The following is a 144,179-nucleotide window of genomic DNA, read 5'->3' as shown; positions in this document are numbered from 1 at the left end:
TGACCATCTTGAAAGAGTTCCTCTGGATTTGCGATCAGGTGAGTATTTAGCTTATCCTGTTCTGATTTTGCACAACCAGAATTAGATCTTATCAGAATTGGCTCATTTTTTTTTAGATTGAATTAAGAAAATCCATACAAGATTCAACATTCTATTAATGAAATGTATAATATAGTCCCTTGGTAGATCTGTGCCCCCAATCTGGTCCATTTGCATTGGCAGTGAATTGTCTGAGCCCATGTCATAAACACCTTAGCCTCCACATTGGTCATATCCACAGCATTGAGAATTTGTTCCTGTATTACTTCTTACAGGAAAAGGGGAAGCTTAGCCCAATTCTATTCAAACGCCAGCAATCATGTGCTGGATCCTCTTTTCCCCAGCCACTGAAAATTTATTCTTTATTGAAATCTATAACTTTATGTGCTTCTCCTTACAACATACATTTTTATCATAGCGTTATATCTATGGGTCACTCAACAGTTCACACACCTCCACTATATTTCATAAGCCACACAACACTCACTGTAGGGGTTAATCATTTATCACCTTTTCTATTTTTTTTTATTTTTTTTGTATCTCCACCTCACAACGTTGTATATTCATAGGCCTCTCAAACTTTCTCCATTTTTTTTTTACCCAGTGTCCCTGTTGCATTGATATACAATATGTTTGTGAAATTTTCTGGTTTACTGACCCAAACATTTGCTGGATTCTTCAAGAATTCTGGGCTATAGCCATCCATTCCTCACACACAACACTAACTTTCTTTTACTGTCGTCAAAGTGTAACATCCTGGAGCTCAAGAAGCCGATGATGATGGAGGCTCTCTACCTGCACAACATGAATGTATTTTATTACCACCCCTACTTTAGCAGGCTCCAGCTCAAAACCCTCCACCTGTTACACTCTTTATGCCCACTGCCCAGCATCTCTTTCACAACACCTACCTATAGCACCCTGCTATAATATTAAACAGAGTTTTGTTGTAAAAACTCTGATCCATCAGCCAGCATGTAGATATAACATGAAAGCACCTGATATGTTTGATATCTGATTTTTTAAGGATTGCGTGCATTTGGGCTCAATGTTTGATGTATACTAATATATATTTTTCTACAGGTAAGGCTTCCATGAGTTTATTATGCATTTATTCCCAATTACCATACATGCTTTCCCATTGGTATGTCCTGCTATATGTGCTTTATCTCATATAAATTGTCATTAATTTAGGATGTTATCGATACATTATGAGATGCACAATGTTTTCCAATTAGCTCTTAGAAATACACATATGTATGGTTAGTTTACAATATGATATTTCTTTTCTACTTGCCTCGTAATAACTTTGTTTTGCAGGGAATGTGTGGGAGATGTCATAATTGGGAGTTGTAAATTTGATTTTATGAATTGTAATAGCTAGATTTAAATAAGAATTTACATTTCCTGCTTTAGGTAGAATGGATGAACATTATAAACATCATAAATTGCTTGTTCTCATACATTTTTTCCTTTATTTCTCAAATTCTCACAATGGTGAAACACGAATGGCACATGCACCATTTCGTAAGAGGTAATTGATACTAAGTTGATGATCCACATCAATGGCCATAGTCAGGGTGTGGACAAAACTTAGCATTTTTATCTTTTACAAAATAACACTGGATCCACACTAGATCCATTTTCAAAATCCATCATATTTTCCTAAAATATTTTCTTCTTTTATCAGAATTCAACTTAAAATTAACTCAAAATATATACCAATGGCCATAGTCAGGGTACATTGAGGGTTAATTTCATTTTAAAATTCTATAAAAGCACTAAAAAGGTATTTTATCTTTTATTTGAATTTAGATATGACTATTATATAATACATTCAATAACCATAGTCAGGAATGTATTATATCATTAATCTTATTTAAATTCACTTGAAGAATGAAATATGATTTTCCAAACCAACTTCAAACTTATTCAAATTCATTCATCATATAGGATAGAATTGCATCATATTTTCAAAAATTTCCTTTTCAAAATTCCAAGTGATTCTCCTTCTTCATTTCTCACATCAAATCTTATTCAAATCCAATTCTATCTCATTTCAATATTCATAAATTCGATTTCAAAGTCCAATTTGACTTTGAAATTCCAGAATCATTTTATATTCAAACTTCAAATTTCCAACTCAAATCAAAATTCAATTTCAAAGTTCAATTTAACTTTGAAGTTTCTGATTCATCTTCAAATTCAAAAATCAAGTTTATCTTCTTATCTTCAAAATTCAAAAATCACAAGTTTGAGATTGATTCTGAATCTTGACTCTTCTTAAATTTTAAGTTCAATCTGGGTTTTCAAAACCCAGATCCATCTTCAAAAGTCCCATTTGGACTTTCAAAACCCAAATCCAAAGTTAGATCAACTTGGATCCAGTTTTTTAAAAAAATGCAATTCTACTTTTTATCCAAATTGCATCATGAATACCAGACCTCAGATCCAAATTCCACTTAGGATCTAGATCCCCATTCTACATTGGATCTCAGATTCATATCCAAAATCCATTCTAGGATCCAGAATCCAATTCTACATTGGATCTCAGACTTCAGATCCAAAATCCATTCTTTAGGATTCAGAACCCAATTCACCTCGGTTCTCGGACTTCAGATCCAAATCTACCTTAGGATCCAAAAACCAATTCTACTTTGGATCTCAGATTACAGATCCAAATTCCATTTAGGATTCAGAATCCAATTCTACTTTGGATCTCAGACTTCATATCCAAATCCATTCTAAGATCCAGAATCCAACTTTACTTTGGATCTCTGACTTCAGATCCCAATTTCATCTTGGATTCCAAAATCTTGAATCAAATTCCATTCAAAATTTCAAATCCAAATTTCATCTTGATTCCAATTCTTAGAACCAATTCCATTTCATTCCAGATCTCAAATCAAGTTCCCACTTCAGATCCTAAATTCAAAATTCAACTTTGAACTCTATTCAGAATCCAGATCTTGGATTCGGATTTCATCTTGAAATTCCAACTTTTAAATCAATTCCATTTCTCAATTTTATTCAGATTTCCCAATTTCATCTTTCCTTCTGATTCAAAATCCATTTTCATTTCTATTCTGACTCAAAGTCCATTTATAACTTTGAAAATTCTTTTCTTCTTCTTTTATCTCAAACTTCAAAATCATCTCTTTCCAAATCCAGATTTATTTTCCCAAAGCTCTTGATTATTCTAAAAACTTAGAACTTTAAATCTTAAGTTCTAAGTTAGAAATCACTTCTTCACTTTATCAGATTCATCTCAGAAACACTTGGGAATTCTTCAAAACATTTTTCAAAAAGAGCATACATCTTTGCATTTTGCACAAGCATGATTCTTTGTGCATTTAGACTTAGAATAATTTCTTAGATAAATTCTTAGCAAAACAAAAGGCATTAATTCGACCCTTGGTTCGATTACCCCTGGTAAAGGCGCCAGGAACGATCGAACCTCGTACCGACGAGAGGATCCCGTCTCCCATTTTTTCCCGCAAATATTTCAAAAACGGAGGCGAGTTATTTTCAAAATATTTTCAAAATTAAGGTCAAGTGAGACCCCACAAAAGAATTCCTCTTCTCTTCTTTTCTTTTCTTTTCTCTTCTCTCTTCTTTTTTGTTTTTTATCTTTCTCCCTTCAAAAAGGAGGAAATGGAGGTTAGAAAAGGAAAAGAGAAGGAAGAGGGAGAAACCACAAGAGAGGAAAAATTTTGCGATGATCCCAATGTGTCATGAAGTGCCTGTGGGATGCAGTTGCTCAATCAAAGAATGATTTTATGCCCAGGATTGAACAAGAAAAAAGAGGAGCGATCACCTCGCTCATTGCATCACATTGCCTATGGCTTAACTATGAAAATTAGTGAATATCTACTTATACTCCATGTGACCTTCATGATGACGCAAGTCAGAGCTAGTAGCATCATGTGAATCTGATTGTGCTTCTGATCACCATTTACACTTGATTCAACATATAGCCATAGTATTGCACATACATTGCTCGTATTATCAATAGCATCTCATCGATATTCTGAGAAGTGTATTTTGGCAACAGTAATGGTCTTGATGTGTGTGCATCTGACTTGCATATCGTTGCACTTGTGTGGTTGTGTTTGCATAGTGGTGCAGGAGTTGAAATCTTACAATTAGGAGATGTCATGTGTGAATAAGAATGTATTTTTTTTAGTACCTTTTCTTCTGTAATATAGACATACTGAAGTTTTGGCTATTGTTACCAATCGTTTCAGATATTTGCTTGATTATTCATATGATGGATGTGTATCATCATATTGTTGTCATTATTTCTTTGGTTAATTACAACTCAATTTGTTAAAGCCCTATGCATAACTCTGTTATGAATGAGTTAATTATTTCTTGTTGCATCGTGTTAGGCGTTGGGAGTGTATTAGTAATGATATCTGCAAGTCTTCTTTCTTCTCCATACTCGACATGTGTACAGATCATGCTCCCTGTATGTGTATGTTACGAGAGATAGTATGCAATCAAGTCCATGAACTAGTGGATAAGTCTATTAATATATCATATGCTGTCAAACTTTCACAGAGGATTAGCCACCTTTTTGCACAGGCATGAACCTCCTGTGATGGCATGGAATATCTCGATTATGGGGAAAGAGGACAATATCTTTTCGTTCTATATTTGCATAGATTCTTGTGGTCTTATAGCATAGCGGCCCTGTGGGCTACTGTGGCTTCTTGCTGCTTCATCTCACCACTGCACAATACCCCTCACACTATGTTTTACCTCATCCCAAGCACTCCATCTGATTTGCTGCAATCTCTGTAATCTAGTTTCAGTAACTTACATTTGCATCAATGTTTCTTCACACTGCATGATCATCAACCATCTTCACCAAATGTCTTGCCTACTGTGAGTGCTTGGGCACTCATAAAACTCAGATTTGTCTTCACCAACAAATATTTCAGTCAGCATAACTCATGTATTTAATGGATTGTCTGATGGCTCAAGTGGATGTCTGCCTGCAAAGACTGATGTTCATATAAGTGTTCAAAGCAATGTATGATCGACCAGTTTTGCTCCTCCCAAGTTGTTACACAAATCAAAATGCCCTAAAAGAGCATGACCTTGAAGTTCTTCAACTTGTGGTTAACAGTTTTTTTTATCATCAAGCAGTCAAGTCATCTATCAGGATTATGTCCTCCATTAGAGAGCTCCTATATCAACAAGCATGGCGTTGGTCCTTACCACGCCCCTGTCTTCACCTGCACATCATTTTCACTGTCACTATTCCAGTCATGGCATAATGTGTATTTCAGATATCCCAGTCCGGTCAATATGCATCAACTCATGATTCAATCTGGGGAAGAAATGAGGTGGGTAAGGATGAAAGAAATCGATAACAGTTTCAGCAGGTATATTGCCAGGGTGTTGTAATAGCATGTTGTATTTGGCAATGTCTTTTAAACCTCTGCCACCTATATCCTTACCTTTCTTGCATTGAGTTATAAAAAGCAGACACTAGATCTTTTTCACTATTTACTGCTATAAATTTCTGAAACACCCCTCATTGCCATACACTCACTATGAACTACTCCTCGTTTCACAACATATATTCATTGCACAGTGCCTCATTTTTGCAAGTCCTCCATTTCCAAGTATCCTTGATAGTGCATATCACCTGCGTTTTACAGTATTTTCTGCAAACTGTTTTCAAATCACCATGTTCCATCTATTGAAGGCCTTCAAATCACCTGTCGCTATTGCGGCCATGCCCAGCTAGCCTCTACAATTCCCAACCTTGCAAATGTCACTCAGCAACCTACCTATCATCTGTAGCAATGTTTGCTGCAATTCACTACCCCTGTTGTATCTACTCACCAACACCTTGTCTCATTCATCTCCTTCACCTCCTTCACCTGTATGTAGTTACAGCATTACATTCCCTGCAGGAATGTCATTTTTGAGCCCTGTGGGCATATACCCCCCCCCCCCCCCCCTCATTGTTACAGCTCCAGCACACTGGAGCAATCACCCTGTTTTCTCATTGTTAGTCGCCCTTCCACAGCAAATGCTTCATGCGGCTGTAAGTATTTCCAGCATTCTCACTACTGTATCTTCATGTTCTAACACTTCCTCACATGCATTCCCAGCATATTCAACTCCATTCACAAGCATTCACAGCAATCCTTCCATTCACCTATTGCCTTCACTACCCATTCATCACTAGCACACTCTTAGCTGCCCATTTCCTGCACTATCTTCACATCCCCATTAAACACCTACACCACTTCACTGCTGCACTCAAAAGGCTCACTCACTCACTCTATCTTCACTACAATCACATAGCACCCAGCTACTTCATTTTTTTTTTCTCTGTACATCACATATTATCTCTCACAACCTCCCATTCACAACAGCCCATGGCTGCTGTAGTTTTTTTTAACCTTTAGAGCACTTTTACACATAATCATGCACAGTGACTATTGTGGCCTGCTATATGTGCCTTATCTTATTTAAATTGCCATCAATCTAGGATGCTATCAATACATTCTGAGATGCACAATGTTTTCCATTTAGCTTTTAGAAATACACAGATGTAGGATTAGTTTTCAATATGATATTTCTTTTCTACTTGCCTTGTAATAACATTGTTTTGCAGGAAATATGTGAAAAGGCCTATTGTATGAAGTTGTAAACTTAAAATTAAAATATCTAGATTTGAATGAAAATTTACATTTTCTGCTTTAGGTAGAATGAATGAGCATTGTAAATATCATGAATTACTTTTCATGCATTTTGGCCTTTATTTCTCAAATTCTCACAAATGGCAATACAAATGGCACATGCACCATTTCGTAAGAGGTACTTGATACTAAGTTGATGATCCACATCAATGGCCATAGTCATGGTGTGGACAAAACTTAGCATTTTTATCTTTTACAAAATAACACTGGATCCATTTTCAAAATTCATCATATTTTCCTTAAATATTTTCTTCTTTTATTAGAATTTAACTTAAAATTTACTCAAAATATATACCAATGGCCATAGTCAGGGTATATTGAGGGTTCATTTCATTTTAAATTCTATAAAAGCACCAAAATGTATTTCATTCTTCTCTTGAATTTAAATATAGATTATTATATAATACATTCAATGACCATAGTCAAGAATGCATTATATCTTCAATCTTATTTTTAATTCACTTAAAGAATGGAATAGCTTTTTTTCAAATTCAAATTTCAAAAATTCTTTAAATTCATTCATCATTTAGGATAGAATTGCATCAATATTTTCAAAATTCTTTTCAAAAACCCAAGTGATTTTTGAACATCTTTTCTATTTTAATTCTATCTCAATTTCAAAGTCCAATTTGACTTTGGAATTTCAAAACCATTTCATTCAAACTCCAAAATTCCAATTCAATTCAAAATTTCAATTTCAAAGTCCCATTTAAAACTTTGAAATTCTTGATTCATTCTCAAAGTCAAGTTCATCCTCTTATCTTCAAAATTCAAAAACCGCAGTTTGAGATTGATTCTGAATCTCAAAAGCTTGACCTTTCCTAAAATTTAAAATTCAATCTGGGTTTCAAAACCCAGATCCATATTCAAAAGTCCCATTTGGACTTTAAAAGCCCAAATCCAAAGTTAAATCTCAACTTGGATCCAGATTTCCAAGTATGAATCCAACTTTCCCTTTTGATCTTGGACCTCAGATCCACATTTTATCCTGGATTCCGAATCTTGGCTCAAAACCATTCTAGGATCCAGAACCAAATTCTACATTGGATCTTAGGCTTCAGATCCAAATCCATCTTAGGATCCAGAACCCAATTCTACATTGGATCTCAGGCTTCAGATCCAAATTCACCCTAGGATCCAAAACTAATTCTACTTTGGATCTCAGATTACAGACCCAAATTCCATTTAGGATCCAGAATCTCATTCTACTTTGGATCTCAGACCTCAGATCCAAATTCCATTTAGAATCCAGAATCCCATTCTACTTTGGACCTCAGACCTCAGATCCAAATTCCACTTAGGATCCAGAATCCCATTCTACTTTGGATCTCAAACCTCAGATCCAAATTCCATTTAGGATCCAGAATCCCATTCTACTTTGGATCTCAGACCTCAGATCCAATTCCATCTTAGGGTCCAGAATCCAATTCTATCTTAGATCTTAGACTTCAGATCCAAATTTCATTTTGGATTCCAAATCTTGAATCCAATTCTATTCAAAATTTCCAATCCAAATTCCACTTTGATCCCAATTTTAAAATCCAATTCCATTTCATTTCCAGATTTCATTTCGGATCCTAAATCCAAAATTCAACTTTGAACTCTATTCAAAATCCAGATCTTGGATTCAAATTCCATCTTGAATTTCAACTTTTAAATCAAATTCTATTTCTCAAATTCTATTTTAAATTTCTCACATTTTATTCTGACTCCAAACTTCAAAGATAGAATTCAATTCCATTCCAAATATTCATCCAAGTTCAAAATTCTAATTCAAAGTCCATTTATGACTTTGAAATTTCCTTTCTTCTCTTTTCTCAGTTTCAAGATCATTTTCCAAACCCAGATTTATTTTTCCAAAGCTCTTGATTATTCTAAAAACTTAGAATTTTTAATCTTAGGTTCTAAGTTAGAAATCATTTCTTCACTTTATCATATTCATCTCAGAAACACTTGGGAATTCTTCAAAATATTTTCAAAAGGAGCATACATCTTTGCATTTGCACAAGCATGATTCTTCGTGCATTTAGGCTTAGAATAGATTCTTAGATAATTTCTTAGCAAAGCAAAAGGCATTAATTCGACCATTGGTTCGATTACCCCTGGTAAAGGCGTCAGGAATGGTCGAACCTCGTACCGACGAGCGGATCCCGTCTCCCAGTTTTCCCGCAATTATTTCAAAAATGGAGGCAAGTTATTTTCATAAATATTTTCAAAATTAAAGTCAAGTGAGACCCCGCAAAAGAGTTCCTCTTCTCTTCTCTTCTCTTCTCTTCTCTTCTCTTCTCTTCTCTTCTCTTCTCTTTTCTTTTCTCTTCTCTCTTCCTTTTCTTTCTTTTATCTTCTCTCCCTTCAAAAAGGAGGAAAATAGAGGTTAGAAAAGGAAAAGAGAAGAAAGAGAGAGAATATTATGAGAGGAAAAATTTTGCGATGATCACAGAAGTAAATCCGATCGCAAGAGTACTAGCGGAACTTGTCATTTCTTAGGAAATTCCTTAGTCTCTTGGTTTAGTAAAAAGCAAAATTCAGTGTCACTCTCAACAACTGAAGCAGAATATATAGCGGCTAGTTTAGCGTGTTCACAAGTACTATAGATGAAATAGACCTTAAAAGATTTTGGTTTGAATTACTCCACAATAACCATTTATTGTGATAACAATAGTGCTATAAATCTTTCGAAAAATTATGTTCAGCACTCAAGAACTAAGCATATTGAAGTTAGACATCATTTTTTAAGAGATCATGTGTTAAAAGAAGATATTTCGTTAAATTTTATTTTCACTAATGAACAACATGCTGATATCTTCACTAAACCACTTAAAAATGAAGATTTTATGAGAATTAGGAGAGAACTAGGCATTTGCTCATTTTTGGATTTATAAAATGCTGATTTTTTGAACAAAATCTCAAAATCGCACCATATTAGTCGACCGATAAATTTCTAGTCGACTGATGCTTTAAATTTTTTTTTAGTTGCACCTTATTAGTCGACCGATAAAATTTTAGTCGACTTTAATTTTTTTTTTAACTGAAGGGACCCGATACCCCTTGGATTTTTTTTAAAACACTCGATTTTTTTTAAAAGGGCATCGTTTCATTTTTTCGCATCTTTTTCATTTTTCTGAAAAACGAAAACCCTCTCTCTCTCTCTCTCTCTCTCTCTCTCTCTCTCTCTCTCTCTCTCTCTCTTTCGAAAAAACCTCGAAGTGTCGTTGGGACCTCTCCTCGCCAGAACCTTTTGGCCGTGACAGAGAGTCATCGGAATCCTCTTGCAGTGACCGGCGCATCTTCAGTTCCTGTCGGAATCCTCTTGTCGTGCTCAGTGTATCTTCAGTTTTTGGAATCCCCTTGTGGTAGCCTTCTCACTCGCCGTCAGCCACCGTATCCTCCTCTATTTCTGTAGCACGACAGCATCTTCCTCCCACCAAACGCCATTTGGAAGCCGACATCAACTGTTCTTCTCAACGACTGTGTTGATCAATCATTCTCTGCAACTGAAAAAAAAATTGGGTGAATTTGTTTCAATCATGCCTCATCTGAAGACTGCATCCGCAAAAGGTTCTCCTCCTCCTACACCTTTAGCAAAATACAGATTTTCTCTCAGATTACTCCAAAATCCTCTTTTATATGATACTTTTGGATCGGTTTCTGCACTTCCTATTTTACCAGGCCGAAATGTCCTCTTTCACATGTTTTCTCATTACAATATCAGAGAATTATTTCCAAGTATTTCACATTTTTTTGATGCCTGTGCAGACACCCTTCATTATCCTTTTTTGATTCACTTGTTTTATACAAATTTTTAAATTGATCATGAAACTGGAGTTCTTTCCTCTCTTGTTCGTGATGTTGAAATTGAGTTTGATTCTAAACTACTTGGAGAAATCCTAGAAATTCCACCTTCAGACACTCTTTTCAATATTGTTGAACTTAATGATGAAAGAATTTTTGAACAAATTCTTCTTCCTAGTGTACCTCATTGCCCTCCTTTCAAAAATACTAATCTTCAAACTCGTGCACGCATTGCTGGATGAATCCTTGCCCACAATGTTCTACCTAAAACTGGTTCTTTTGATTACTATTCCACATATCTATCTACAGCTCTTTATGTCTTATTTGGAAATATTTTTGTAAATTGGGCCAACGTATATTTTACAAATTTGTGGAAACAAAAACCATTTCTTCCTTATGGATGTCTTCTTACTCGTATTTTCAGACATTTCAAAGTTCCCTTAACAAATGAAAAATATATTAAGCAAAATGAGTTCTTTGATCAAACTATTTTTAAACGGATGAAAATCAAATATCTGTCTCCTTTAAACGTTGATCAAACTGAACCATCTGATCCTACTGAACCATCTATTTCTGAACCCTCACCATCTTCTGCGACACCTTCATCTCAAGCAAAAAGAAAGAAATTTTCTGCAAGTCAAGACCATGATGAAGTTTTGCAGCAACTGGAAGCTTTGGAGCTACATCAACACACTTTTCGTGAAGATGTGACTCAACAACTTTCTTCGATTCAGAAAGATATTACTGCAATCAAGGACTTGCTTAACTCACTTTTCTGATCTTTGTTTTCTATCTTTACTGAACTTTGATACTTTAAGGGTTGTAATATTTTGAACTTGAATTTACATTTTGCTTATACTATTTCTGCCCTTACTCTTTTTTATTATGACAAAGGGGGAGAAAAAGATAACTTGGTGTCTATTGGTAGACACATGATGGAAATTGCAGGAGTAAAAGATAGACCTTGCATGAGAAAAGCGAAATTAAGAGACAAAGATAGAAATTGAATATTGCATTAAGACATGGAAATTACATCATGAAAAAGCATTGAAAATTGCGATTATGAAAAAGTTTTAAAAATGCATGAAGTAATGATGGAAATGCAAACCAATCAATATGCGATATATGTGCTTTGAATGTACTAACTTTTAATGTTGTGCAGCATATTGATAGGGGGAGTAAAATCTCCATCTATGCATCTAAATGCTTCATCCTTGATTAAGTTTGTCATCATAAAAAAGGGAGAGATTGTTACAACAATGAAGTCGTACATGATACTTCAAAGTACAAGGTTTTGATGATAAACAAGTAAATCAACTGCATTTCAGCTAAGGCAATGAAGAAATTGAAGAATTCGATGAAGAATCTTTGAAGACTAGTGTGCAAATGTTATATTCATTAAAAGTCTTAGATTCTTGTATGAGCCTTACTTAGAGTGCATATTTAGGTTGCATTTTACCTAAAAAGTCTTTAGAAAAAACTTTTCTAAAAGAACCCTTCATGAAAATCTTTTTAGAAAACTCTTTTCTTAAATTTTCGTGTTTATTAGTCGACCAATAGACTCACCAGTCGACTAACCCTTTCGCGCCATATTTTCTAAAAAGTCATTTTTATCAAATTAGTCGACCGAAGGTTTTATTAGTCGACCAGACAGAATGGTTGTTTTCTGGAAATTTTAGCAGCAGTCAACTAATGACTTTATCAATCGACTGGACAGAACATGTGTTTTCTGGAAATTTAGCAACAATCGACTAATGCTTTTATCAATCGACCGGATAGAACTTGTGTTTTTTACTGATGATATTATCAGTCGACTAACTTTTCTCTAGTCGACTAAGTTTCAAAAGTTCAGATTTTCAAATGGCTCGATAAACAAATTAGTCGACCGACGATAACTGTCAGTCTATTAATAACTAATTATTAGTCGACTAACTGATGTTTCAGTCGACTAATTTTGCCATTTTTCCTGAAACTTTAAAAAGGCGTGTCTTTTCATTTTTCAAATGTTTTGATCGTTCAAAATGGACGGTTTTGACACCCTTTCATACCCTCAACGTATGGAAACTTTCAACTATAAATATGAGTGCATTTTATACTCAAAAGGACTGCAATTCAATCAATTTGAATCAATTACTCTTTGCTTTTCACTCATATTCATTTTCTTACTCACGTGATATTTTTCACTTCAGTTTTTCACTCAAATTCCTTTGAGAGATAGTGAATTCGTGAGTAGAGTATTTCAACAACCTCAAAAGCCAATTGCATCTCATTTGCATTCAAAAGAAGGGCTCATAGGTTGTATTGTAAGTTGTTACTTGTTTCAATTTTCTATAAAAGGAAGGACTCCTTGGTTTAAAGGAGTTGTTTGCTTTCAGTAGGTGTGTTACTGGAAGTGGGACCGGATTTGGTCTGTGTTTGATCTTGTAGTTACACAAGATTGATAGTGGAAATTTCAAGCGGGTTTTGCTTGGGGACTGGATGTAGGTCGGGAAAGACCGAACCAGGATAAATTATTATGTTCTTTGTATGATTGCTTTGCGAATTGCAAAATCCATCAAAATTCCGCAGACGATTTATAAAAGCACTATTCACCCCCCCCCTCTAGTGCGCGTTACCTCGATCCTACTGCACTTTCAATTTCCTCTCTTGGATCATCTTCACCCCTCCCCATTGCCTCTGGTCGACCTCTCATCCCTCTCTTCTTCATTCCCTCTTCTTCTTCTTATTCTTCTTCTTATTTTTCTTCTTATTTCCTCTAGTTCTCCCAAGTAATCCGAAGGAGGTCGACCACCGCTGTAGCTACAGGTAAATAATTGTCTCCCTCCTCTTTGATTCTTTGTAAAAAAATTCTCTATTTCACAGCATTTCTTTGTTTTAATTTCATTCTTCTACATTTTCTTTCTTTTATCATAAGGCACAAAAGGTGGGATTGACCTTCATATAGCAGTGTCAACCCACTTGTTGCTACAGCAAGGGAATGGCCCCATTCCAACATTTTCTTTTGAGTTTTTTTTTTATTATTTTCTTGGCAATTCCTTTGGTTTCATAGTTCAAATGCGTGTTCATTTGGTATTCTCCTGCTACATTTCTGTGTAGAACCATTCATTCATTTGACCCCTTTTTGATTTCGTATTCATTGTTATATCTTTATTCATCAATTCATTCATTGCATTTTAATCTCTTCATCAATAAGGTAATCAGCGCATCATCCCCTTTCAAATTGTTAGCATAAAGCCACAGTAGATTGCATATAACAGTATCATCTATACAGATCCAAAAGTGACCTTCATGGTGGCATTTGATCTGATCTAGTATCAGATCGGATCCACTTTGCAACAGCCCTTCACTGATCTTGTCTCTCATCTACAATTATATTAGATTGATCTTCTGCGTTATTTTTGGAAATCAAGGAGTCCTCAATGCTTACCCTTCCTTCACTATCTGGTTTAGGCCCAGCATTATCCCTGTGTTTCCTTTCTCTTCCCTTGTATATGTACCAACATCACCTGAGCACCCAAACTCTCACTTCTGCATCATACAGTTTAGCTATCATGTCCATCCTCCATCATGATCTTCATCGAGTGAATTCCATTAATTCTATAAATAACCCCCTTTGTCTTAGGAGTAGACTTCTTCGTTGGTTGATTTAAGTCTTCACTCTTTAGGAGGTATATAGGTGGGAGTAAGAGCTTTACTTAGGTTACCTGGTCGTGGGTCGAGATATAGTGATAGTCATTTGTTTATTTGGCTATGAGTTATTGAAGCTAGTAAGTAGCTAGTTGCAGCACATAGCAATTAATGTCAGTCCAAGCATTAGCAGATTTTGTCTCCTTAGTTATATTCTTGTTCATTTTACTGTGTAGGAGTTCTGGGTCAATTAGATAATCTGTGTGTTTTATGATTCTTTCTGATTTTGACTAATTCCCCTCTTAGAAGATGAAGCCATTGACATTCCAAATTCTAAGTCCCTGTGCAATAGTCACTACATTATATACCCCCATTTGTAACTTCTATAGTAGAATTCGCTACAACAACCTCCCCTTTTCGCAGCATTTCACATGTTGCATTTTACCAAGGTATTGGCATTTGTAATAACCATTCAGCACATACCCCTGTGTTTGTACCAATTTCGCATGAGCATCCCATCTTTGGCCCCTGCATCGGCATCCATCATGCATTCCACCTGATTATTTTTCGTTTAAAGCATATCATCCCCAACTGTGATTGCATGTGTTCATGTTATGTCCCATTTCTTATCTTCATTGACAGTGTTTCTGATTTTTAATTTTTATTCATACTGTGGCACCATTCTCATCCCTCGCATCCCATAGTATGTACACACGCACTGTGTACATGTTATATTTCAATATTGGCACCACAGTGAACAGCAACCTTTGCGTCTGAGCCCTGTTGAAGTGGAAGGAGTTATTGCAGCAGTTTGCTTAGAGATTTTTGTGCCAAGTACAATTTTAGTACGTGCCTCATCTAAGCTAACAAGCCATAGTGGTAGTCCTATTGCGGATATGGCAGTCAGTATTCTTATTAAGCTTGTGATTGACATATATGTGGGGGATCCCCAAGTGCATCTCCTCTCATTCTTTCAATGCTCGAGGAGATGCTAAGCACTTCAAGTCTGGCCATGAGGGTTCGGGCATTTAATTTGATATTGAATCTTGGGGTTCATGCCCAGTTGCTTGAGCTTACATTTTTAGAAGATTCTCCTATAGTTGAAGAGGAGGAATCTTCTTATGAGCAAGGCTTCAGTGGTAGAGCTCAGTTTGAAAGTCTAGGAAAGAGAGATTCAAAGTTGCCTATATCCTCCGCTGTTGATTGCTTTAAGTTGTGGCTGTTTAATATTTTATATGAGATTCTTCTTCTTGTTTAGAAAAAAGAAAAGTTAGAAGTTGTTTGGGCAACTGACTTAAGTTGTTTGAGTTACTTTGTTTATGATAATGGAAGAATGCAGAGGAAAAGGTTGAAAGGTCTGGACGCTAGGGGAGGAAATACCACCAACACCCTCTACATCACCAGCTATCACCAACAGCCCCACCTATTACAACACCTCTCCTACATTTCCATGTGCACATTATATCACATGTCTCCCATTACCACCTGCACTACCAACAGCACAATACTTGCACTTTCATTCACATTTCTCACTGTAGCTCCTGCACATAATATTATATGGGCACACCACCTACTACCCTTATAATCATATCTTCCCAATAAGAGGTCATTTTTCAGATCTGCAATGCATGTCAATTTTTATAAATTTTCATTTCCTTTTCATTAGCCATTTAGATAAAAAACCAGAACCTTGTCGCTTTTCTTTGTTAGGTTTTACACACATTTTGAGCCAACTTGATTGGATTGGATCTCTCTAATGGGAGATCATTTTTAACATCTGTAAAATGGATTTTTTTCCTTTGCATGTTTAGTTTGTTTCTGAAAATTTTAATCAATTTTTATGGATATTTTATATTCTATTTAGATAAAAAAACCAAAACCCTATTATTTTACATCCTTAGGCATCACTTTGATTTTATCTCAATATATTTAGATTAGCTCTGACTAATAAAAAATCATTTTCAAAATCTATAAAATAGGTTCTCTTTCACCATGTGTCTAGTTTATCTCAGTCAATTTTCATAAATTTTTATGCTTATTTTCTATCTCAATTCTACTAAAAACTAAGACTGGTTACAAAACTTTGAGTTTTATAAGAGGTTCATTTTCTGAGATGAAACAGTGACTTTCTGAAGTCATCATTTCCAAACTAGGATTGATTTTTCATTTTTTAAAATTGGAATTAGTTTTTTATTGTGTTGAGCAACCTCTCCCACAAATTTGGGATAAATGGAGTCGGTTTAGTCTCTGAAACACCCAAAATACAGACGCTTTTCTATTAAAACCCAATCTTCTGTTACTGAAATTAATGTTCTGATGTTTCATTCTTATCTCAAATTTTATAAATTATTTTGAAGTTATGTAAAATTGAGATGTTTTTCTAATGTATTATAAATCTATAGATTCATTTTTAGTTTAATTTGAGTTGTTTTAGATCCTCATTTACCCGAAATGCTCTGACAGGTTTCTTTGTAAATCCTTGTTTTATAAATTCCTTTTTTAGTTGGATAAAAAACTTTAATTGAGACTTTTCTTCAATTGTTTTTTGCATTTTTAAATTCTAAAGTGTTCCTAAGGTTGTTAAGAGTCTCTCTATAAATTTTTTTAAATTTCTATGGTCATTTGACCCTTCATTCATTGTATTTTTCAAAACTAATTTTATAAAAACTATATCTTTTCTTAAAATAAACTTAAATTGGGCATTTTAAGCTTTTAAAATGCAATTTTCAAACATAATTCATATATTTCATAAATTGAAAATGTTTTTCATCAACTTAGATTGCCTTAGCCTCATTTTAACGCATTTTGGAGTTTATTTTCTTTTATTTCAACAATTTTCAATGACTACTTTTTAAAATCTTTAATTTTAAGGTTAAATTCATTTTAAATTTAAATTTTAAAGTGAATTTATATATTTCAAAACTCAATTTCAAAAATTTGAAACTTCAAAACATATTTTCAAAAATATTTTTGTAAATTCATGTATCATTTGCATTTATTTTGTTTAAATTTTCTTTATTTTGAGGCATAAAAGGCTAATTTTGGCTATTTTTCTTAAATTTTTCAATAATTGAAGGAAAATCCATAAAAGCCTACATATATTTCTAACAAGTTTGCTGATTTTGGAGGAATTTTTTATTTTTGTTAGTTTATCAATTGATATATTAATTCAAAGGGTTGTAATTAATCAATTAATAAGAATTTTACTTTATGCTTAGTTTATGAATGAATGAGCATATAGTTTAGTTTTGAATTTTCATGATTAATTGTTGTGTTTTTTTTTATATTTCAAATACACTATGGTGAAACACGAATGGCAAGTGCACAACTTTAATAAAGTTTAATAAACTTAATAAAGTTTGTATTTGTGACCATAGTCAGAATATGAATAATATTTAGATTTATTATTCTTTATTAAAGCAAAAATTGACCTACACTCTTAGGTCATTTTAAAAAATAATCATATTTCAAAATTCAAAATTCTTTTCCTTATTTATTAGAATTTAAATAAAGGTTAATTTGAATTATATTTGTGGTCATAGTCATGGATATATATGAAAAATTAATCTTGTTTCAATTCTGTAAAGACACAAAAAATCTCTTTTTCAAAAAAAAAGTTTTAAATTTCAAATGATTTTCAAAAAATTTCCTTTAGAACTTTTCATAAAATGATGTATTCATCATTTAGGATAGAATTGCATCATTTTATTTTTCCATTTTTAAAGTTATTCAAAACATTTTCCAATTTCAAAGTATAATCTAAGTGGTTTTTGAAATCTACTTTAATCCATTTTCAAAATCAATTTTCAAAATAAACTTAAAGCTATTTTCAAAAATCAATTTCAATTTCAAAGTTATTTTCCAAATCATTTCCAAAATTCAAAATTATTTGCAAGTTTAAAGTGTTCTCAAAGTTATTTTCAAAATCCAAAGCAATCTCAATTTTAACTTCAATTTTCGTTTCAATTCCAGATCAAAAATTTAATTTCAAAATTTTGATTTCAATTCTGATTTAATTTCAAAATTCCAATTTCAATTTTGATTCTAATTTCAAAGTTTAATTTTACATTTCAAATTTCAAATTTCAAATTTCAATTTCAATTTCAATTTCAATTTCAATTCCAAATTCAAACTCAAATTCCATTTTCAAGTTTAGATTTCAAAACAAATTTTCAACTCCAATTTCGATTTCAACATCAATTTCAATTTCAATTTCAATTTCAATTTCAATTTCAATTTCAATTTCAATTTCAATTTCAATTTCAATTTCAATTTCAATTTCAATTTCAATTTCAATTTCAATTTCAATTTCAATTTCAATTTCAATTTCAATTTCAATTTTTAATTTCAATCTTTTCAACTTCAATCTCAATTTCAAGTTCAAACTTTAAATTTCACTTTCAATTTCAATCTCAAATTCAAAACAATTCCAGGTTTTAATACTTCTGAGTGATTTTGAAATCATTTCAAGTCAATTTTAAGATGTTTTCAAACTAAATCTTCAAAGCATATTTTTTTAGTCAATTTCGAAATTCACTTGGAATACAATTTTGAAATATTTTCTAGGTACTTTCAAAAAAGAATGACTTCTCAAAGCATGCATCATGTTTCAAAACCATCATTTTTAAAATTCATAGCACAAGCATAATTTTATGTGCATTTAGAACTTAGAATAAATCCTTAGGCAAATTTAGGCAGAGCAAAGGCATAAATTTGATCCTTGGTTCAATTACCCTTGGTAAAAGCCCTAGGAACGGTTGAACCTCATATTGATGAGTGAGTCTCGTCTCCCCCTTTTCCCACAAATTTTTCAAAAATGAAGGCGAGTTATTTCAAAATCTTTTCTTCACAAGGTCAAGTGGACTTTGCAAAACGTAAAAAATTGGCAACGATCACTACTATGCGTCTTTCTTCTACTGTGTAATAATCCTCGTGAGGATTTTGGGTTGAATGGTCAAATTAGACAACTAAATAGTTTCATGACCAATCGAAAATGATTTTTAATCGATAAAATCTTCCACTCCACGAAAGTTGTTGGTGTACTAATGAGTTCAAAAGACATCACTACAAACTCATAAATCCCATATCTTGTCTGGAGTTCAGCCTTATATCTTTGTCCTTAATTCTGAGTTGATGGTACCCAGACCAAAGGTCGGTCTTCAAAAATACTTTGACCTTCTGAAACTGGTCCAATAGATCCTCAATACACAATAACAGATACTCATTTTTTATAGTGGTCTGATTGAGCATTCTATAGTCAACACCTAATCTCATCGAATTGTCTTTCTTCTTCACAAACAATACTGGTTCACCCCATGGTGACACACTCGGTTGAACGGAACCTTATTCCATTAACTCTTAGAACTACTTCTTCAACTCCTCAAGCTTCGCTAGCGCCATACGATGTAGCGGCTTAAAAATAGGTGCAGTTTCAGGCAAACAACTCAATGCAAAATTCCATGTCTCGATGTGGAAGAAGTCCAGGCAACTTTTTTGGAAATACATCTGAAAAATCTTGTACAATGTCCAGCTCCTTAATTGGCATAGACTTTGGATCCACCAAAAAGACACCGATCAGAAAGGCAATGCACTCCTTCTGCATGTACTTTTGAGCAGGTCTAAAAAGTCTAAACTCCACCTTTTGACTCTGGGTCGCAATAGAGCAACCTTTCCTTCCCAACATATGACCTGAGCATGATGCTCGAACAACCAATTCATGCTTAATATGATATCAAAATCAATCATATCCAAGAGGATCGTATATGCGGGTAGATTCTACCCCTCTAACAGCACTTTTATGTGTGGAGCATAAGTCATGTGTAACGGATGACTACCAATTGGAGTATGTATGTCTAAGGCATAGTTCAAAGACTCAGCATGGACATCTAATTGTTTAGCAAATTTTTAGATATAAATGAATGAGTTGCACCACAATCAAATAAGACAACAGTTGCTTGTCCAGTGACTAGCACATTACTTTGCACCAAATTGATGTGGGTCAGCTACTCGGTTGTGACGGCATACACACGTCCTGCTGCCATTTTTTGCTTGACCTGCTTTTCGATCGATTGGAACTTCTGTGACTCTGTCTAGTTACCATCAAACAGAGTAGTCACCTTGATGGCCTTATCGAGGGTCTTAGGTCCACGAGTGTAGACCTTGGTCCTCAATGCCTACTTTAGCCTCTGTGTAAACTTCATTGCATGCTCCTCCTTCATAGTATAAACGTTGGGGCAATAGCACTCTAAACCTCAGAGTCTCATGACGTAGTCAACTAATGAAGCTCTGCCATGTTGCAGATCGAGAAACTCTTGCATCTTCTGACTTTTCTCATGTTTGGGGAAGTAGGTTGCATAGAACACTTCAATGAAATGCTCATGCTTTCCTAGCCTTGTGAGTGACATGTCCACCAATAGGACTACATGCAATGGCACCATCAATGGGCCCAAGTCTTCTAATCTCGCGCTTGAGCTTAGAAAGGCGCAAGATTTGGTGGCCCTCTAAAGGAACTGATTCTCAGATGGAGATCCTAGATTACAATAGGACTTGAATATCACTGACTTTATTGCTAGGAATATGGGTGAAAAATCAATGGCAAGATGAAGTGTCGTTGATGTGTGTTTCAATAGAAATAATTGCCAAAAAATTTGCCGAGGAAGGAAGATGTTTGGGACCACAAGAAACCCTAGGTTATGTGAAAATAACCCTGGGTTGCGAAGAAAAGGTTTTAAGAAACAAAATGTCGCATTTAGCATCATGTTTTTTTGTATGATAGTACCATGATTTTCACTAGTGTCATAATTTTCAAGATATTTGCAACCAACGACATGAAACTCTTGACAAAATTCACATGTAGTGTCGTAATTTTCATACTATAGTACCATAATTTTTGCAAGTAGTGTTGCGATTTTCAGAAATTTTGCAACCAACGCAAAAGTCTTGACAAAATTCGCTAGTGTCACCATTTACGTACTATAGTATCATGATTTTCAAGAATTTCGCAACTAACAATGTGAAACTCTTGATGAAATTTACGAGAAGTGTTGTGACTTTTGTATGATAGTACTACGATTTTTGTATCTGAAAAGAAATTATGCATCTATAGTACGAAATGAAAGTGCACTAGGATCGAAGCAACGAGCACTAGAGGGGGGGTGAATAGTGCTTTTAAAAATAATCAGCGGAATATTGAAGGATTTTTCAAATCGAAAAGCAAACACACAAAGAACACAAGATTTTATCCTGGTTCGGTCTATCCCGACCTACATCCAGTCCCCAAGCAAAACTCGCTTGAGATTTCCATTATCAACCTTGTTAACTACAAGATCACACATACCAAAACCGATCCCACTTTCAGTAACAACCCTACTGAAAGCAAACAACTCCTTTACACCAAGGAGTCCTTTTTTTACAGAAAAGAAATAACAACTTACAATACAACCTATGAGCATTTCTTTTGAATGTGAATGAGATGAAATTGGCTTTTGAGGTTGTTAAAATACTCTACTCACGAATTCACTATCTCTCAAAGTGATTTGAGTGAAAAACTGAAGTGAAAATATCAAGTGAGTGAGAAAACAAATACTTGAATGAATAGGAGTGAAAAGCAATAAGTAAATGATTCAAATCAATTGAACTCTTGTTTTCTTCTATATTTTTTGAGTGTAAAATGCACTCATATTTATAGTTGAAAGATTTCATACGTTGAGAGTATGAAAGGGTGTCAAAACTGTCCATTTTGAACGATCAAAACGTTTGAAAAATGAAAAGACACGCCTTTTTGAAGTTTCAAGAAAACGGCAAAATTAGTCGACTGAAACATCAGTTAGTCGACTAATAGTTAGTTATTAGTAGACTGACAGTTATCGTCGGTCGACTGATCTGTTAATCGAGCCGTTTGAAAATCTGAACTTTTGAAACTTAGTCGACTTGAGAAAAGTTAGTCGACTGATAATATCATTAGTAGACTGAAAAACCTTTTAGTCGACTGTTGCTAAAATCTTCTGAAAAACAAACATTCTGTTCAGTCGACTGATAAAAGCATTAGTCGACTGCTGCTAAATTTTCAGAAAACACATGTTCTGTTCAGTCGACTGATAAAACCATTAGTCGACTGCTGCTAATTTTCCAGAAAACAGACATTCTGTCCAGTTGACTGATAAAACCTTCGGTCGACTAATTTGACAAGAATGACTTTTTATAGAAAATATGGCGCGAAAGGATTAGTCGACTAGTAAGTCTATTGGTCGACTAATAAACATGAAAATTTAAGAAAAGAGTTTTCTAAAAAGATTTTCAAGAGGGTTTCTTTTAGAAAAGTTTTTCTAAAGACTTTTAAGGTGAAATGCAACCTAAATATGCACTCTAAGTAAGGCTCTTACAAGAATCTAAGACTTTTAATGAATTAAACATTTGCACACTAGTCTTCAAAGATTCTTCATCGAATTCTTCAATTTCTTCATAGCCTTAGCTGAAATGCAGTTGATTCCACTTGCTCATCATCAAAACCTTGTTCTTGAAGTATCATGTATGGCTTCATTGTCGTAACAATCTCTCCCTTTTTTATGATGACAAACTTAATCAAAGATGAAGCATTTAGATGCATAGATGGAGATTTTACTCCCCCTATCAATATGCTGCAAAACATTAAAAGTTAGCACATTTAAAGCCCATATATCACATATTGATTGGTTTGCATTTCCATTCATCATTACTTCATGCATTTAAGAAAAATTTTCATATGAGATTTTTCTCTTGCAGGATCTCCTGCAAATTGAATTTAATGTTATCTTTTATCTTTTTCTTCCCCTTTGTCAGAATCAAAAAGAGTAAGGGCAGAAATAGCATAAGCAAAATAGTGATACAAGTTTAAAATATTACAACCCATAAAGTATGGAAGTTTAGACAACAAAGATCAGAAAAGTGAGTTGAGCAAATCCTTGATTGAAGTAATCTCTTTCTGAATCGAAGATAGTTGTTGAATCACATCTTCACGAAAAGTGTGTTGATGCAGCTCTAAAGCTTTCAGTCTCTGCATAACTTCATCATTGTCTTGATTTGTAGAAAATTTCTTTCTTTTTGCATGAGATGAAGGTGTCGCAGAAGGTGAAGGTTCAGAAATTGATGGTTCAGTAGGATCAGATGGTTCAGTTTGATCCACATTTAAAGGAGGCAAATATTTAATTTTCATTCTTTTAAAAATTGTTTGATCAAAGAACTCTTTTTGCTTAATGTATTTTTCATTTGTTAAGGAAACTTTGAAATGTCTAAAAATACGAGTTAAAAGACAACCATAAGGAAGAAATGGTTTTTGTTTTCACAAATTTGTAAAATACACATTGGCTCAATTAACAGAAATATTTCCAAATAAAACATAAAGAGCCGTAGATAGATTTGTGGAATAATAATCAAAAGAACCAGATTTAGGTAGAACATTATGGGCAAGGATTCGTCCAGCAATGCGTGCATGAGTTTGAAGATTAGTATTTTTGAAAGGAGGGCAGTGCGGTGCGCCTGGAAGAAGAATTTGTTCAAAAACTCTTTCATCATTTAATTCAATAGTTTTGAAAAGAGTGTCTGAAGGTGAAATTTCAAGAATTTCTCCAAGTAGTTTCGAATCAAACTCGATTTCAATATCACGAACAAGAGAGGACAAAATTTCAGTTTCATGATCCATTTGTAGATTTGTGTAAAACAAGTGAATAAGAAAAGGATAGTGAAGAGTATTTGCACAAGCATCAAAGAGATGTGAAATTCCAGGAAATAACTCTCTTATGTTGTAACAAGAAAAAAGGTGAAATAGAACATTTCGGCCTGGTAAAATAGGTAGTGCAGAAATTGATCCAAAAGTATCATATAAGAGGGGATTTCAGAGTAATCTGAGTGAAAAACCATGTCTTGAAGTAGGTGTAGGAGGAGGAGAACCTAAACCTTTTGCAGATGCAGACTTCGTACGAGGCATGGTTAAAAACAGATTTACCAAAAAAAAATGTCGGCTTCCAAATGACGTCCGGCAAGGGGAAAATGTTGTCCGGCGTCCAGAAACGAAGGACGATGCGGTGGCTGACGGCGAGTGGAAGTCGGCCACAAGAGGATTCCGGCAATACACTGTCACGACAAGAGAGTTCCGGCGTGTTTTGAAGATTCGCCAGTTACTGCAAGAGGATTCCGGCGTTTCAAGATCACGGCCAGAAGATTCTGGCATCTCCTTGTCACGGCAAGAAAATCCCGGCTACGATGGGATCGAACGGCACTCCGAGGGTTTTTCGGAAGAGAGAGAGAGAGAGACAAAAGAGAAATAGGGTTTTCGTTTTAAGGGTTTCGTTTTTAAAAAAAAATGAAAAGGTACGAAAATGAAGTGAAACGACGCCTATTTTAAAAAAAGAATGGGTAAACAAAATCCAAGGGGTATCGGGTCCCTTCATTTAAATTTTTTTAAAAAATTTAATCGACTAAAACTTTATCGGTCGACTAAAAATGTGTGACTCATTCTAAAAACATCAGTCGACTAGAAATATATCGGTCGACTAATAGGGTGCAATTCATTCTAAAATTCTAAAACATCAGTCGACGAGAATTTTATTGGTCGACTAATAAAGTGCGATTTTGAGATTTTGTTCAAAAATCAACATTTTTATAAATCCAAAAACGAGCAAATACCTAGTTCTCTCCTAATTTTCATAAAATCTTCATTTTTAAGAGGTTTAGTGAAGATATCGGCATGTTGTTCTTTAGTGGAAATAAAATTTAACGAAATATCTCCTTTTAACACATGATGTCTTAAAAAATGATGTCTAACTTCAATATGCTTAGTTCTTGAGTGCTGAATAGGATTTTTCGAAAGATTTATAGCACTAGTGTTATCACAATAAGTAGTTGTGGAGTAATTCAAACCAAAATCTTTTAAGGTCTGTTTCATCCAAAGTACTTGTGAACATGCTAAACTAGCTGCTATATATTCAGCTTCAGTTGTTGAGAGTGATACTGAATTTTGCTTTTTACTAAACCAAGAGACTAAGGAATTTCCTAAGAAATGACAAGTTCCACTAGTACTCTTGCGATCAGATTTACTTCCTGCAAAATCTGCATCACTATATGAAACTAAATCAAAGGAAGATGATTTTGGGTAAAACAAACCAAAATTTGAAGTATCTTTCAAATAATGAAGAATTTGATTTTACGGCAGTTAAATGAGATTCCTTTGGATTAGCTTGAAATCTTGCACACATACACACACTAAACATAATATCAGGTCGACTAGCAGTTAAGTATAATAGAGATCCGATCATACCTCTGTAGAGCTTAGTATCTACACTTTTACCATTTTCATCTTTATCAAGAGAAGTAGTTGTACTCATAGGATTCCTTCTTGATTTCGATGAGACCATCCCTAATCTCTTGAGAAGTTCTTTTGTATACTTAGCCTGATTGATGAAGATTCCTTCTTCAGTTTGCTTTATTTGAAGTCCAAGGAAGTAGTTTAATTTGCCCATCAAGCTCATTTCAAACTCTTTCTGCATAGCCTTAGCAAATTCTTTACAAAGAGAATCATTAGTAGAACCAAATATTATGTCATCAACATAAATTTGCACAATAAGAATATCTGAATTAAAATGTTTAATAAATAAAGTGGAGTCTACCCGACCAATGGAAAAACCAGATTGTTCTAGAAAATTTCGTAGTCTTTCATACCACGCTCTTGGTGCTTGTTTGAGTCCATACAAAGCTCTTTTCAATTTGTAGACTTTTTCTGGATTTTTCTCATTTTCAAAGCCTGGAGGTTGCTCTACATAAACTTCTTCATTGATGTGTCCATTTAAGAATGCACTCTTAACATTAATTTGATATAATTTGAAGTTCATGTAACTAGCAAAAGCAAGCATCATTCGAATTGACTCTAATCGAGTCACTAGTGCATAGGTTTCATCAAAATCTATGCCTTCTTCTTGATTATAGCCTTGTGCTACTAGCCTTGCTTTGTTACGAATGACTTCATCATTTTCGTCCAGCTTATTTCGGAAGACCCATCTTGTTCCAATTACTGGATGATCCTTTGGTCTATCAACTATATCCCAAACATCATTCCTAGTAAATTGGTTAAGTTCTTCAGACATGGCCAAAAGCCAAAATTCATCATCACAAGCCTCATTGATATTCTTTGGTTCTATTTTAGATATGAAAGCAATATTTGCAATATATTGCAATTGCCTTCTAGTTTGGACACCACTCTTTATATCTCCAATAACTTGTTCATGTGGATGATTGGGAACTTCTTTTCAAACCGGTTGAAGAGGAACATTTTCTTGAGAAGTATTCTCTATCAAAGGTTTTTCTTGAAGTATAACTTCTTCTCCTTCGCTTAGAGGTATAACTTGCTCACAATTCTCATCAAATGCAATATGTAAAGATTCTTCAATGCAAGATGTTTTTTTATTAAAAACACGATATGCTTTACTTCTAGAAGAATATCCAAGAAATATTGATTCATCTGATTTTGAATCAAACTTATCGAGATTATGTTTGGTATTTAACAAGAAGCATTTACTACCAAAAATTTTGAAATATGAGATCTTTGGTATACGACCATAATACAATTCAAAACATGTTTTATGTAAAATTGGTCGAATAAGAACACGGTTTAAAACATAACATGTTGTATTTATTGCTTCAGCCCAAAAGTATTTTGGTAAATTTTTGTCTTGAAGCATGGTTCTAGCACATTCTTGCAAAGTTCAATTCTTTCTTTCAACAACTCCATTTTGTGGAGCCTCTCTAAGAAAAGCAAAGTTGTGAGATATACCATGTAAATCACAATACTTTAGAAAAGATTCATTTTCAAATTCACCACCATGATCACTACGAATTTTAATAATAGATGTAGATTTTTCATTTGTAATTCTTCTAGAAAGTTTGGAAAATTCAGAAAAAAGCATCATTTTTGCTTTTTAGAAAAATCACCCACGTAAATCGAGAATAATCATCTACTATAACAAAAGCATACTTGCTACCATTCAAACTTTGAATTCTAGATGGTCCAAATAGATCTAAATGTAAAAGTTCAAGAGGACGTTTTGTTGAAACTATATTTTTTGCTTTAAAAGAACTCTTGATTTGTTTACCACTTTGGCAAGCATCACATAAGTGATCTTTCTTATATGGTATTCTAGGTAGGCCTCTTACGAGATCATTCTTGGATAACTTTGAAATAATTTTAAAGTTAACATGTTCAAGTCTCTTATGCCATAACCATTGAATTTCATTTGAAACAATAAGACAGTTTTCATTAAAAGTGGGTAATTCATCTAGATATAGTTCATACACATTGTTCCTTCTTTTACGTTTAAAAATGATCTTTTTAGATTGAAAATCAGAAATTAAGCATAAATCATTTTCAAAAGAAACATGAAAACCTTTATCACATAATTGACTAATAGAAATTAAATTATGCATTAAACCATCTACTAAAAGAACATTTTCTATCAAGGGAAATTTTGGATTACCAATATTACCAATACCTATTACTTTTCCCTTTTTATTGTCACCAAAGGTGATGGTTCCTCTATCCTTATTTTGGAGGGTGGAAAATAACTCTGGCCTTCCAGTCATATGTTTGGAACAGCCGCTGTCCAATATCCATTTGCTCCTTATGTTGTGTACCTACAACAAAATTTGAAAAGAGAGCATTTGACCCCTTTCTATTTTCGGGTCCATGAGAGTTAGTCTTAGGAACCCATATCCATTTGGATTTTGGTTTCCTTTGATAATAAATATTTTTTCTATAAAAAGATTTATCATGTCTAGAATAATCATGTCCGGAATAATAAGCATTATAGTTTCCATGATTAGATGCATTTCTATTAGAACTAGAAAGTTTAGTTCTATGAACAAAAGGTTGAGAATAATGTCTTTGATTTTTCACCACATAGTTTGGTCTATTTTGAGTATCAAAGAAGCTATATCCCAATCCGGTTTTATTAACCGAGCATCTTTGAGAACCAAGAAGTTTTTCTAGATTCTTTTGACCATTTGTGAATTTGGTCACTATGGAAAGAAGATCATTTGATTTTTCTTTAAGACTAGATATTTCCTTTTGTAAGAGATTGGTTCTAACTCCAATTTCTTTTATCTCAAAAGCTTGGCAAGAGTTTTCCTTCTTGAGATCTTCTATCTCATGAAGTAACACTTTATTTTGAGAGTCAATAGTTAAATTTTCAGTTTTTAACTCTTTATTTTTAGAACTTAGACTCTTAAATTTAGCATATAAATCATTAAATGCTTCTAACAAATCATCATAGTCAAATTGACTTACCGATTCTTCTTGTGCTATGAAACACATGTTAGCAACTTCTTCATTTGATTCTTCATCGGAAGAGGAGTCACTATCATCCCAACATGCTTGAAATGCCTTTTCTTCTTGAATTGGTCCTTGGGCTTGATTTTGAGAAGAGGACAATCTTTCTTGATATGTCCTGCCTTTTTGCAGTTAAAGCATTTGACTTCATTGGGATTGGAAGAATCTGCTTTCTTTACCTTTCTTTGAAATCTTTCCTTTTTGATGAATCTTCTGAATTGCCTTGTGATGAGGGCAATATCTTCATCTTCATCTTCTTCTGAATTTTCTGAATCAGGAGTAACTTTAAAAGCAAGAGACTTCTTTTTGGGCTCTTCTTCTTGTCTGTCTTGAAGTTGGACCTTATATGCCATAAGGTTACCAACTAAATCTTCAAGAGAGAGAGTATTGAGATCATTTGCTTCTTCAATAGCAGTGGTTTTTCTTTCCCATTCAAGAGTTAAACACCTTAGAATCTTTCTGACTAAATCCACTTTTGAATATTCTTTTCCAAGGGATTTCAAAGTATTAGTTATATCGGTCATTCTAGTTACCATGTCCGATATAGATTCATTTTGCTTCATTCTGAACAATTCAAATTTATGAACTAAAAAAGCAATTTTAGATTCTTTTACCTTTGACGTACCTTCGTGAGTCACGAGAAGAGTATGCCAGATTTCATTTGTTGTAGAGCATTGAGAGATGCGATTAAACTCTACCTTGTCAACGCCACAATATAATGCATTCATGGTTTTGGCATTCAGTGAAGCAGTCTTCTTTTCATCATCGGTCCATTGGCTGAAATCAGTTGATGGAGTTTGGTACTTTTCTGAAACAACTCTCCAGATTTCGAGATCCATGGATTGCAAGAATATTGTCATTCTTACTTTCCAGTATCCATAGTTTGTTCCGTCGAAGAGAGGAGGACGAACAGAGGAGTTTCCTTCTTTATGCTGAGATGTTGTAGTTGCCATGCTAGATGATGGTCAAATCAAAGTAATAGCTAACCTGTGATCTGATACCAAATGAAAGTGCACTAGGATCGAGGCAACGAGCACTAGAGGGGGGTGAATAGTGCTTTTAAAAATAATCAGCGGAATATTGAAGGATTTTGCAAATCGAAAAGCAAACACACAAAGAACACAAGATTTTATCCTGGTTCGGTCTATCCCGACCTACATCCAGTCCCCAAGCAAAACCTGCTTGAGATTTCCACTATCAACCTTGTTAACTACAAGATCACACAGACCAAAATCGGTCCCACTTTCAGTAACAACTCTACTGAAAGCAAACAACTTCTTTACACCAAGGAGTCTTTTTTTTACAGAAAAGAAATAACAACTTACAATACAACCTATGAGCTTTTCTTTTGAATGCGAATGAGATGCAATTGGCTTTTGAGGTTGTTGAAATACTCTACTCACGAATTCACTATCTCTCAAAGTGATTTGAGTGAAAAACTGAAGTGAAAATATCAAGTGAGTGAGAAAACAAATACTTGAATGAATAGGAGTGAAAAGCAATAAGTAAATGATTCAAATCAATTGAATTCTTGTTTTCTTCTATATTTTTTTACTGTAAAATGCATTCATATTTATAGTTGAAAGATTTCATACGTTGAGAGTATGAAAGGGTGTCAAAACTGTCCATTTTGAACGATCAAAACGTTTGAAAAATGAAAAGACACGCCTTTTTGAAGTTTCAGGAAAACGGCAAAATTAGTCGACTGAAACATCAGTTAGTCGACTAATAGTTAGTTATTAGTAGACTGACAGTTATCGTCGGTCGACTGATCTGTTAATCGGGCCGTTTGAAAATCTGAACTTTTGAAACTTAGTCGACTTGAGAAAAGTTAGTCGACTGATAATATCATCAGTAGACTGAAAAACCTTTTAGTCGACTGCTGCTAAAATCTTCTGAAAAAACAAACATTCTGTTCAGTCGACTGATAAAAGCATTAGTCGACTGCTGCTAAATTTTCAGAAAACACATGTTCTGTCCAGTCGACTGATAAAACCATTAGTCGACTGCTGCTAATTTTCCAGAAAACAGACATTTTGTCCAGTTGACTGATAAAACCTTCGGTCGACTAATTTGACAAGAATGACTTTTTATAGAAAATATGGCGCGAAAGGATTAGTTGACTGGTAAGTCTATTGGTCGACTAATAAACATGAAAATTTAAGAAAAGAGTTTTCTAAAAAGATTTTCAAGAGGGTTTCTTTTAGAAAAGTTTTTCTAAAGACTTTTAAGGTGAAATGCTACCTAAATATGCACTCTAAGTAAGGCTCTTACAAGAATCTAAGACTTTTAATGAATTAAACATTTGCACACTAGTCTTCAAAGATTCTTCATCGAATTCTTCAATTTCTTCATAGCCTTAGCTGAAATGCAGTTGATTTCACTTGCTCATCATCAAAACCTTGTTCTTGAAGTATCATGTATGGCTTCATTGTCGTAACACGAAAATCATGACACTACTTGTGAATTTCGTCAAGAGTTTTGTGTTGTTGGTTCCAAAATTCATGAAAAGTTTGCAAAAAATACGAAATTTTGCTTGCGGTGATGCAAAAATTTTCTTTTAGATGCAAAAATCATTGTACTGTAATACAAAAATTAAGACACTACTTGCGAATTTCCTCAAAAGTTTTGCATTGTTGGTTGCAAAATTTTTGAAAAGTTTGCAGAATTCCTGAAAAGTTTCACATGAGGTGATGCAAAATTCTTTTTCAAATGCAAAACTTGTGGTACTATTGTACAAAAATTGCGACATTACTTACGAATTTTGTTAAGAGTTTTGCGTTGTCGATTTTGAAATTTCTAAAAATCGTGACACTACTTGTAAAAATCATGGTACTATAATACAAAAATTATGACACTAAATGCGATGTTTTGTTTCTTAAAACCTTTTACGTGCAACCCAATGCTATTTTCACATAAGTTAGGGTTTCTTGTGGTCTCCAAACCTCTTCCTCTTTCGATAAAATTTTTAGTGACTGCTTTTGGTGAAACACACATCGACGGTATTTCGGCAACGGCATTTTATCTTGCCATTTATTTTTTACCTAGAAAGTGAAAGAATCCAAAAAAAAAACACAAAAAGAAAATAAATTTTAGACAAAATATCTTTTCAACTATATTTTATTTACTAAAAAAGATAGACGGGCACTGAGATATAGCCCCGAGAATGTTCCCAAAACAAGAGAGGAACAGGCGCAGTTATGCCTATCCCAATGATTCTATGATATTTTTTTGCCACCTCGGTTGGAGAGAAATGCTTTCTAGTACATAGATTGTTCAGCTGTAACAGTTTGAAAAACAGTTTTTTGTTTCATTTTTGGATCTCAAAAATGAGAACCCTAGAGGGGTTGTCGATTCTGACTCAAAATAGGAAAATTTGATATCTATGTAACGACCCCAACTCATACCCATGAAAAGGTGGCACTTTTTTTTTAAAAAACAAGTGTGGAAACAATCCCAGAGACCCAGGGCCTTTACAGTGAAACACAACCACCATGACAAGGGATCTTATACTCATCTTTCATACCAAACCAAACTTTATTTATTTAAATGTAAAGACTCTGAGACATAAGTAAATGAAAGTAAGAAAAGCAAAAAAAAAGAGTCACGTCGTCCTAAGAATCTGCCCTGCAGTCGTGTAGTCCCCTCGTGACTCTTCTCAGAAGCAAGTCTTCTCCACTAGACATCTGAGGCTGCAAAAAACACAAAAAGTAGGGTGTTAGAATCCAAAAAATCTTGCCTATAGGTCCATTTAATGAATCAAATAAGAACAAAGAACATAAATAAGATTCATGCAATATTTTAGAAAGACATAAATATAACATATTCATAATTCAACTAATCATTCATGCAATAGAGAACATTTAATAACAACAAGGATCATAATTTAAGCATTAAAGACATTTAACATGCATTAAGAAAATAACATTATGCATTCACCAATATATCACAGTTAAGGGAACAAGTAAATATGCATGATCTAATCCATAGCAGGAATATGCATGATTTCAATGCAATGCATGAATAAATTATTATCTTTTACTGGAGTCTTCTTTTTATATGCATGTCCCTATTAAAGACACATAATTTAGGTTCTTTTTAATTATCATTGCCCGCGGATAATCAAAACGGGTAAGAATTCCCGAGGTCAAGTAGGGTTCCCAGGGTAACTTAGCACACAAGTATTTTATTACTGGGTTTTAAACTTAGCCCTCGACCGATATCAGGAAACAGCATCATCCATCGAAACATTAGAAATCAGCATCTAATGTTGGGACATCAGCATCCACAAGTGTCACTTTTCTTTGTATACTAAAACAACAGTTGTGTCTACACACCACCCCCAGGTAAGTAGATGACTCTTCCTAAAATTGTGGTCAGGAGAAGAACATCAATCAGGTTCAGGGACAACAACAACGCACACAGAGTTTTAGTATCCTCACGATTTTCATAAAACTGTAATATCCAAGATTTTCTCACTAAAGAAGGGACATCAAGGAAACATAAATTACATTGTTCTTTACTTTCTTTTATCTTGTTATTAATTCATCTTTTTAAAATTTGCAAATCAACATGCAGAATTAATAACATAAGCTTGCAAATCAACATATCAAGCTCTTCATGGGACCACAACCTATGGCATCATGGAACAGTGTAATAAAACAACAATAACGTATTTGATTTTTGCAATGCATTTAACAACTAATATAAAGAGCAACACATGCTCAAGACTCATACAGCCCATGATGACCCATTTGATCATCAATGCATTCATATGCAAAAATCATGAATCATTTGCCAATATGCATTCACTTTTTCATGCCTCTCAATGCATATTCATTTATGACAATTCATAGATGTGTATGAATAACATACATATACATGTGCATGAATTCACCACTTCATTTTAATTACATGTTTTTATTATGTTTATGTCACATGCATGAATTCATTTAGTCTATGCATTCATGTCAATGCATTTTTTAGCTTACAGGTTTCATGCAATACACATTTTAATCCAACTTGTGAAACATTCAAGTAAGGGTGCATGTGCCAATACATCAAATTAGTGTACGAATGTGCATAAGGTGTAATTTTGCAATTATTGCTTGATTAAACTTAATATATCAAACACAAGAAATGAACTTATTATTCTTTTACAAGTATGCAACTAAACTCAAATTTGAATTACTAAATTTGGAAATTTAATCACATGCATATATATATATATATTATTTATTTAGAATAGGTGACCTAGTCGGTTGGGTCCAGCAAGCAGCCAGACCCACCCAGTCGACCCAGTCGGCTGGGTCAGGTACTCAGCCCAGCTGACCCAATCGGCTGGGGCTGACAGCCCCATGGCTCAGCCGACTAGGATCGACTGGGCCTTAACGTGAAATAAAAAAAAATTTACTAAACTCTTTTTTTTTAAAACGTGCCCAGTTGACTACTCGAATGGGCTCGGCTGGTCTAACAGCTAGCCTGCACAGGAAAAAAACCTTTTTTTTTACATGGCGAGCATCTAGTTGTTCGGGTTGAAGCCCCAGCCCAGCCGACTCAGTGGGCTGGGGCTACCAGCACATGGCGCAGCCGACTGTGGTCGACTGAGGCCCACACAGCAGAAGATACATGTATACATATATTTTTCTTGATGACAATATGCTCAAAATAAATTTCAGGACCTTGGGCCTGCTTAATGCAATAAAACTGATTTTAGTATGCACGTACATGAAGTCTTTGCATAGGGCACACATGCATAGTCAAGAACACTCAGATTTATAAGGGTACACAACCTAGTTATGCAATATTTAACTATTACTTCTACAAACAAACATGTATTTAACTATTACTTCTACAAACAAACATGCAGTCATGTTTTTGCTTGGCTATACCCAAATTTTGCATGCCCTAAATGTCCATAGCATAGATCTTTTCTGAAAATCGATAATACTCTAATGCACACACGTAATAACAATGCTTTTATGGATAAAAATTTTGTTTTACTATAAAACTACTATCACATAAATTTTTTTCTAGAAAAGTACCTTTCAAAAGGAAGAAAATGCATTATCTCAACCATTGATTTTAGAGTAAATGCTCAAATTTACTCTTTCACATGGATTTCTACTGAAGTACCGCATGGAAATAGAATCAATGCTCTTCTTCTTACTCAAAATAAAAGAGAAAACTCGTACCATGAATCTAAAAAGAAGAAAACAAGGGTGGAAGGTGGATGGACGGTTAGAGAAGCTTGAATCTCCCCTTCTTCTTCTTTCTCTCTCCTTTCTTTCTCCCCTTTCTTTCTCTCCCTTCTCTCTCTCTTTTTTAATATAATGAGTGGAAGAGAGGGTGACACCCCCCCCCCCCCGCCTTCTCGAGCCCTCTCTAAGAGAGTTTCCAAAAAAAAGGAACTCTCTCTCTCCCTTTGTTTCATAATTTTTTTTTAAACTCTTCCAAATGTTGACTTTTCCACATTTGGTAATTTTCTTATTTTTAAAACTTTCAAAACTCTCTCTTAATTAAGAATAAGGACTCTTTTAAGAAGTCATACTCAGCCCTAAAATAAAAATTCAGAATTAATATTATCTAATTAATTAATTAGAATTATCTAAAAGCACCCAAAAATAACGAAATTAACCTAGAAGGCTTCTCAACCTTATTAAACCCCAAATTAAAGCTTTATATTAAATTTAAAGCTGGAAAATCATGGGGCTTGGATTTGGATTCGGATCCAGAAATCCAAACTCATGCCAAAACAAAAATGGATCTAGATCTGGATTAAATCTAGATTAAAATGGGTCTTAAATAAGATCCAAATCCATAATAATTTGGATCTTATGCCTTGGATCCAATCCGGTCTAACTCTAAATCTGTTTCAACAAATTGCTCAATTTTCAGAAAAATATGATTTTCGGGTCAACCGAAACCTGAATTGAAGAAAGTAAAACATCGTTACGCTCAGAATTTTGAGACGCATCCAACAACATACAACACTAATATCAAATTCTAAATTTTGCTAAAAAAAAACTTGAATTTCGTTCAAATTTTGCTTAAATTTAAAAGTCAAAAATAAAACTTTTTCTCACGCTTCGATTGGATCGCCTTGTCCTTGTCGATGAGACCTGGATCAAGATCAAACTCAAAGGCATCAGTTTAAAAATTGAGCCTCAAACGATTTTTCTCCCAAGCCAAATTTTCAAAAAACATCTCAAATTTACTAAGTGTGAAAATACGCGATATTACAATCTACGCCTTAGCTTTTCAATAACTATAAAAATATAGGTTTTCAATGTTGAATGACTGAGATATAGACCTAAGAACAAAGGTTTTTATCCATATTTATGAGAAAAATTGCAAAATTCATAAAATTAGCACATGCAAGGGGTAAAAAGGTCCTAAAAAAGTTATGTACCTTTAAAATTGGGCACCAAACAGATTTTAAATGTGTGGATCATTTTTTAAAATGTATCAATTTAATCATACAGTACTATCATTTTCCGATTAAAGTGTCTCAAAGTTGTATGAAGTGGTAAACATTTTCAAGGTCAAACTTTCTCATGTTTATTTTCGTGTAAAAGCACTTTAGAAAAAACAAAATGCCAAATCATTATTTTTATCAAAACTAAAGAACGTCAAATAATTGATTTTTGTATTCTCATATGACAATCTATAACTTATGAAAGCTGATCATAAAGTCACGCCCAACAAACTTTCACAAGCTATAAGGCTTAAAACTTTCACAAAAACAATCACAATCTGAAACTTTTTCATGTTTACAATGCCCCTTGATTCTGTTGTGATTGTATATCACAAAAATATATAAAAAATTTGGAATCACAAGGCCATGCACACATGCCCTAAATCCAGTGTGAGATATCTCATAATCCCTTAGCGACCAACAAGCATTGGCCTTGGAGGGTAAAAGACCTTTGATCAAAACTAGATTATGTCACCACGATAGGATGCATAACACAGACCAAGCCTGCAGCAGAATTATTTAAACTCTTCACGCTCATCACAACAGCTCTAACATTTCTCGTTTTCTGCATTCATGCTGGGATTAGATTGACATCCGCACATGCATTCAACAGCCATAAAGGTAGCAATTGGAGGAGAGATGAACGCGTTAATGTTGAACAATGCCCAGCGTGACTGAATGCTAACACAGTGCACAGAACCAAGGAAATATGTAGGTCATACCATTTAACAGAATGAGCAAATTGTTAACAAAAGAGATGGAATGCGCCAAATTATCAAAATGATGGGACTAAAATGGCCGGCAGGCCACTCTGGACCAATGTCAGTATCGGTATCGGCCAACGATTTAGGTGATACCGATTCTCAAGTGAATGGTTCTGAATCAGCTAAAAAATGTTTAGTGCCAATCAGAACATGACACGTGTTAAAACCGTTAAATTAATATTAAAAATTAATTTTAAGCATTTTTTACATTTTATTAAAAATAGCCAATTCAGGTTAGTATAGTATCGATTTTCTGCTGACACGATATCGGCAGGCGGATAGTGACAACATTGCTCTGGACACAGGAAAAGAATAAATTTTTCAGAGAGCTTCCAGGACATCTATTGCAAATCATTCTCACAATTGTAATAAATATATAACATTATCATTTACAAGGAATTTGAAAAGCTTATGGTACAAATTCAGAAAGAAGCAAAGCTCCAGCAAAGCACGAGTCCTCGTCTTTTGGGCGCACTGACCAGGCCCAAGGCAGCAATAGCTCATGGCACTTTCCTCCAATCCTCACAGGTAAACCCATTCGGCAGTCATTTCAGTAGCCTCTACCAGCTGGTCTGCATTCAAGTTCAAGGTCCAACAGCCGATAGAATCCCAAAGTAGGAATGATTGGGGAAAGAAATTACTCCAGAAGAGTAGGCAAATACCAAAAACTAAGAGATAAAAAGAAAAAGAATGAAAAATAGTGTTCACAGACATTTTCAGCAGCATTGAATGGATCTAACCATTCAACATCTTAAGCAACATAAATGACACCCGGTTAGAGGAAGGAGGCCAGGAAGCAGGTTTTATATTGAAAGCTTGCAATGCTTGGCAATAGCCACCCTCCTCATGGCTGTTTCTCCAGGCAATCTTCACTAGCTCATCAATTATTTTAAAATGATCCCAGGCATGCTCCTGATACAAATCAATGGACCAGGGAGAGAAAAATATGCAAATATTTACAATCTTTACCTATGTACTGGATTATTTGCAATGCCTCCGGTTGTAAAACCCTGCTGAACATGATGCTTGGGAGGCCTAACGAATGTCATAGATTTCACTCACACTTGGATGGCACCCATGCTCAAGATGCATGCAGTCAAATAGAAGGGAGCAGGGCATGGTGGCCTTCCCTACTGAACTTGTGTTTCCCACAATGTCAGCAGGGTAAGGAGGATGTTTATGTCTCACGGATGGAACTATATTATGTTCATCTTGCTGGCAGGCTCTCATCTGCATAGATAGAAACACAAGCATCCGTTGGGCCACCAGTGCCTGCAGCAAGGAGCACTCTGTAGGGATGGAAACTGAGGCAACTAACAGGACCTATCTTTTGGGCCATGAAAGATGGACAATAGCGGATCAAACTCAGCTGTTCGCCTTCAAGGCTGAAAACCTTTATGATTTGCTTAGCGGAGCCACTAGCAATTACAGGGGCATGACGATGAACAGCCAAGGCTGTAAGAGATCTCCTGTGGGCCTCAATAGTAAGATAGGCATTTGTGTGCTTTCTTATATCCAGGAACTGAATATCTCCAGCCTGTGATGCACTGACAATCTGAAAAAAGGTGAAACCAGGAGCAGAAGAAAGATTAAGTGCACACCAGAAGGTCATCATTTACATATGTTCCACCAGGTACAAATTTAGAAATGTAAGTCACAACAAAAGAATTTAATCAGACAAGTTATGGTAGGCAACGAAATTAATCTACCTCATAATAAGGAATATTTTTATCTGGAGGGCCTATATACAACTTGTATAGAAACTGTTAATATAAAGGTACAGCCTCAGGGCATAGCTAGAAAACTGAATCCACAAGCTAAAATAGATGCATAAGAAAAAAATATGCATTTTTAAGTTTCCTAAATTGTATAAGCTGCATCAGCATCTATCTCTGAACTATGTCACGGACTCTTCAACTAGGTGCCGCACCCGCATCGCACCCGCACCCACACCCGATGCGGTCAACCTGACCCTGGGTGCAGTCAACGCACCCAGGGTCATTTATGTCCAACTTTTGGACTTTATATATATATATATATATATATATATATATATATATATATATATATATATATATATTTTTTATATTTTTGTCGCACCCAAGTTTTTTGAAAGTGCCACACCCCCGCACCCGCACCCATGTGACAGTCTCTGAATTAGTCAGCCATTTTATTCAACAATTTCAGAGGAGCGAGACTCCAAAAGGCTGTGCAAATATAAACTATATCAAACAGATGGTATACACACTAAAATCTTGGGTGTAATTACCTTAACAGGATCAAGTCCAGGTTGAAAACTAATTCCCACGACTCTCTCAACACTTTGTAAATGTGGCTTCATTGTACAAATGTGCCTACAAGATTTATAAATTCATAAGAATGTCACAGAACAGAACATACTTTATAATAGAAAAAGAAAGTACACATCCAAAGTTTTGCAGGAAAGACTAATCCATGAGGTTACTGCATTCCAGATAAAGAAAATGACTCACTTTTCAGGTGTTCGCATATCAAATAATCTGACACAACCATCCACATAACCTCCTGCTAATTGCCCTCCATAAACTTGAGAAGCAGACTATACAATAGAACACAATGTAAAATCCTGAGAAAACTAATTTTAAAGAGCAGCAAAAATTTGTATAAGATGGCAAGCAGAATAAAAACCACATCACCTAATTAAGTGAAAGCAATGCAGGTGGATCCAAACTGGTGCCAGAATTTTCAACACTTGGTGTGAGCAGTGCAAGCACAAGAGCACAAGGAGTGGAGGTCGGTGATTACAAAGGATAGAGTGGTGGATTAAACATGGGATTAGATCTTTGCAAACAATTAAAAACTGCATCACCAGACCTTCCATACAACTGCAGCTATAAGCCTTAAATACACACAGCAATACGGTAATAAAAGTGATAGTGAAATGAAGAGTACAAAACAATGTAATTACGAGTTCAAATTAGACGGATCCATGAGTAGGTGGTTTCATATTAGCGTCAAGTTAAAACTCAATGATGCTTAAGTCTGGTTCAAAATAATGCAGTATTTCAAGTGTCTTAATGCTAATCAAGGTTAGTGATCTTAGATACATGAGTTGGAAGTTGGAACGAATCTTACCCATAGAATGCTTTAGGTTTGGCTGAACCTAGAGTAAGTGACCAATGTTAGAAAATCATAGCCTGTACCCTTAAATACCACTTACACATTCGACCCAGTTGGATTTGATCTAGGGTGGACAGAAATGGTATTCGTTAAGCAAACATTTAAAAAAAAAGAATTTCAGACACAATAAAGGAGAAAAAACTGCTTACCTATATTTACAACCCAGGATGCTTTTCATTTACTTCTAATGATATTCTTACACAAAAGCCAGAAATAGTTAAAGCAGTCAACTATTTCCTATTTAAAATACATGGGAGAAAAGAAAAAAGTAAATGCATACTAACTAGCTATGTAGTTAAAGGTGCTAATCGGCACCTAGGCGCCAGTTCCCCCATAAGACCTAGTCGATGCCTAGGCGAGACTAATAACAAAAATAATAAAAAATACAATAAATTCCTAAAATAATAAAAATTACATAGTCAACACATTTTATGTAGTTAAATAACTGGAGCTAAAAAACACAATTCATGAACGAAGCTAAACAATTAAAGTAAAATTACATTTCTATCATTCAAATCCATCTAAATAAATATCTGATTAGCTACATCACCTACAGACCCCCATAAAAGAGAATAAGTATTTAAAATAACATAAAAATACAAAAATAAGAAGAAAACTTGAATGTTTAAAAATACACAACCAAAACATGATTAAAAATGTTTTAAATGTTAGAAAAAACAAATAGACAATACCAGCCTTAGCACCCTCACACCTAAACCTGCCCAGCAGTACCATGCAGTAGGCGTGTTCCTAGATAGCCTAGGAGGGGGGCAGGATTTTAACCATTAAGCAAAGTAGGAAAAAAAAAAGCATATACAAACATTACCCACAGAACAAGTGTGTTAGAGATCCATCAACCCAGACATGAATTATTGTTTGTCAAAAATAGAAAATCTGGCAGCCTTGAGCTAGAATATAGCCCGGTGATATATATATATATATATATATATATATATATATATATATATATATATATATATATATATATATATATATCATAGTCACCTGTATTGTTAAAGGTAATTTCTCAGCGAGGGTATTTCTCGGAGAGATTTTCAAAAGTAGATAAATCTCAGGAATATCTGAATATCTCGGGAGTTTAAAAATTTGTAAAAAGTATAAATAACAAAAAAACTAAGAAAATAGTAAGTTTTGCATTATTTTTCTTCCAAAATATAAAGAAACATTTTTTAAGGTTTTAAAATATAAAAGAAACAAAAAAAATAGAAAAATCAGATGATCCAAGAGTCTATTCTTATAAAATCAATCCTGTAGAATGCATATGTACGGTCAGATTTAAGAAAAACACGGAAAGACAGTTCGAAAGCCTGGTTAGCTAGGCAGTTAGTTAGAAAAGTGGTTAGCAGCTACCAGCTGCCACCTTCTACACACACATATATACTCATTAGAATATGAGAACTATAGTGTGAACCATGATTTTCATAGCTTTTTTGTTCTTTTCTCTTAAATCTAACCGTACGGATGTGATCTACAAGCTTGGTTTTATAAGAACCAGCTCTTGAATCATCCGATTACAATGCATAAACAAGATTTTTTTAAGGCTTTAAAACCAATGGCCCATAATCTTTATAAATATTCAAGCATTCAAAAATCACATTTTTCCATCGAAAATACATGATCCAATAGTTGATTCCTATTACATTTACCATGTTGAACACATCTACATGGTTGAACTTGTAAAAAAAAAAACATTGAAAATGACCATATTTCTAGTGATTATATATATAGAGAGAAAATACCACTTTTTCAATTTTTTCCATTTTTTGTAGTTTTAACCAATGTTGTTTATATTGTACCATATCAGTACCATACGTATCGTATTGATGCAAGAGATCGATACATATCATAGGTGTATTGCATGTATTGTATGATACGACACGTATCGTAAGATACAGTGACTGGGGACTTAAAAATGGAAATTCATACTTTATATTTTTGGGGTTTAAAAGAGCTTTTGAGGGTCAAAACCTTCATTCGTCTAGAACATACTAGAGAGCTTCTCACGCACCGTAGGAGCCGTAAGACCATTTTGGAGAATGATCTTTGTGCCGGGGAGAGGGCTTTCATGGTTTCGTCAAGAGTGCATTTCCATCGTTTTTTCACCCACAGAAGTGGGTTAAGGTTAAAAAAAGTGCATTTCTACAATTTTTTCACTCAAGAAAATAGATTTAAGGTAAAAAAATATTTATTATGAGTAAAATTACAAAGTTACTCTCCAAAAAATTTCAGCATAGGGGGGGTGTTGCCCCTTACAACCCCCCCGCCCAACTTACCGCAAAGTTGGATCCGCGAAAATTAAATATTTATATCAAGGTAGAAATCATGGTTGTCAGTTGAGGAAGCGGGAGCGGGAAGCGATACGGAAAGCGGGAGTGGGAAGCGAGGCACTTTCAAAATTTTAGGAAGCGGGGAAGCGTGGGACCACTTAGGACCGATTCGAGAAGTGTCTCGGAAGCGACCTAGGAAGCGTCTCAGAAGCGACCTAAGAAGTGTCTCGGAAGCGAGGGGGAAGCAAAAAAAATAAAAATAAAAAATACAAAAAAATTGAAAAAAACAGGGGAAGCGAGGGGGAAGCGTGATGGGAAGCGCGCTTCCCATTAAAGGGAAGTGTGTCCCCCATTAAAGGGAAGCGCGTCCCCCATTAAAGGGAAGCGCGCTTCCCAAAAAAGGGGGATGCTTCCCCCCACGCTTCGGAAGCGCGACGTTTCGCGCTTCCGAAGCGTGCTTCCCCTTTTAGCTAGGCGCTTCCAGTAATCCTGGTAGAAATCAAAGTTTCACAGGGTTTTACACTCCAACAAAAATGGCAATGGGGTACTCAAGTAATAAGTGAAAACCGATTGAAAATCCAGTGCAACTATTGCCATAATATTTTTGTTTATGTAAAAAACCCCGTTTGTTACTAATGCTTTTCCTAAGCATTCTACTCAATAAAAATGATATTTTTTATGTTCTTGTGTTATTGTTTTGACTCTTTGAAGTCTTGTAAATGTAGTTTGTGCTTCTGCAGTGCCTTAGTGCTTTTGTTTTGTTCTTTATTGGGCCTGTAATAGTGTGTGTGCACTTTGTATTTGTTTTTTCGCATATTTTGTTACAGGTAAAAGCCAAACAAGGTGCAAAAGTAGGTTTACACATACAGGATTGCAAGATATGGCTCCAAATAGACACATAAAGCTTTCAAGACACTTCACCAGGACCTTTCTAACAGACCAGTCTTGTGTAGACTGGCACAATAGTTCATTTCTTGACACATTAAGCTTGTAATATACTGCTCAAGCCATGATGTACACCTTGCACATACACAATTTATGCCTAAATTGGAAAAAGAAAATGCACCACTAAGTTGGGTAAGGTACCAAACTCGTTACCAATACATAATCAATAATGTAAATGTGTGTCTAATTGATGGTATCTCTCATTCTAACATTAGCTATTACAAATACAATGGTTAATATGGTCTCTCTCTATGTCACATGGGTGCGGGTGCGGGTGCGGGTGCGGCACTTTCAAAAAACTTGGGTGTGGGGGTGCCGCAAAATATATATATATATATATATATATATATATATATATATATATATATATATATATATATATAAAACTCCAAAAGTTGGACATAAATGACCGTCAGGTTGACCGCATCAGGATCGGGTGCGGGTGTGGGTGCGACGCGGGTGCGGCACCTAGTTGGAGAGTCCCTGTCAAATAGGTCTCTCTCTGTTCAGGATACAAGGTAGACATAGATGCAATAAGGTACATTTGTACATCGAGACTTGAAACATGGACACCGAACAAGCATAAAACATAACAAGGAAAAGTTGACCAAACTATTGAAAAACAAAATAGAGCATGTCCACGACAACTCCCTTTTAATCTTCAATGCAAAAACAAGAGGCAAGAAAAAATAACTCAGAAATTTTCCAAGAGTTTTCTACAAATATTAAAAAATTGTAGCATTTAGTTTCTCTATATTTTTTAAATATGTTTCAGATTTCTTAAGAGACATCCAATATTTCAGAATGTTTATGGACAAAAATAAAATAGAAAAAAGGCAACAAATTCTTTAAATGCTATTAGAAGGATACTGTTTAATTTTAGAAAATAGGACACATTCTGGAACTGTACTAAAGGAATGAAGGCAATTTTAGTTCTGCAGTCCTGGTGAAGAATGGAAGAATCAGAAAAAAAACAAGAGACAATTCTGAAATCCAAGTGTGTTGTTTTTTCCTTTTCCTCAAAGCTCCTAAATAAGGAGCATGATAATTATTTTTGAAAAGGTAGGGAAATCAGAAATTTCACTTAAGGACAAACAGTTAACTCCTTTGCAAGTTGTAACTCCACACTAATGTGTCGCTACAGTTAAGAAGTGCAAAGTCAATAACAGGGAAATCTCAAATGACCATCTCTTTCTCATTGCTTGATGGATTTAACACACAATGAAACCTCATGACTTACATAAAAGAGAAACAAGGATCTGATCAAGTCCCTTACAACAATAGATTCAGGGATGTAGTCACACTTAAGATCAGCAGACCCTAATTGGAAAGAAGAGGGTAAAAAGGAAATAAGAAACCAGGACCTGAATAAGCAAAAGGTTGAACTTACCAATGCAGAGATGCTACTATCAGATAAAGAGGAAATTGCATTTATACGCTGCTCTTTGTCCAGATCCCAAACCATAATGGACGATATCTCCCCAGATGCATACTGGACATGAATCGATTCATTTTTAAGCCAAACAATACCAAAATATTTGCTAATCTATGCATCTCAAAATAGGCAACATGCACATATTACGAAAGCAAACGAATAAGGATATTTACCAAGTGACCGGTAAGCTGCTGCCAATCAACAACTGCACTGACGCTTCGTGCACCAGGTCTATGGCCTTGAATAGAGGAGAAAGCTGTCACAAGCTTTTGTCTACCATTTTGAGTATAATCTTTCCATATACGAATATTCCCATCACCTGATCATTAGTAGCAGCAGTTATTTTTATAGGACAAACAATCAGAGATAAGTGGCTCATTTGAACCACTACAACCCTTAAACAAATATCATACTGGCAACAGGTCTTACATGAAGCAACAAGAAGCAAACTATCATCCAGATCATTTACAAGACAAAGTTTAGCAATGCCCTTCTCACGGAAATCATGGTTGTCAAAAGTGTTTAGCAGCGTAGTCTCCTCATGGTTCCATACCCTGAAACAAATTGCACATCAACTTCAAGCACAAGCTCCAAACAATAAAAGTATCAAACAAAAAAGATATACAAAACTATAAATGCAGCTTTCAATATTAACATTCCTTAATGCTTAAATACCCCAATTTAGCAACTTTTTCAATGTATAAGCACATGGTAGTGTATGTAAAGAAGTGAGAACCAACACCACCAACCGAGCACGATAGTCCACCAAAACAGCCACCAAAGGCACAAGCACAAAGGGCCACACGGTCACACTCATAAAAGGCCATTAAAGGCACAATAGGCACACACCAAGAGAGCACTCACTATTTAAAAATATTGATTTTATTAGTGGCTATAATGCACACAACATGCATATTGTACAAATAGGAAAGAAAAGCAAAAATAAATTATTCTAAATGAAATAAAATAATATATATGTATATACATACATATATACATAGATAAGTATGTATACACATAGACATATAATATATATATATATATAATATACAGAATGTACATCTAAACACAACCCCTCAAACTTATGGTATGATGACCAAAAGTTTGCTAAGAAGAACGTGAAACCTAGGAGTTGGGAAAGGTTTGGTGAACAAGTCTGCCAATTGGTACTCTTATATGATGTAGGGCAAGTCAATGTTGCATTGAAGATACTCCTCTCGTACGGAGTGACAATTCATCTCAATGTGCTTGTTCTCTCATGAAACATATGATTGTTGGTGATGTAAAGTGTTTTTGTTGTCATAACACATTTTCAAAACTTCTTTTAGACAAACCCCCCATGTCAGCCAACAATCTTCTTAGCCAAACTACCTCCATCGCGGTGGTAGCCATGGCACAGTATTTGGCTTATGTTGATAAAGTTATACCTTTTGTTACTTCATTCACCTCCACGAGATCAAGGATTGAACTAAAAAACGTAAAAAAACATGGTTGAGTGCCTATTATTGGGATCACCTTCCATGTAAGCACCAATATAAACAATTAAATCTAATATAGACAAAGAAAACTGAAAAATGCCTCTAAAAATAGAATGTTTGAAGTATCTAATCATCATGTTGAAATTGACTAGTTGTATGAACAGCATGTGTTATGTCTGGTCTAGTTATTGATAGGTCAAAAAGTGTTTCAATCAATTGTCAATAAGGTGTTAGGTACTTAAGAATATCTCAATCATCAGTCCTTAACTGTTTATAATTGTTTAGTTATACACTGCCGGTCCCAAGCCCGGATAAAGGAGGAGGGTTGCGGTAGGCCAGTGACAGCCAGCATAATATGAACCAATATGAGAATTTCGTTGGGGCGTTCCCTACTGAGCGACGCGTTGTACTCTATAGACCCAGAGGCAGTGATAAATGGGCAAGGGTTGCTAGGTCATCGCCCAGAAGCGACGTGTCACACCGGTGTCCGGGTGTGGTGTCAAATAGGCAAGGGTTCCCTCACTTTGTTGGACAGGTGAGGGTAAAGAAGATAGTTCAAGACCATAAAATTAGGTTAGCCACTTGGAACATAAAGTCTGGTAGAGTATATGTTATGTGTAGGAGAAAGAAGGATATTTTATGTCTACAAGAGACCAAATGGGTAGGTGAGAAAGCAAAAGTGATAGAACCTTGGGGATATAAGATTTGGTATACAGGAATAAATAGGAATAGGAATGGAATAGGGATTGTTATTAGTCGTGAGTTTATAGATAATGTAGTTGAGGTCCGTAGGAAGGGTGATAGGATTTTACTTATTAAATTAGTATTAGGTACGGATATTATTAATATTATTAGTGTTTATGCACCTCAAGTAGGTTTAGATGATTTCATTAAGCGTCAATTTTTGGAAGATTTAGATGGAGTAGTACAAGGGATATCGTATGAAGAAAAAAATTTCGGCGGCGGTGACCTTAATGGACATATTCGGCGAAGGCCTAATGATGCTCCAGTTAGAAGGTTGGAGAAATGGGAAAATATATTAGTTAAAAGAGGTCGGGGTAGGCCTAGGAAGACTTGGATAGAGATGATAGGAAAGGATATGAATGCTTTGAATCTCACCGAGGACATGGCGTTGGATAGAAATGATTGGAGGAAAAGGATTCATGTGGTAGACCCAAAATGAATTTCTTTTTTGGTTCATATCGCTGACCCCAATTGTTTTGGGATGAAGGCGTAGTTGTTGTTGTTGTTGTTTGGTGACCTTAATGGACATGTAGGCATTAGTGGGGGATGGATTTGAGAGTATCCATGGAGGCTATGGTATAGGAGAAAGAAACAAAAGTGGAGAAAGGATTTTAGATTTAGGTTTGTCCTATGAAATGATCTTAGCAAACACTTGGTTTAGAAAGAGGGAGTCTCACCTAGTAACATTTAAAAGTGGGGTTAATATGAGTCAGATACATTTTTGCCTACTTAAAAAGAGAGATAGGGGTTGTTGCATCGATTGTAAGGTTATACCGAGAGAAAGTGTAGCTACACAACATAGAGTCTTAATTTTAGATCTTAGAATTAGAAAATGCCGCAAAAGGGATAGACATAGGATAGATCCTAGAATTAAGTGGTGGGCACTGAAAAGAGCTAAACAAGGAATGTTTGTAGAGCAGGTAGTTAAGGAAGTTGATTGGTGTCTCGAGGAGGATTCAGAATCTATGTGGAATAAGATAGCGGGTGGCATGAGAAAGGTGGCTAAGGAGGTATTGGGTGAGTCTAAAGGCGGTGCACCGCTAGCTAAGGATACATCGTGGTGGAACGAGGATGTCAAATTAGCTATTAAGGTTAAAAGAGAGTGTTATAGAAATCTAAGTAAAAATCGTGATAATGAGAATTTGGAGAAGTATATGATAGCAAAGAAGGAAGCTAAAAAAGTAGTTTTGAACGCGAGGAATAAGGTATATAAAGAGGTTTATGACAAGTTGGATACCAAAGAGGGCGAGAAGGATATTTATAGGCTTGCAAAGATGAGAGATAGGAAATCAAGGGATCTGGGTATGGTTAGATGTATCAAAGATGAAACGCAAAGGGTTTTAGTCAAAAATGAGGACATTAAGGAGAGATGGAAAGATTATTTTGATAAGCTATTTAATGGAAGTCATGCTCAGGATCTTGGAGACTTCTTTATTCCTTTTCATGAGATGAATCGTGACTTCATGCGCAAGATTCAAAAGAAAGAAATTGCAAACGCTTTGAAGAAAATGAAGTCAATAAGGGCAATTGGCCCAGATGGTATACCTATCGAGGCTTGGAAATGCTTGAGTGAGAAAGGTTTAGAATGGTTGACAAATCTTTTTAACAAGATTTGGCGGATAAATAAGATGCCGAATGAGTGGAAGAAGAGTACTTTGGTGCTTCTATATAAGCATAAGGGTGATATACAAGATTGCACAAACTATCGTGGTATAAAACTCATGAGTCATACTATGAAACTTTGGAAGAGGGTGATTGAGTCTAGGTTGAGGAAGATTGTCATGATATCGGAGAATCAATTTGGTTTTATGCCTGAAAGATTAACTATGAAAGCTATACATCTTCTTAGACAACTTATTGAGATAAATAAAGAGAGGAACAAAGATTTGCATATAGTTTTTATTGATTTAGAGAAGGCATACGATAGAGTACCTAGGGACATTCTCTGGTGGACAATGATGAAGAAAGGTGTTTCTCTCAAGTACATTAGTATAATTAAAGATATGTATGAAGGAGTAGTAACCAATGTCCGCACTTGTGGAGGGGTGACAACCAATTTTCCTATAACGGTTGGGTTACATCAAGGATCTGCTTTAAGCCCTTTCCTATTTGCTATAGTGATGGATGAGCTTACGAGATCAATTCAAGAAAATGTGTCGTGGTGTATGTTGTTTGCTGATGATATTGCTTTGATTGATGAGTCTAGAGCTGGGGTTAATGCTAAGTTAGAATTATGGAGGCAGATATTGGAAGCAAGAAGTTTTAAGTTGAGTAAGAGTAAGACAGAATATATGAAATGTCGGTTTAGTAAGCAACGAAGTAGTGATGGGATTGTAGTGAAGCTTGGTGAGCAAGAAATATCGGTGGATGACTGTTTCAAATATTTGGGATCTATCATTCAAAAGTATGGAGAAATTGATGGAGATGTAAATCATAGGATAAATGTTGGGTGGATGAAATGAAAAAGTGCAACTGGAGTGTTGTGCGATCGTAGAATGCCATTGCGGTTGAAGAGAAAGTTTTATAGGACGACAATTAGGCCCGCTTTACTATATGGTACGGAATGTTGGGCTGCCAAGAGACATCATATTCAAAAAATGAGTGTAGCTGAGATGCGTATGCTTAGATGGATGTGTGAAAATACAATAAAAGATAAGATTTGAAACGATGAGATACGTAAGAAGGTAGGTGTTGCATCCATTGAAAATAAGATGAGAGAATCGTTTACGGTGGTTTGGACATATTCGGCGAAGGCCTAATGATGATCCAGTTAGAAGGATGGAGAAATGGAAAAATATATTAGTTAAAAGAGGTCGGGGAAGGCCTAAGAAGACTTGGATGGAGATGATAGGAAAGGATATGAATGCTTTGAACCTCACCGAGGACATGGCATTGGATAGAAATGATTGGAGGAGAAGGATTCATGCGGAAGACCCAAAATGATTTTCTTTTTTGGTTCATATCGCCGACACCAATTGTTTTGGGATGAAGGCGTAGTTGTTGTTGTTGTTGTCAATCATCAGTCCTTAACTTGGCGTTAGTAACCTCGAGAGTATCTACTCTCTTATCATCCGTAATTTCAGACCTAAAAACAACATCGGAGGCAAACTTAAATTGAGATAACAAGTACCCTCTAGGGGAATAAGTAACTTCAATTCCTATGTCGCATGGATGCGGGTGCAGGTGCGGGTGCGGCACTTTAAAAAACCTTGGGTGCGGCACTTTAAAAAACTTGGGTGCGGGGGTGCGGCACTTTAAAAAACCTTGGGTGCGGGGTTGCGACAGGGCAAAAATGTAAAAAATTATATATATATATATATATATATATATATATATATATATATATATAATTTTAAAATTTTAACAGTTAATTTAATAGTTAACATTGTCATAATATCATTCATCATGCATGCAATATATCAACCTAAATATCAATCAAATAAGTAAATCAATTACATAAATCAACCTAAATATCAATCAAATAAGTAAAGTAGAAAAGAACTAAATCACATACCAAAAGTATATCCTACAGTGTATATGACGATGAAGTAATGGATCTTAATAATTTTCTTCTTCATCATCAAATGCATCATTAGAAGGAATACTGGGCTGAGATAAATCCATGTTTGTCATGTTAAAATCATGCTCTCCCTCGAAGTCACACTCTTCTGGGTTTACATCCCAAAATTTGAATGTTCCTTGTCTGCGTTACAAACCCAATTTGAAAATGTTAAATACAATATAAGTATATTTGAATGAAAAACTAAAAAATAATCAAATAACTAAGAGAGCAAATTAGTACATGTATTCATCATTGATTCGCGAAAGTAGTCAAAGATTTGAAAGAATATATACTAAATCCTCTGCACGTTTACTGGTGAGTTTGTTTCTCTTCATGTTGTGGATTTGAGAATATGTATTCCAATTTCTTTCACAACAAGATAAACTAGTAGGTTGCGGTAGCAATCTTAATGCAAGACGTTGAAGAAGAGGTGTTTCTTATCCAAATGTTGACCACCATGTGATAGGATCTATATTATCATCCTCTCTTGCGAATAATATCGGTCCACATAATCTCGAAGATGAAAATTTTTCAAACTCTTGTGTGATTTGATTTAGAAGATATGTTTTTGAAAAATGTCTTATCATACACATATTTTTATGTCTTAATAGCTCTGGGTCTAAATTTGGAGGGACACGACCAATACCACGTGCCCGCCACTTATTTACATAATATTTTGGATTAAGAGAATGTGACATGCAATGCAAAGGAGTGTTGCTCTTATTCCATCTTCTGACTAAAATTAAATGAATATGGTTAAAAAAATTTGAATCATCCAATGCAGGATTTTTTTATTCATGCTTGAAAACTATAACTTGTATTTTTTCAATCATATTATCCCACATTTCATAAACTCTATGAAGCATGGGCTCATCCTTATCAACTTCTCTTAACATTTTCCAAATAGGTTGCGTAAATTGAAGGAAGTATACCACTCTGTCCCAAAACTCATCATCAACAATGAATTTCTTAATTTCTTGAGCCTTGATATCATCATCAGCACGATAGAATGTCTAATTTTCATCAGTCACCATGCTAACTAAAGCATTCTTTACTTTTTAATCATCTTCACCATCGCAATGATGGATGCAAAACGTGTTTCAGCAACCTTCAACAATTTCAGGTCAGAATGCCTATTAAATATAACATTAGCACGATGGTGGTTAACAACAAAATTCTTAATGCTTTCGACATTTCTTTCTAAATCTTCAATCCATGAACATAAAGCATATGCTTGTGAATTTTCTTCTTCTTTGGGGTTGCAGATGCGCTTTAGGACCAGATTTAAGCTGTTTGCTAGACAAGGAGTCTAAAAAATATGAGAGTACTCACTCTCCAAACTCAATGCTGCACTTTTACAAACTGGAGTATTGTCTGTAATGATTTGTACTACTTTATGATCACTCACTTCTTTTATGACTTCTACGAACAACCCCCTCAAATACTCTGCATTTTTATATTCCTCATATGCATCAACAGCTTTCAAGAATATTGGGCCACTAAGCGAACAAGCAATGAAATTGATCAGTGGACGCTTTTGAATATCTGTTCATCCATCAGAAACAATAGAAACTTCATTTTGCTCTCATGAATATTTTTTAATCTCCAGCAATCTCTCCACATTTGCCCTCTCTTCTTCAAGAAGTGTGGTTCGTAATTTTTCTAAGCTTAAAGGCATATAGCCACTCAAATTACAATTTGCCAAAGATGTTACTAAATCCTTCCAATAAGGATTTCTAGCTGTATTAAATGGGAGTGAACTAGAATAAAAATATCTCCCTACTTTTCTATCAATATCCGTTCTTCCATATGTATTGAATGTTGCTTGTATCGTTCATCTACCTCCTACATTGACTTTTCTGTTTTTGATCATCTTCTTGGCGGCTTCCAAATGGCACACTAATTGCTCAAGAATCACTCATTGTCTTTCTCTTCTCATATTCTTCTTGTATTGTCTTCGCATTGCCTCATCAACTTTTTTGCATCCTGAAATGCCATGTCCTGGCATCTTCAACAAATGAGTCTTCGCTCTTGTGTAAGACCCAATAAAATCTCCTTCACATAGCATGCATCAAAATCTCTTGTTTTCACCACCTCCTTCTTCAGTTTTTGCAAGCTTATCTACATGTACTCATAGTGGCCCCACATCATCACTCCCACTACAACTATCAACAAAACTAGCAGCAGAACTCACATGTGAGGATGACGCAAGTCATTTCCCTTTATTTGGCATTTTTGTCTTGAAAACACAAAAAATTATATTAAAATCAATTATGCAGACAATCAAGATTTATAATATCGAATCTAGCTCCCAGCGCACAAAGGAGGGTTGACGGGTAGGCTCGGTCTGTCAGGCCGAGCCTAGGGAAAACGAGGAGGAGGGGGGAAAGGGTTGGGGCCTCGCCCTACCCCTGACTGTCGGAAAAACAGGGAGCAGGGAGGAGCTCACCCCCCCTCCCCTACGAAAACAGGAAAGCAGGGAGGGGTTCAACCCCTCCCTTGAAATCAGAGGGAGCAGGGAGGGGGGCTCGGCCCATCCCCTGAAATCAAAGGGAGCAGGGGGGCTCGTCCACTCCCCTGCCGAAAACAGGGAAGCAGCGCCCCTCCCCTGAAATCAGAGGGAGCAGGGAGGGGGGCTCGGCCCCTCCCTAGAAATCAGAGAGAGCAGGGAGGGGGGCTTGGCCCCTCCCCTGTCGACCCAACAAGAGAGCGATAGAGAGCGAGGGGGGAAGGGTTGGGAAAAGATAGAAGAAGGAAGGGGATGAGGAAGAGGTTACCTGAGAGGAGAGGAGGAGGTGGCTCTGGGCGTCGTCGGGGTTGCGGATGGGGTTGACGTCGGCGGTCGTCGGAGGTCTGCTAAGAGGGAGAGGAGGTGACGTCGAGCTCCCCTGAGAGCCATTGGGAGGAGAGGAGGCGAGCGAGAGAGCACAACTGCGCGGGAGAGGAGAGCTGCGAAAGAGGATTAGGGCAAAAATCCTCTTTCGCAGCCCTTTTGATCGGGCAAAAAAAAATTTATGTCCAAAAATTGGATGAAAATAACCCTGGGTGCGATCAACGCACCCAGGGTCGTGTTGGATGCACTGGGTGGTGCACGCGCACCCGCATCGCGACAACACAGGTGCGGCACCTGCTTTGCCGAATTCGTGTGACTTAGTTCAATTCCTAGAAAATATCTTAGAAAACCCAAATCAATCATTTCAAAATTGTTTTTAAGAAGCATTTTAATATTTTCAACTCCTTGTTTGTCTCCATCAGTGATGATCAAATCGGCCACATACAGAAACAAGATGACAATACATGTATCAGAATCTATAACAAACAAAGATGTGTCAGTCAAACAAAGTCTTAAAACCAATATGAAGCATAACGGTATTAAACCTATCATATTATGTTTTCAGAGCTTGCTTCAAGCCATAAATAGCCTTACTCAAGTAAAGAGCTTTTACTTCAGAGACACTTGTAGCAAGTGGTGCCTCCATGTATACTTCTTCGATTAAATCTTCATTAAGAAAGGCATCCTCAACATCCATTTGATATATGGGTCAATTCATAATAGAAGCAATTGCAATAATAATCCTAATAATGGTCATCCTAGCAACAACGGCAAAACTATGTCACATAGGTGAGGGTGAGGGTGAGGGTGCGGATACGACCGCAGATGCAGCAATGCGGCACTTTAAAAAAATGGTTATAGGGATGCAGGGAGGGTATATATATATATATATATATTTTAAAGGTTTTAAGTTAACACTAAAAAAATAAAAAGCAATTATCATATCATCAATTCATCATGCATAAATTCATGCAATAAATCAAATTAATAATTTATAATTGCTACTCCTCAAAAAAATAACACCATGACTAAATCAACCTAAATATATTATGGCTACGCTAAGTACATTAAGAAAACAAGTCAAGCATAAAAAAAGTAAATTATACTAATAAAAAATAACAATGCATAATTGCATATGAAAAGTATATCATACACAATATATATGATGATGAGGTAATAATCCTAATAATTTTTTGTTTCATCATCAAGTTACTCATATGAAGTTCAGCAACAGCAGGACTAGGTTCGATTTTGGTGAACACGGGCTTGGGGTTCATGTAAACATCCCAAATTTTTCAAAATTTTGTAAAAATTCCCCTTTAGCCCCTGATCCTCATTTTCTGAGTAAATTGAGTCAATTTTTGAGCAAAATTCCAGTTTATTTCTCAGACTTACTGCAATCAAATTCATTCTCTGTATCTGACTCAATTTCGGATCCGGATCCATTATCCAAATCCAAATCTGAGCCTCGTTGTCCAATTTTCAAATTGAAATTACAAAAATAATTTCTGAAAGGCTCAGACAGTCCACCTGGCATCCAGTTGGATCCACAACTCTGTATTTCTCGATTCGAGGTTAAAAACTTGAATATTTCCTCAAACTCTGGAGCAAAAACCTGCTTTCTGGAAAAAAAAATCAAAAGATAAAACCCCGAATTCTCATAAAACCCCTTTTGTAAATATTTCTCAAAAAAATACAAAAAAATAGTTTTAAATCCCTTATTTTCCCATAGTTTTAGAGTTTTATTTCAAAAAAATACAAAAAATATAGAAAATACAAATAAACAACAACAACAACAACAACTACGCCTTCATCCCAAAACAATTGGGGTCAGCGATATGAACCAAAAAAGAAATTCATTTTGGGTCTTCCACATGAATCCTTTTCCTCCAATCATTTCTATCCAACGCCATGTCCTCGGTGAGGTTCAAAGCATTCATATCCTTTCCTATCATCTCCATCCAAGTCTTCCTAGGCCTACCCCGACCTCTTTTAACTAATATATTTTCCCATTTCTCCAACCTTCTAACTGGAGCATCATTAGGCCTTCGCCGAATATGTCCAAACCACCGTAAACGATTCTCTCGCATCTTATTTTCAATGGGTGCAACACCTACCTTCTTACGTATCTCTTCGTTCCGAATCTTATCTTTTATTGTATTTCCACACATCCATCTAAGCATCCGCATCTCAGCCACACTCATTTTTTGAATATGATGTCTCTTGGCAGCCCAACATTCCGTACCATATAGTAAAGCGGGTCTAATAGTCGTCCTATAAAACTTTCCCTTCAACCGCAATGGCATTCTACGATCGCACAGCACTCCAGTAGCACTTTTCCATTTCATCCACCCAACCTTTATCCTATGATTTACATCTCCATCAATTTCTCCATACTTTTGAATGATGGATCCCAAATATTTAAAATAATCATTCACCGGTATATCTTGCTCACCAAGCTTCACTACACTCCCATCACTACTTCGTTGCTTACTAAACCGACATTCCATATATTCAGTCTTACTCTTACTCAACTTAAAACCTCTAGCTTCCAATGTCTGTCTCCATAATTCTAACTTAGCATTAACCCCAGCTCTAGACTCATCAATCAAAACAATATCATCAGCAAACAACATACACCACGGTACATTTTCTTGAATTGATCTCGTAAGCTCATCCATCACTATCGCAAATAGGAAAGGGCTTAAAGCAGATCCTTGATGTAACCCAACCGTTATCGGAAAATTGGTTGTCACCCCTCCACAAGTGCAGACATTGGTTACTACTCCTTCATACATATCTTTAATTATACTAATGTACTTGAGAGAAACACCTTTCTTCATCATTGTCCACCAGAGAACGTCCCTAGGTACTCTATCGTATGCCTTCTCTAAATCAATAAAAACCATATGCAAATCTTTGTTCCTCTCTCTATATCTTTCAATAAGTTGTCTAAGAAGATGTATAGCTTCCATAGTTGATCTTCCAGGCATAAAACCAAATTGATTCTCCGATATCATGACAACCTTCCTCAACCTAGACTCAATCACCCTCTCCCAAAGTTTCATAGTATGACTCATGAGTTTTATACCACGATAGTTTGTGCAATCTTGTATATCACCCTTATTCTTATATAAAGGCACCAAAGTACTCTTCCTCCACTCATTAGGCATCTTATTTGTTCGCCAAATCAAGTTAAAAAGATTTGTCAACCATTCTAAACCTTTCTCTCCCAAGCATTTCCAAGCCTCGATAGGTATACCATCTGGGCCAACTGCCCTTCTTGATTTCATTTTCTTCAAAGCCTCTGCAATTTCTTTCTTTTGAATCTTGCGCATGAAGTCACGATTTATCTCATGAAAAGGAATGGAGAAGTCTCCAAGATCTTGAGCATGACTATCATTAAATAGCTTGTCAAAATAATCTTTCCATCTCTCCTTAATCTCCTCATCTTTGACTAAAACCCTTTGCATTTCATCTTTGATACATCTAACCATACCCAAATCCTTCGATTTCCTATCTCTCATCTTTGCAAGCCTATAAATATCCTTCTCGCCTTCTTTGGTATCCAACTTGTCATAAACCTCCTTATATACCTTAGCCCTCGCGTTTCGAACAACTTTTTTAGCTTCCTTCTTTGCTATCATATACTTCTCCAAATTCTCATTATCACGACTCTTACTTAGATTTCTATAACACTCTCTTTTAACCTTAATAGCTAATTTGACATCCTCGTTCCACCATGATGTATCCTTACCTAGTGGTGCACCGCCTTTAGACTCACCCAATACCTCCTTAGCTACTTTTCTCATACCACCCGCTATCTTAGTCCACATTGATTCTAAATCCTCCTCGAGACACCAATCAACTTCCTTAACTACCTGCTCTACAAACATTCCTTGTTTAGCTCCTTTCAGTGCCCACCACTTAATTCTAGGATCTATCCTATGTCTATCCCTTTTGCGGCATTGTCTAATTCTAAGATCTAAAATTAAGACTCTATGTTGTGTAGCTACACTTTCTCCTGGTATAACCTTACAATCGATGCAACAACCCCTATCTCTCTTTCTAAGTAGGAAAAAATCTATCTGACTCGTATTAACCCCACTTTTAAATGTTACTAGGTGAGACTCCCTCTTCCTAAACCAAGTGTTTGCTAAGATCATATCATAGGACAAACAAAAATCTAAAATCCTTTCTCCACTTTTATTTATTTCTCCTATACCATAGCCTCCATGGATATTCTCAAATCCATCCCTACTAATGCCTACATGTCCATTAAGGTCACCGCCGATGAAAAGCTTTTCTCCATAAGATGTCTCTTGTACTACTCCATCTAAATCTTCCCAAAATTGATGCTTAATGGAATCATCTAAACCTACTTGAGGTGCATAAACACTAATAATATTAATAATATCCTTACCTAATACTAATTTAATAAGTAAAATTCTATCACCCTTCCTATGGACCTCAACTACATTATCTATAAACTGACGACTCATAACAATCCCTACTCCATTCCTATTCCTATTTATTCCTGTATACCAAATCTTATATCCCCAAGGTTCTATCACTTTAGCTTTCTCACCTACCCATTTGGTCTCTTGAAGACATAAAATATCAATCTTTCTCCTACACATAACATCTACTAACTCTACCAACTTACCAGTTAAAGACCCTATGTTCCAAGTGGCTAACCTAATTTTATGGTCTTGGACTAACTTCTTTACCCCCACCCGTCCAACAAAGTGAGGGAACCCTTGCCTATTTGACACCACACCCGGGCGCTGGTGTGACGCGTCGCTTCTGGGCGACGACCTAGCAACCCTTGCACATTTATCACTGCCTCCGGGCCTAGAGAGTGCAGCGCGTCGCTCAGTAGGGAACGCCCCAACGAAATTCTCATATTGGTTCATTTTCATAGGATATGACAAAGTTTTTATGCTGGCTGTCACAGGCCTACCGCAACCCTCCTCCTTTATCCGGGCTTGGGACCGGCAGTGTATAACTACACAGGCGGAGTTATATAATAACAAAAAAATCAAAACAGAAAAAGAAACATACAAAAAAATATATAATAGTTTAGAACCCCCTTTTGAAGGTATTGCCTTACTAAAACCCCCCTTTTGAAAAACCCTTTTGCAAAGGACCATCGTTTTGAAAATATTTCAAAAAAATATAAGGACCCCTGTTGCAAAGCGTGCAACGGCTCCTTCGTGAAGAACGATCGCGGGAGATCGAAAGGCGGAGGACCCTTCGATCGGCTGCTCTTGCCTCAGCCATCGATCCCCAACCACCACCTTCCTGGTTCTTCCTCTCCTGTCTATATAAACAAACGCCGAGAGAAGACTAGAAGATCAATCTTTTGCGCCATTTTCCATTCCATCTAATCATCTACCTCTCAGCCTCTCTAATCCCCTCTTTTCTGTCTTCAATCATCATCTTCCTGCTTCGGAGAGCCTCCTCTTTAAGCAGTTGAAGGTCGACCCTCCTTCGACAGTGCAATAGCAGCAGAAGACCTCTGCAGTGGAGAAGAAGAGCTCAACTCCCTCCTCCCAAAAATCCCAGTAAGCAAAAGGGGAATCGACGGACTTCCTCTGTGATTCACTTGAAAGAGAATCGACTTCCGCCTTCAGAATCCCTGCGAAGCAAGGTAAGGATTCTTCCCTTTTAACGCATATTTGAAACTCGATTCCTTCTATTCTTATTTGCTTACATATATTTCTTTATCTGCCTTCTGATTTCCGATATTTGTTTTTGTTTCGAACTCCCAATAGATTTCTATTTCTTATCTTCCCTCGCGTACTGAGAACCGACGATGCCTCGTAATGGCATCGCCGATCCATCTGAGTTTTTAAATTTTCTATGCATGTATTTCACTTTTTCCCCTTTTGATTTCTCTGAATTCCCCTTCAGTTTTTCCTTTTTTTTATCCCATTTATGCACCAATGGTGGTGTTGGGTTGCTTGTGCAACATCAACCCGCCCTTGTGCTACAGCGAAAGGAGCAATCACGTTCCAACAGCCCTTTTTTTTCCTTTAATTTTTTTGTTTTGTTTTGTTTGTTTCGTCGATCTGCATTTCTTTCTTTCAGTTTCTGCTTATGATTATCAAATTCAATCCTCTTACGGGTTTCATCTAAGTCCAATATTAATCTTTTGTTGACTCTTGATTTTTGTCTCCATTGTTTTTCTTTTTTTTTCTTTTTCTGTGAACTTTTTCCTGTTTATATTATCATCTTTGTTTTAGAAATTCGATTTCTTGTTTCTATTTGGCTATTTGCATTTGGATTGGGCAAACATTGTAATTCTCCCAGAATTTTCCATTATAACAAACGACTAAGTCTTGTTGTAACAGGAATTTGTATCTTCCGTTCTTTCGAACCATGGGTTCATTATCCCTTTCTGATTTATTACAAATTTTGTTTATTATTGTCATTTCCTGTATATTCCACCTCCATCATGCATGTCTTATATGAATTAGCACTTGCGTGTCATCCAATCAGGGTGGCTGTTGAAGTTTCTGAGTGATTTGTTGTAGAATCTCCACTTAGACATCTGATGTACCTCACTCTCACAGTACCCACCAGTGCTTGACATTCCTTCTCAACCTAAACCTAGTTTGGGTCTAGAAGATTGAGATCATTTCTTGTCCAAATATTTTTTTTAGTAAAGAAGTCCTATCCTTCCGGGATGTACCTCCGGAGCCACAGAAGTTCTATGTTCATTGTTGTCTGTATGGCCTATACATGCTAGGTCGGAGGTGGAGAAGGAAGCTTGAAATAATCCATCCTGTGGAAATTTGTTCTTCTGCGTCTGACTGCAATACAGACGACCTCCTTTGTGTTCAAATAAAGAACATTATGCTTGACCATGCTTTGGGCATTATGATCTTTGTTGAGCATATAAATATAATCTTAGAAGATGCATCAAATGCTAGGCCACCAATATCTTCGTCAATTCCATGCATCGAAACTGGCAACGAGCATAGACTATCGAACCTTCTACTCAGATTGTTGCCCAACACTGATTACAGAGACCCTGGCATTGGTGTCTAACACTGAGCAGATACGACACCTCTGGCATGGTTGTCTAACATTGATTACAGAGAAGCTTCCTGAGGATTGGAGTGACGCAACTAACAAATGTTCACTTCAGTCTTTGGACCATGGCTTTGTCTTCCATGGTGAGTAATTTCATATTCTTTGTCTGCTTGTCTGCATCGAAACATGGAACAAAGTTTATAACCCCATTTAGAGTTGCTGCTCTTATGAGTAGAATTTGGTTTTTCCTGAACAAGAGCCAAGAGGAGAAAGTTATCTTCAGATGATTACGACCAGGTGTAAAACCCGAGATTTCTTATTTGAAAATATTTCAAATTAATTCAAATTGGGCCTAAATCCATATTTCGGATCTAGGACCCATAAAGGGGTATTTACGCTTAAATGTTTGCGTTATACTAAAATAATTAGTAATAAATTAGAAATATACCTATATATATGTATATATATTAAGCAAATTCGAGGATCCATAGTTGGATCCACGTGGATCCAACTTGCGGATCCATATTTTGGGGGTTAAAATTTTTATGTTTAAAGTGAGATTTAAAATAAATAAAAATTTTAAGTTTTTAAAAGTTTATCCGAGGATCCACAGTGGATCCATTGGGATCCACTTGTGGATCCATTGGGATCCACTTGTGGATCCATATTGTTTTGGGGCCGGGTTGCGGGTCCCGGGTTCGGACCCGAGCCCCACCCCACAACCCTTTTAAAACAGAAAGGGCAACCCGATAAGGGTTGCCCGATAAACCCTAACAGGTTAGGAAAGGGGGGGGAAAAGGGGGGTGTTACGCAAGGCGTAACCGACCTCCCCCTCCCATCTCGGCGAGGAAGGAGGGGGCCTGGGGTCGATAAAAGGGGGGTGAAGAGGGGGTTATGCCCTCTTCACTCGAGCTCTCTCTTCCCCATCGTTCCCTATCTCTCTCTCTCTCTCTCGCTCGGTGTGCGCACGCCGGAGGGCAAAAAACCACCAGCGTCAGGCAGCGTGGGCTACCGGCTGCCATTGAAGGCCGCGGCAAGCAGCATCCACACTCCATTCTTCACGACAGCAACCTCCAGCCACCGGAAAACCACCGTAAAAAGGTACGGGGCTCCTATCGAATTTAGGTGAGGGATCGAACATGGGTTCGATCCCATGTATTTCTTTGAGATGAGGGTCCATGGGAACCCTTTTTAGTAATACAGGATCTACCTGTGTTCTCTGTTTTTAGCTGTGTTTTTTTTATTGTTTTCCAATGAGAAAAAAAAAAGTCATTTTGGGTTTTGAGGGTTTTGGCCGATGGATCGATCGAACTCGGTTCGATTGGCCGATCAGGCCTCAGCCATGATAGCAGACCCAGCCGAGTGATCGGCTGGGCATGAAAAAAAAAAATGCTGCGCATGGGGGGGGGGGGGTGACCTGCCCAGTCGACCCAAGTCGGCTGGGTGCTGTGCACCTTTTGAATCGGGCCATAGTAGGCCCAGCTGACCTAGTCAGCTGGAAGATGGCCTGTAACTCGATTGGAAAAAAAAAAAAAGGGGAAAGTTCTGCTCGGCATGCATAGGTAATCCAACTTGGTAGGATTTAATGTGATTTTCGGGTGTATTGTGTTTGCAAAGTCTGCACTATGCTGTGTTCCACCCCAAATCAAGTAGTTTCGAAATTCATGTGTATAAATATAAATAGCTATACCCTTGTAATGCCTATGGTAGTGTTGGATTTGGTGTGAAATATATTTGTTTCACATACTTGCATATGAATGATCGATGCATATTAATATTAAGTGGGCAACACAGGTATGACCTACTGTTTCGGACATGTTCTAAAAGTTTGCTATGTTCCCTGCTTGTAAATAATAACTACAATACTTAGGTTAATGCAATGTTAATAAGTACATGCTGATAGCTTTATAGTCGTGTTTTGAATATTTGGTTACACATGCCTGCATGCTTGTATTCTTTATATCTTCCTAAATACCTAGACTCGTTCTGAAAGTGGTTATGAAATGTTGACCATATCTAAAATATTTTACCTGCTAAACTGCATATGTGTGGGTTGTTTCAGCATTGAACAGAAAATGATATTCTTGTCATGTAATTGCATAGATGTGGGTTTCTTCGGTGCCAAAAAAGAAAATAAAACTTCTGTTATAAAACTGTGTGTGTGCGTGGGATGTACTAACACTGAAATCGTGAGAGAAACATCTGGAATGCGTGTTGATACACGTGCATTAAGCTAACCATGTTTGTCATGGTTGGTGTTGTCCATAATACTAATTTCATACAGGTGAAATAGATGAAAATATTGCTTATGCCTGAGATTTTTCCAGTTCTGTTCCTGCAGCATATGTATATAGTTGAGTTGGTTGACATGCGTATGATTGTGTTAGGATTGCATGAGTGCACATGCATTTGGCACATGTTAGCATGCTTTATAGTTGTAACATGTGAGGTATTTGATGTCTATTAATAGGGCATGGCAAGTGGTTTTGATATAGATGCATACTTGATGTAAAGGCGTGCAGCCCTGACATATAAATTTCTAGATCCGGTTTATGTGCTTGTGTGTGGATGATAACTCATGCTACGAATGGAAGATTTCATGTATCTACCTGATGAGACATGTTTAATTTCCATGCATAATTACTCTTATATACTTATGAAACTATGGATGAATGCATGTATATTAAGTGATTACATGAAAACACTTACACATAAATGGTCACACATGCCTATGACTGTGGAAGCTTGAATGAAGGTGCATTTGTAATTATGTTGGTATTATTGCATACATTGCAAGTTATGATTTTTTGTGCATACGATGCATCGATGGCCTAAATAGACCATCATTGGCCTGGAGAGTCGTGGGTTTGGTTTTCTCTTATTTATGTTTTTAAATATACCACTTAAACCACATAAGATGGTTTGACACTTTACTACACTGTTTTAATGGTTTATACGGGCTGGAGTCCCGAATGGGTTCCTGCAAGGGAGGATGCGGGATTTTCACTTTACTTTTGCATATGTGTGGCAAACTTAAAGAATGAACTTTAAATAAAAATAATGAATAAGAACAGTGAAATTTACCTTCTGGGATATCTCATCCGGAGTATGAGAATCTTGGATATCCGGTCTTGGGGAGACTGTGAGGATACAAAAACTCCGTGTGCATTGTTGCCCCTGAACCCGATATTGAGGTTCTTCTCCTGGCCACGGTTTTAGGGAGAATCCGCCACTTTACCCGGGAGTGGTGTGTTAGTCACAGCTGTGAGTTTATGGTACCAAGGAAGTGGCACTTGTGGGCGTGGGGTGTCCCTTGTGTCCCCGACATTAGATGTGGAGGTCTAATGTTCCGATGGATGGTGTTGTTTCCTGATATCGGTCGAGGGCTAAGTTGGAACCCAGAAATAAAATACAAATTGTGTGTTAAGCTACCCTGGGAACCTACTTGACCTCGGGGTTTGTACCCGTTTGGTGTATCCGCGGGCCACGGTAATTAAAAAGAGGAACTTAAAGATGTGTGCATCTAATAGGGCATGCATATGGAAAGATGGAACTTAAATGAAAGATAACAGAAGAAATCATGCATTGCACATAATCATAAGAATCATTCTTGATATCATGACATCATTTGGTGGTTGCATACGCTTTACTTCGTGAAATCATGCTGAAAGGTTGGTTATTTAGTTGTTGATATATGACACTGTTTACTGTTATTGATTGGTGAGTAAATGAAATCATTGGTAGTTATGAAAATTTAGATGTTGAAAATTTTATATCTGTGCTCACTCAAATCACTGCATGAAATCTTATCCATGTTCTTTCTCTCACCTGGTTTCTTTAGAAGTAGCTGTGCTCAGAATTTCGGTTCTGACACCCTACTTTGTTGGTTTTTCACAGGAAATGGTGAACAGTGAAGTTGGACATGCATCTGGGGATGGATGAGTTATACTTGGACTTGTCAGCTTCAGTAGAGGATATTGTGGCTCTTTCTTTTGTCTTTCAGTTCTTTTAAATTCTGCAATTGTTACTTTACTTTCAGTTGAAGGAAACTTTGTCGTTGAAATTTTATTACTCATTAATAAAAGAGTTTTAGTTGGTTGATATGGATGATAATTGCAACTTCGTTTGTGGTGTGTGGTTATCCAACTGAAATTGGAACTGTAGGGACCCCAGGTCTCTGGGAAGTTTTCCGCAACTCTTTAAAAAAAAAAAAAAAAAATCCGCATTTTTCAGAAGTAGGAGTTGGGGTCGTTACACCAGGTGTCCTGTTGAAGAGAGACTGACAGATCAGTCCCCACAAGAGGAGCGTGGTTTTGTCTCTTCCGTTTTCATAATTTTTTTTTTAACCAGATCATTTATATGATGAGTGGCTTCCTGCTCCAATATTGAATATTTTATGTTGGGTTTGAAGGTTCTAATAATTAGCACTCTCTTGAGCAAGAAGTAGGGAATATCAAAAAAAAAAAAGAGATTTGTGAGAACAGTAGCAAAAAGATGGCTAAAGTCCCAGGGCAGGGGGGTTGAGCCCAGGTGGCCATTGCATACTGCCCTTTTCTGGCTCATAGGTGGATGGACTTACTAATCTTATTGATATTGTCACGGTGCCTTTTTTTGTGTGTGGGGTTAGCGTGATATGTTTTCCTGCCACTGTAAAGGCTTACAGTGGGGAGGGGCCTGTCTGATTTTGTGCATCCATGCTTTACCTTTGCCATCAAAAATATATAATGGTGAATTGTGATTGAATTTCTGTTACAAAAGAAAAGAAGAGGTGCTGCAGATATGAAGCTGGATGTTGATTTCCATTTCCTGCAATAACAACAGCCGAATTTCAGTGCATTTCCCTGCCGCATGGCATCCCCTCACTGACATTCATTAACCATTAGCCATCTTCACCTGCATTTCTAATCTTCCACTAGCCATCCACGACATCTGCACCCCACTTCATGTCTGTTACCACAGAATTATCTCACTAGCACACAACACCACAGCCTGTTATAGTCCCCTGTATGTATCTTTTATGTCATCTAGTCATTGTCACTGTTGTTTCCACACAATCAACGTCTGCCCCCAGTTTCATTAGCACACCTATCCCTAACCTAACCTCCCCTATCTCTAACACCATACAGCATTCATATAAGTGTGGCTACCATTTTGCAGACACCATCTAGCATCTCCATTCTTATACAACCATATCCTATCTGTTATAGCCCCTTTACCTACTCTTCATCCTTCCACACCTTAGATCATAAATATCATTTCATTTAATATTAAGCCTAAGATAGGTATATGAGTTTCTCATCATTTGTATCTCTAAAATCAAGGTGAAGTTTGCAATTCTCCTCTATTTTTTTTACTAACCAAGTGTTTTGCAGGAAATACGTGGAAGTTGCTATTTTCTAAGATTAGAGACTACTGTAAATTTTAAATTAAAATTCGAGATTGTAATAGCTAGATATAATGAGAATTTGTATTTCTTGCACTAGATTAGAATGTATGAACATGCCTATATCCTAGAAATTGATTGTTTTCATATTATTTTTCTCTTTTATTTCAAAAATTCACAAATGGGAACACAAATGGCACATGTACCATTCTAATAAAAGGTGATTAAGTCCTAAGTTGATTTGCATCAATAGCGATAGTCAAGATGTGAACAAAACTTAGGATTTTCATCTTTTATGGAATAATATTAGGTCTACACTGGTTCTCTTTTCAAAAATCATCATATTTTCCTAAACATTTTCTTCCATTATTAGAGTTTAACTTAAAATTAACTCAAAATATATATCAATGGCCATAGTCAGCATATATTGAGAGTTAATTTCATTTTAAACTCTATAAAACACCAAAATGTGTTTTATTCTTCATTTGAATTTAAATATGATTATTATATAATACATTTTATGACCATAGTCAGAAATGTATTATATCTGCAATCTTATTTCAATTCATTTAAAGAATGAAATATGTTTTTCAAAACTCAATTTCAAATTCTTTTTAATTCATTCATCGTTCAGGACAGAATTACATCATTCTTTTCATATTATTTCAAAATCCAAGTGATTTTGAAATATGTTCTTCACTTCTCAAATCAATCTTCAATTCTTTTAAATTCAAATTCTTCTTTCTATTCTCAAATTCTATCTTATTTCAAAAATTCAAGCTTCAATTTCAAAGTCCAATTTGACTTTGAAATTTCAAATTCATTTTTATATTCAAAATTCAATTTCCAATTCAAATCCAATTTCAAAGTTCAATTCAACTTTGAAAATTCAAATTCATTTCTATTTTCAGGATTCAATTTCAAATTCAATTTAACATTTCAGATCAAATTTCAAAGTTCAATTTAACTTTAAAATTCCCAGATTCATCACCTGATTTCAAAAATTCCAATTTGAAAGTCAAGTTTTATTCTTTATTCTTCACTTCAGGTGCCCAATCTTCCAGATCATCTTCTAAATTCAGAATTAAAGTCTGAATTCAAGATTTATTCTTTATTTCTCAAAATTCCAAAATTCTAAGTCTTAAATCAGACTTTAAACCAAAACTTGGTATTCACTCTAAAAAACGATTTTCCTAAGCTTTTCAAAATCAATTTAGGATTTCTCGGATCCAATTCCATATTGGATTCCGGATTTCAAATCCCATTCCACCTTGGATTCAGATTTTCAAATCAAATCCCATTTAGGATTCCGGATTTCGGATTCAATTCCATCTTGGATTTCAGACTTCGGATCCAATTCTATTTAGGATTCCAAATTCCAGATTCAATTTTATCTTGGATCCCAGACTTCGGATCCAATTCCATTTAGGATTCCAGATTTCGGATTCAATTCCAGCTTAGATTTTACACTTCAGATCGAATTCCATTTAGGATTCTAGATTTCAAATCCAGTTTCATTTCCAATTCCTATTTTCAAAACCATTTTCAAAACCTATTTCTTAAAGTCTAAATCCAAATTCAATCCCTTTTCAGGTTCTGAAATTAAGAATTCTTTTTTTCCAAAATCGATCCATTCAAATTCAAAGTCCATTTTGACTTTGAAACTCCATTTTTCTCAAGATTCTATCTCAAGTTCCAAAATCTCTTTTTCTCTTTATTTCTTCAAATCAAAATCCATTTTCCAAACTTTGATCATTCCAAAACTTGGAATTTCAAGTCTCTTCTTCCAAATCTATTTCAAATTCTGAGTTAGATTCAAAATCTAACTTTTTCAAATCAATTTCAACCCTTTGAATCATTTCTTCACTATATTATCAAATTTATTTCAGAATCACTTGGATAAATCCCAAAATTTTCTAAACTATTTTCTCAAGAGCATACATCTTTGCATTCGCACAAGCATGATTCTTTGTGCATTTTAGACTTAGAATAAATTCTTAGATAATATTTAGGCAAAACAAAAGGCATAAGTTTGATCATTGATTCGATTACCCCTGGTAAAGGCGCCAGAAACGATCGAATCTCATACCGACGAGCGAATCTCGTCTCTCCATTTTTTCCGCAAATTTTCAAAACAGAGACGAGTAATTTCAAAACATTTTCAAAATTAAGGTCAAGTGAGACCTTTGCAAAAGAGTTTTTCTCTCCCCTTTCTTTTTTCTTCTCTCTTCTTTTCTATCTTTTTATTCCCCTTAAAAAGGAAATAGAGGTTAGAAAGGCAAAGAGAAAGAAAAGAGGGAAACTAAGAAGAAAAATTTTGCAATGATCACAGTTCACCAGAGCCAAACCCAATAGGCATGAGTTCGGTTCTAAACCAATGATGAACCTAGGCCTGGTTTCAACTGCAATCTTGGGTTCAGCCCAGGCACCAACGAGGGAAGGAGGAGGAAGAACAAAGAGTGGAGGAGGTGGTGGAGGGAGGAGGAGAAGGAAGAAGAAGAAGAATAGAGTAGGAGGAGGCAGAGGAGGAAGAGAGAGAGAGAGGTACTCATTTCTCTGTGGTTGTTGCAATCATCATCATGGCAGCCATCGGAAGAGGAAGGTTGGAGGAGTTGGGTGGAGAAGAGTCGGGTGGGAGGGAGGAGTAATCGGTCGGTGAGGGAGAGGAACATTCGGGAGCAGGGAGGGGTCGGGGTTGTAGTCATGCCCTAGCAAGAAAGAATACTCAATAACTTAGGATTTTTATAATAAAAAATTAATTTTTTTAAAAAAAAAAAAAATTAACATAAATTTTTCATTTTTAGGGTCATAACATCTATATCTATTTTGGTTGTCTGCATATACAAAGAAAGTCCAAGGAATAGCTCTGGGTGAAAACTTGTCATTTTTTGTTGGTCAAAACCAATGTTACCAAAAGCTTCATAGATAGTTGGGAAGAAAACTTCCAAGAAACTCACTTCGGAAGGGCAAAACTTCCCATTGGTGGGGATATCGATTCTCCCACGTTTCTCCTATGCTTCTCACATGTTTTTATCCTACCCTACATACTTTATATGCACTTTTGTCACGCTTTCATGTTTTCCATGTGCTTGTTTTAACTCTTCACACTCACCTCCCATGTACTTTCTCTAACTTGGCAACCATCATTTTTAGATTTTGAGAAGAATTTAATTTTTACACCACAAAATCATGAAATTTAAGAAATGTCATTTTTATATTAGTTTTTATTCCCTTACCGTTCAATTACTATTTTACTTCTCATTCAATTTCATCACTTCCTTTTTATTCCTATTTTTTCTTTTAAATTGATTCATCGCTTCGCGCTTCTTATAAATTTTAAAGCACCTCGCTCCCACTTCTTGCTTTGTTTCTCGCTTCCGCTTCCTAGCCTGGTAACCTTGGTCAAAACAAAATACTTACATCCAAAAACCCTTAATCTGGAATAATCAGAAGTTTAAAAAGTTTTTCAACGGGAGAGATATTTTGTAACAATGAAGATGGCATTTTATTTATAAGAGATACAACGGTCAAAGCAGATTTGACCTAAACGACTTTAGGTACATGACTCGAAATAGTGTGAGTAATGTCGTGTAAGTTAAGATAATCTTTAAATTCTTTAGACAAAAATTCTCTTGTTAAATTCGTGCGAAAGATAGAAATGTTGTCAAATCTATTTTTAACCAAGTTACTAAAATTTTGAAAATGCAAGAAGAATTTGGATTTATGTCTAAGGAAGTAAATCCAAGTATGTCTAGTAAAATCATACACAAATATCACATAGTATGCATATTCACCTTTTAATACAAAGGGTGTCGGACCCCAAACATCCGAATGGACTAATTCAAGTGGTCTAAGGGAGACAAAAGTTCTTTCATAAAAGGGCAATTTGTTCATTCATTTTGCCAAGAATACAATAATTACAAGCAAAATTTTTGATATTACAAAATGTTTCACCAACCTTAAAAAATATGGGATTTTGGATACGCTTGGATGTCCCAATCTTTTATGCCACAAATCCAAATCTAATTCCAAACAAAAAAGTTTTCTTGGGTATTTTAAAAAAAAATGTAGTAGAGGCCTTATCTATGGTCTTCCCCAATCAGCTTCCCTGACTGGCAATCCTACACCCAACAACCATTTGATGAGTATGAAACATTACATCCATGGTCTGAGATTTTAGAAATAGATAAGAGATTTAAATTTAATTTAAAAATATATCTAACTTTTGGAATTGAAAATTTTTGGAATTTTCAATATTCCTTTCAAAATTCTCTATTGCTTTGGTTTCAACAGATGAACCATCGGTAGTAAAAACATTAGACATGATTAAATTAGTATGACATTTGAATAAGATATCAAGATTTGAGGTCATATGAAATGAAATACCAAAGTCAAGAAACCAAAGAGACAAGACTGCGATCGAAATAGGATGAAATTATGGCTCTTGTTGAAGAGGATGTTCCACTAAGAAAAGGTTGAAGCGCCTTCACCAATTGAGATAGGGACATGCTACCGATGGATGTATCTTGGGGGTTGTTCACGTCCTTGGTCTTTTGAGGTTGACCAACCGAAGCCACCTTCTTTTCCTCCATCTTCCTCAACTTAGGGCACAAGGGTTTGATGTGTCCTGGTTCGTGGTAACGATAAATGATTTTTCTCTTGTTCTCATACTCTCATTGTTTTGTCTTCCAAAATGAGGTGGCTTGTATATCCGAGCATAGGATCCCAACCAAAAACGATTGTCCGTCGTTTTTGGGTGCTTGTTTCTTTAACCTATTTTCTTCCATGCTTAGGTCTTTAATAGTGTCAACAATGTAGGGAATCTTCCCTCTATGGAGAAGAGTCGACTTAGTGGCTTCAAATTCCAGTCGCATCCCATTTATGAATTAATAAAAAACACTTGGCATCTATTTGGTTTTGTTGGAGCTTAATATCTAAAGGGCAATGCCACTTTGGTGTGAGCAAGTCTAATTCCTCTCATAGTTCGGATAAAGCATTATAATATTCTCTAATGCTCATATCCTCTTGAGTCATCGTCCTAATCTTGTGTTGAAAGTTTCACATGTGTGCAATGTTTTTAAGTATATATTTTTAAGATAGCTCCAAGCATCATTAGTGTGCCCAAACCTTGCAAAATTACAACAATTTTTAATGTCTACACTATTGACAAGTCCTGACATTAATTTTTAGTGTCCCATTCTCTACTCTTCCCACCTTTCATAATCGGCTATAGCTTTGGTTTTCTCCCCTCAAAGTTCTACACCTTTTCAGTTCTCGACTTTGGTGAAGAGTTTGGGCTTCTGATCAGAACCATCCACCAACCCCTACAAGCCTTTGTCTGAAATGTGGTGTGTCATGATAGAAGACCATATTACGTAATTTGTGTCATTGAGCTTAATGGGCAGGACGATGACAATGACGATCTCCTTGTCCTCCATGGATGAAGATCAAGAGAGAAAAGAGAGAGGAATAGAGAGAAGGTAATGTGCAAGGAAAACATGTGTACTTAAATCACGAACACTTAAGGAGCGATCCATGAGCACATGAACAATGACCTCTCTACGATGCAATAAGATCACCAACTTCAAGGATCATAAGCTCTATGGCTCTTATACCATGTCAATAAGTGTGAACCAACACCACCAACCAAGCACAATAATCCACTAAAACAACCACCAAAGGCACAAGCACAAAGGGCCACTATAGGCACACACTCACAAAAGGCCACTAAGGGCATAATAAACATGTAAAAGAATAACAAGTAGCAAATTTCAAAAACTATAGAATTTTTTTCCAAATATCAGTAGGAAATTAGTCAAGTATGAGCAGCAACTGTTTATGTGTCAATAGATTGGAGCTAGAACCACAAAATATAACTCAACGACCAATTTTCTCATTCTACATATGGATTAAACTTAAAGAAAATTAAGAGGCAAAAAAGGAGCTGCACATGCCATTTAGGCAACACAGTATTACTTACACTAAGCATGAAAAAAAAATGATTGCATTTCCAGTTGTTCATCATATCCTATCTTGGTAGAGATGTTGGTGTCGTTTTTGAGTTTAACCATTAAAGCATTATGTTTACTCGTTGAACCAATTCGCAGCAAGAGTCCAACAAATGTGAATAATATTAAAGTAATAAATGAAGCTTAAACTTGATGATGTCCTATAGTTTATTCACTACGTATCCAATGCTTTTACAATAAACAGGTGTTCATGTGGTTTCACAGTACAAATCCAGATCAAGAACTCCTAGCTACAGGGACATTATTAGAACCAGAGTTACTGGAAGCTTCTTAGGTAGGTGGGAAGCTCGCTTCCCGGAAACTTGCTTAGGAGCCGCGATACTCCTCACTTCGGAAACTTCAAGGGAATCTCGATTCCCCCACGCTTCTTCTATGCTTCCCACACATGCTCTATGCTTCCTATATGCTTTTCTCATGTTTCTTTTCATGTTTTTCATGTATTTGCTCTCACGCTTTCACTCACTTTTCATGTACTTTCTTTAAATTAGTAACCATCATTGTTAGATTTTAACAAAAATTTAACTCTTTTACTGAAAATCATGAAATATAAGAATGATCAAATTTATTTTAGTTTTTATTTGTTTCTTGTTCAATTCCTATTCAATTACCATATTGCTTCATTTTTTTAATATTTCGCTTTTAAATTGATACTTCGCTTCCCGCTTCCTATAAATTTTAAAATGCCTCGCTTCTCGCTTCCGCTTCCCGTAGCGTTTCTTGCTTACGCTTCCTAGTTTGGCAACCTTGGTTAGAACACAGCTAATGATTATTAGAGAGGCCACTAACTTTATGATGTATTTTTTTGGCTTACAAGATGATGATTGGAACCAACACATCAAATTATGTAACATCATCTTCAAGGTCTCTTGCACCCATTTAGGAATCTAGGACTTAGCTGATTTTTGTAATTTTAAATTTTGAGCCAAAGGTAATAATTAATCTGAGAGAGAGAGAGCGGGACTGACTCGTTGCTCACTAGATTCGGTTATTTGAGTTGTTACTTTTTAAATTACTAAAAACTCCCTGCATCAGAAACCATTGCATGTGAAATTCTATGATATAGGTATGCTCCGACATGTGAAGCTAGAAAAGGTTCTGGAGATCAATTCCTTGAAGGATATTTTAACACCTTACACCGAAGAGATCCACTCTCTGATTTTATCTAGTCAAAAGACATGTTAGTGTTTTATTGAAGAGAGGCACGACATAGGCTTCACCTTGGTTTGTTTGGACAGCACATAGTCAGACATCAAGCCATTGAAAACTATTGTGAACATTTGACAGTTTCTTTCCAGCTTGCTTTGCAACCCAAGGACAATGATGGAGAACAGGCAGGATAGTTTTCATCTAGGATGAAATGAAGCCCACCCATCAATATCCATGTGTGTCATGAGAGTCCAACTGCTAGAAAAGACATGCATTATTTAATCTTATGAACACGTATATAAAAACCGCTTCTTTTGTTAAACCTATGTCACACGGATGTTCCATTTTAATTCCTATGGCAAATCCCCTTGTATGTTAGTCTATGTCACATAAGTGGGGGTGTGGATGCAGGTGTGGGTGCGGCGATGCGGCACTTTAAAAAAACTTGGGTGTGGGGGTGCAGGGAGGATATATATATATATATATATATATATATATATATATATATATATATATATATATATATATATATATATATATATATATATATATATATAAACAGTTTTAAGTTAACACTACGGGTATTTGTGTGCATTTATGTATTTATATATATATAATATAGATAAAAATGGACTTGATTAGGGTTAACTGAATCTACTTTTGGATAGAAATGGACCTCAGTGTGGTTGACTTCACCTAACACAAAGGAAGTTGTGGTCAAGTGTTGCACCCGCCTTGGGTGCAGGTGCGATGCGGGTGCGGTGCCATGTTAGAAGAGTCCGTGTGACACAGATGTTAGTCATATTGGAAACTTATATCCTCGTACCTGTGGCCGTATCCATGTGACATAGTGTTAAAACACACTAATATTTTTATCAATTCCTCAAACATACATTTAATTGTCTATTACAAGATAGCAATGCATGTATAAATTTATAAATATCAACAACCATCGTACTCCACAGTCCGCCATTGGTTCATTTTTCAATTCACATTCGTGCACCCTACTTGACAGTTATCTCAAAATGTACGTTAACATTTCACTGGAAAGTGTTTAACATGCACACTATCAAACATAATTAACAAAAGTTTCCCTAGAAGCGCCAGGGGTATCTTCTGAAAAGATCAGTTCCACATAATTGGTGGCACCAAGATCTTTGATCCAAATAAAACTGTCTCTTGATGAGAAAACAACAAAATGAGACAATAAGCTTGAGTTTATATGATGATCAGTGCATTATAATTTGCCCATGCAAGTCAGAAACCAAAGAGGTATGCCATCCAACAAGGGTGATAGATCACTAGTTTTGGCTTTGTCATAGACAAATAATGGTATGAACGCAAAGATATTAGTGTCTGGTGAGGTAACACCATCCAAATAAAACTCTCTTGATGAGAAAATGATAAAATAAGACTAAGTTTGAGTTTATATGATGATCAGTGCATTATAATGGCCATGCAAGTAGGAAACCAAAGAGGTACGCCATCCAGCAAAGGTGGCTCAGATCACTAGTTTTGGCCTGGACATAGACAAATAATGGTATGAACGCAAAGATTAAATGAGTGTCCGTTAAGGTAACACCATCCAAGCTAGCTGTTACATTTCCTACCAGGCAATGTAAAATATTTACATCCATGATATTACCTGATTCTTTCACTCTCATCTGCAGCAATTACTATAGGAGAGAAGGGTTGCAGCAACATCGCTTTTATGCCGCTCTCGGACCTGATATCCCAACTGGCTATTTGATTGCAAAGCTTGCTAACAGCTGCAAGTCAACAATCACACAAAATAAGATTCCAAAGGAAATTTTAATAAGTGAGACAAGGATGAACGGTGACAATGTAAACACAAACCCTGAAACATGAAACAATAGAATAAATCAAAAGGCTCACGAGAATGTTGGCATTTTGCTATACAATCCAATGCAATTCTCTCCCTCTCTTCTCTTTTCACCAATGTTTCTTCATTCTCATCCGCTGAGGTCAACAGCGGCGTTGAGAAGTGACCAGAACTCCAGTTATAAATAGCTGATTGTGGCAGCAAGCAACATTCTGAACCTCCAGAAGTCCCAGCAGACCCTAAAAGTGAATCAGCTAATCCAGAGTCGGAAGAATTTAGTTGGTTTGGCCTGAACTCTAAAGAACACACTCTTCGCATTCCAGTCAGGTAGTTTTGCCGAGGAGGACTAACAGGAGGAGTCCTGAACGTCATTGGCAAACGACCTGATGAAAAATAAACAAGCTTGAACTTGTATCTACAATGTCTGAATATTCTAGAGGTGCCTGTACTAGTCCACATCCTAACAAGCTTTCAAATCAAATGACAGACCTAGAAGCTCAAAAGGGCTGTATTAATAACTTAAAGAGACATCTGACAAGATTTTACCAGCCTTCATGTCGAACCAAGATGATGACCGAGCCAATCCAGCAAGGGGAGTTGTTAGAGGTGCTGTATCACCGTGATGAATATTTCCAACACTTGCCCACAAAGAATTTGTTGGCACTTGCTCAATACCAATCATATAAAGTATACGCCGACCAATACCAGCAACACGAGGAGATGGGTCTTTAGCTAGGGCATATACAGCCATTACACATTGGGAATATACAGCATTATCCACTGCCTTTGGCTTTGAAAAGTTAATGATCCCATTGTTGGTAGCATCATTTAATAGAATAGCAGAATCAAAACGCTCAGACGAATTATCTGACAATGGAGAACCATGCATTATTCCATAAGCAAGTGGGCTACTAGCTGAAGTCCTTCCATCACGAACGAGGGTAGTGTTATCACTTCCAACCCTCAAAACAGGACCAATCTGGGAAGAGACAACACTTGCAGTATGCAAAAACTGTGAGGAACCTGCGTAGCCACTAGGTGGACTACGTATATTTGTCAATGATGGCAAAGCACTTAGCAGAGAGTTAGATTGTGTTTTCCAGTATGCAGCCGCTGTAGACTTCAGATGCTTATTGTGCCCAAATGCAAATCTTCCCAGAGCTGCAAAAGAATAGCATAATAAGAGAACTTTGGACCCTTCAAATTCCTTGATAGAAAAACTTTTCCCCACGTGTGTACCTACACACCACACATACACACACATGCATGCATGCACCCGCACACACATGTATAATATATTCATGATAAGGACTTTCCACTCATATGTGCACCCATACAACAGCCCACCCACTACCACACCACATGCAAACAAACAGACAGGCATAATACGATCTCACACACACAGAGAGAGAGAGAACTGCTTAAGAAATATGAACCAACTGGAATACCCAATCAGATAAGAAAATTAATGAAATTTCATCAGGTTTGGATACTCCATATACGAGGCATAATCAGTCAATAATGGGGCATGAGATACACTGGTAAAATTTCAGCTGGCTCTGTGAGCCTGATTGTCCAAGTAAACAACCTGCATCAAGCATGTTTTCATGCACATGCATGAAAAAAATGTCCATAATAAGTGTTTACACATGTTTGCATGGGTAACTGCACCTTTTACTTCAAGCCTTGGTAGAATCAACAGTGTATTTAAAAGTTTTAGGTTGAATGCACATACCTACAGCAACCTCAGCCCTAACCAGAGGGCTTCCATCAATGGCAACATCAAAAAGGCTTTGAACTATATTCAACTCAACCTTGCTTTTTTCATCATCATCACATCTTAGACCATCCCTCAATGAATTGGATCCAACATCCAGCAGCGTACCCAATCCAAAAACAGCTGATGCTCTGACCTGCAAAAGATGAACTATAATCACTATATGGCTTTTGCTGGAAGCCTGGAACAAATGACGTGCAACATGTATCCAATTAAAGGCCAAGAGAAAAATAGACCTCAGGCTGAGGCTCTGACAAAAGACGCTCAAACGTTGAATGTGCACCTAGTTGGGAACCAATCATTTGTGCTTCAGGAAAATCCTCCCACACCTTTCCCAAGCACAGACAAAGCCACTGAAGAAGCAGGGGCTCTGTCTGTACATCATGCGGATTTGGAGTGTTCAGATGCCGCAGGCAAATGTCAATTAAGTCAGCTTGAACACAGGCTTCCTGCCCATGCCGGTGTCCATCAATAATAACAGCAAGGACAAATGCAGCCATTGCACGTTGTTCAGGATAAGCATCCATGGCATCAAGAAATTTGATGAAATATAAGTGTCCCCCATCTTTTACTAGATCAACCTGGCAAGACTATACTTGCAAAGAGAAGAATCTTTCAGGTGATTTCCACAAAATCAGGAACAGAAAACAAGAGAAACACTCAAAAGAATAACATAACAAGACTAGAGGTTACAACAGAGGGAAAAAATCAAAATGAAAGATGCCATGCATTTCTTTGTAATTAAGCCACCTATTTTTTTGAAAATAAAGTCCTAAATTCTGGAAAAAAAGAAAAAAAAACACATCTATTGGCTCAAAGCGAAAGAAGCCAGCTTCACTGAGACAATTTTGGAGCACCAACACCTTTTAAAAGAAGATGCGCTGAAATAGCAATACCTTATCAAGTGCAAGGATTTTAGTCCATATAAAGACAAGAATTTGCCGTAGTTCCATGGCTGTAGTTTGCAGCAATTTCAGCACATAAGGAAAGATTCCAACTGACAAAGCCTGGAGAAGAACAAAAGCAATCCTAAGCTAACAGATAAAGTATATCTTCAGGTAACATTAAACAGGAATGCACAAAGAAAAACTGTGCAAAAGCCTACAAAGCAATATAATTGTAACTAAATTACCAGATCAACAGCCCAAGGTCCCATATCCAAGAATTTTCCAAGAAGAACCAGAGCCCGAAATCGGTGAGACTGACTAAGCAAAACCTGGAGGAATTCAACATAAGAACCTAATGAAAGAAAGAGGATAAAGCTCCACAAATATGAAATATCCAACATTAACGACTCCCTAAAATAACAGACTGCATCTGTATTTCCCGATACATGAAATTTTTGTGGACATACCAGATGAAATATTGTTTGAGCCAATGGCATAAGTCATCAAAAATTGCAGATATAAATTAAATCATTCGATTAATTCTGTAACATATTTATATAATACCCATTTGCAGCATTGTGCTTTATATTCATGCAAATGAAGTAAGTTGATGTGAATGACAAGAAATTAAAATTATTGGAATAAATTGGTCAGGTAATAATATGCACTAACAGATCTGCTTAAAGAGGACAACAAAAAAATTACTAAACTGGTACCTAAAAAGATGAGGCTGTATTAGAACGTTACTATCCAAGAAAAAGCAGCAAGTGGTAAAATACAGAGATATCTAGTGTGGTCAATGGAAAACCAATGCCAAAACTAGCTAATCTAAGAAGCCACTAGCAATTAGTGCACTTTTGAATCCACACAGGCAGCCTAAGAACACAAAAACTAAAAGCCTTGCATCATGATTTTGACAGTTTTCTTTCTGAAGCATCCAAAGATATGCATTACTCATAGGAGAAAATAGCAATAAAACGAAAAAAAGTGGCCCAAAATTTAATTGAAAAATAAAGTGTAACCCCGTCTACGGATTGATTTTTGTTTTTAGAGGGTCTGAAAACATAAAAAGGAGTTTCTAGAATCCATAATGATACTGACAGCTTGTCACTTACTACAATAAAATGTCATTTTACCCCTTTAAAAGAAAAGAAATCATCAAGAAATGAAAAATGGCAACAACACAGAGGCTCCATGAGTCCAATTCATATGGACCACCTTTCTTTTTCCTTTCATATAAACTAATAATACTCTGAACCTTCTCAAGTTTCATCATAATTCTAGAAGTTGATCCTGCACCAACTAGAGTTTCCTTGCCAGTAGCATCCACTACATGTCACATAAGTGCAGGTGCAGGTGAATGTGTGGTGGGTGCAACACGGCACTTTCAAAGAATATGTATACACGAATGCAAATATATATATATAGGATTTATATTTCGCTACAATCGAACAATTGACTTGGAATCTCATGATGTGATTTTTTTTTGGAACAATCTAACCTCATAGATGTGTTCAAAGTGCTCAATTTAGTAGTAACTGACTCTTGGATCATGTTTTTTGGACGGAAAAACATAATTTTGAGTCGGGAAAAATCGATACATTCATAGTCATTGATTTTGGATCACCAGAAAAACCTATATACAGGTTGGATTCCAGTGATCCAAAATCGGTGACGAGTAGCGGCGACATGCAGTCAATGATGCATATGACGTGGCTCGAGGCTGTACTCTTCCTTCTAGATTTCTGGCCGTCGTGGCAGGGTTTTGAGTTTTTACTTTAATAGGGGTTGAGCCTCCTGTTTTTCATTGTACAATTACATTTTGAAATTAAGGATTTAGCATTCTTTTCAGCTTTCTACTATCTTCCCCTGTTGTCACTTTTGGTTTGTCGAGCTAACGTGCCTGGGATTTTACAAACTTGATTCTTAAAATAGAAAGATACTCTTGAAAGGCTTTAAAAAGGCAGAGTTCAAGTTTTAGGAGAATTCTTTTCAGAAAGACTTTACCCTTCAAGTTGAGAAATTTCGGGGCGTTATAGCGACAACCCTAAACCTAAACAAGTCGGGTCTGATCCATAAGAAACTGGGTCTCAAACATAAGCCCAAGAAAAAATTTCTTCTTGGGGGCGCTGCCCCCTAAGACCCCCCCCCCCCTCAGAGGCGGATCCCCTGGACCCCCGCTCGCTAAACACACAGTGGGACGCACACTGGGGGAGCCCCCGGACCCCCGTGCAGAAAGGGACAAAACTCTGAATAAGGCTTCACAACTCATCACTCTGATCCTAGGGGTGGTTTCTATGTGTAAATATAAAAAAGGGCATGATAAATGCACAGGCAATACCAGGTAGGGGTGTCAATGGGTTGGACCTATGTTAAAATGAGTGGGTCCAAACCTGAATCAGACTAAGTAATGTTGGTATCGGATCTAGATTCGAGTTTAACCGGATTTTTATAAGAAAAACTATACCCAGATCCGATAAAAATTACATAAACTAGACCCGGTCCATACCTGGCAAATACCTGGCAAAATAATATTTTTAATTATTTTACATTGAAAATTTGAGAATCTTAACCGAAACTCCGGTCAGATCTGGTTTGGTATAAAATTTTATAAACCATACCCAGCCCATATAATAATCGGACCTCATGGGTCCAACCTAAATAATTAATCAGAATCCCTTCTTTGCAACCAAACCCTGGCTCTATAAGATCCAATATGGGCCAGGATTGGGTCATACCCAATCCATTGACACCCTTAGTAGCAAGTTCACCAATTTGCAGTCTAATAGACACTCAAAGCAACCACGTTAATGAAGTCATTGAGATTAGTTGCTTCGTTTCACAGAAAATTAATATCCCCGTGTCAACTTGTTCAATGTATTCAATTTCGTAGGAGCAATAATCTCTTCTAGAATGTGATGTTAAACCCTTTTAGTGGCAAAATCAAGTCATGCAATTACACACAGTCACAACCCTATATATATATATATGGAAATAAAAGCATGTATTTTCTAATATATATATATATATATATATTAACATTTGGTTGTTAATGCTAAAATGCATTTTCTAATTATGACATGATATTGTTAAATACTAATATGCATTTCGTTGTTAATGTTAATTTTTTATTTAATGAATGCTCATGTTTTATTTCTTAGATACTTACATAGATCAAGTTGTTGCATTAATGCTATTTTTACATGTTAATCTCATATTTTTCAGTATTTATTTGTGATTTTTTATTTCTTGTTGGTTGTTGCTTCATCAATAAAGAATTTTTTATTTATTTATAATTTAAGCTATTTTTTATAGTTTTTTTAAGTTTAAAAAAAAACTTTGAGGCTTACGCCTCACCTCAGATTTTGGTGGAGCGCCTCACTACGCCTCAACGCTTTTCACAACACTGGTTTGAGGGGACTTTGTGCTCGGTTGCGTTCTCTTGGCATCTTGGCTGTTCTTTTGATAGAGATGTTTATGAGAGCATTGGTGCTTATCATATCATAATTGCTGTAACTGTGTTTGAAACAACATATTTTGTTGTTTTTTCCATTGTGCTTAGTGTATTGTGCAGGGGATTTGTAGTTTGGGGGTTGTGTGAAGTACGGAGAAAGGAGAAGGGATTCAGATTGTCCTAGTGAAATTGAACTAAACAAATTATGCATATTGGGCTGATTTCATAACGGCCATGATTGTTGGAGAGGGACTTGGTTGGCTATCCGAATGGGACCAAAGCCAAACTAAAGTTTACAGATGCCGATTATGAGAAGTTATTAGAAGAATGGATAGTGAACAATGCACGAGTGAAGGCCTGGATATTAGGTTCGGCGGAACAGAGAACAGCTGTGAACCTTTCAAAATTTCAAGAGGCCAAGGAAGCATGGGTGTATCTCAAAAAAGTCTACAAGCAAGAACATTGGGTTAGATAGTACCAGCTCGTACAAGACTTGAGAGCTATGCGCCAAGGGAACAAGTCGGTTGAGGAGTTTTATTCTGACATGCGAAGAGTTACCACGATCATGCCTTGTTTGTGTCTTCCTTTGTGCGTGAGAAATGCATATTCCTCTTTTATGTAGACGATATGATTATCACAGAAGATGACTTGGAGAGGGTGCCAAGGAGAAGTTGACTAGTATGTTTGAGATGAAAGACTTGGAACATCTGAAATATTTTCTTGGATTGGAGATCTCATACTCTCGAAGGGGACTGCACCTGTCTCAACACAAGTATGCAACAAATTTTATGGTAAAGACAAGGCTAGCAGATGACATAAAGAATGTTAGTTATCCTATGAAAGCAAATCTAAAGATGAGAATATCAGATGGGGTCGAATTGGAAGACCTTGTAGTGTATAGACAGTTAGTTGTGTCATATATTTGATTGAGAGTCATATATTTGTTTATAAGTAGACCAAATATTACCTGTCATGTAGTTAGTCAATTTATGAGCGCTCTCAGGACAGTTCATATGGCAACAATGTTCAGAATTATTAGATATGTAAGGGATACTATTCACCATGACATGCATTTCTCATCATCATTTGCTACATTGTTGAGAGTCTATTGTGATGATGACTTTGGAGGCTCTACTGGAATTGCTAATCTGCTACTAGGTTCTGTATCTTTCTTGAGAGCTCTTTAAATATCATGGGAAAACAAAAAACAACAGAGTTGCTTTATCTACAGCAGAAGCAAAATATAGAGTTATGGCTCAAGTCATCACTCAGATTGTTTGGATAAGGTGGCTATTGGGTGAGTTGAAAGTTCCTATTCTTGACAAGACTTTTTAATACTGTGACAATATGAGTTCATATAGCAAGGAATTCAGAGTTTCACAATGCTGTATGACTAAATGTGTACTTCTCCTTCCTTTGTTTATTTACATGTATATTTCATTCTTATTAAGGGTATTCTTGTCCATATAATATTATGTTAGAGTCAATAGTTTTTGTCTTGTAGTGTAGGATGATGGGACATCCCTCTATATGGATGTATCTTTTTTTTTCCAAACTGATGAAGTTTGATTTTTGCTTCTCTCTTCACATTCTCTTGTCCTGTTCTCTTTATTTCTTGCTCTCATGCCTTAGGGTTCAATAGGATGTACCAAGATAGGAAAGTTATGCCATGAGAAATGGTTATTGGGTCTTGAGAGGGCTAGCAGATGCTAAGTAAAACAAACACTCCAAAAGACATAGGTGAATCCGTGTTGATGATGTGCAACATGGGTGCGGTAACTAAAGTTCTGTTCTGTTGGATGCAGTCAACTGTGCCCGTTTCTTATTTGATCTAAAATTGCACGCCGTCGATGTTAACCACAACTAGTTTTTTTTTCATATAAATATATATATATATATATATGTATGTATATATATACATATGTATGTATGTATGTATATATTATATGGCATTTGTTACCCTGGTGGGTAAGGAACCTCTTAGTTGGAACCACTGTCACCGATATATTGAAAATATCGACAGAGACAAAATATCGTGATATTATTGCGATATTTTTGCGAAAGAACCCTTTTTTATTTTAAGTTTGCATTTCCTATTTCTTTGTTTCTTTTATATTTTAAAACCTTTAAAACATGTTTATTTATATTTTTGGAAGAAAATAATGCAAAGCTTATTATTTTATTAGCTTTTTTTGTTGTTATTTATATTTTTTTCAAATTTTTTAAACTCCTGAAATATTCCCGAGATTTATCAACTTCTGAAAATCTTTGAAAAATACCCTCGCTGAGAAATTACCTTTAATGATACATGTGACTATGGTTGGAACCTATAGGGGGATGTTGTTTTGACCAAATATGACCTCATGGATGTGTTCAACGTGGTCCAAATAATAGGAATTGACTCTTGGATCATAGTTTTTTGACATAAAATATATATTTTTGAAGTTTGAAAATTTGGTACATTGCATGTCGTTGATTTTTCAACCTTCGTAAAATGTGACTTATACATCAGAATAACATGATCCAAAGGTCAGTTTCTACTAAGCTTAATATGTAGATCATATCTGAAGGGTCAGATGTGCAACTAAACTGAAAAAAAACTAAAAATGTTACATTTTTTAACTAAGGGGTTCTTACCCACTAGGGTAGCAAACATTACCCATATATATACATATGTGTGTGTCCACTCAATCTGGCCTCAGATGTGTTCAACATGATTTGTTTGTTGCGGATCACACATTCCTTGGAACATCTTTTTTTGATGTAAAAATGTGATTTCCTGAGTTATGAAATTTTGGTACATTATGTGCCATTGATTTTTGAAGCCCTTGGGAAACCAACTCAGATGTTGCAAAAACATGATCCCAAACCTGTTTTCTCCTAAAGAAATTATAGGGAGAATCTTCAGTTCGAAGGGTTTTTATCCACATTTGAAGGAAGAGAATTCAAAATCGAGTCAGCAGTCCATCCGCTGTTGCTCTTTTGTTTTTTATTTTTTGAAATGGATTGAGAAGCAGACTGGCTTTATACATGTTTTATTTAGTGGGAGCTGGATTTTGGATCACTGGAATCCATCCTGTATATAGGTGCAAATAATTGTAAGAACGCAAAGTGTGGGGCGAAAGGAAATTAAAAAACTGGAAAGGAAAGAGCGAAAGCAAAGGACCAAGATCGTGAAACCGCGTCCTGGAAGTAAAAGGCAAGAAAGGAAAGTATGAAAAAGAAAGCCTTGGCAGATATAGCGCGACAGCCACGAAAAGTAAAGTACAGAAAAGGAAAAAGACCAAGGTCACGAAACCGCGTCCTGGAGGTAAAGACGTACGTATTTATATATATATATAATATATCTATATATAAATGTCTTAATTTCTTTGTTAAGTCATTTGTTTTTCAGCAGTTCATTGTTCTAGTCCTTTTTATGCAAACCCCTACTTAGAAGGGGTGTGCGGATCAGTACGCTTGCGAGCATAAGTGATCACCGACTTGAGCCGCGTGGCACGAGAAGACTCCGTGGTGCAACCTACAAAACCATTTTGTCAATACGCCGCACGGTATAAAGATAACCTCATTAGGCCGCCAAGGGCGCCCAAGTCAAAACGAGAACCTAAATAAAGCAGGGGCTTGCCCCTTGCCGAAAAGCAAACAGGGCAGGGGGGCCTTGTCCCCTGCCGAACACAAACCAAGAAGGGCGGGGGGCGGGGCTGCCCCCTGCCGAAAGCAGACGCTGAACACCAATCAGGCATAGGGGTCGGCCCCCCTACCGGAAACAGACAGGGCAGGGCCCTGCCCCATGGAGAAGACCGACCGGGCAGGGGGGGTTGCCCCCCTGCCAGAACCCATCGGGGCAGGGGGGCTTGCCCCCTGCCGAACTGATCGAGGCAGGGGGGCACCCCCTGCAGGAAAGCACAAGGCAGGGGGGCACCCCCTACCGTAAAACAAGCAAGGCAGGGGAGGCCACCCCCTGTCAGAGAAACAGTAAGGCAGGGGGGGCACCCCCTGCCTGAAAACGAAGTGAGGCAGGGGGCCACCACCACCACCCCCTGTCGAACAAAAAAACAAGGCAGGGGGGGCCACCACCACCACCCCTGCCGAAGAAAACAACAAGGCATGGTGGGCCACCCCCTGCTGGAAACACCATAAGGCAGCGAGGGGCACACCCTGCCAGCAACACAACAAGGCAGGGGGGGCACACACACACACGGGAAAGCAAAACAAGGGGGGGGGGGGGGGCACCCCCCTACCGAAAAACAAAATGAGTTAGGGAGCCTCGTCACCTGCCGACAAAACAACAGGGCAGGGGGCCATTCAACCCCCTGCTGGAAAACCACGAAGGGCAGGGGGCTTAGTCCCCCTGCCGGAGAAAGAAAAAGGGGCAGGGGGCCCTTCCCCTTGCCAAAAAACATACAGGGCAGAGGGACATCGTCCCCCTGCCGCCAAACAGAGGGAAAGGGGGCCTTGCCCCCTTCCCTTGCCAGAAAACCCCAATGCAAGGGGGGGCACGCCCCCTGCCGAAGCCGCAGACAGAGGGGAGGGTCGATTCCCCTTTGCCGAAAAACAAGACGACGAGGGAGGGAGACGCGTACCTGGAAGCCGGTGGCGGTCGGTGGCGTCAGCGATGAACGGTGGCTGAGGACGGCGGGCAATGGTGGACGACGCCGGACGGTGGCGGATGACGCCGGACGGAGACGGACGGAGGCGGACGATGCCGGACGGAGGCGGACGACACCGGACGGAGGCGGACGGCAAGAAGGAGAGGGAGCCGGAGGTGAGGAGAGAGAGGTGAGGGCTTTTGCCCCTTGTCTGTCGAGCGTGCGTCTTTTAAAGACGCAAGCTTTCGAACATTCGAGAACCCGGGACCGGGTCAGGCTCGTATCCGGTTCGGACTCGGATTCGGGCCCGACACAGTGGACCAAACGTAGACACGTGTCCGACACGATTTTTTTTTTACACGGGTTTTACAATCGCCCTTGCCTTGTATAAATTCTTTATTTTCTTTGTCTCTTGTAACTGTCGAAAAATAGAAATAAAGATTTTTCCTCTGGGCAGCCATGGTTTTTTACTCCCTCTCAGATTTGAGGGGAGGTTTTTCCACGTAAATTTGTGTCCTTGCTTTGTTTGGTTTGATCGTCCTTGTTTATTGTTTCCTTCGGTTGTTTTTGCTTGCGGTTTTCGTAACACAGAGACCTACCTGTGTTGGCTTTGCCAGACGTACTTACGGTCAACGAGCTTGAACAGGGTAGTAAATGCACTTTTTACTAGCAGCTTAGTTAAAACTGCGTAAAAAACCATATTTTTTGGTCAAATGAGGGCTTTGACCCGCATTTGACTAAAAAATTTGAGGCGTGTACGCCTCGGCTTGAGGCGCGCCTCGCCTCGAGGCGTGCACCTCAAGGCGTATGAGGCGCATGCCTCAGAGCTTTTGCGCTTTGTACATGCGCCTCAAGGCATAAAGCGCCTCGCCTTGAGGTGAGGCGCGCTTTTTGTGCGAGGTGCGTTTTTAATAACACTGCCTCAAACACTCATAAAACCAAAGATGGACAACTTCAAATAGCATGATTCTAACACGAGATGAAAAATAACCCTGAAATAGCCAGCAATATAGCCACTGTCAGTCCATATACCATGAATACCCAAAGAAATAGTTACCGTCTGAAACTATCACCCAAAGACTTCAATAAAACTCATTCAAATCACAGAATATCACCCAAAATGGATATCAGAACCTTCCTAGGGAAAAAACAACCAGATTACATCAATCTTGGGCCATCAAAAACTGTCGATGAGATCATGATCGACAGGTTTTCAAATCTTGTAATTGTTCACCGCCTCTTCCAGAAAAAACAGAAAAAATCGCAGAAAATCCAAAACTCACCTGATTGACGTCATTTTTTATTTGTTGATTTTTAAAAATCGAATTCTAGCAAGACTTCACCTTAATTGAATGAAAGCTTGCACTCTAGCATATCAGCAAATGGGCATGTAAACCGAGGTGGGTCTGAACCAACAAAATCCTTCTCCTTCAGCACACTCTCAATCAGCAGCCTTTTGTCCTCAATATTGCTTGGATACAATATTGAGCCCTAAGGCATGAGAGCAAAAAATCAAGAGAACAAGAGAAAGAGAATGTGAAGAGAGAAGCAAAAACCAAACTTCATTAGCTTGGAAAAGAAGAAAGATGTGGTGTGTCCCCTCATCCCACACTACAAGACAAAAATTGTTGACTCTAACATAATATTATATGGACAAGAATGCCCCTATTAAAAATGAAATATACAAATAAATACACAAAGGAAGTTGCCGTACACAATTAGTTATACAGTATTGTACATAACTCTCAACACATCCCATCACCTTTTAGTAGAGAAAGAATTTTGATCTAACATTATGAAGCAGAGAACTCCAACACTAAAATTGCAGTGTGCCAACTCTCTTCTTCAGCAAAGAGAACATGTTGCTAACAAGGGGATCACAATAGTGCCCATGTCGCAAATGCCTCCTAAAGAGTCTTGGCATTTTGACAAACGGATACCATGTAGCAATTACAAACCAAGCAAAGAATGGAGCTCACCCTCCAATGATTCAAGGCTGGATAGAATTTGAACCTATGTAGTCAAAAGTGCTAGCCTGCTTCTAGGCAGCGGATCATTAAAAAGCCTAGTTGGGGCTTAGGCGGGCCTAGTTGAGACCAAAAAAAAAGGTTATGAAAATACAAGATTTACAAAAAACATAACAACAACAACAACTACGCCTTCATCCCAAAACAATTGGGGTCGGCGATATGAACCAACAAAGAAAATCATTATGGGTCTTCCACATGAATCCTTCTCCTCCATTCATTTCTATCCAATGCCATGTCCTCGGTGAGGTTCAAAGCATTCATATCCTTTCTTATCACCTCCATTCATGTCTTCCTAGGCCTACCCCGACCTCTTTTAACTAATATATTTTCCCATTTCTCCATCCTTCTAACTGGAGCATCATTAGGCCTTCGTCGAATATGTCCAAACCACCGTAAACGATTCTCTCTCATCTTATTTTCAATGGGTGCAACGCCTACCTTCTTACGTATCTCCTCGTTCTGAATCTTATCTTTTATTGTATTTCCACACATCCATCTCAGCATACGCATCTCAGCTACACTCATTTTTTGAATATGATGTCTCTTGGCAGCCCAACATTCCGTACCATATAGTAAAGCGGGCCTAATTGTCGTCCTATAAAACTTTCCCTTCAACCGCAATGGCATTCTACGATCGCACAACACTCCAGTTGCACTCTTCCATTTCATCCACCCAACCTTTATCCTATGATTTACATCTCCATCAATTTCTCCATACTTTTGAATGATAGATCCCAAATATTTGAAAGAATCATCCACCGGTATTTCTTTCTCACAAAGCTTCACTACACTCTCATCTCTATTTCGTTGCTTACTAAATCAACATTTCATGTATTTTGTCTTACTCTTACTCAACTTAAAACCTCTTGCTTCCAATGTCTGTCTCCATAATTCTAACTTAGCATTAACCCCAGCTCTAGACTCATCAATCAAAACAATATCATCAGCAAACAACATACACCACGACACATTTTCTTGAATTGATCTCGTAAGCTCATCCATCATTATAGCAAATAGGAAAGGGCTTAAAGCGGATCCTTGATGTAACCCAACCGTTATAGGAAAATTGGTTGTCACCCCTCCACAAGTGCGGACATTGGTTACTACTCCTTCATACATATATTTAATTATACTAATGTACTTGAGAGAAACACCTTTCTTCATCATTGTCCACCAGAGAACATCCCTAGGTACTCTATCGTAAGCCTTCTCCAAATCAATAAAAACCATATGCAAATATTTGTTCCTCTCTCTATTTATCTCAATAAGTTGTCTAAGAAGATGTATAGCATCCATGGTTGATCTTCCAGGCATAAAACCAAATTGATTCTCCGATATCATGACAATCTTCCTCAACCTAGACTCAATCACCCTCTCTCAAAGTTTCATAGTATGACTCATGAGTTTTACACCACGATAGTTTGTGCAATCTTGTATATCACCCTTATTCTTATATAGAGGCACCAAAGTACTCTTCCTCCACTCATTAGGCATCTTATTTGTCCGCCAAATCTTGTTAAAAAGATTTGTCAACCATTCTAAACCTTTCTCACTCAAGCATTTCCAAGCCTCGATAGGTATACCATCTGGGCCAATTGCCCTTCTTGACTTCATTTTCTTCAAAGCCTCTGCAATTTCTTTTTTTTGAATCTTGCGCATGAAGTCACGATTCATCTCATGAAAGGAATAAAGAAGTCTCCAAGATCCTGAGCATGACTTCCATTAAATAGCTTATCAAAATAATCTTTCCATCTCTCCTTAATGTCCTCATTTTTGACTAAAACCCTTTGCGTTTCATCTTTGATACATCTAACCATACCCAGATCCCTTGATTTCCTATCTCTCATCTTTGCAAGCCTATAAATATCCTTCTCGCCCTCTTTGGTATCCAACTTGTCATAAACCTCCTTATATACCTTATTCCTCGCGTTCAAAACTACTTTTTTAGCTTCCTTCTTTGCTATCATATACTTCTCCAAATTCTCATTATCACGATTTTTACTTAGATTTCTATAACACTCTCTTTTAACCTTAATAGCTAATTTGACATCCTCGTTCCACCACGATGTATCCTTACCTAGCGGTGCACCGCCTTTAGACTCACCCAATACCTCCTTAGCCACCTTTCTCATGCCACCCGCTACCTTATTCCACATAGATTCTGAATCCTCCTCGAGACACCAATCAACTTCCTTAACTACCCGCTCTACAAACATTCCTTGTTTAGCTTCTTTCAGTGCCCACCACTTAATTCTAGGATCTATCATATGTCTATCCCTTTAGCGGTATTGTCTAATTCTAAGATCTAAAATTAAGACTCTATGTTGTGTAGCTACACTTTCTCCCGGTATAACCTTACAATCGATGCAACAACCCCTATCTCTTTTTCTAAGTAGGAAAAAATCTATCTGACTCGTATTAACCCCACTTTTAAATGTTACTAGGTGAGACTCCATCTTCCTAAACCAAGTGTTTGCTAAGATCATATTATAGGACAAACCAAAATCTAAAATCCTTTCTCCACTTTCGTTTCTTTCTCCTATACCATAGCCTCCATGGATACTCTCAAATCCATCCCTACTAATGCCTACATGCCCATTAAGGTCACCGCCGAATTTACAAAAAACATAAGACTTAATAAAATTTATACATACATACATATATATATTAAAAAACCATATATATATATATATATATCATGGTTGCCAGTTGAGGAAGCGGGAGCAGGAAGCGATACGGAAAGCGAGAGGGGGAAGCGAGGCACTTTCAAAATTTTAGAAAGCGGAAAGCGTGGGACCACTTAGGAGCGAATTGGGAATCGTCTCGGAAGCGACCTAGGAAGCGAGGGGGAAACAAAAAAATAAAATAAAAAATACAAAAAAAAATTGAAAAAAATGGGGGAAGGGAGGGGGAAGCGTGATGGGAAGTGCACTTCCCATAAAGGGAAAGTGTGTTTCCCATTAAAGGGAAGCATGCTTCCCATTAAAAAATGGTGCTTCCCCGTGCATTTCAGAAGGGCAATGTTTCGCGCTTCCAAAGTGGGCTTCAGGGAAGCGCGCTTCCCACTTACCTAGGCACTTCCGCTCTCTCTCTCTCTCTCTCTCTCTCTCTCTCTCTCTCTCTCTCTATATATATATATATATATATATATATATATATATTAGTAATGATAGGATGATCCCAGAGTACCTACTCCAACCTAATAAAAGCTTCAAAATTTTAAAAAATTTGAACATTTTTTGTTGATCAGACCCTATGGATATGATCTACAGTCATTAATTAGTGGAAAACAAGTTTTGGATCATGTGATTACGACAAACATGCCCATTTGCACCTAGGTGCCAATTTTGACTACTTGAACTACCCAAGATAGACAGCTGTAGAAGTATTTTTTTAGCAGGGTCATAGTGTGGCAGTGCATAGTCTCTATTACTGACATGATTCGTATAGAGGATCCGGAAGTTACGTAGATAACAGAAGCGTAATGTGCAAGAATATCATGCTAGTGGGTGCCTATTTCTTGGAAATATTCTCAAAAGATGTCATGTACAGATCAAGTGATTTTACTCTTTTCCATTTTTGTGTTTTCTTCTCCACTCACAGTTGCATGTCCCTCCTATGGAATTTGTGGACCTAAAGATACAAAAGAAGTAGCAAAGTAGAAGAGAAGTTGTATGAGACACCCAATAAATAAAATGAAAGAAGCGGAAGACTTCCATTTATGAAGTGCAACGTAAATGAAGGACATCCTTGAGAGAAGAACGGCATCCCCACAACAATGTTCTTACACTTAACAGTTGACACCATTTGAATTCCCTGCTTGGCCAAGAAAACTCCTGTAGATGCAGCAAGTTTTCCACGAAATCAACATTGACCAGCTTGATAGATGCAGCATCAACAGGAACAGGTCTAGAGTGATCTTGACCGGATCATTCAAAAGAAATTCTTACATCTAAAACTCTCATGAAATAAACAGTGTCAGTAATATTTAATATTGTTAAACACATTGAGGGAAAAAGAATCACACTACATTATCGCAATATATTTGAAGACCAAAATATTTACATGCAGAGATGTCAAAACGCTAATCTTACTTGAAGAACTATAGGCAATTGCTCTGGGGGCCTTTTATGTTCAGATCCATGGTCAAGCCACAACTCAAATGCAGTGAGCTGTTCAGTAAAAAAGGGGCTTGGCTGTATGAAGAATGGCAAATAAGAATTAATAAGCAAATAGGAAGTATGTAAATTAGCTGATCATTCCATGAGACGTGAAGAATAGGCCATGGAAAAAAGCAAACCTGGAAGTCAGCATTGGATTCAGCATGTGTAGGAAGAAGTTGAGAAAGGCAGATTTCAGCAGCCATGTCCCATGCATCCCTGTACATAGCATGCCACAAGAATGATTATGGCAGCCTAAAATTATTAAAAAGTGACCTCTTGAGCAAAGTGAGCAAGCCAATCCTCCGGAAGATAATTACCACATGTGATGCTGATGTGTTGGAGGTAACATTGGGAATGATATTGGTGAGCAATTTGCAGACCGCATAATCCGCTCAGCAAGTAAGAAATTCCGGAAAAGACTAGCAACTAACAGGTCTTGTCTAAACAGTCTCTGGAAAATCTCTAAAGGGGACAGTCAAACAAATATTTCAGGTATTTTCTCTTTCCTCTAAGAATGAAAAAAAAAAGACACTGACATGAAACTGCAAGAGATCTACCATGAGGTAACACATTCCAGGCAATTGTATCAGTTACCGCTGTGAAAATCCAGTTGAGCTCCCCAAGAGGTGTTTTACGGTCATTTTGACGGCCAGGAATTTTGTCAATTATATCATGGAAAAGTGGATCATGCAGTAGTGAACGGCTACAGAACCTGAATAAGGAAATAACTCATGTAATCAATCTTCAATCATCATCTACCAATAAAAGAAAGAGAAAGAAACTATAATGGGTATTGATCACAAGTCATGCATCATAATAAAACATCACTCATTAATTTGTCAGAGTATATGTGTACACTGTATATTATTTTATATTCTGTCAACTGAAACTTTTTATATAGTAAGATATTGTCAGTTTGCTAAATCATAACCACCAAAGCAATGCCAGTAATGGAAAGAGATTAACCGACAGATGAAGGTTAAAAAAGATTAGAAGTCCACTAATGTGTACAAAATGAATGCATGAATTGAAAGCTTAAATCCAACAACAGACCGGAATTATGGACAAAAGCAAAAACTAATTATTTTCCTTTCCTTTTTTTGTTTATATCCATGCCAACTATAGATATTGGCATGAAACTCACGTATAGGAAACTTGAATCACAATTCAAACTTGTCAAGTGATAACTGCACATCCATGACATGTAGGACCTTCACTGGTGGTGTTTCACCAATCTAGATTGTCAAGAAACAATATCCACTAAAATATCAATGACCATATGCACATGAACAAAACCTATGTCACAAGGACACTTCAAATGGCATGAGTGACCAGCATCGACAAGAACAACACCATTAGCACCACGACACTTCAATAATACAGTCAAATCTGTATGCTAACTTCCTGTATCGCTTTTTTGCATCTGGATTGTTTATTTTCCATTGATTTGCACGTTTTTTCCTTTAAATTTTACTGATTACATCACATTTCAATTTTCAACTTGAAGTTATTATTTAATGTCTACAAGCACAATGATTTAGAACTGTTCAGAATTTACATTTAAGACAGCACTCATGTTTTATTTGAATAATGTCCATGATCACATACACAGGTCGAGTGAGTTCTAACTCCCTCTTGTCTAGATCTAGAGAGTCCTAACCTCCCCTCCCTTGTATATAAGATGCACAGTTGTGTCCCCCATGTCCTTTTTCACAGAATTTTCATATTGTACCAAGCATCTCCAAGTTGTGTCTCATACCCCTGTCCATCTCAATATATCGTATATGAAACAAAAGATTATAGTACAATATTCTATTCAATATTAAAACTATGAAATTGTACCAGGCATACCTTTTTTATATATATATTACAGAGTATATGAAATACTTCATATACAAAATATGAAAGAAAAGGAAAGGAATAAAAGGAAACAGCTGCAAATACAGTTACTGAATTTTTTGGTGACTTGTGCCAGTGGTTTTCAATAAACAGGCTATGGTGAACCATATAATTATTTAGCCATAACCTGTACTGTAAACAATAATTCAGTACAGAAAACTAGCAAAAACAATCTTTTAAATGAGAGGATAAGTGTGCTCCATGCTAAGCAAATTTGATTCCAACGATGTTAACCATGATGATGCACACTAAACCACTTAGGCCATTAGAACTATAATGCCACTTAACAGGCCAACTGAAGCAAGATGATTTTTTATTCAAGAATATTACAAAAAGTTAAAAACCATTATATTCAAAAATAGAAAAAAAAGAAAAGAAAAAGATCAACCTAGATGAAAAAAAGAAAGTATAAAAACTGCATATCTTAGGAATACAAAATCTAAAACCAATTTGGATCGAAGACACTGTCATCCACCATACTGATATAATAAAATTAAGCACATAAAAACATTCACTAAAAGCTGAAACAAGAGTCAAAAGATGAAGTAGAAATAGTGTTGTACCAGCGAAGCGCCATTTTGATTGGTTTTGTAAGACATGAAGTGAAAACATCAGCAGGAAACTCAGCACTCTGTGGAAGAGTTTCATGTGCTTCACAAGCAGCGAGCAGAATGATATCCTTCATCGGGGATGTGGAAGCACTTGTAGAGTTCCAGTCTTGATGCTGGCAATAGTTAAAAGATGAAATGAGCACACAACATATGGTCAGTGAATAGAGAAACAACAAAAAAGAAAGGACAAACTTTGACCGATGGTCCAACTATAAGCTACCAAATTTGAGAACTCCTTTATGATGTTGACAACTGCATGTTATCTTTGGAGCTATGTCACATAGGTGTGGATACGGTGATGATGTGGCACTTTAAAAAAACTTGGGTGCAGGGAGTGTGTGTGTGTGGGTGGGTGTGTGTGTGTGGGTGTGTGTGTATATATATATATATAATTTTTAACAGTTTTAAGTTCACACTAATGAAATAAAAACAATTACCATATCACACTGGTGCAGAGGTGCGGATATATATATGTATAGATAGATAGATAGATAAAATTGGACTCGGTTAGGGTTAACTGAATCTACTTTGGGACAGAAATGGACCTCAGTGTGGTTGACTTCACCTGACACAAAGGAAGCCATGTCCAAGTGTTGCACCCGCATGGGTGCAGGTGTGACGCATGTGTGGTACACTGTTAGAAGAGTCCGTGTTAGATAGCTTTGGAGTTTTGAAATATAAGAAACTCCACAAAATGGTTTTTTCCAGAGAATTATGGGATCGTGATTAGGATGCAGCCAGACATCTGTTAACCAGAAATCACCATCAATCTGCTTGCATTTTTATAAAGATGTGAAAGCTACAAAAGTTCCTAATCATGGAAAGAGTCAATCTTGTGAAAGAAAAATCTAGATTTCCAATTCGTCATTGATACTATCTATCATAAGGAACAGCTTGACCAAAATTGTCATAACCAAGAACTAAAGGCCTCATTATCATGCACATGAATTGCACACACGCACTACACACGTGCAGGGCCATTGACAAAATTGGAAAAGAAACAAATAAACTCAAAACACTTTTCCAACAAATATAGGAATGAATCCAAGTGGTAGTTGGTATTAGTAAAATATTTCACACAAAAATGACCACCCTTTTTACATACCAAATATTTCAGAAATATGCCATGCTTAGCATATACAACTACAAAAAAATAAACTGCTACATACAATATATCCTTCCCATCCTTAACTCTCCTACCCTCCGGCATAAAAAAATAAAACAAAAAATGAAGGGCGAGCAAGTAACCACATATCATAGAAAAGTGCACTCTCTTTACTTGGTTTACTCATGTGAGCTAAGCTAAATCAAACAGCTCAATTATATTGGACATACCTCTAAGAATGCATTGACAATCATACCCGCAGCAGAACAGTCAAACACATAAAGTGAAGGTGTCTTCAGCCAGGAATCCAAATCACTAATAGGCAAGGGAATATATTGGGTATAACTCTGTAATCAGCAGGAAATTGTAAATTCAATATAAAATGCATCATGTAGCACATTAAACAAAAAATAAAAATATGAGTACAAGGACCTTGTTGAAAACCCAAATTTCGCCATTAGAAGTTGGTTTTGGAACCCCATGCCCATTATAATGAAAGACCACTCTCTCTGACTTTGCATATTTCCTGCATGTATTGCAAAGCTTCTTCATTTCTTCTACTGTAGGATCAAGTTGAAGCTTATATCGAGCCTATCCATGGAAAGGTAATGTCAAACAAATGTCAAAATTCTACACTTTCTACAAAAAATGCATGCATAAAGTACATTACCCGAGGCTGCCACCGTTCATACTGAGCATGTAAGGCCTTCCCAATTGTCTCAAGTGCTTTTGGAGCTGCCATCGAAAATGGATCTGCAAATCAACAGAAAGCTTCATCTATGTGCTTGTGTTTCCAAAACCCCAAGCCAAAAATGATCAACATATCAAAATGACAACAGGATGTAATATTTTCACTCAAAAGACACAATGCATTAGAAGATAGAGCAAAAATAGATAACTGCTTACATGCAGGATAAAGCGATCGCATATTAATACCTTCTGTGATGTTATGCCACACTAACTCACAGAAAGAAATAAAGGTTTAAATTTTGCAGCCTCTCTTTTTTCAAAGGCAACATTTGACACCGATATTTAGATCACAAAAAACTTGAAAACTTCTCATTTCTAAACCAAAAAGCTTGAACCTCTAACCCACAGACTTGTCGCAGGATAGGGACTTTGGGGTCCCTATCTTCTACAGTCCACGAGTTTGGTTCATGTGACCCAAAATCTGCAGCCATATTTCAGATCTCCAATAGTGAAGCACCAAAAAAATTATAAGACAGGTTTTCTCAGCAACATATTCAGACTGATACTTCATAGTTTTTAGTATAACTAATCTAGAGTGATTAATCAAGAAAGCCATTTCTTCAGACATATCATCATTATATAAAAAATCACTCATCACCAGAACACATTCATGGAAAAATAAAAAAAATGCATTTCCTAGGTGGACAAATCATCAATTACACATTAAGAAAAACAAAAAACAATCACAAAAGCTAAGCTCCTCTTAAAAATAGAAATAAATCTTGGTAATTGTGAAGTAAATAACCTGCAGTTCCAAGACTCTAAGGCCCTATTTGGAAACTAGTAGCTGGGATAGGAAGTGCCATTTGAGGAAGTGGGAACTGTCAAATCCTGGATTTGGCAGCTACCACCTCTTAGAGGTGGTATCTATGGATGTAATGAAGTAGATTGAATACGATATAAGTGAAAGAATATGTAAGAACACACTTTCAATCAAGTGAAATGCTTGATTGAATCACCGAACCACCCACACAAGGGTCTAGCAAATATTAATATTACATATAATCACTCAAGAGAGTGTTACTCAAACACAAGGCCTTCAAGGCCAATTTATAGAACAAGAGGGGGCTGTTGGGGCAGCCCAATGTGACCGTTGGGAGCAGCTCCAACAGTCATATTGGAGTTGCTCCCAATGACCCAAAAAACAGTAACTTAAAAAATACAAAAAGAAAATAAAAATAAAAAGGGAGAAAATAAAAGGGGTTGTCAGCCCCTATTGGGCTGATGCCTATTACAGTGAAAGTACTGAAATACCTTTGATGGGTATTTAGATTTACAACATATTTGAACATACATATATGTATATGTATACACATACACATATACATCATATCAAAACATATCTTAACACCCCCCCCCTCAAACTCATGGTACAACCACCGAGAGTTTGCCAAGTAGGAAGTGGAATCTGGGAGATGGTAGTGCTTTGGTGAAAAAGTCTGCGAGTTGGTATTCTAATGGAACATAAGATAGTGTGATAGTCTTTCGCAGGAACTCTTCACGAACGTAGTGGCAATCCATCTCAATGTGTTTCGTTGTCTCATGAAATGTATTATTGCTTGCAATATAAACGGTGCTCTTGTTGTCACAACATAATTTCAAAGGTTCTGCAGTATGAACCCCCAAATCTTTGAGAAGTTGTCTCAGTCAAACTAACTTCGACATAGTGGTCGCCATGGCCCTATACTCAGCGTCAATCGAGAAGAGTGACACCTTCTGCTGTTTTTTTCATCGCCACGAAATTAGAGAATCACCTAAAAAACACATAGACCAGTGGTTGAGCGTCTATCATTGACATCCCCTCCCCAATCAGAATCAGAATATGCAATGATTTCTACTAAGGAAGCAAATGATAAAAATAAGCCAAGGTTAATAGATTTTTTAATATATTTAACAATTCTCATTACAGCACTCATAAGTACTGTAGTGGGAGCATGCTGAAATTGACTAGCTGAATGAATAGCATGAGATATATCAGGACGAGTAATGGAAAGATAAGACAAAGCTCCAATCATTTGTTTGTAAGGCGTCGGATCTTGCAAGGGCTCTCCATCATCTATCTTCATTTTGGCATTTATGACTTCCGGAGTATCGACCAATTTTTCATCCGAAAGTCATGATCTTTCAATGATCTCTGTTGCATATTTAGTCTGTCACAAAAAGTAACCACAATTTAAATAAGCAACTTCTATTTCAAAAAAAATATCGTAAAAAACCAAGATCTGCCATATCAAAATTGGCTTTAAGCACATCTTTGATATGATTAACTCCTTGTTTATCATCTCCAATGAGTATCATATCGTCTACGTACAGTAGTAGAATCACCATTCCTACATTCAAAGACTTAACAAACAATACAGTATCAGTAAAACAAGATTTAAAATGAAGTTGTGTCATCACATCACTAAACCTATCATACCAAGCTTTTGAAGCTTGCTTTAGACCATACAATGCCTTATGTAATCGGAGAGTTTTTTCATGTGCTAAAGACAAACCAAGAGGAGGATTCATGTATACTTCTTCATCTAGGTTGCCATTTAAAAAGGCATGCTTAACGTCCATTTGAAATATGGGTCATTTCCTAATTAATGCTATAGCAATGAGAGTTCTAACAGTAGTTATGCGAGCAATTGGAGCAAATGTCTCATCATAGTCAATCACATATTCTTGACTGTATCCCGTGGCTAGTAACTTAGACTTGTATCTTTCTAATGTTCTGTCGTACTTAGTTTTTACCTTGTAAACCCATCGGCATCCTATAGTTTTTCTTCCTTTAGGTAATGTTTGGATTTCCTAAGTTTTTGCCTTTTCTAATACTTCCAACTCGTTATTTATGGCCTTAATCCATTCATGCCGGTGTTTAGCCTCATGATATGATTGAGGTTCAGAATACGAGTGAATGGCCATTAGGCAGAATCTAAACTTAGGTTCAAAGGAATCATATGATACGAATCTACTAGGAGCTTTCAAAATTCTCATGGATTTTCTAAGGTTGGAAGAATCCTCTTATTGGCATTGGGAATATCATTCTAAAGCACTTTGTGGGCGATCTTCAGTACGACGAGCATAGGTTTGTAAATTATCGTGAGGTAGGTCTACATTATCAAGACTTATACTCATATTCTCATTTGCTTCATGAATGTTTTGACTCTCATGAATACATTCACACTTGTCATTGACTAGGTCAAATAGGAACGAATAATCACAACTCTCTTGGATATTATCTTTGGTAAACTCGCTTTTATTTTCAAGAAATGTAACATTTCTAGAAACATATAACTTGTTTCTTTCAATGCCATAACACCTATATCCTTTTTTGTTTTCGGCATAGAAAGTTTATCATTTTTGTTGGTAAGAACAAAGCATTTGCTCTCAAAAACCCTCAATCTTTTATAATCGGGAGACATTTCATAAAGTTTTTCAATAGGAGAAATGTTTTCAATATTTTTTTAAGGCATTCTATTTATCAAGTAGACTGCAATAAGGGCAGCTTCAGCCCAAAAACTTTTTGAAACATTTCTAGATACTAGAAGAGTTCTAGTGGTTTCAATAATGTGTCTATGCTTTCTTTCGGCAAGACCATTTTGTTAAGGGGTATAATGACAAGATTTTTTATGAGCAATCTCATTTGTGTCAAGATAATTTTTAAATTCTTTTGACACAAATTCTCCCCCAAAATCAGTTCTAAAAATTTGGATATTTGTTTTAAATTGATTTTGTATATAACTGAAATTTTTTAAAACAATCAAATACTTATGATTTGTGTTTTAAAAAGAATATCCAAGAGTGTCAGATATAATCGTCCACAAATACAACATAGTAAGAAATGCCTCCTTTGGATATGACTGGTACAGGTCTTCATACATTCGAATGCACAACTTCAAATAGATTCTTAGTTATAAGGTGTCTTGTTCCAAAAGGTAAGGACTTCATTTTGCCAAGAATGCAATCTTCACATAAAAAATCTTTTCTTTTACAGTTTGAAAGAAATAGAAATAATTATAATTTGGTCATACTAGGATGTCCTAGTCTTTTGTGCCAAATTCCTACATCTTTTTTTTCACAAAATTACAAAAAGATTGTTTTGGCAATTCAAGATTGTTCATAACATAGAGATCTCATCTTTTATGGCCTTGCCCCACCAGCTTCCTGGACTGGAGAACCTGTATTAGATAATCATTAGATGAGAAAATTATTTTGCAACCATAGTCCGCAATTTGAGAAACCGATAGGAGGTTTGAATTTAATTTTGGTACTACTCTAATATTTGGTGTATGAAATATAGGTGTTTTTGATAAATGACGACTTTTGATTTTTAAAGAGGTGACATTGACAGTAAAAACACAAGAATCATTTGAGTTAAACTTGCATTCTGACAATATAGACTCATTAGGAGTCATATAAAATGAAGCACTGGAATCTAAGATCCAAGAGGTCTTACCATGGTTGTCACTTGTCGATAGGGTCACTCTCGAATAAGAGGGAGATTGAGCTTTAAACATAGGTTGCAATATAACGCCCCGAAATCTTAACACAAATTTTGAGAAATTTTTTTTTTCAATACAGCGGAAACAAGTAATACTATAAGGTTAAGCATTCTGGAACATTATAGTGGGGAGCAAACCAAAATCATTTATTTCATTTCAATATCAATGAAAATTAACATCAGAGTTTCTCGAACTATCCCTAGAACAGTAAATCCAAAATCTCAATCAAAGCCTTATCCCGCAGTCGCTCATAAACTCTACCCTTCACCTAAAAAATGATAAATTTATAAGAATTAGACTACAATTGTCTAAGTAGGAATTACTGTAATTTTTCTTGCAAGTATATCATGTCTCAAGTATATAATGTGGGTGTCGTGTATGATTTTCACCATATACGGAAACAAGTAAAGGAAACTACACAACAATAGTAACATGTATAAAACTTAGCCGACAATTTATAACATTTAAAGAATTTTCCATGCAACACTTATAAGTGCTAGGTATGCAAAAACATTAAAGCAGAAGCAAGTAACAAACCTTTAATAGGCATTTGAAAGTAAACATCATACACTCAACATCATGTAATGATTAAGGGAGCAATTGAAATATGCATGATCTAATGCATAGCAGGAAAATGCATGACTTATGTGTAATGCATGAATCCGCTTATTATCTTTCATTAAGTTCTCTTTTCAATATCATGCTCTATTAAATGCACACAACTTTAAGTTTCTCTTTTTAATTATCATTGCCCGCGGATACACCAAACGGTGCATCTCCGAGGTCAAGTTAGGTTCTCAGGATAGCTTAACACACAATTTGTATTTTATTACTGGGTTTCAAACTTAGCACTCGATCAATATCAAGAAACAGCACCATCCATCGGAACATTAGACCTCCATATCTAATGTCGGAGACACCAGGGACACCCCATGTCCACAAATGTCACTTTCTTGGTACCAAAACAACAGTTGTGTCGAACAAACCACCCCTAGGTAAAGTGACAGACTCTCCCTAAAACTGTGGTCAGGATAAAGAACCTCAATAGCGGGTTTAGAAGACAAAATAAAGCACACGGAGTTTTTGTATCCTCAAAGTCTCTTCAAGACCAGATCTCTAAGATTCTCATACTCCATATCAGATATCTCAGAACGTATATTACATTGTTCTTATTCATTATCTTTTTATTAAGAGCCAATTATTGAGTTTTGCAATTCAGCATACAAAAACAAGGCAAAAGTTCGCATCTACCCCTGTGAGAACCATCACGGAACTTCAGCCCGTGAAAACACATCGAACAGTGCAATATAGTGCAATAAAATTATATTTGCAAATCAACATGCAAAGTTAATAATATAGGCTTGCAAATCAACATGCAATCATAAGCTCGCAAATCATCATGTGCAGCTCTTCACGGTCTACCACATGTGGCAACAATAGAACAGCGCAATTAAAATCATAGTATAAATGTGATTTTTGCGATGCATTTAAACAATTAAAGAAAGAGCAAACCAAAGCTCAAGGCTCTCCAGGTTTGTGATGATTCATTTAGACCATCGATGCATCGTATGCAAAAATCATAACAATATACAATTTATGCAATGATACCAATATGATTCCAAATGCACATTCATCCATATCAATTTAACAATGTGCATGAGCTACCACAGTCATATGCATCACCATCCATGTGAAATTGCTTTTATGTAATCACGTAATACGCATGCATTCATTCATGATTCATAAGTACATGAAAACATTTATGCAAGATTGTACATGCCAAACACATCGATTTCATGTATGCATATGCACTTGAAACCAAATCATAAATGCACGATAATTAAACATGTCCTATAAATGTAGGCACATGAAATTTTTTATTCATAACCTGTGTTAACATCTACACGCATGAACATAACCCGGAATCTTGAATTTGAAATTTCAGGGCCGCCCACATTCATATCATGTATGCACCTATACCAAACAAACTTTGCAATAACATATTAACAGAAATCAAATATCTCACATGTTACAAGCTATAAAACATGCTAACACGTGCCATTAAATATTCAAAAACTCAACTTTATATAATAACAGATAGAGTCAAAAACTTAAATTTCGTTAACATTGAATTAACTTATGTATGTTTTGTACATACTTGAACATTGACATGTGCCAAAACCCAAATTCCTCAACATATACTGTGAGCTGAGTATTAACCTGTCTGAACCGGTGGTAGCATGACCACGGAACCATACCCCAAACATGGGGTATCTTGAGCATTCATATATCAATATTCATGACATTTTAGCATACTGTACTTAAGTTGTAATTAAGTTGCAAAAGAAATAATGCTACTCATCTCTATGCATAATAGACCCATACTGTTGGCATTCACATGCGGACAGATCCAATGCCTATCAAATCTGTAGAGTACGACTATGATGTTGGCATTCATAAGTGTAACAACTACACAACAAAAATTTGGGTCTTTTTCCTAACCAACAATGTAATTAATTCAAAAACCAATTTTTCCAAAAAAAATCAATTTGCAATGCATAACTAGTTTTTCAACCCAAACCTTTAAAACCGACCAGTTTCAACATCTATTCTTCTTAAATTTAATTGAATATGCAAAACCAATCAGATCTTACAAGTTTAATAGAGATCAGATCATTATCAGGTTAAATAAAAGTTCAGGTCATAAGAACTTCAAAAGTATCAAATTTACAAATCAGTTTCCAAACCAGACTTTCCATACACCTTAAATATTAGCTAAAACATATCAGATTTAGTAGATGGACATGAAATACGAATCATACTAACATGGTTGAGTTTACATACACAGAAACAACAATTTTATAAATCGAACCTTTGAAACAGCATAGATAAATTTCAGTATGCTCAACACCATTTTTCCCTTTGAAATATGAGTTGGTATATATATATATATATAAAATATATATCTTGGCGGCATATATACATGTAACTGAACCGATATTCTATATATTTATGTTAATGGTATCCAATCAGCCCCAAAAATCTGGGATTCTTGACATGTACATAAGCATATGTAGGTTCATATTTTTTTTTTTCAGATCTGAATTTAGATCATACGCAGAATCTGTAAAATCTGGACCAGTTTCGGGACCAGCAGAACTGATTCATAACAGTCGACATGTCACACGCACAATATGTTCAATCTGGACCAGATCCAGGACCAGCAGAACTGATTCATAACAGTCAACATGTCACACGCACAATCTGTTCAATCTGGACCAGATCCAGGACCAACAGAACTGGTTCACAACAGTCAACATATAATCATATACTTTAAGGTCTGATAAGCTGGCAGGCGCTACTCAGCACACGCCAAAATCAGGATTCTGACACAAATACAGATTTCGGAGTGCATCGCAAACACACGTTCTTGCAGAATAAAGGTTCCAATCATGATGCAGATCTGTCGTCATGCTTGGCTGCAGTCTGTAGGATCTAAACCTTGTTGGACCCGCATGTATCAGGGTGCTTCCAACAGGGTCCAGATCCAACATAATACCCAATGAGCCTTTTTTTTAACTTATGATTTTAACCCATGTGAGCAAGGATTTAAATTTCTGAACATAAACCAATTAAAAACAAACAAACTGAATCCAAAACAGAAAACACAAATTAAACTCAAAACGAAAATCACAGCAGATTAGTTTTGTATTATTATCATCACACATCCTATATTCTTTTGTCTCACAAAACATGCATATCCAACAGAGACTTATAACTAGAAATTTATGTATCTCATTGCCACACTAGACATCAACAACATCAGCTCAAAAAAAAATTGTTCACGCCTATTCTAACAGAACCAATGCATCTAATACGTAGGAAGAAACAAATCTGAAACATGAACCCATTTAGATTTAGTAAACACCCAAATCCCCATTTTTTTTTCAATCGATTTAGGGTATCATTGTAACCCCATCAATGCTCGAACACCTGACACACCAAAACAAAGAAAAGAAACAGTAACCCCTACCTTTTTCCGGCGAGGTGGTGACTGCTATAGTGATCTCAGTAGCGTCGTGTGTCCCTGATCGTGCAATGACTGCGATGGAGCCGATTTCGGTGGCCTTGCAGTCGCGCGCGAAAACGAGAGAGAAAAGAGAGATGGGATACAGAGAGAGAGAGAGACGTAGTGGGAGGAAGAGGGGCGAGACCCTCTCCCCCTTTTAGCGAGAGACGACCCCCCCCCTCCCCCTTCTCAAAAGGAAGAAGGGGATAAACCCTCACCCTCCGACGGTTCTGCGCCTTCCCCTTTTGCAGAAATCGTGCTAGGGCACGATTTCCTCTTCTTCTTCTTTTTTGTTTTAAAGACATTGTTGGTGCAACCGGGTCCGAAACCCACGACCCACGACTCGGGATCCAACCGTGAGTTGGATCCGGGTCTCGCTTAAAAAGTGTGGATCCAAATAGAATTTAAATTGAATCCCTACCCTATTTACCCCCCAATGTCCAGGATCCAAATAGAGTAATGTGGATCCAACCATCGCATATGTTATTACGGATCCATCTAAAATGTTATAGGCCCGACATAAAAAAAAATTCATTAACGACTAATTTAAACTTCGCGGATCCACTGAGTTCTTCTTGGATCCAGTATCCAATATGACCCTGATATTGAGGATCCAATATCAGAGATCCGAAACAAGAGATTGAAATTTACTACTAGGTATCCACATAATAGGTTTGTGGTTCGATATCTACAATTTGAATAGCCTATTAGAGTTTTGACATTGAAGATCTAAACAAGATATTCGAGATCCAAACACGTATTAAACACATAAAACAATAAAAATATCATGGTACCAGCTTAAGGACATAAATTTCAAGTTTATTTATTTGATAAAAATCACGGGTATTACATGCAATGCTTCCATCTATTGAGCCAAGGATAGTGAACCGATGCATTTGAAGTCGTCTACTTCACTCCTTTCCACCGAAGCTACTCTTTTGTCTTCTTTATAATCCTCTTTTTTTCTTTTGGGACAAAAAGGTTTGATGTGTCCCGATTTATAGCAATGGTATCAAATAATTTTTTCACCTTTCTATGACTCATGATCGCCCCTCTTTTCATAGTTGTTGGGGTTCCTTTCATTCTCATTTCTTACAAAATGAGGTGGTTTATAAATTATAACTCTTCATATGGTTTTCGAACTTTGACATGGCAAGCACGGATTCTTCATCCTTAGAGGTGGATGGCCTTTTCAACCTATTCTCTTCCATAGTTAATTATTCAAGTGTCTCAACTATGGAAGGGACCCCTCCTCTATTGAGGAGAGCCGACTTAGTACGTTCAAATTCAGGCCTAAGCCCATTTATGAATTGATAAAAATGCTCTGTTTGATTTGATTTTCACGGAGCTCAACATCTTGTGGGCAATGTCACTGTGGCTCAAGAAGAGTCAATTCATCTCAAAAGAGAAATAGAGCAATAGTATTTTCTTATACGCATCTCTTTTTGAATCATGGTTCTTACTTTAGTTTGGACATTACATATATGTGCAATATCCTTAAGACTATACATGTCTTAAAGGTATTTTCAGGCATCACTAATGAAGTCAAACTTCGCCAAACTAGAACATTTGTGAATGCCCACACTATTGATGAGTCATCCAATAATTTTGGAGTGACCCATCCTCCATTATTTTCATCTTTTCTCATATTCAGAAACGGCTTTAGCCATTTCCTCTCCTTCAAGCGCAATTTCTTTTCCGTTCTCCAACTTTGTAAGGATGAGTTTAGGCTCCTTGTCGGTGCCGTCAACCAACCCCCAAAGCCCTTTTTCTCATATCTTATGTTTAACTATGGATGCCCACATCACATAGTTGGTGTCATTTAGGTGTATGGAAATGGAGGCAATCACATAGTTATAAATGTCAAACTGAGACTGAAAATGGTGATCCTCTTGAAGATCGCACTCCGTATCGCCAACTTATCGGATCTCTAACATACTTATCAATTATCAGACTTGATATTGCTCATGCAGTTCATTCAACAAGCCAATTCTACCATGCTCCTACAACAGTACATATGAGTGATGTTTTACGCATTGTCAGATATATCAAGAAATCAATATCCAAAGGGTTATTTATATCATCCTCTTTTTCTTTAAATTTAATTACATATACTGATGTTGATTGATGAGGTAATCCCAATGATAGAGTCTCAACTACAGGCTTTGTGTATTTTTGAGAGACTCGCTCATATCTTGAAGGTACAAAAAGCAGCAGATCTCTAATGTCATCTACTAAAGCGGGCATATAGAGCTATGGCCACCACCACTATAGAGATTATTTGATTACGAAGTCTTCTCAAAGACATGGCACTAATTACTTCTTGTCCTACAAAGATGTGTTGTGATAATAAGAGCTTCATCTACATTACAAGCAACCACACTTTCCATGAGCGACTAAGCATATAAAGATGGACTGTCACTATGTCATAAAAGAATATCTTCGAGGAATTATTGCTAATTGATTTCTTCATTAAGGCTCTCCCCGCAACACGGTTTATGTCACTTCTTAGCAAACTTTCAGTAATCTCATCGTAAGTTTGAGGGGATGTTAAAATATAGTATATAAACATCTAAATGTGTATATATAATATGCATACAAGTGTATTTCTCTATGTAAATCGATATAGCCTTCAAGGGTATTTTGGTTATTTCATTGCCTTGAATAGATCATGCCCACTAGGGGCACATTAGTCTTTGTTATTTTTTTATTTTCTTATTTTTCTTTTATGCCCACTAGGGTATTTTTATTTTTTTATTTTTTATTTTTTATTTTTTATTTTTTATTCTATTCAATGTACATTGAAGGGCATAATAGGGATTTACCCACAGAGTCGTTGGGACCTCCCCAATGACTCTATTTCTAGTCATTGGGGATGTTCCCTTGCGACTTACATTGTAAAGTTGCGCTTAGAATCTGTTTTGCTTTTGTTGAGTTTGATGTAAGTTGCTCGGTTCAGGTGAATCAATACCTCAAAGGGGCAGCCCGTATACATGAGTTGTAATAGCCTGTGGGCAAAATTGTGAATGAATTAAATGTGTTGAGCTTTCTTTTGTTCACCCTCGTTGTGATTGCTTCTTCTGATTGCAATTTTTCTCCCTTTATTCCCTCTTGCTCTCTTGCACTCTGATTACAAACTTCCGCGACTGGCAAGTGAGCTGACAAGTAGGCTTGCGACAGTAAGGAAGGACCATCGCGTTGCGCTGGCCTATTGAAGGAAATAGAGTCGTGACAAGTGGTACCAGAGTCCGTTCTCGCACTGGGGAAGGGACTCTGGAGTCGATGTCGACAGACACGCCGACAGGCTGCAATTTGTGAGCAAGACATTGTGGCGCCTTATCAAAACTTGCGCAACACCAAAGGCAAGGCAGTTGTCGAAGCTGAGGAGATGGGTTCGCCTCGGAGCCAAGAGAAGTTGGTTGCAACTGTCAACAGGCTGGTGGGAGATGTGACTTCGCACGAAGAAGCGATTTCACGCGCAGTTGAATCATTCAGTGGACTAAATGATGTGGTATTGAGCCTGCAAGAGTAGGTGATCTTGTTGGTAGAACAGGTCACTTCGTTAACGACAACAGTGACTGACTTGCAGACTGAAGTAGGGGAGCTTTAGTTGAAGAACCGCACGTTACAGCGGACGGTGACCATGAATGGCAGAAATGGTGAGAGGCCATCAAGGATTATGTGCCAAGACCTGCAAAATTCAATGGTTCTCGTGACAGCAAGGCCATTGAGAATTTCTTGTTTCAAGTAGAAGACTACTTGGATATTCAGAATGTGATCGTTGAAGATCTTAGGATTAAGGTCGCAGCAGCTCTACTCGATGGAGATGTTATCGCTTGGTGGAGGCGAAAGTGCAGCGACATGAAGAGGGGTCAATGCGTGATAGACACCTTTAACGACTTCAAAATAGAGTTGTGCAACTACTTCATGTCGAAGAATGCGTAGAGGCAGGCATACCAGATGGTTGGCGAGCTTAAACATACTGGTTTGTTGCAAGACTATGTCAGAACGTTCCAGAAGCTTATGTTGGAGGTGCCTAACATGCCAGAAGACAACAAGCAAAACTGGTTCATTGTGGGACTTCAGCCATAGGCACAGTCTGAAGTGGAAAGAAGGAACCCCCGTATTTTGGAAGATGCTTATGTGGCGGCTGAGCGCTTAGTTGACACTCAGCGGCGTGACAACAAAGGTGAGGCATCGACACGCCATCAATCCGACAAGAAACAGAACTACCCAAAGTATAACAACAACAACAAGGGTGCGGTTGTGACATGTTGGTTCTGTGGAGATAAGCATATCGTCAGGCAGTGCCCAAAGTGCCTCGTGAAGGACGACGGGCATGCCAATGCTACGCAGGCAGAATGCAACGACACTGAGACTATGCAACCGCGAATGGGAGTCATGTGGTCGATCAACGCAACTAGAAGTTGCGTAGTTGAGAACATGCAGGTTAGCAAAGAACCGATGTATCTCGAAGTCATTACGAATAAAAAGTCTACTTTAGCTATGGTAGACTCCGGGGCCACACACAACTTTGTCTCGCGGGAAGAGACAGAGCGGTTGGGCTTAAAGCCCAGGCCAAAGCAAAGGGCCATCAAAACGATGAACTTTGAGACCAAGCACATCCTTGGTGAAGCAAGAAATGTAGCTATCCAAGTGGAGGGTTGGGCCGACAAAGCCAACTTCTTTGTGGTGCCCCTGAACGATTTTAAGATTATTTTGGGTATGGAGTTTCTGCGGAGCCAAAATGTTATAATATTGTCAAAGTTTAACATGTTGACAATTATGGGGCCAAACATGTCACACACAATGCAGTGCCTTACGCAGAAATGCAAGTCGTCAGTGTTATCGACGATGCAGTTGAAGAAGGGTGTCAAGCATGGGGAGCAGACATTCTTAGTTATTGTGCGCGCAGAAAAAAAGAAGGTAGAAGCAGCAGTGTCGCTGACCCTAGCCCCACTGGAGGAGTTTCGAGAGGTAATGCCTCCGAAATTACCAAAGTGTCTTCCACCAAGACGTGAGATCGACCATAAGATTGAGTTGACCCCGAGAGCGAAGCCTCCCGCAATGGTTCAATACCGCATGGGGCCAGCTGAACTAAAAGAGTTGCGTAGGCAACTAGACGAGATGTTGGACGAAGGCATCGTTCGTCCATCGAAAGCCCCATTTGGCGCTCAGCCCTATTTCAGATGAAACATGATGGCTCCAAACAGTTATGTGTGGATTACCGTGCTTTGAACAAGGTCACGGTGAAAAACAAGTACTCATTGTCAGTGATAGCGGACTTGTTCGATCAGCTAGGCATTGCCCGTATCTTTTCCAAGCTAGATCTGCGATCGAGTTACTGGCAGGTGAGGATTACTGAAGGTGATGAATCAAAGACAACTTGCGTCATCCGCTATGGTGCTTACAAATTCTTAGTAATGTCATTTGGGTTGACCAATGCTCCAACCACGTTCATGACTTTAGTGAACCAGATCTTCTACCCTTACTTAGACAAGCTCGTGGTAGTTTACTCGGATGATATCGTGATCTACAATAGCAACATAGAGGAACATGTCGAGCACTTGCGAATAGTGTTTCAAGTGTTGAAAGAGAATGACCTCTGTGTTAAACGAGAGAATTGTCTCTTCGGGCAAGAGGAGATCAACTTTTTTTACCGCGTTGTGAGGCGTGGTGTGTTGTGTATGGATGGGCAAAAGATAAGGGTCATTCAGGAATGGGTTCCGCCAAGCAAAGTGTCAGAGTTGAGGTCATTCCTTGGGTTGGCAAACTACTATCGACGTTTCATCGAAGGTTATTGTCTCATTGTTGCGCCCCTCACAGATTTGTTAAAGAATAATCGATTATGGCTCTAGATAGAAGCGTGCCAAGATGCCTTCGATGGCTTGAAAAAAGCCTTAGTGAGGGAGTCGGTGTTACGGTTGCCTGATCACTCAAAACCCCTTGAGATCCACACAGATGCCTTAGACTTTACCATTGGTGGAGTTATAATGCAGGAGGGTCATCCGATTGCATATGAGAGTCGTAAGTTGAAGGATGTAGAGGCGTTACACTGTGCATGAACGTGAGATGACCGACATCGTGTATTGCCTCAGGACCTGACGGCACTACCTCTTGGGTGTCGAGTTCGTCGTCAAGACAGCCAATGTGGCCACGAGTTATTTTTAGACACAGAAGAAGCTGACTCCTAAACAAGCTCGGTGGCAGACGTTTTTGGCTGAGTTCAACTTTGCCTTGGAGGACAAGGTTGGAAAGACCAATGTTGTTGTGGATGCCCTGAGCCGCAGGGCTGAACTGACAGTTGCGCGCGCGGAGCTTTCTGAAGTGCATTTAGAGGGCGCATTGTTGAGTCGTATCCGCGAAGGTACGCAGCAGGATCCGACAGCGCAACATCTTATCTCTCGGGCGCAGGTAGGGAAGACTCAGTGATTTTGGCTACAGGATGGCCCCCTCGTGACAAAAGGGGGACGCATCTTCGTGCCACGGTGGGGAAGCCTCCGTCGAGGATTGCTTAAGAAGTGCCATGATACACTATGGGTCGGCCATCTTGGTCAGGAGCGGACCTTAGCAATCCTTGAGGGCGGCTACTATTGGCCGCAGATGAGGGACGACGTTGATGGATATGTGCGGACATGCCTCTGTTAAAATATATATGTAATATATATTTATATATATATATATAAATATATTCTGCCCGATAAAGGGTAATTCTGTAACTCGCCCAATAGGGGCATTTTAGTCTTTTTCTTTTTCTATTTTTTTCCTTTTTCCTTTTCTATTTTTTTCCATTTCTTTTTGTCTTTTTTATTTTTCTTTTTGTGCATTTAATGCACAGCCATTGGGGGCCCCAACAAAGAGTCGTTGGGCCCCCAACGGTCACAATTGTGACCGTTGGGAGCCCAACGACTCCTTGTTGGGACTCCCAATGGTCCCTCTCTCTTGCTTTTCTCTAACTCTCCCTCACTCCTCTCTTGCCTATAAATAAGTGGGGTCTCCCCCTTTGTAATGTGTGGCTTCTACAAGCCCTTTAGTGCATTTATAAGATTTTATGCTTTCTAGCCATTTTTGGCTTTTGTGTATGTCCTCTTTTGGACTTGTTCTTTGATTTCTATGTGTGAATGTCCATTGTAGGACATACATTTCTTTTCCGCATATTTCATTACATGGTATCAGAGCCTTGGTTGTGCTCTTGTTTCATATAGCTAGTTGTCTAGTTTTCTCTCTCTCTTTGTTTGTCCTCCATTCTTGATTATATAATGGAAGGAGAACAAAAGATTGATCTCTCCTTCAAGCTTAACGGTACGAACTACATGATGTGGGCCGCCGCCATGGAAAACAACCTCAAAGGTAAAAAGCTTTGGGGATATGTGATGGGCACCATTAAGGAACCTCAACTTCAACTCACAAAAATAGATGGTGATCAAGAAAAAGCTCTAGAAGGAAGTGCTCGCATGAAGGCTATTGAAGATCACCAATCCAAGGTAGAAGATTGGGAAAGTAAGCATACAAAAATTCTTGCATGGTTCATGAACAACGTGGAGCTAAAGATTTGCGCCAACATTGCCAAATTCCGCTTAGCAAATGAAGCATGGTTCTTTATGAAAGGTATGTATACCCAAAAAGACCTTGCTCGTCAATTCTTTATCCAAGAAAAAATTTGTACCATTAAGCAAGGTGAAATGAGTGTAAGAGATTACTATAGCACTCTTGGACCTTTATGGGATGAGTTATCCCTTCTTGAACCCAAATGGGTATCAAGTGAAGATGTTGAAATGAGGAGAGAACAAATGGAGAAAGAACACTTTTTCCAATTTTTACATGGGCTTAGGCCCGAATATGAACAAGTAAGGTCCTCCCTTCTTCATAGATCAAAACCGCTTCCATTGGAAGATGCCATAGCCGAAATATGCCAAGAAGAAACTCGTCTTGGCATGATTAAGGGAGGAGATGAAGTTCTTGCCGTGTCTAGACCCGGCAATCATATGAAAGCATATAAGCCTCCACACTTTGGGAGGCAAAATAACTATAATGGCAATTATAGGAAAGCTATTTGCCATCATTGTCAAGAACCGGGTCATATAAGACCTAATTGTCCAAAGATAAATGAGCCTCCAAAAGGTAAAGTTGCTACTATTGAAGAAATTCCCCAAAAGAAAGAGGAGCCAATGAAAGGGAAAAAGTCCTTCTCCCTTGCTCAACTATCCGAAGCACTTCAAATTCTACTCAAATCGCCGTCAACTTCGGGAGCCGCCATTACCTCTTCTTCTTCTCCAGGTACGCCTTCTTGGATTCTTGACTCTGGAGCATGTTTTCATATGACCCCTATTGAAAATGGACTATCCAATGTATATAGCAACTCCAAAAATTCTTTTGTCTCCACCGCCGATGGTACCTCTTTACAAGTTAAAAGCTTTGGAACCTTAGATTTTTCAAAAGATTTTTTTGTGCCAAATGTAAGAGTAGTACCTCAACTTAATTTAAATCTCTTATCTGTCTCTCAAATATGTGATCATGGATGTGAAATCTCTTTCTCAACCAAGGATTGCTTTATACAGGATCTCCAGTCCGGGAAGCGGATTGGGCAAGGCCATATGAGGGGAGATCTCTACTACATGACCAATTTGAAACTTTCCACCAACTCTTTTTGTAATCATGTCCAAGATAAAAATATAGAAACTTGGCATCAAAGACTTGGACATCCAAGCTTCTCAAAAATGTACTCCTTTCCTTTTGGAAAGAAATTTTGTAATGAGAAACATTTTGTTTGCAAGAGTTGTATTTTTGGAAAAATGAAATCCACCCCCTTTCCAAAAAGAACATTTGTGTCAAAAAGACCCTTTGAATTAATTCATTCGGATGTTTGGGGTCCTTCTCCGGTCATATCAAAAGGAGGATACTCATATTATGTTACTTTCATTGATGATTTCACTCGATATGTGTGGATCTATTTTCTTAATTTAAAATCCGAAGTTTTTAACTTTTTTAAAAAAATTCATATGATTGTCAAAAATCAATTTTCAACTAATATCTCCATTCTTCGATCCGATTCCGGTGGAGAATATCTATCAAATGAATTTCAAGAATATTTGGAAACCAATGGAATTTGTCATCAAAGGTCATGTCCTATGACTCCTCAACAAAACGATCTAGCCGAAAGAAAGCATAGACACATTTTGGAAACCACTAGGACCCTTCTCATTTCCAAAGAAATTCCAAAATGCTATTGGGCCGAAGCCGCCTTAACCTCCACTTATTTGATAAATAGAATGATATCCTCATCCCTTCAAAATATATCTCCATATGAAAAACTTTTTGAAAGAACACCCGATTTTAATAGATTAAGAATTTTTGGGTGTAAGTGTTTTGTCCTTACACATAAAAGAGATAAACTATCTCCCAAAGCTATCGAATGTGTGTTCTTAGGATACGGAGAAAATCAAAAAGGTTTTAGGTGCTTCGATCCCAAAAGCAACAAACTATATGTATCCAAAGATGTTACTTTTTTAGAAAATGAGAACGGTTTTGAGAAAAATAAAGATATCGATGAAAGCGAATATGCTTTCTTATTTGATCTTCTCTCTCAAGAAGATGTGACTCCTCATGTAGAGGATGTTCTTAATGATTTAGAGGATACTCCTCTTAGTAATGATGAAAATAAAAGTAATGATGTTGAAAATAGATCAATTCAAACCTATACTAGGCGTGGTCAAGAAATTCCCATAAGTGCTTTAGAAAAATATTCTCAAAGTTCCAACATAGAAGAAACCTCTTTAAGGAGATCTAGTCGAATCTCCAATCCTCCTAATAGGTTTGTTTCCTATGAATCCCTAACACCTAAGTATAGGGCATGTCTAATTGCATTACACTCTTATCATGAACCATCACACTATAATGAAGCCAAAAACATTCTTCAATGAGTTGAAGCCATGAAACTAGAACTTAGTGCCCTTGAAAAGGCTAAAACTTGGGAAATAACTTCATTACCCACTGGAAAGAAGTCTATTGGATATAGATGGATCTTCAAAATTAAAACTAAAAGTGATGGGTCATTAGAACGGTATAAAGCTAGGTTGGTAGCTAAAGGATATGCTCAAGAGTACGGAATAGACTATGAGGAAACCTTTGCTCCCGTAGCTAGAATGACTAGTGTTAGGACTCTTATTGCGGTTGCATCCATTAAAAATGGCCTATCTATCAATTGGATGTTAAGAACGCATTTCTTAATGGCGAACTAAGTGAAGAGGTCTATATGGATCCTCCACCCGAAGTATCTATTGGTGAAAACAAAGTTCTTAAACTAAAAAAGGCACTATATGGGTTAAAACAAGCTCCAAAAGCTTGGCATGACAGATTTAGCAATGTAATGACTAGCTTAAATTTCCGTTCATGTTATACTGACACTGCGTTATTTGTGAAAAGTGCAGGGTCCTCTGTAGTTATTTTACTACTATATGTTGATGATATGATCATCACTGGAAATGATGAGCAAGGAATCCATGATATTAAGAAATTTTTAAAAGAAAATTTTGACATGTCTGACCTTGGTTTCTTAAGATATTTTCTAGGTATTGAAGTTGCATATTCACCCCGAGGGTATATTCTCTCTCAGATGAAACTTGCTACTGACATTTGTGCTAAGTCTGGAATTTCGGATGATAAAAAGACATAAACCCCTGAGGTTATCAATGCAAAGCTAAGGCTGGAAGATGGGACACTTCTCGAGAATCCTACTCTCTACCGTCAACTCGTTGGGTCTCTGACATACTTATCCATCACTCGGCCAGACATAGCTCATGCAGTTCATTCCGTCAGTCAATTTCAACATGCACCTACAACTGTGCACATGAGTGCAGTCTTAAGGATTGTCAGATATATTAAAAACACCATAACTAAGGGAGTTTTTCTTTCCTCTTCATCATCACTTGATTTAATTGCTTATACAGATGCTGATTGGGGAGGAAATCCCAATGATAGAGTCTCAAACACTGGTTTTTGTGTTTTCCTAGGTGACTCTATGATTTCTTGGAGATGCAAGAAACAGCATAAAGTATCATTGTCCTCAACTGAAGCGGAATATCGTGCAATGGCCACTACAACCATGAAGCTTGTGTGGCTTAGAAGTCTCCTCTGTGATATGGGCATCGTCATCTCAATTCCTTCGAAGATGTGTTGTGATAACAAGAGTGCTATCTATATTGCAAGCAACCACACCTTTCATGAGCGTACTAAACATATTGAGATGGATTGCCACTATGTTCGAGATGAATACCTAAAAGGAACCATTACACTGCCCTACGTCACATCCGAGTACCAGTTGGCGGACTTCTTCACCAAAGCTCTTGCTGCTCCTCGTTTCATGTTTCTTCTCAACAAGCTTTTCGTTGTATCCCCGTAAAGCTTGAGGGAGGGTGTTAAAATATATATGTAATATATATTTATATATATATATAAAAATATATTCTGCCTGATAAGGGGTAATTCTGTAACTCGCCCAATAGGGGCATTTTAGTCTTTTTCTTTTTCTATTTTTTTCCTTTTTCCTTTTCTATTTTTTTCCATTTCTTTTTGTTTTTTTTATTTTTCTTTTTGTGCATTTAATGCACAGCCATTGGGGGGCCCAACAAAGAGTCGTTGGGCCCCCAACGGTCACAATTGTGACTGTTGGGAGCCCAACGACTCCTTGTTGGGACTCCCAATGGTCCCTCTCTCTTGCTTTTCTCTAACTCTCCCTCACTCCTCTCTTGCCTATAAATAAGTGGGGTCTCCCCCTTTGTAATGTGTGGCTTCTACAAGCCCTTTAGTGCATTTATAAGATTTTATGCTTTCTAGCCATTTTTGGCTTTTGTGTATGTCCTCTTTTAGACTTGTTCTTTGATTTCTATGTGTGAATGTCCATTGTAGGACATACATTTCTTTTCCGCATATTTCATTACAGCCTCATCTGCCAGCAAGATAAAAAGACAAACCAGAAGGTTGTCGGTCTCCTTGAGCCCCTACCAATTTCAGAACGTCCTTGGGATAGCATCTCCATGGACTTCATTGTTAGTCTGCCAAAAGTAGAGGGCCTAATTTCCATTTTGGTTCTTGTAGATCGTTTCTCAAAGTATGTCACCTTTATCTCAGTTTCTAAGAAGTGCCATGTAGAGAAGACTGCAGAGTTGTTTATAAAGCATGTGGTGAAGCACTCGGGCATACCAAAGAGCATTGTGAATGATCGCGATGCTCGCTTCAAGGGGAAGTTTTGGCATAAAATATTTCGGCTACTTGACTTTGATTTGTTGTTTTCAACAAGCTGGTGAAGCTCCGTGATGTGGCACAGTTTTGTTACAATCTGCAAAAAAGCGAGTCTTCAGGCCACAGCCCATTTGAGATAGCCACGGGGCAGCAGCCACTAACCCCGCACACTCTTGCCGCACAAGAAAAGGGAAGGTCATCCTTCGCCTATCAGTTTGTTCGCGACTGGCACGAGCAGAATGAGTTGGCAAAGGCATTCTTACACAAGGCGGCAAAGAGAATAAAGAAGTGGGCGAACAAGCATCGTCGACCCGCTGGGTTCCAAGTTGGGGACCAAGTGTTGGTGAAGTTATATCCAGGTCGCACATGCATCTTCCGCAGGCGGCAACGCGGACTGCTCAGAAAGTATGAAGAACCCTTCACCATCACAAAAAAGTGGGCAAGCTGGCGTAGAAGCTGGAGTTTCCCCCAGACTTCAAGGTGCACCCGGTGTTCCACGTGTGCAACCTCAAGCAGTTTCATCCAGACGATGGAGATCCGGAATGCAGTGTGCCACAACGCACTCCCATCATGCAGAGGGCAGCACAACAGGCCGAGAAGCACCTCAGTAAGATCCTTCGTCACAAGGTCAACTACCTGGGCGAAGCAAAGAAATACCTAGTGCAGTGGGAGGAAACAGCGAAACCAACGTGGGAGCCTGCATTCCGAATGAACAGTTGCTACCCGACTGAAGTCTGGGCTTACCATGAAACAGATGGTGTCGAGGATGGCGCATGATTTGAAGGGCGAAGCATGTTCCCTTGCAACTTACATTGCGCTTAGATTCTGTTTTGCTTTTATTGAGTCTGATGTAAGTTGCTCAGTTCAGGTGAATCAATACCCCAAAGGGGCAGCCCCTATACTTGAATTGTAATAGCTTGCGGGCAAAATTATGAATGAATTAAATGCATTGAGCTTTCTTTTGTTCACCATCGTTGTGATTGCAATTCTTCTCCTTGTATTCTCTCTTGCTCTCTTGCACTCTGATTACAAGCTTTCGTGACTGGCAAGTGAGCTGACAAGTAGGCTTGTGGCAGTAAGGAAGGACCGTCGCGTCGCGCTGGCCTATTGAAAGAAATAGGCCCGTGACAGAGGAGGCCCAACAACTACATGGGCCTCCTCCTTTCTCTATAAAAAGGGCTTTAAGCCCATCTTGTATGTGGTGGCTTCTCTAAGAGGTGTCATCAATAAATAAACATATTTTCAAAGTGTTCTTGCCCTTTTTGGCTCTTGTGTTAGTACATTGAGTGCATTTTGTGTGTTATTTATTTGTCCCTTCGTGGACTCAAAGGTTGTGATTGTTCTATTGCTCTTGTAATTCAACACTTTTGCATCTCTCGCATTTCCCACCAGTTCGTGACTGTTGAAAGTACAGTTAATAAATTTATCATTTCGTGTTTAAATAAAAGATTAAAATTTTCATCATGGGAAGTGATACGTCAAATCACAATGTGAATTTTGAATTTGTGAGGGTATATGAGAGTATAAATTTGTGGCCAATGTGTTACCATCCACATTGTGTGGATGTTGACAACTCCCTGTACACATGAAATTGTAGGAACGAGTGTCCAACAGGATACAACATTTAATGAAATAATATGGGTGAAATACTTGGGCAAAATCTCTTGAAAATCATTTGAAATGGAGCATCTAAAGAACAACCAATAAAAAATTACATTTTGGATGCCCTCAAGCAAAACATAACGTTTACAACAGAATTTTGATGATCCAGTAAGGAAGACCCATAAGTTTACAGAGCTAAATAAGGAAATCATAGTCGGTTAAAGGTGGTTTTGTACAAGTGGAGATGCATAGACATGATAACGTTGCTATAGTAAGACATAAAGCAGGAATACTGCCCATTTTAAATCAAACCATTTCAGCAAAACATTATCTTACCAAGTCCTATAAATACAATAAGTGATCAGTGCAAGTAGATACATTTATGACATCATCATAAAGCACTTATTCATGAGCAATTTATAATAGTTCATTCTACTAACAGTCCCAAAATTAGCAACCGCTTCAAAAGAAAGGTTGGACTTTCCTAATGAAGTTCATACCATTTCTTGTATCACACCAACGCATAAGATGCCACATTCCTACATCCGCACATACATGTGCCCAGTGCACACATATGCCCTTATAATGCATTCTCCAAAGAAAGTTTGAGTTTTGTAATGTTTTTTCATATTAACATACATAAGTTTCCAGGCACACAAACACAGACACAAGTATACACCAACACAAACAGATAGAAACACTAGATACTGCATTCTACAACAAGGCATAATATCAGGTAACAGAGCTTGGTGGAAAATAGTTTCAGAAGTAAGCAGAAACATAACACAAACAACTAAAGGAAATGCATGTAGCTGCATACCTATCCAACACTCCATCCTTGCACAAGGAGATATTTTTATAACATCTGGTGGATCTACACTAATATTTAAACATAATACAAGTGCTACGCAACCTGTTTTCATCTGCAATAACACATAATGTATTTAATTCCCAATAAAGGAAGAAAGGTTTACAGAAATGCAATCTCAACAACAATTTACTAGAATTACACAAAATCATTGGCTGAAGCACTTCAAGACCATTTGTGAGACAACAACTTTAAAAGAAGACAAAACACCTTATGAACCTTATCTCTAATGTAGCCCAGCGACAAATATTTAGGCAGCCAAGGTCATTGCCAAATATGTAAATTGCAGTAGTTGATTTTCATATTTATGATAAAAGTAATGAATGGAAGCATATGGAAGTGCAAGTGGAAACTACCAGGTAATCAAACTTCTTACTGGAACATATGCAAGCAATTTGCAATGATTGTACAATATGGATAAATTATCAACTGTCATCACTATTTAAGCTTAATAAATTCTAGTATTAAAACATAAAATGTTAGAACTTTAACTTTTTGTTTTTGGCAGGGCCAAGGGAAAACACCTCCATTGCTGGCCGCTCATTGGCAGGCTTTGGGTTGGTAAAACCATGGAGGTCCCCCCCTGCCCACTGGGGAGTACATCCAGCTTTGACCTAGCAGCAAAGGGATGCCCTCTGTGGGTTTCAAAACATCATGTCTCCTAATTATGCATTCACCAAATAATTTCCTATTGTTGCCCTAAGTTTCCAAGTTCAAGAATGCAAACATTGATTTTGGGAATCACAGTCTTACAGTGTAGACAGTTCTCTTCACACCAGTATGACTTACAACTTACCACCAGGCAGCTCAATGTAAATCATTAAATACTCAATCCTCTTACATGCCTCCCCCCTTAGAAAGAGATTCACTATGGGGGGCCATAAACCTTCCAATCTATGTCACAGGGATTTGGCCAACCAGGTGTCGCACCCGCATCGATGCGACGCGACGCGGGTGCGCGTGCGGCACCCGGTGCGGTCAACCCGACCCTGGGTGCAGTCAATGCACCCAGGGTCATTTATGTCCAACTTTTGGACTTGAAAAAAAAAAAAGAGGCCCGCTGAAATGGGCATGACAGCCAGAAAACTTAGGAACTGGTTTGTCAACATGGCGAGTTTCGAGACACAGCTCTTCAACTTTCTTTACGGCAACCACATGTCGTAGCCAACTACCAAGGAGTCTCTTCTCCGAATCGTTTCTCAGGGTCAAGCGCAGGCTAAACCTGCGAAGGTGCCTAGTTCAACAAGAATCGATTGACAGCGGTGAAGAGATCGGCTCCTTCAAGCGGCGAGTGTGACTCGATGAGCTTCTTCTGTCTCTTGAGTTGCTTCGTGGTTGAAGGGAAATGATCCTCATCGAATTCTGCGGAGGGGATTGCGGTCGGGAGATACCTCCATCTCTTGGACAGGATGCTGGTCCTCACCGCAACTTTGATGGGGAGTGAATCAGGCAATGCATTGATATTGCACCTGGCGGCTTTCTTCATCATTTTCACCTTTTATTGAAGATCTGACACCTCTCGTAGTTGATGAGAACTTAACTTTTCATGAAAATCTGGATGGTCTCAGAGAACAATCATATTGTACCCTGAAAATTGAAGAGAGCACAGATGGTTCTGTTAAAATAGAGGGTTCACAAAAGGAAGGTGAAAGGGTAATGATGCCCATGTTGGCCCGTACAGATTGCAGTCCACTGTACCTACCTGCAAATATTAAATCAGATTTTGATTTCCTTCTGAGATATGCGTTGGGCTGGAGGTTACGTACTACAAAAATTAATACAAAATATCCAAAGCCAATGAGCTACCAGATTTTGGGGCAGGATGTAATGATCATGGACAATACAACCTTTCTTCAGGAATGACCAGCTTGGTTACCATTCAAAAGTAGCTCAGTTACGTAACTAGGAGAGAATAACTAAAAGAGTCGGATGGGAAACCAAGCATATATGTCCTGACCAGGGGGAAAATGGGGTCTCGCACCGTTTGGACCGGTGTCCGTACCTTATTTGGTTCTTTTACATGTAATCAGATATTCATCAAATCCTGATATTTATCTGATTCAATAGCAAAAAATTAAAACCATATATGCATCTAGCAGTGCTCGATTAAACTATTAAACTCGGCTCAGACCAGTAGAGCTTAATAAAGCTTTGAAACTCGATTAAGATTGGTTAATGTAGTCTTATAATGATGAATTTTAGCATATATATAATTTTTGTTTTTTAAAATGTACTCACGATAATTGTTTTTTATTTCATTTGTGTTACTGTTGTTAACTGTTAAAACTTCAAAATTGTATATATATATATATATAATTTTTTATATGATGCATCCCCGCACTCGCACCCATGTGACATAGCTTCAAATTCAAGAGTCATCTTCGTAAGTATCATTTAATAGAGAACCAAAAACTTGTTTGTTGTTCACCAAGAAGTATCAACAGTGGAAGCATGATATGCTGGCACGTGTACACATATGCGCATGCTTGCAGGAATCAAGAGCATGGTTAATGGAAACTTCTATCTTGGCAAACATGCTTCCAGTGAAGCCACTTCAAGAGTCGAAAGATAAGCACTTTTGAAACACGGTTCCCTTATTATGGGAAGTGTGCTTCCCATGACATCAGATCTTCACTAGGAGAAATGAACTTTTACTGAAAAACAATACATTTACATAATTAATGAATTGTGATAATTACAATAACTCTATAGGCTTATTTTAATTAGATTCAAGAATAAACCTTAAATGGAAACACATTTTCTGTAATTTTTTAAAAACCAAATGCTTTCATCTTTATGAAACACAAGATGTAATAACCGTGAATTTTATCAGATAATTAAACTTGAAATTATATCCTTAAGCTGGTACAGGGATTTTTTTTTTATTTGTTTATTCGTATTTGGATCTCAGATATTTTTGTTTTGATCTTCAATGTTGGATCCCTAATATCATGTTCAGAACTTCTATTTTCCATCCGTATCTTAGATATCGGATCACGAACATTTTAATTGGATAACCAATAAGGGATTTTAGGCAAATAGATCAGATCTCTGATATTGGATCTTCAATATCATTGTCATATTGGATACTGGATTCAGGATGAATTCAGTGGATCCGCAAAGTTTAAATTAAATGTTAATGAGAAATTTTTTATTTTGGACCTATAACACTTTATTGGGATCCGTAATAGCATAGGCGATGTTTAGAACCACATTACTTTAATTGGATGTTGGACATCGAATCCTTAATTTTCAATATCAATTTTGCATCGATAGTACTCGGTCCAGTTAAAATTCTACTTGGATCTGAAATATGATTACTTGGGATCCATGATAACATATTTGGAACCATAGTAATGTAACTTGGGTACATATTTGAAGTTTTAATTATTAGTACTTTAAAAACTTAAAGGAGTCGGATCCTAGGATGGATCCGGATAGCCCGAGTTTGGACCCAAAACAGGTCGCGGGTCACAAGTGTAGGTGATCCAAACTCGTAGAGGAAAAATTTACACATTGAAAAGATAACAAGTAAAAAAAAAAGTTAAAAAGGTGAATGATACACGTTAAAGTGAATACAGGTAGGTGAAAAAAAAAGAATGTTTTTAAGGGCGTTAAGAAGGGTCGATAGGAAACCCTAAGCAAGAAAAATGGAGAGAAGGTTTGAATGTTTTCACGCAGCCGCTAGAGAGAGTTGGGGTAACCGACCCCCCACTTCCCCACTATCTCCACGCTCTCTCTCCCTCGCATCTCTTAAGTCCCCACCCTCCACACTCTCTCTTTCCTCTCTCACTCGTTACCTACCTTCTTCTCTCCCTCTCCCCCTTCAACGTTCTTTCATTCTCTCTCTGCTGCACGTCAAGGATAGAAGGTGCGCACGAAAGCTGCACTAAACCTACGGTAGCAAGCAGATCTCTTGGATTCACAGCAGCAGGTCAGGGAAATCGAAAAAAAAATGGGGATTTCGCGCTTCCGAGGTAGGGTCTTACTACGATTTTTCTTGGGTGTATTTTGTTGCAAGTTTGCAATAGGTTGTAACACACCCCAAATCAAAAAGATTTTGAAGTTTTAGAGGGGTTTTCGTGTGGATGCAACTACGGGTGTTTTCGTGTAAGGCAAATCACTCAATACCCCCTTGTATGACTGATCAACATGAAATCAGGTAGAGTGAACACGGGTTTGTCGGTTCTGCCATGAGGATTTCATGTAGAACATTAAGCAGAAGTTGTTGACCTGCATAAGGGGCTTTTGGAGAACCAGTGTTAAATCCAGATCTGGGATTTTTTTTGAATCGTGTATATATATATATAGACACATATTGTAAGAGGCACAGTGGGAGAAGAGTTGATTTGTATTTGACAATTTTCTCTTCTATTATGAACTTCCAGAAATTTCATTTTTATAACCATGTTAATTGATATGGAATGTTGAATTGCTGTCTACCGATTTTCCTTGTAACATGTGGGATATGATTGTCATTTTCTTTAACCACAAGTGTTATGTTGAGATTAAATTGTTTAGTTAATAATTTCTTTAAAGGGATATGTGATATCATTAATCAGTGGAGTACGTACAGAGCTAGATTTGTTTCATGTGTGTAAGCATAAACTGTCAGGTTGAAAAGATTTTTATGTTTTACGAGTATCTGTGAGAGTTGCCTCAGAAAAATATACTTTGAACTTAAGCTCTGCACTTCTTGTCAATATGTAACCTGTATAGAAGTGGCGTTGAGCATTTGAAGAAATTGGGCTGAAAATTGTAAACAGAAAGGGTAATTTACTTTGTAATTCTGTAAATAATTTCTGTTAGATGCATATATTAACTTCCGTTCCAGATTTCAATATAAGTTTGATTAATAGTTTAATAGTAGAGTAGGTATGTTTCCCTTTTGTTGTTTCAGCCGAGGGGTCTGAAATGACAAGGCACCCCTGTACATATGAATCCTCATTTCAGTCACCATGATGGATGTTCTATAATCCGTGTATAAATGTCAAATTTTGCTTGTAATGTTAATTCCTGTAAATAGGAACACCTCAGTCTTACTGGTGAAGAACATGATAGATATCCATTCGGTGAAAGCAAGATTCATTTACGTAATATTGAGAGTGAGATGCATATTACAGGTGTCCAGTCTATATATGTCCATGTTCGTTTTCTGCAGCCCGCACACACTCAGTTTATGACATATTTTGCTGCACATATCACTGCACACCCACAGAAGTATACATGTATTTTCTGTGGTGATCCTAACTGTGAATAAACCAAGTCTTTAATATAGTCTTTTGCACAAACTTTTGAGAGCCCAACAGCAGCCGACCCTTTTGCAGGCTGTATATGGGCACTACAGTTGTAGCTAAATATGGGTGATATTAGATACTTGAAAAAAAATTGTGTTTTAATCTTTATTACCATGATGATGTGTATGGTATTTTGGTTGTATTTGGAAATATGTGATGCTACAAATCTATGAAACATTGCGTTTTAAGCTTCATTGATAGAATGAATTGTAACTTGATATAGAAACGGGCGTATGTGCAATTTGGTTATATCTGAAATTATGTCATGTAAGTTGCTGACATTCAAGCCCGGAAATGTCTGCACCATTATCTCTGTATTTTGGTAATGAAATTTATCTTAAAGGTTGTTGGCATTTCCTTCGTGCTTAGTAACTATTAAACTAAGTAATTATGATTCCGACCAAATTAAAATCTAATCGAACCTGTAATTCAAGTAAACTATGGTGATGACTTGGGAACACGGCTTAATCCCTCATAAGTAAACAAAGGTCATGATTGGTGTTGGCACATGATTGGTCAATTCTTGTGCATGAGGGTTTCACAGGGGAGGCCCTCGAGTTTATAAAGTGAAAATACAGGTAAATTGAAGTAAATAATTTTTGCCTGACTCGTTTAAAGGTACCTGGGTATTCGTGCTTGACGGTTTAAAGGTACCCGAGCACTCTGTGTGGGTTTACTAAAGTAAATTGATAAAATGAGTAGCATATCTAGTTAAGGTATACATGATTGCGAATTTACTACTACAGTGGTAGGATTCAAAAATTTTGAAAATTTCAGTGTCTTCGCGCCACTGGGTTCAGATCAGGAAAAACCCTGATAAATTGGGTAATACAAATTAATTAAGAATAGCAACCCACTCAGACTCAGGCTTACCTTGGAGATGGTAGGTGGTACACAACTCCGGGGATAAGTGTTTTCATGCTTCGAGTGGCAATAGCTCGATGATCCTCAGACCTCGAAATTAAGGGACCCATACTACCAATTTTGTCTTAGGCGGTAGCTCCACATTCTTCTGCAGAAGTTAGAGATGCATCCTATTGTCTTGGGCCTTTGGGAGGTTCTCTCAGTCATTCAACCGCTCTCTTAGGATTTCAATTTCAGTTAGACATTCGGGTTAATAAAACATCAATGCATAATAAACCCTTGAATGTTCTCTTCTGTTACGGTTACCTTGGCCTGCGAGTACCCGCGGGATAATTCAAGAGAAACATTAAATTTTACTTTTTATCAATTGAACAAAACATGGTGAGTGTTGTACTTGAACTTGTTAACTTGTGAATAGATAATTGAGCATGTGATTTAAGTGTCTACTTATCTGATTAGATGTTAATTCGTGTTATATTTTTGTGAGTTATAATAGTGATATGCAATAAATCATTTTCATGTTACTAGTTTATTTATGCCATGTTTAGTATCATGCTTTCCTGTCTATAATTAAGCAAACACATTGCATATGTGTTACATATTACATCTGCAAAATCATAGTATTATCCTAGGCAGACTAGTTATAGTCTGACACAAATTATTTTACTATTTTTCAGGAAAAGAGTAAAAGATAAAGAGTGGTTGCGGAATGGTGTGCGGATCCAGATATATGATCATTGTGTTCCCGATAATAAATGTTAATTTGGTTATTGTAAGTATGTCATTCAGTTATTTCAAACTCAGATGTTATGTGTTAAACTTTGAGTAGAAATGAAATGAATGTTAATTGTTTTGATATCTAAATCAGATTTTGTTTTTATAGTTAACATGTGAGTGTGTGAGATAAACTAATTTCATAAAAGTATAGTAAACGTTAAGAAATTTATTTTAGGTCCAATAAGCTTTACATTAACATAGACTTTACATTTTAAAGACAAAAAAATTTGTTAATAAATCTTAATATGAACTAGTCATATAACCCCTGTTTGGATCGCTTTATAAATTGCTCCTTGTCATTTATGCTTATTCTAAAGAGCAAGTTTTGGTGTTTGGATTTTGTTTTTCTTTTTACTTTTTTAATGATTTTTTTATAAATTCCACCCATTTTTTCAAAAGTAAGGGGAGACCTACTTTTTTTTAAGGTACTTATTTTCTTCAATCTCACTTTCATCATCCCCATCACCACTACCACCATTTCTCCATCTTCACCACTACCACCATCATCATCGCCACTATCACCATTTCTCCACCATCATCACTACCACCACTACTCCAGCATTACCACCACCACCACCAACACCACCAACACCAACACCACTACCATTACCAACACCAACACCAACACCACTACCATTACCAACACCAACACTACTACTATTACCATCATCACCACCACTACCATTACCATCATCACCGTTACCAACATCACCCACCTAGGCCGACCTATATGAACCCAAACCCTACTATTGGAGATACAATAGCTCTGTCCACAAAAGCTTCAAAGTTTCACGGTTGAATCGATGCAGAGGCATTCTATGATCGGGCTTATGCAGTGTGGTTATACCTCGAGTATCATTATATTTCAAAGCATCATAAGGTTCCATTGGCAGTGACACAACTTCGAGGGTCAACTCAGGTGTGATGGGATGAGTTGCAGAAAGACCGTGATAATCAAGGTATGGGACAAGTTCAAACATGGGAGGAGATGCGGCATTTGATGCAAACCAAGTTCGTTCCTTCGTTAGAACCTACCCATGACTTTCCTAAAGGCCCGAATCTAATTAAAGAAGATTTGGATCCAAAGTCTCATACGGAATCCAAATCCATTTTGTTGGATCCCCAAAATCCATTATAGAATCCATTAACCCATCCATAGGTAAATCCAATTTGGACTTGCACCAAAGCTTGTTAGACCAAATCCAAAGTAAACCTTCCTATATTGGATCCAAATCCTTGATAACCAAACCCAATTAAGTCCAAACCAAAGTAAGCTTTCCCTTATTTTACACAATACCCAAGACCAATATCCCTATACCCAAAACCCATTGAATCTAGCTTATCATAAATCCCCTCAAACCATAACTAGTACCCATATCCAAAAGCACCTTATGCTCAATTTTCATAAACCACATCCAAACTTTTCCCAAATCCCAGGATGCATCATGAATCAACATCTGCATCTAGAGAATAGAGTTATGGATATCACAAATTGGAGCATTTTTGTATTGGATATGTACTATCCATTTGATTGCTTTCTAGGTAGAGGCGTGATGGATGATTATGATTGGTTTGGGAAGAACATACATGGTTTTTCTACACTTCTCAAAGTGGATCGTGCTTGGTATCCCTAGTCTGAGGAGCATAGAATTGTTTATTGTATATGCATGGTCCAAATAGTAGAGGGAAACTGCAAAAAGCAGAAGCGGATCTAGCCTTGAGGGCATGTCTTCTCCAACCTAAGGAGAATGATGCAGGAATGGGAGTGAGATGTTGCAGCCTCTACCCGCAACCCCAGGATATATGTTGTGGTACATCTCAACGGTTTGAAAGATGCAAGAAAAACAAGACAAAATGGCTAAATCAGGTATGAGCGATTTGGACCTGGTAAGCATTTTGGGTGTAATTTTGATCTTGATCTAGAAGGTTCTGGTACAGGGGTTCTAGGAACACCTAGGGACGTGTGTGAGGGTTTGAGATATGGCCTAAACACTGGAGAAAACTGTTGGTGATCAGGGGTTATCAATTTAATGGTTTTGGGTGTTTCAAGTACCCGACAGGATGTCGTTTTGGGTTTCGAGACCTAGGGAGTTAATGAAAGCTAGACTAAGCCTAAGGAGGGTTGTTGGTATAAATACCTAGAAGGTCTGTAGCAATCTGGTATGAGGTTCCCCACGTTCTGGAATGCGGACACGATATGCAATGCGGAAATGCTATTCAGCTCGCTGAAAGAGCAAAACGCACAGTCCGAGTGTTGGAGGGAGTTTACGCTCCAAAGAAGGGTTGGTCATCCAACCCTCATACATCTGATATTCGGAGGGGTCCAAGGAGGACGAGGGGTCATGAGAAAGGATGGAGAATAGAGAGAAAATGAAAAAGAAAGAAGAGAGAGAAAAACATGTTATAGAAAGAGATAGAGGGACGGCTAGAGGGAGAGAGAGATAATGAGAACTTTAATTCAATTTCATAATGAAAATAGCTCCCCCAGATCTCCTTATATAGAGAGAGTTGGGATTGAGTCCTAGTTATCCAAACTCCATCTAATTAGAAAAGATAATAAGTCATTTAAGCTATGACTCTTACCTAATTAAGAACTCCACACTAATTAATTAAACTAATTAAAGACTCTTAATTAAAAGCAATCAAATGAACTTCTAGAAGGGGGGATGGCCCCTAGGACTCTTCTGGATTCACCCCCTCCCCCCCCCCCCCCTCATGTGAGGCTCGTCTGCTAATTGGCATGACTCCTAGTGATGCCATGTGTTTGGCTTTTCCTCTTCCTGATTGGGACTCTGAACAATTAGCCTTGCCTTAATTAGAGAAGCCACATCAGTTATCACATCATCATCCTATGACCCACGCACTATTGGACGACCCTCCTGGGGCTCTGGAGGTGGCGTCTGGATCATGGGCACTAGATCTTGACCATCTTCTAAATTTTGGGTTGTAACACGGGATACTACCGGGTCCACAGGGTCCATTTGGATCCATTTTCATATTTTGGTATTTTTGTTTAGGAATTTGTTTTGAATCCCATTTCATATCAGATCTATCTCAGTCATATCCATATTGATTCTTTAGTCATGTTTGAATCATACTTTTGGATTGGATCTATCTTAGATCCATATTAGGATCAAGGTTTCTAGGGTTTCTCTCTTCATTATAAATATTCATTGCAGAGAGACTGGAAGAAAAAAGATGAATGATTTATGAGAGAATTTTCATTGTTTTTCAGAATTGGCCAGTATTTTCCTTATTTTTCATAGTTCTTAGTTTTGCAGTTGCGCTTGGGTGTCGATTCTTGCAAGGTTCAGAAGCAATTCTCCTTATCACTGCATAAGAATCAAAGGCAAGTTAAGCAATTCATTTGAAAGCTCAAATCAAGGCAAAGGTTTAGTATTTTATTTCAATTATAAGAATGTGCATACTATACGTACTTGCATGCAAATAACTCGTTAAACTAAATTTCCTTCAATGTTTACTGCTTCTTGGTTACTATAATATTAGTGAGTAGTAATTTCTGCTTGAATTTAAGATGTTCATACTAATTTTCACCTTTATATTTAGTATTACAATTAATAAATTAATTTAACTTTTCTTGACTAATCATGGATGTAATAGTAATATTATATGGTAGAACGATTTTGACTATTTTTTGTTTTCTTATTTTAAAAAGTTTAACCATTCAAATTGTAAGGTTTTTCTAGCTATTTCTGCTTCACACAGATTCAAAAAGCTCTTGTTTCTATTTTTGCTTCCCATATTGATTCTCGATTCCACTTCCTGATTGGCAACCTTGTTTGCCACATATAGATATTTAGCATTATATTTATAAATCCTTTTCCAGTATCCTATCTCTTATGGCCAATGCAAGCACCTCTTTTGATGTAAAGGAAAACCTCAAGCACTTCATCAGTAGGAATTTAGCTGAACACCTAATAATACACTCAGCCAATACCCTAATCACTTCTTCAGGTTTTAAAGATTAAGAGGCTGTGTGTATATTTGCACTCTTAAGACAGGCAGCACCAAAAAACTTCAACTAGCAAGTTCTCCACATGCACGTTTACTAAGGCCATTCCAAAAGTCAGAATGTCATCTGAAAAGGGGGCGGGATACTCTGATAAGTAAATAAATCTTGTGGCAGATCCAGGTAAAATGGTTCTTTTTGTCAGAAGAGGTAGGCCTTCATAAGCAATGTCTAAGGAGAAGCAACAAGAACAGACCACATTGTTTAAATCCCCTATAGGTGAGAAAGATTTCTGTTTTCCCATTATTATCAATCGAAGCAACTGCTAACAAAATTATGACCTTCATCTAACCAACCCAACAAAAACAAATACAGAGAATTTGTGTTACACACATGCACACACAAAAGCTGAAAGAAATTTAACCTTCTTTATGCATACATGCCTACGCAATTGTATTTGTTAGTGTTCATTCTCTAAGATTATACTGCATTCCTTCAGTACATAGAATCCTTCCAACTATATTTATTGTTGACATTTTAAATGAAACATGGAGAACCAGGAACCAACCTGTGCATATCTATTGAACTGTTCATTATTTGGGCTATATGATGACTAGCCGCACAGAAGTCAATTGTCTCAATCTAATGTTTCATACTGAGATTCCAGAAAAGGAGATGGATAATAAATACAATGACAAACAAGAGATAACTAGTCCCCTGATGCAGTTTACTTCTTTATTATGTTCTTCATGTTTGAATAGCTACATTTTTATGCAAAATCACTTTCGGCTTCATGCTACTACTAAAGAAGAACCAATTTGGGTTTCTGGCCCAGAGACTGATCTAGATCAACCTCGTACCCCAGAAACAAAAAGAGGGGTTCCCCCACATGGAGTAAAATGATCAACAGAAAGCACTAGTTTGATGGCCGCAAAAGCATGATATTTGTTTCTATACTTGCACGCTCTTGAAGGGCTCCACAATTTACAAAGACCAAAAACCGCTTATAGTCAGCAAAATAAGCAGTACAAGTGGTCAAAAGTTTACGAGATTCATCATCTCAATAGAAATCTTTTTTGCCCGTTAACCACTGCTTGGCTGCACGCACGTATCCCTCAAAGAGAAGTATAAAATGAGAAATTGCACTGTACATCACAATGCAATTTTCTGGATAAGTAGGCGCACCAGAGCACGGGAGTGTGAACAGTTTCGTGGTGTACGGATTACACCAAATGCTCAACTACTCAAAACCAAAAAAGATTCGGGAGGTAAAAATACATAATCTAATGAGCAATAATAGATTGGGAAATGGCGATTAGGGATTATTGATGGACGGATTACCCGATCCTTGGGCCGCCACTTGGAGACCAAGCCGCTATCAGCCGGTCCCGACGGCACACGAGCTTCAAATGAATCATGCCGAAGCTCGCACAAGAAGACCGTCTGCGGCAAGTAAGCCAAGCTCGTTTCTGCTCCAGCCGCGGCGGACGAGCTGCCGACGCTGCTGCTACTGGCTTCGACGTCCCGTCTTTGACAAGCCCGGCTGCCCCCAACGGAGTCCCCATCCTCGCCCGCCTGAGCCAATTCGTCCAGGTGGCTCGCGACCGACGCGTGCGCGTACCTCGTCGACATTCCCAATTCGACGCTGCACCTTGACGTCGGGTCGCCGAGCGCCATGCCGAGCCCACCAACAAAGGCTCCCTCGATTCCTACCTCCAAAACTCAACCTTGCCCTAATCGCGGTCGAACCATGGTTCGGTCGATCGTTCCCTTCCTCTGGTTCGGAAACCCTAGGGCGTCAGAAAGGCAAGGGAGAAAAGAAACAACGGTTGCCTTCCGAGAGCTGAAGTGAGAGAGAGGAGGAGGAGGTGGTTCGCCTGAAAAGCCGGAGATCCAGCGCCCTTAGAAGGAAAACCGGATTCGGCGCGAGTAAAACGGCCCTTTTTCAGCCTCCAAAGTATGAAAGTGTGGTTTTGGGACGAGAAAGAAGAAAAACCCTAGACTTTTGAAGGGGCACAGGGTGGAGGCGCAAGAACGGGAACGAGAGAGAGGGAGGGAGAGAGAGATTTTTCTTTGTTTTATTCTTTTGAACTTTCTGTTTTCTTCGATGCCTCAATTATAAGAAAAAAATGAAAAACATAAATGGCCGAGGAGTGTTGTGTGTTCGGCCCCCGTTACAAATTCTTATGTTTGGGTGCGTACGGAGGAATATCTTGTGACCCGCAATAATTCACTTTCCAATGTTACTTATGATTGTTTTATAATAAATTTACATGTAAAAAAAAGATAAATAATATATATATATATATATATATAATGATAGATACGTGTTTAGCATAAATGTCCTTTCATACTAAATTGGGTTTAAATCGGATTCACATTGAATTTTGAGAAATTTTACAAAAATATTGATTTTAGATTTAAAATTCAAATATTATTTTTGAAATGAAGGATAAAAATTGGATCTTGATTTTGAAATTGAAACCCAATTAATGATTTTGAATACAAATATATATTTTAAATTTGAATTCGGATCTATTTTGGTGTTTTAAAATCCAAATTGAATTATGAATTGGATCCAGTGTATTTTTCAATAAATTTTTGTAAAATGATGAATTTAAAATTGAAATTCAATAATAGACTTTGAAATTAGGATAAAAACTGAATTTTGAAAAGATCTCGATCCGAGATTTTGAAAAATATTGATTTGGATCTCGATTTGAAGAGAATTGGTTCGAAAATGGGAATCGAACCCTACATATGGATTTTTTTAAATTTGAAAATGAAAACCTTAAATTCATAATGAAAAATGGGATTTGGAGTTTGGATCTTGGATCCAGCTCAAATAATGAAATTGGATTTTGGATCAGGGTCAAAATCCAATAAGTGAAATTGAATCTCAGATGTTACATGAATCTAGGGGTGGCAATCGTGTCGGGTTGGCGGGTCGACTCGACGGGTTGGCGGGTCAGCATACCTCAACCCGAACCTGACCCGTTTATTAAACGGGTCAACTGTGGCAAACACGAACCCGACCAGTTTAATAAACGGGTAACCCGACCGGACCCGCCAACCCATTTAATAAATGGGTTGGGTCGGGTAAATGGGTTCTCAGTTTTGCGGGTCAGATTGGCGGGTCGGGTTGACGGGTTGGCGGGTTGACCCACCCGCCTAACCCGTTTATTAAACGGGTCAGCCGGGTTGGCGGGTTGGCATACCCCTAACCCGAACCCGACTTGTTTAATAAACAGGTTACGCGGGTCGACCCGTTTATTAAACGGGTTGGCTTAAGCCCAACCCGAACCAGCCTAAGAGGCGGGTTGGCGGGTCGGGTTGGCAGGTCGTGTCAGGTTTTGCCACCCCTACATGAATCTGAGATCAGTAATTGATTCAATTAACCTTCTGAATGGATCAGGAGGTGAATCCAGATGAAAATGGATCCAAAATAATTAATTGGATCCTAGATATCCGATGAGATATTTGAGGCTCAATAGATAAATTAAACTCTTGATATAGATTATATAATGAATCACATGAAAAATCCAAATCTGAAATAAAAATTGGATACTAAATTCAACATTGGATCCACTATCTGATTTGAAATGGATTGGATCTCAGATATTGATGAAATCTCAAATGAAAAAATTGATCTAAGTCTAAATTTGGCTTTTGTTCGAGTTCAAATATTGTTAAAGACAATGTTCTGAAGAAAATATATATATATATATATATATATATATATTGTGGGGGGGGGGCTGCAAAGGTAGAAACATGGTACTAGACTAGTTTAAATTAATTTGAACTGGAGTGGATCAGAATGAACTCAATCAGAAGCCAGTTATACTCAGGTGAACTAAATCTGGAGCTAAGACACTAGCCCAACAAGCTGGGGTTAGCTCAATTTGGGTTGAATTAAGCTCAAATGAGCTAAAACGAAGGTCTCAATATGTGAAATGTGACTTTGAACTGGAACTGGACAATTCAAACTCTTGGCGAACTTAGATTAGACTCCTAGGGATAGGATCCACTGGATTTGGCTGACTCGAGGACATACTGGCTAAAATCTGAGCTAAAAATAAGCTTATTTCGCGGTAAATAAACTAATTTTAGCTTAAATGGTAAGAAATGATCTTGGCTAGAAATGGCAGACATTCTAACTATTTTGAACTTAAAAATGAGCTTGGCTAGGTCTGGCTGACAAAAAGGCTAATGGTGACTAAGGGTTATTAAGGGCAAAATGATAATTTTATTGACAAGATGAGGACAGACTCATCTCTAGTCTGGGGTGGACCTAGGGGTGAGACTTGACACTGTCCTGCACGAGTTTGGCATTTGTGAAATGAAGATGTTCGGAATGGACCGAATTTTTTTTGGGTGTTTAGAGAAGTTTGGTTTATACATCCCCTTCCGAGTCATTTATTGAGTTGACAGAACGAGCCGAATGACTCAAAATAGAGATGAAGAACGAAGTCTATCAAGGCATCACTATTGCAAAAGGAAGTCAATATGTCAAGGAGAAAGCTCATTTTACCTTTTATGATGATTCCAACAAAAGCAAGAAGAATAACCATAGCAACATTGCAGAATGATTTCAGGGCCAATAGGGGAGGCTCTTCAAAGGCAACGTCAAGCCTCTACAACTCAACCCTTAGCAAAATGACAAAATCCAAGAAAAATCACAGCACAAGGATTAGGGTAATAACCAGAAATTTACACCCCTGGGGCAACCTTTGGAAAAAGTTATGGACTATATGATTAGCGAGGGAATGATCAAACTCCCTAGAATTGTTGACCCCCCATTGGTCATGGAAAAATTCAAAGAGCAGTTTTGCAAATTTCATAGGGTAATAGGACATGACACTGAACATTGTTTTATCCTAAAAAACAATGTCCCGGATTACATTGATAAAAATATTCTGATAGAAGATGATGAAGAAGAAAAGCCAACCATTTTAGCAGCATCATTTCCAGATCATACAGATATGGTAATCACAGAACAACTCTTCCAACCACAGAACCACATTCGGTCATGTTCCCATGAAGACATCATGTCCCAGCATCATGTCTTGGTCCTCCAGTCTTAGTACACTGAGAGAAATTTAAACATTATTTTAGCCTTAAGCAAGGTGAATTCAACAGTTGAGCCCGCTAGAGCATCAACCAGTGTAGCTAAGAGAATCACAGTCTTTTCCCAAAAGTTCATTAAGAAGCAAGTCCCTAAAAGAGATGTTAAGACAAAGAAGTTGTACACGATAATTCAACTACGATATTTTGATGATAAACAACTGAATTTCAACTATGACAATTTGGAAAGAAGAAAAGAATTGAAGAAGTTCATAATTTCTATATTGAAGAATTAATTGAAGATTTTGTGCAAGTGTAAATCTCTTTAAATTCTTAGATTCTTGTAAGAGTCTTACTTTGATTGCATATCTCACTTGCATTATACCTAAAAATACTTAAGAAAACTCTTCTAAAAAGAATCATTTGCAAAAATCATTTTAGAAAGCCCTTTACCTATATTTTTAGTTTTATCAGTCGTCCAATTTTTTTCACGCCTTTTTCAAAATCAAATGTCTATTTTCTCATCAATCGACTAATCTACTCTTAGTCGACCGACCCGAATGTCCAATTTCTGGAAAATTTAACAGAAGTCAACCGAAAGCTTTTTTCAGTCTACTCATGGTTTTCATCAGTCAATTATTTTTTCTTTAGTTGACTAATTTTCAAAATCTCGAATTCAAATATTTTTGGCTAGACAAAGTAGTTGACTGATTTAACAATCAGTCTGCTAATATTTGATTTCAGTCGACTGATAACTTGTTTAGTCGACTAATATAGTTGTTTTTCTAAACTTTCCAGAAGTTGTGTTCTTTCATTTTTTAAATGTTTTGACTCTTTAAAACTGTCGGTTTGACACCACTTCATACCACCAACGTTTGAAACTCTTCAGCTATAAATAAAAATGAGATCTACACTTAAAATCAATGAATTGAAACATCGAATTTTATATTTTTCACTCCTATTATTTTAATCATTCATTTTCTCACTCACTAAGTCTTTTCACTCAAGTTTTTCACTCTAATTTCTTTTGTGAGTCAGTGAAATTGTGAGTTGAGTATTTTTGAAGCCTTAGAAGCCTCTGCAAACCTATTTCACTTCCTTTGCATTCATAAGAAATGCTTATAGGTTGATTTTAACTTGTTTATTTTAATTTTTTTTATAAAAGGACAAAGTCTTCTTGGTTTAAATGAGAAGTTTGCTTTTAGCAAGGTTGTTGCTAAAAGTGAGACCAGTTTTGGTTTGTTTGATCTTGGGGTGACACAAGTTTGATAGTGGAAATTTTAAGCGAGTTTTGCTTGGGAACTCGATGTAGGTTTGGAGGACCAAACCATGATAAAATATTTGTGTTCTTTGTGTGTGATTGCTTTGCATGATTCAAAATCTTTCAAATTCAAAAGAAGAAGTTTAAAAACACTATTCACCCCCCTCTAGTGCTGGTTGCATTGATTCTATAATACTTTTATTTGGTATTAGAGCAAGGTCTACTATCTTTTGATTTTATCATAATCGAGCATGTCAACAACATCGTCTTCTCAGCACAAAGAAGGATGCTCCTCAGTCCCTCCTCCTCTTTTTGACCGAACAAACTATGAATACTGGAAAGTAAGAATGATAATATTTCTACAAACTTTGGATCGTGAAATTTGGAGAGTCATTTTTTAAAAGTATCAAGCACCATCAACAAATTTCAGCATATGAACTGATGAAACAAAGAAAATTGCTCCACTTAATGTCATGGCTATAAATGCTCTATATTGTGCCATTGACAAGGTAGAGTTCAATTGAATCTCTTAATGTTCCTTTGCAGATAAAATTTGGCATACTCTTCTTATGACTCATTAAGATATGGCAAATGTCAAGGAATCTAAAATTGTTTTTTTAGTTCATAATTTAGAATTATTTAAAAATGAAGCAAAATATATCAATTTCTGAAATGATAACAAGAATGATTGTCATTACAAATACACTCAAAGTCCTTGAGAAAGATTATTTATAAGTGGATTATGTTAAAAAAGTCTTGAGGTGTTTAACTCAAGAATGAGATAAAAAGACCACAATAATAGAAGAAGTCAATGATTTAAATATCCTTTTTCTTTAAAACTTGGTTAGTAATTTGATGACATATGAAATTCAACTTTAAGATAGACAAGAAGTGAAAGTGTACTAGGATCGAGGCAACGAGCACTAGAGGGGGGGGTGAATAGTGCTTTTAAAATTTTCTGCGGAATATAGAATGATTTTGCAAATCTCAAAGCAAACACACAAAGAACACAAGATTTTATCCCGGTTTGGTCTAACCCGACCTGCATCCAGTCCCCAAGCAAAACCCGCTTGAGATTTTCCACTATCAACCTTGTAAACTACAAGATCACACAGACCATAATCGGTCCCACTTTCAGTAACAATCCTATTGAAAGCAAACAACTCCTTTACACCAAGGAGTCCTTCTTTTTACAGAAAAGAAATAACAACTTACAATACAACCTATGAGCCTTCCTTTTGAATGCAAATGAGATGCAATTGGCTTTTGAGGTTGTTGAAACACTCTACTCACGAATTCACTATCTCTTAAAGTGATTTGAGTGAAAAACTGAAGTGAAAATATCATGTGAGTGAGAAAACAAATACTTGACTGAATAGGAGTGAAAAGCAATAAGTAAATGATTTAAATCAATTGAATTCTTGTTGTTTCTCTGTGTTTTTTAGTGTAAAATGCATCATATTTATAGTTAAAAGATTCCATGCGTTGAGAGTATGAAAGGGTGTCAAAACAGTCCATTTTGAACGATCAAAACGTTTGAAAAATGAAAAGACACGCCTTTGTGAAGTTTCAGGAAAACGGCAAAATTAGTCGACTCAAACATCAGTTAGTCGACTAATAGTTAGTTATTAGTAGACTGACAGTTATCGTCGGTCGACTGATCTGTTAATCGAGCCGTTTGAAAATCTGAACTTTTGAAACTTAGTCGACTTGAGAAAAGTTAGTCGACTGATAATATCATCAGTAGACTGAAAAACCTTTTAGTCGACTGCTGCTAAAATCTTCTGAAAAATAAACTTTATGTTCGGTCGACTGAAAAAAAACATTAGTCGACTGCTGCTAAATTTTCAGAAAACACATGTTCTGTTCAGTCGACTGATAAAACCATTAGTCGACTGCTGCTAATTTTCCAGAAAACAGACATTCTGTCCAGTCGACTGATAAAAACTTCGGTCGACTAATTTGACAAAAATGACTTTTTAGAAAATATGGCACGAAAGGATTAGTCGACTGATAAGTCTATTGGTCGACTAATAAACATGAAAATTTAAGAAAAGAGTTTTCTAAAAAGATTTTCAAAAGTGTTTCTTTTAGAAAAGTTTTTCTAAAGACTTTTAAGGTGAAATGCAACCTAAATATGCACTCTAAGTAAGGCTCTTACAAGAATCTAAGACTTTTAATGAATTAAACATTTGCACACAAGTCTTCAAAGATTCTTCATCGAATTCTTCAATTTCTTCATAGCCTTGGCTGAAATGCAGTTGATTCCACTTGCTCATCATCAAAACCTTGTACTTGAAGTATCATATATGGCTTCATTGTCGTAACAAGAAGAAGAACCAAAGAAGAAATCTCTTGCATTCAAGGTCACTTCAGATTCTGAAGATTCAGATGAGGATTAAGATATTGCCCTTATCACTAGGAAATTCAAAGGTTTCGTCAAAAAGGGGGAGATTTCAAAGAAAGATGAAGAAAACTGTACTAACAAATTCTGATGAAGTTAATGGTTTTACTTCAAAAAGGCTAGACATATCAAAAGGGATTGTCTTCTTCTCAAAGTCAAGCCTAAGGACCAATTCAAGAGATAGAAGATCTCAAGAAGAAAAACTTTTCTCAAGCATTTAAGATAAAAGAAATTGGCATTAGAACCAATGCTTTACAAAAAGAGATATCTAGTTTGAAAGAAAAATTAAACGATCTTCTATCTATAGTGACTAAGTTCACCAATTGTCGAGAAACTAGTTGTCAAGAAAATCTAGAAAAATTTTTTGTTCGCAAAGTTGCTCGGTTAACAAAACTGGATCGGGATATAGTTTTTTTGATACTCAAAATTGACCAAACGATGTGGTAAAGAATCATCAAAGTCAAAACTCAAAATCATTGGTTCAAAGAACTCAGTTTTGTAGTCATGCATATCATGGTAGAAACATACCTCATAATGGTACTTCAAATGCACATAAGCATAGACATGTTTATCTATCTTATCATGCTTCTTTATACAATTCTAGAAATACTAAAAAAAATTTTGATAAAAAGAGTGATTATTTTCAAATGAAACCAATATCAAAATGGATTTGGGTTCCTAAGACTAATTCTCATAAACTCCAAAATGATAAATGGCCAATTTTTTGTCTTTTAATTTTGTTGTAGGTACACAAAATAATGAGCAAGTGGGTATTGGACAACGGTTGTTCCAAACATATGACTGGAAGGCCGAAGTTATTTTTCACCCTTCAATGTAAGGATAGATGAACCGCCACCTTTGGTGACAATAGCAAGAAAAAAGTAATCAGTATTGGTAACATTGGTAATTCAAAATTTCCCTTGATAAAAAATATTCTTTTAGTATATGGATTAATGCATAATTTATTATCTATTAGTCAATTATATGAGAAAGGTTTTCTCGTTTCTTTTGAACAAAATTTATATTTGATTTCTGATTCTTGTTCTAAAACGATCATCTTTAAATGAAAGGGAAGGAACAATGTGTATAAATTTTATCTTGATGAGTTACCCACCCTCAATGAAATATGTCATATTGCTTTAAATAAAATTCAATGGTCATGGCACAAGAAACTTGGACATGTTAACTTTAAATTAATTTTCAAGTTATCTAAGAATTATCTTGTTAGAGGCTTAACTAGAATATCATATAAAAGGAATCACTTCTGTGATGCATGCCAAATGGGTAAACAAATCCAGAGTTCGTTCAAAGCAAAAGATATAATTTCAACAAAGCGTTCTCTCAAACTTTTACATTTAGATCTTTTTGGACTGTCAAGATTTCAAAGTTTGAATGGTAGTAAATATGTTGTTGTCATAGAAGATGATTATTCTTGTTTTACTTGGTGATTTTTTTGAAAAACAAAAATGATATTTTTTTTCTGAATTTTTTAAACTTTGTAGAAGAATTACAAATGAAGAATCTACCTCTATTATTACTATTTGTAGCGATTATGGAGGAGAATTTGAAAATGAATCTTTTATAAAGTTCTATGTTTTACATGAAATATCTCACAACTTTGCTTTTCCTAGAGCGGCTCTCCAAAATAGAGTTGTTGAAGGAAATAATAAAACATTGTAAGAATGTGCTAGAACTATACTTCAAGATAAAAATTTAACAAAAAACTTTTGGGCTAAAGTAGTAAATACAACATGTTATGTTTTAAACCGTGTTCTTATTCGATCATTTTTATATAAAACCTGTTTTGAATAGTATTATGATCGTATACCAAAAATCTCATATTTTAAAACTTTTGGTAGCAAATACTTTTTGTTAAATACCAATGATAATCTTGACAAGTTTGATTCAAAATTAGACGAAGCAATATTTCTTAGATATTATTCTAGAAGCAAAGCTTTCCGTATTTTTAACAAAAGAACTTCATGCATTGAATATTCTTTACATATTGTACTTGATGAGAAAGATGAGCAGGTTGTACCTCTAAGCGAAGGAGAAGAAGTCATACCTTAAGGAGAGCCTATGATAGAAAGCACTTTACAAGAAAATATTTCTCAAAATCTCTCACCGGTTTGAAAAGAACTTCATAATCATTCACATGAGTAGATTATTGGTGAAATAAAGAGTGGTGTCTAAACTAGAAGCCAGTTATAAGAATATACTATAAATATTGCTTTCCTTTCAAAATTAGAACCAAAGAATATCAATGAAGCTTGTGATGATAAATTTTGGCTTCTGGCCATGTTTGAAAATTTTAATAAGTTCATTTTAAATAATGTATGGAATCTAGTTGATAGACCAAATGATCATTCAGTAATTGGAACAAGATGGGTCTTCCGAAACAAGTTGGACAAGAATGGTGAAGTTATTCGAAACAAAGCAAGGCTAGTAGCACAAGGCTATAAGCAAGAGAAAATGCATAGATTTTGATGAAACCTTTGCTCCTATGGCCCGATTAGAGTCAATTCGAATGATGCTTGCTTTTGATAGCTACATGAATTTTAAGTTATACCAAATTGATGCTAAAAGTATATTTTTGAATGAATACATCAATGAAGAAGTTTATATAGAATAACCACTAGGCTTTGAAGATGAGAAATATTCAGAAAGAGTCTACAAATTAAAAAGAGCTTTGTACAGACTCAAACAAGCACCAAGAGCATAGTATGAGAGACTACAAAGTTTTCTAGAACTATTTGTTTTTTCCATCGGTCGGGTAGACTCTACTTTATTTATTAAAAATCTAAATTCAGATATTCCTATTGTGCAAATTTATATTGATGATATAATATTTAATTATACTAATGATTCTCTTTGTAATGATTTTGCTAAACTATGCAGGAAGAGTTTGAAATGAGTTTGATGTGTGAATTGAACTACTTATTTGGAGATCTTTTATCATTGCAAAATTTTACTTTTGCAAGTCAAACTAACATTTTGAAAAAGATTTTAAAAATAACTCGCATCCGTTTTAAAATACAAAAAAATTCTGAGCAATATGACTCACCTATTGGTACGAGGTTCAACCGTTTCTGGTGCCATAACCAGAGGTAATTGAACCAAGGATCAATCATGTACTTTGCTTAACTGTATAAATCAATGTTTTATTTCCTAAATGTACAAAAAATCAGGCATGTGCTATGAACTTAGAAATTTTTTGACTGAAAACATGATGTATACTTCAAATGATGGCAAATACTTGGAAAAAAGCATACTTTGAAAATCGATTTTGAAGAAAAAGGACATTTTAAAGTTTTGAGAAAATCAATTTCTGAGGAAAACCCTGGTGACTTTGAGAAAACTGAGTCTTCTGAAATTGATTTGTAAAATAACTCAACAGGGATGGGCGTGTAGCCCTATAAAAACCTTTTATGATGCAATCTAAACCTAGATGATGCATAGATGCAAATTGAGAAAATATTTTTTGAAGAATTTATAGAAAATTAATGATAAAAAAGGATTTTTGTGCCTTATAGAATTTAGATGAAATAGATTCGCTACATATCTCTGACTATGGCCACAAATATGTATTGAATATAGTTTATTTGATTATAAAAAGGAAAAAATCCTTAAAAAAAACTTTGAAAGTATACAATGGTTTCTGAAAATAGCCTGAGAATGTAGGCCGTTATGGCTTAAAAGAAGATAAATCTGGATATTGTTCGTATTCTGACTATGGCCATAAATATGAACTTAATCGAGTTCATTAACTTCTTAGAAGCTAGTGCACGTGTCATTTGTGTACACCATTGTGGTTTTGAATATGCATGAATCATCATTCATCACACAATTGATATTATTGAAAATAAACTATATGCAATCCAACCCTAATTTAAGCATAAAAGTAAATTCTTATTCCAAGGTTACATTTATATTTTACAGCAATAAATGAATTGAAATAAAGGAAAGGAAAAAGAAATAAACTCTTGGAAATTTTTTGCAAAATTAGCAAACTCATTAGTGGACAAATGTCGGCTTTTCGAGATTTATCCAACAATGTCTGAAATTGAGGGATTTATCAGGATATAAGCTTTTTATATGCTTTTCTGAAATAAACAAAACAAAGGATGATGCAAAATTAAATAAATAATAAAAATAAATAAATCTAAAAATCAGAATTTTTTAAAAAATAACCAAAATACCCTTAAAAACTAACCTTTGTTGCAAAATAAGGTTTAAAATAGGGTTTCTCAATTTTTTTTTAGTAAAATACTTAACTCGGGGATCAAACGAATTCAAAACAACACCAAATCGAGTGTAGAACACCCTAACATGATTATGAACATGATCAAATCCTAAAAATATAAAATGTTTCATAAAAAAATTCAAAATATTATAAGATAAATCAAATTTTGCCCATGTTTCAGTTGAATCAGGACTCCGCGGGCATCATATTTTTATGAAATACCTAAATAATGCATCAAATGAATTCCAATAAAAATATGTGATTTGCCCATGGTCACGTATCTGTCGCAGTGTCAGTCTCAAATCAGATATCAAAAAATAGTGAAAATTTATAATTTTTTACAGAGAGAAACTAGACAAATGAAAAAAAAAACACTTTTTACAGATAAAAAAAAGCATCTCTGGTTTAAGAGATATGATTCTAGCAATACGTACATGATTTTGTCTTATACATAATGATGTGAAATAGACATATCCGTTTTTGGGTGTAAGAAAATATAACCAATAGTCTTCAAAATTTATAAATTTTGACAAAAATATACTAGAGATTCTGACGGAAATAACCCTTTTTATGGATCATCAATACGATCTCTGGTTAGGAAAAAATCATTCCATCGAGTTGGCTTTAATTCTAAATTATGATTGACAACTGCAAAAATACAGATTCGATTCTTAACTGAAATAAAATAGCAATCGGTCATAAAAATTTATAAAAAATTCAAAGAACAAGCTAGAGATTCAGACAGAAACAACCCTTTTTACGGATCGTTGATCGTATCTCGATCGAGGGTGATATAACCTCAAAAAGGTACTCTTGAATTTCCATAGTGTTTTCCCAACTCATAAAATAGGTTCCGTATTTGATTTTTGAACATAGGGTTACAAACCTCTAAAAATTCTGATTTTTTTATTGAAAACCGTAGGCATATGCATGATGTCACCATAAAAAAATCAGATTTTATTGATAAATATAAATTGGAAAAATAAATACATTAACAAACAGTCAGAGTCGTAAATATCGAATCTAAAACCCTAGAATGAAATATAATTGATTATTCATTCTAAAAACATAAAAATACATATAAATAATACAATGAATCATGATTTGATGC

General features: G+C 36.7%; 1 protein-coding gene across 2 annotated transcripts; it reads right to left on the bottom strand.

The window, feature by feature from the left end:
• Positions 1–37,085: 37,085 nt before the first annotated feature.
• On the bottom strand, positions 37,086–132,168 carry LOC149845787 (regulatory-associated protein of TOR 1-like). 2 transcript variants are annotated; one of them, XM_089996001.1, is made up of 24 exons: positions 131,438–132,168; positions 119,141–119,243; positions 95,846–95,928; positions 95,608–95,766; positions 95,406–95,522; positions 94,023–94,183; positions 92,118–92,272; positions 91,878–92,022; positions 91,698–91,776; positions 91,492–91,593; positions 77,570–77,653; positions 77,334–77,444; positions 76,674–77,027; positions 76,396–76,573; positions 75,207–75,821; positions 74,675–75,043; positions 74,463–74,586; positions 45,031–45,155; positions 44,775–44,920; positions 44,557–44,658; positions 39,267–39,352; positions 39,044–39,128; positions 37,744–38,329; positions 37,086–37,442 (listed from the first exon to the last, which is right to left on the bottom strand). In XM_089996001.1, the coding sequence occupies exons 1-23, from the start codon at positions 131,771–131,773 to the stop codon at positions 37,982–37,984; spliced, it is 4,167 nt and encodes a 1,388-aa protein (XP_089852127.1). In that variant the 5' UTR covers positions 131,774–132,168; the 3' UTR covers positions 37,086–37,442; positions 37,744–37,981. The 2 variants fall into 2 exon arrangements, with proteins under 2 accessions (XP_089852127.1, XP_089852128.1); XM_089996002.1 differs by having other exon boundaries at positions 37,086–37,346.
• Positions 132,169–144,179: the final 12,011 nt, after the last annotated feature.

The sequence above is a fragment of the Nuphar pumila genome, chromosome 2, assembly GCF_984573655.1.
Source record: "Nuphar pumila chromosome 2, dmNupPumi1.hap1.1, whole genome shotgun sequence".
Classification (NCBI taxonomy): Eukaryota; Viridiplantae; Streptophyta; class Magnoliopsida; order Nymphaeales; family Nymphaeaceae; genus Nuphar; species Nuphar pumila.
The sequence above is the reverse complement of the archived record's forward strand: the minus strand, read 5'-3'. Positions and strand labels throughout refer to the sequence as shown.

Excerpts from the sequence above, each read along its gene's own strand:
- LOC149845787 (XM_089996001.1), bottom strand. The coding sequence starts at position 131,773 with ATGGCGCTCGGCGACCCGACGTCAAGGTGCAGCGTCGAATTGGGAATG. Across the intron at positions 91,777-91,877 it reads ACACATCAGCATCACATGTG|GGATGCATGGGACATGGCTG; the intron begins GTAATTATCTTC and ends TGCTATGTACAG. Across the intron at positions 76,574-76,673 it reads TGTCAGAGCCTCAGCCTGAG|GTCAGAGCATCAGCTGTTTT; the intron begins GTCTATTTTTCT and ends CATCTTTTGCAG.